Source organism: Mauremys mutica, chromosome 1 (assembly GCF_020497125.1).
Source record: "Mauremys mutica isolate MM-2020 ecotype Southern chromosome 1, ASM2049712v1, whole genome shotgun sequence".
In the NCBI taxonomy this organism is placed as follows: Eukaryota; Metazoa; Chordata; order Testudines; family Geoemydidae; genus Mauremys; species Mauremys mutica.
In genome coordinates, this window is record NC_059072.1 from 144,064,972 (window position 1) to 144,186,867 (window position 121,896).

Here is a 121,896-nt window from a genome sequence, read left to right on the forward strand (position 1 = left end):
GGCCCAGCTTACACTGTTCTTATGTTCTAACCTAAATGAACCCTAAGTTAGGAGACAGATATGAGTCAAGGAAGCTGGCAGAGTATCAGAAACCTGGAAAAATCTCTGACTGGATGGGCTCAGGCGTTTGGACACAAGCTGAGATGGTTCAAAAGTTTTGGATTTTTTTTAAGCAGAATTTTTTTATTGTTTCTTTAAACAATCAAACACAGCAAGCAGCAGATATTTGGCCACACACTTCTGAAACCCCAAACCATATTCAGGTTTTGGCAGACAAATTTCAGCTTTTTAATTAAAAAAACCACAACAAATTTTGAAGGAAAACAGACATTGTCTGTGATTTTTTTCTGCTTTTTAAACCCCCCTAGTTTTCGATCCAGAAAAAGTTTTGACGGAAAATATTTGTCCAACCCTTTTAATGCACTTTAGTGCCTTTTAGCACTAGCTGATGCTGAGAACCAGTGATACTTTGTAAAGAAGTTTTCTCAAAACTGAATTTGTGCCGAGACGCAGGTGGTTTATTTTTCCCAGGGCCGCCCGTGTGGGGAGGGGGGAGCAAGTGGGGCAATTTGCCCCGGGCTCCATAGTGGTCCCCACAAGAATATAATATTGCATTTTTTTTATGGAAGGGGCCCCCGAAATTGCTTTGCCCCAGGCCCCCTGAATCCTCTGGGCGGCCCTGTCTAAAAGAACGCAGATGAAGAATAAAACTTCGATAAGGGGCTCTTAAATTTTGCAGACAAAGTATAACAAGATCCAATGGCTGGAAGCTGAAGGTAGATAAATTCAGGCTAGAAACAGGACACATTTTTTTAACAGTGAGAGTAATTAAGCACTGGAGCGACCTTCAGAGGGCTGTGATGAATTCTCCATCATTAGCAATTTTAAAATCAAGATTGGATGTTTTTCTGAAAGTGATGCTCTATTCAAACAGGATTCAGGGGAGTCCTGTGGCCTGTGTTAGATTGGTCAGGCTAGATGATCACAATGTTCCTTGCTGGGCTTCTAATCTGATTATATGTGTTGTGGGCCAGCCATCATCCCACATGATTAATGGAATTTTGCTCCACTTTTGCTTCCCTATAGATCAATGTCTCTAATCAGTGAGGTTCTAGGGTCAAAGATGCATGCCATATTTCCTACCTCCTTTGCTTATGACGTTGACTCCATAATGCTTTATAGAAATATGCTTATGAGTGTAAATATGACAAAACTGGAATATGTTTTATGCTAGATATGCCATGTAATATTTCTTTGCAATATATTCATCCTATTTGTATGTGTGTATCATTTTTATATCTGAAGTTATGAGCGTTGCCTCTATGCTTGTATCTAAAGTGTTTGCTGTAGGAAGCACATAAAACAGATTTGGTCAATATAGTGTGAAGGGGTTATTCAAGTAATTGGGAGTCCTTCACTAACAATGCACTTTGAGAGACACCAATCCACATCTGAGCTTTCCTAGGAATGTTAAAACTAACATGTAAACAATGGCATTGGCCTGCAAAAAGCTGAATCATTCATAGACATGTGACTAACAGTGAAATCCTTGCTCGTCTTAAACACAAAAAAACAGCTTACAAGAAGTGGAAGATTGGACAAATAACCAAGGAGGAGTATAAAAGTATTGCTCAGGCATGTAGGAGTGAAATTAGGAAGGCCAAATCACACTTGGAGTTGCAGCTAGCCGGAGATGTTAGGAGTAACAAGAAGGGTTTCTTCAGATATGTTAGCAACAAGAAGTAAGTCAAGGAAAGTGTGGGCCCCTTACTGAATGAGGAAGGGAACCTAGTGACAGAGGATGTGGAGAAAGCTAGTGTACTCAATGCTTTCTTTGCCTCTGTCTTCACAGACAAGGTCAGCTCCCAGACAGCTGCACTCTGCAGCACGGTATGGGGAGGAGGTGACCAGCTCTCTGTAGGGAAAGAAGTAGTTCGGGACTATTTAGAAAAGCTGGACGAGCACAAGTCCATGGGGCCGGATGCGCTGTATCCGAGGGTGCTAAAGGAGTTGGCCGATGAGATTGCAGAGCTATTGGCCATTATCTTTGAAAAATCATGGCGATCGGGGAAGGTCCCGGATGACTGGAAAAAGGCTAATGTAGTGCCCATCTTTAAAAAAGGGAAGAAGGAAGATCCAGGGAACTACAGGCCAGTCAGTCTCACCTCAGTCCCTGGAAAAATCATGGAACAGGTCCTCAAGGAATCAATCCTGAACCACTTAAAGGAGGGGAAAGTGATCAGGAACAGTCAGCATGGATTCACCAAGGGCAAGTCATGCCTGACTATCCTAATTGCCTTCTATGATGAGATAACCGGCTCTGTGGATGAGGGGAAAGCAGTGGATGTGCTATTTCTGGACTTTAGCAAAGCTTTTGATACAGTCTCCCACAGTATTCTTGCCAGCAAGTTAAAGAAGTCTGGGCTGGATGAATGGACGGTAAGGTGGATAGAAAACTGGCTAGATGGTCGAGGCTCAACGGGGAGTGATCAATGGTTCCATGCCTAGTTGGCAGCCGGTATCAAGTGGGGTGCCCCAAGGGTCGGTGCTGGGGCCGGTTTTATTCAATATCTTCATTAACGATCTGGAGGATGGTGTGGACTGCACCCTTAGCAAGTTTGCAGATGACACTAAACTGGGAGGAGTGGTTGATACGCTGGAGGGTAGGGATAGGATACACGAGGGACCTAGACAAATTAGAGGATTGGGCCAAAAGAAATATGATGAGGTTCAACAAGGACAAGTGCAGAGTCCTGCACTTAGGACAGAACAATCCCATGCACTGTTACGGACTAGGGACCGAATGGCTGGGCAGCAGTTCTGCAGAAAAGGACCTAGGGGTTACGGTAGACGAAAAGCTGGATATGAGTCAACAGTGTGCCCTTGTTGCCAAGAAGGCTAATGGCATTTTGGGTTGTATAAGTAGGGGCATTTCCAGCAGATCGAGGGATGTGATCATTCCCCTCGATTCAGTACTAGTGAGGCCTCATCTGGAGTACTGTGTCCAGTTTTGGGCCCCACACTACAAGAAGGATGTGGATAAATTGGAGAGAGTCCAGCGGAGGGTAACAAAAATGATTAGGGGGCTGGAGCACATGACTTATGAGGAGAGGATGAGGGAACTGGGATTGTTTAGCCTGCAGAAGAGAAGAATGAGGGGGGATTTGATAGCTGCTTTCAACTACCTGAAAGGGGGTTCCAAAGAGGATGGATCTAGACTGTTCTCAGTGGTAGAAGATGACAGAACAAGGAGTAATGGTCTCAAGTTGCAGAGGGGGAGGTTTAGGTTGGATATTAGGAAAAACTTTTTCACTAGTAGGGTGGTGAAGAACTGGAATGGGTTACCTAGGGAGGTGGTGGAATCTCCTTCCTTAGAGGTTTTTAAGGTCAGGCTTGACAAAGCCCTGGCTGGGATGATTTAGTTGGGTTTGGTCCTGCTTTGAGCAGGGGGCTGGACTAGATGACCTCCTGAGGTCCCTTCCAACCCTGAGATTCTATGATTCTATGACTTCCCCAGTGGCTAGAGACCCCATCTTGTGGCTGTGATGTTGCAGAAGAGAAAAACTATATAAAGCCCTGGAAGCCCCACCACCAATTTGTCTTCAGCTAGCTCAGGCGGTCTAGTACATTTTTGTCAATTATCTTGATCTTCCTACTCACAAATGATGTCAGTTAAGCTGGGCCAGTACTATGCCTGATGTGATTCATACAACCCATGTGGTCCCCAGGAGTTTTTGGCACACCATAATTGAAAACTTGCTACATGTTATGAACACCCAGTCCTTGGGCTATCTGTGTGGTGGCCAGTGAGGTCAGGCTGTGACTCTGGTTGAACTTGTGTAAAGCTGTTTTCAACTCTTTGGGGAAGAGCCTGTCAGGAACTCAACTGCCTCTGGGCTGAGTTGCCCAGCAACCCAATGAGCTCAGCTTGGCACAATATACCTGCACTAAGTGACCGTGCTACCTGACTGGTCAGAACATAGTGCTGCAATGCCATGAGCCAGGCTGAAATCTATGGAGTTCAATTAACCTAGTTGGCACCTGATCAGAATAACCAATGGAGAAAGAAGATATTTTCAAATCTGGAGGTGAGGTGGAGGGGAAGGATTTTTTTGTGTGCTCTCTTTGTGTGTTCCCTCTTGGGATAGAGAGAGAGACCAAGCAGGTAACGCAGCTCCTACTGAAATGATACATCTACAATTACAGAAATTGTAAGTAATAGCAAGGAAATGTGCCAGATTATCTTTTGTTTTAGCTTGTGAATTTTCCCTATGGTAAGAGAGAGGTTTATTCCTGTTTTTTGTAACTTTGAAGTTGAGCCTAGAGGGGAATCCTCTGTGTTTTAAATCTTTTTATTATCCTGTAAAATTACCTTCCATCCTGATTTTACAGAGGTGCTTCTTTTACTTTTTTCTTTATAATAAAGTTCTTCTTTTAAGAACCTGTTTGGTTTTTAGTGTCCTAAAAACCCAAGGGTCTGGTCTGTGCTCACTTTGTTAACCTATTGGTTGGTATATTTTCTCAAGCCTTCCCAGGAAAGGGGGTGAAAGGGCTTGGGGGGATATTTTGGGGAAATAGGAGCTCCAGGTGGTCCTTTTCCTAAATCTTTGTCTAAATTTCATGGTGGCAGCAATACCATCCAAGGACAAGGAAAGGATTTATGCCTTGGGGAAGTTTTTAACCTAAGCTAGTAGAAATATGCTTGGAGGGGTCTTTCATGCAGGTCCCCACATCTGTACCCCAGAGTTCAGAGTGGGGAGGGAACACTGACATCATTCATTTGGCAGAGAACCTCTTTACCCCTTATGACATTTTCCCTTTGGAGTGTTCAGAGGCAGATTATTTGCTGAGCAATACTTGATTGAAACAAAAGCCTCCTAAACCTAGGTGTGATGAAAGCCGTCACTATGCACGTTCTCTCTTTGATGTTCTGGACCAGTCCAGATGCCTGATTTCTCCATGGAGACAGAGTAATCAGACTTCCAATGGCTCAAAACATCTCACACAGGATTGTAACCATCTCTCAGCTTTTAGCTGTTCAGGGTAAAGAACACTGTCCTGAGCAGGCAGTTGCTGGAGGAGAGAAGGTAGAACCAGGCCTCGGAGGTCTACAGGAAGCCCTGGAAATACACTGTGGTGTGCAGCTGCTCTAGTAGGACAACCCCTGTGGGCATGATGTGCAGCTCAAGATCATCTGGGACGAGTGTCTCTCTTGCCAACCTCAATAGTTGAAACAACATGAATCAGGTCCCAGAGTCATGAGACTGGCTTTAAAATCATGCAGTGTTTTAAAGCAATACGTTTGGGTTCTTGTCTTTTGCCTGCTGTGTCAGAGTCTTTCGTGGGCCCTCTGTTTTCAAGCTTTTGTCTACAACCACGAGGGTTTGAACATCTCTGTGTTTAATGAAGGCTGAGACTCTCATGCAGTCTCTGGGCTCCAGGAGCTGGGGCTTTAGAAACTCCTAATACAATTGTGGGCTTTGGCAATGGTGCAACATTTCCTTTCCCCTCACACTCACTGCGTGCCAGGACACAGGAGCTACACTAACAGCAGGGGGTTCTCCTGGGAAAGGATCCACCCCCACATTAGGGAGCAGGAAGCCAGGACTGCTCAGGCCACAGCTTCCATGAGAGTCAGCTCCCCTGTGTGTGCCCCGTCTCACAGCGTGGTCTGGGGGAGAGAGGAGAAGCTGCTCCAGCTACTCGGGCAGATCCTAGAGTGCAGCTCACCTGCCCCCTGGAACATGCCCAGTGGGACTCAGGGACATCTCAACCCAAGCTCTGTCTGCAGACACTGATGGGGCTGGGTCAGATCAGAGCCCCTGACTCTGGAGATTAGGGGACAAAGAGCAGCCTCCTTGACAGTTAATCCAGAGAGTGGAGAGGGGAGGACAAAGGAAAGGATGTCATGTGCTTCAGCTCTTCCACTGATCAAACCAATTCAAGCTGCATGGGGCTGCTCCCACCTCCCGCACCCAGACATGGCGAAATGAAACATGTGCTGTGATGGCGGAATCCCCTGCTGATGGAGTCTGTCTTCAGGAGAGACACTAATGGTGACTCTGAACCTTAAAGACTATAGACAGTCTTCTTGGGAAAACAGGAAGGCCTTATTTCCTGTGAGCAGAGGAGAGCATGTCCAAAAACTCTGTGTGTGTGTTTGTGTGTGTGTGTGTGTGTGTGTGTGTGTGTTTTAAATGTCTCATAAACACTTTTTGTTTTTCAATTGAAATCTAAACCGAAAACTCCAACATTGAGAAACCTGTTGTCCCCTTACTAAAACTCAGTGGTGGTGTTTTGGTTGACTAGCTCCCAGTACCAAAAGGAAGGGGAAGGGTCAATGGAAGAATCAGAACCCTGAGACTGACAGTCCCCAGGAACAATGGGGAGAGGCCAATGCTCCAGGTCAGCCTGATTGACAGGGCGGGCAGGCTAATCAGGAGGTCAGGGGGGATCCTGTCCTCTGTGTGAGCTGGAATTGCCTGGGTCAGACAGTGGGGCTGAGCTAAGGTGAAAGCAGGGGCCCAAGCTGAGGTGGGGAGCAGAGCCACACCAGCCACAGGGGCCAGAAAAGCAGCCAAGGAAGCAGGTCAGTGCTGGGAGCAGAGTCACAGAAGCGGCCTACAGAGCAGACCTGTGCTAGGAGAAGAACTGTAGCAACCAGAGCCAGAGGGAAGAAGGGTCCTGCCACCTAGAGCCTAAGAGGTCTGGCCAACACCAGAGCAAGTGTCTGACCTGCAGCATCCCTGCAGCACAGCCAGGGCCTGAGAAGGAGGCCTGGGATGTGTGAGGAACAGACTGAACTTTCCTTACATGCGGGAGATGCTGGTTATGATGTCCCCATGCCACATAGTGGGGTGACGTGTTTTCCTTTAACGTTTACCATTTTTTCCTTGTTTTTTTCAAATTGATTGCTGTTTAATAAAGTGTGTTTGCTTTGAACTGTATGTAAGGGAAGCATCCAGTGCAGAAAGAGCACCCCAGAGTGGGGATACCCTAGCCCCTGCCCTAAGTGACCATGACAAGGTTGCGGGTTGAGCCCCCCAGGAATCCTGGGCCCAGCCTTGTTGGCGTTATGAGGACTCTGTCACACAGGAGTGTGGAAGGGGAGCTCCCAAGGTCAAGCAGGCCTCTGGATAGAGGAAGTGGGAGCAAGGACTCAAATCTTTATACTAGCCCACTTCACCGGGGTAGTGTATAAGTCAGGAAAGTTCCCCACAACATCAGGACCATTCCCTTGTTTACATATGTTTGAGACTGTGTGTCACGGAGTGTTGGGGAGTTAGGCCCTGCACCCCCAGGCTCCCTGCCCATTCACCAGGACTCTCAGCCAGCCAGTGAAGCAGAAGGTTTATTTAGACGACAGGAACACAGTCCAACACAGGTTTTGCAGGCACAGATAACAGGATCCCCCCGGTTAGGTCCATTTTGGGGGCCTCACAGCCCCCCTTGGGGATCAGAGCCCTCTCTCCCTGCTTCCCTTCTTTTTCCAGCCAACTCCAGTTTACCCAACCCCCTCCGGCCCCTCCTCTCTCCTCCACTTCTTTCCCGGGCCAGGAGGTCACCTGACCCCTTTGTCTCCTACACCTTTAGCCAGCACCTCTGCAGGGAGGGGCCGGGTCATCAGTTGCTAGGCGACAGAGTGTCAGGCGTTTGTGCTGCTAGAAACTTAGGTGTTTGTGCTGCTAGAAACGTAGGATCTGTACCCAGCCCCCAGTAAGACCAGTCCCACTTCGTCACACCTCTCCCCCCTTCGAGACCGAACTGAGCGGGGTCACTCCAGCCAGTGCCCTGGGGAAGTTCGAACCCACCTACATTCTCATGGCTGCCCCAGAGCATTCCAGTTTCCTGCCCCCCTGTAGGTCGGGGGGACTCGAGGGCACTTGCAGGTTGCAGGGGGGAAGCCTTATGCCGCCCGCGCCCTTTCCCCACCCCAATACCCCTGGGGTGCACGCGGGGCTGGGGCCTTCTCCCCACATTCCAATCTGGGGGGCTGTGATTCGGGCTCTCTTGGTTCAGAGCCCCCCTTTTGACCCTGGCCCCCCTCTGGACAGGCTCCTCGGGGCGGGGCAAGGGCCTTACAGCCATCTTCTCCCTGTCCCGGGCCTTCCTCCCCCTCTGGCAGAAGTCACAGGAGCGGCAGTGCTGCCGGACATGGGCAAAGACCCCAGGCCAGTAATAGTTCTGTAGCAGCTTCTGCTGGGTACGCCAGGCTCCCTGGTGCCCTGAGGGGGGAATGTCATGGGCCCGGCACAGCAGCTGGTGGCGATACTCCTGGGGTACCACCAGCTGCCTCCTGATCCCCCCTGACTCCATCTTCCCTGGGGAAGCCCATTCTCGGTACAGGAACCCCTTCTCCCACAGGAACCTTTTCCGGCCACCTTGTCCCATGGTCGGTCCCCCCCCCGAGGCTGGCCAGGTCCCCTATCCTCCGCAAGGAGGGGTCTTCCCGCACCGTGGCCTGGTACTCAGCCGCTGGGGCAGGGACGGGGATCTGCTCTCTCTCACCGGCTGGGTCTGAGGCCACCGCCTCTCCGAGCCCTATCCCTGGGCGTTCCCTCCCCACCGGGTCAGGGTCCGGTGTCCCGGGCAGAGTGCCTGCTCCGGTGTCAGGGTGCAGAGCCCTGCGCCGACTCTGACTACGGTTCACAGCCAGGGCACCCCGGGTGTTACTTGGCCAGTCCTCGAGATCCCCCCCCATTAACACCTCCGTGGGCAAATGTGGGTGCACCCCCACGTCCTTGGGGCCCTCCTTGACCCCCCACTTTAGGTGTACCCTCGCCACAGGCACCCTGAATGGGGTCCCAATCACACCCCTCAGGTTCAGGTAGGTATTGGGCACCATCCGATCTGAGCCCACCACCTCGGGCCGGGCCAGCGTCACCTCTGCGCTCGTGTCCCAGTACCCAGTGACCTCCCTCCCGTCTACCTCCAGGGGGACAAGACACTCGCTCCGGAGGGGTAGCCCCGTGCCCACCCTGTAAACCCAAAATTCAGGGCTGGGAGCATCCAGCACCTCGGAGGGGTTGACCCGGGCCCCCCCTCCCTCCTTCGCAGGTGGTACGCGGCCAGCCCCCCCTTCCTGCGAACGCTGCCCCTCGTCCGACTGGGTCTCTACCCAGTTAACCCGGTGTGGGGTCGGTCTGCTCAGTTTGTCCGGGAGTTTGGGGCACTGGGACTGCAGGTGGCCCTTCTGGCCACATTGATAGCAGCCCATGTCTCGTGGGTCCCCTCGAGTGGGACGGCTGGACCTGACGCCAGATGTTTCCCTTTGGTGGGGGCCCTCCCTTGGCCCCTTCTGGGAGGTCCCATGGTGACTCTCTCTCTGCGTTGAGGCAGACCTGCTCCTTCGAGACGCCTCCCTGCTATCCCCTGCCCGATGGTCCACAAACTCGTCGGCCAGCCGGCCTGCATGCTGCGGGTTCTCTGGCTTCTGGTCCATCAACCACAGCCTCAGGTCCGACGGGCACTGCTCATACAGGTGCTCCAGTATGAATAGGTTAAGCAGGTCCTCTCTAGTTTGGGCCCCAGCTGTCCACTTGCGGGCATACCCCTGCGCCCGGTTGACCAGCTGTAGGTATGTGACCTCCCGGGTCTTATGTTGACTCCGGAACCTTTTCCGGTACATCTCCGGGGTCAGCCCAAACTCGCGGAGCAGGGCCTCTTTGAACAGGCTGTAGTCCCCTGCTTCCGTGCTTTTCATTCGGCTGTACACCTCCACGGCCGTGGAGTCCAGTAAGGGGGTAAGGAACTGGATCCTGTCTGCAGGGTCAACCTTGTGCAGCTCGCAGGCATTCTCAAAGGCCGTCAGGAAGGTGTCTATGTCCTCCCCCTCCTTACACCGGGCCAGGAAGTTCTTATCGAAGCTCTTTGTAGGCTTGGGCCCCCCATCACTCACCGCAGCCGGGGCCTTACTGTTGTTCAGCTGGGCCATGGCCAGCTCATGTCTGCGCTGCTGCTCCTTCTCCCTCTCCTCATATTCGCGTTGCTTCTGCTTCTCCTCCAGCTCACGCTGGCTTTGTCTCTCCTCACGTTCCCTCTGTCTCTCCTCACGTTCCCTCTGTCTTTCCTCATATTCCCTCTGTTCCTTACGCTCCTCCATCTCTTTCAGTTTTATCTCTCTCTCCAAGTCCAGCCGCCTGTGCTCCACGGAGGCCGAGCGTCGCCGGGACGATCCCCGGCTGGGGGGTGAGCTTCGCCGGGCCGATCCCCTGTTGGCCGGGGGGGGTCACGATGCCCTCGGCAGCTGGGCTCCTCCTCCCCTTCCCCCTAGGCCTAGGGGTGGGAGGTCTCGGGAAGCCCTCAGCAGCCGGCTGACCACTCCCAGCGGGGACAGACACTGGTGCCTGCGCTGCATCTGCCCGGCTGCTTCCCTCAGTGACAGGGACCGGTTCATTCCTGCGATCTCCCTCCTCCAGCCGGGCAATCAGCTGGGCCTTGGTGAGCTTCCCACAGTGCAGCCCCCTCTGCTTGCACAGCTCCACCAGTTCGCACTTGCGCCGTTTGGCATACATCTTCCTGCTGGCCGCTCACAGGCCGGGGTGCTCGGCGCTCCCCACGGGTTCCAGGGGGACCCCTAGTGTGCCAGTCCTTGAGGTCACCACCTCTTTGCCAGGGTCGAGCTGCAGACTCCTCCGCCCCTGGGATCGCTCGCTGTGATCCCCCGGGGGACCCTGTTACTGCAAAGTCCTTCTCTCTGGTCACGCTCTCCCAGGGGTTAATCGCCCCTTTGTTTTACTGCTCCCCAGTCACTAACTGCAGGAAGCGCCGTCCGCGGGGTGCAGTCCAACCCACCGCTGCCACCAGTTGTCACGGAGTGTTGGAGAGTTAGGCCCTGCACCCCCAGGCTCCCTGCCCATTCACCAGGACTCTCAGCCAGCCAGTGAAGCAGAAGGTTTATTTAGACGACAGGAACACAGTCCAACACAGGTTTTGCAGGCACAGATAACAGGATCCCCCCAGTTAGGTCCATTTTGGGGGCCTCACAGCCCCCCTTGGGGATCAGAGCCCTCTCTCCCTGCTTCCCTTCTTTTTCCAGCCAACTCCAGTCTACCCAACCCCCTCCGGCCCCTCCTCTCTCCTCCGCTTCTTTCCCGGGCCAGGAGGTCACCTGACCCCTTTGTCTCCTACACCTTTAGCCAGCACCTCTGCAGGGAGGGGCCGGGTCATCAGTTGCTAGGCGACAGAGTGTCAGGTGTTTGTGCTGCTAGAAACTTAGGCGTTTGTGCTGCTAGAAACTTAGGATCTGTACCCAGCCCCCAGTAAGACCAGTCCCACTTCGTCACACTGTGACAAATCTGCTAAGAAGGAGACTACAACACCCATCAGTCCCTTCTCCACAGCACATCCCTTTCCTCTGGCTGGATAAGGGGAAGACTCCTGAACCAGGAAGTGACTGGGCTGTTGTAGGAAGAAGTAGCTGTAAGGCAAGTGAGGAGCTGCAGAGAGCTGGATGCAGAGGGCAATCCCCAGGAACCACATGCAGAGCCACATGTGGAACAGGCTGTGACTGCTGGAGGTTACGTCTGGGTGCAGGTCTGAGAAAGGTTTATGTGGGATCAGCTGTGACTGAGCAGGGAGACAGTGCAAGGCGGCCCCAATGAGAGACATTAAGTGAACCTGGCCTGGAAACCTGCAAACTCCTATTTGTTTGGATAGAAAATGGATTGGAGAGGGCACCCCAGGCACTTGGCCTGAAGAACCCTGACTCTCGACTGGACAGCCCCAGAGACCCAAACATTTACCACTGATCCTTGCTGTGAACTCTAACTACTGAAGCCTCTGTATCTACGGAATCTGAACCTTTCCCCTTTCCTGCCAGCTCTAGTAAAATACCCTTTCCCTTAGCCAGGTGTTGAGCAGTTATTGGGACCCTGCACCTGCAAGGCCTAGCTAATGAAGCACCTACAGTGCTTGCCTCCGAGTCGTGGTACACCTGGCACAGCACTGGCACCTGAGGGGGTTGGTATACTCTGGCATTGAGCTGCTCCAATAATTACAGGACAGTGGTAATTATTTCTAATGGGTTAAAGCAGAACTTGTGCTGAGATTAACATGTCTGGATGACTGGAAAAAAGCTAATGTAGTGCTCATCTTTTAAAAAGGGAAGAAGGAAGATCCAGGGAACTACAGGCCAGTCAGTCTCACCTCAGTCCCTGGAAAAATCATGGAACAGGTCCTCAAGGAATCAATTCTGAGCCACTTAAAGGAGGGGAAAGTGATCAGGAACAGTCAGCATGGATTCACCAAGGGCAAGTCATGCCTGACTAACCTAATTGCCTTCTATGATGAGATAACTGGCTCTGTAGATGAGGGGAAAGCAGTGGATGTGCTATTTCTTGACTTTAGCAAAGCTTTTGATACAGTCTCCCACAGTATTCTTGCCAGCAAGTTAAAGAAGTCTGGGCTGGATGAATGGACGGTAAGGTGGATAGAAAACTGGCTAGATGGTCGGACTCAACGGGTAGTGATCAATGGTTCCATGTCTAGTTGGCAGCCGGTATCCAGTGGAGTGCCCCAAGGGTCGGTGCTGGGGCCGGTTTTGTTCAATATCTTCATTAACGATCTGGAGGATGGTGTGGACTGCACCCTTAGCAAGTTTGCAGATGACACTAAACTGGGAGGAGTGGTTGATACGCTGGAGGGTAGGGATAGGATACAGAGGGACCTAGACAAATTAGAGGATTGGGCCAAAAGAAATATGATGAGGTTCAACAAGGACAAGTGCAGAGTCCTGCATTTAGGACGGAAGAATCCCATGCACTGCTATAGACTAGGGACCGAATGGCTGGGCAGCAGTTCCGCAGAAAGGGACCTAGGGGTTACGGTGGACGAAAAGCTGAATATGAGTCAACAGTGTGCCCTTGTTGCCAAGAAGGCTAATGGCATTTTGGGTTGTATAAGTAGGGGCATTTCCAGCAGATCGAGGGATGTGATCATTCCCCTCTATTCAGCACTGGTGAGGCCTCATTTGGAGTACTGTGTCCAGTTTTGGGCCGCACACTACAAGAAGGATGTGGATAAATTGGAGATAGTCCAGCGGAGGGCAACAAAAATGATTAGGGGGCTGGAGCACATGACTTATGAGGAGAGGCTGAGGGAACTGGGATTGTTTAGCCTGCAGAAGAGAAGAATGAGGGGGGATTTGATAGCTGCTTTCAACTACCTGAAAGGGGGTTCCAAAGAGGATGGATCTAGACTGTTCTCAGTGGTAGAAGATGACAGAACAAGGAGTAATGGTCTCAAGTTGCAGAGGGGGAGGTTTAGGTTGGACATTAGTAAAAACTTTTTCACTAGTAGAGTGGTGAAGCACTGGAATGGGTTACCTAGGGAGGTGGTGGAATCTCCTTCCTTAGAGGTTTTTAAGGTCAGGCTTGACAAAGCCCTGGCTGGGATGATTTAGTTGGGGATTGGTCCTGCTTTGAGCAGGGGGTTGGACTAGATGACCTCCTGAGGTCCCTTCCAACCCTGAGATTCAATGATTCTTGGTGTTTTTACAGTGCTAACAGTGTGAACTTGCTCTGCTTGTGTGTCCAATGCATGTGTTTGAGCTGGTACACCCACACCAACATGGCTGGAATACGCAACTTCCCCTCCTGGGTGTTTCCATCCCCACTCATTCCTTCCACTGAGGGTACTGGAATGTCTCCTGTATGGCCAGAGACCCTGATGTGCAGCAGTCAGGGGAGTTGAAAGAGGTTTAGTTTTCTGTGGCTAGTAACTGCCCCAAAGTTACTCCCACCAGCCCCCCTATTGCCTTTCGCTGCAGCTGCCATTCCCTGAGTACTAGGAGGTGACTCTGTTGGAAGGAGGGGGCCCCTGTGTGACACTCTGTGCCTCGGGGGAACACTCTGCTCTCCCACGTTCATCCTTATAATATAATTGTGTGGTATCCAATGCAATGTTTGTCATGTCAGGTGTCTTCAGAAGGCTTGTGATGCACTGAGCATTGTTGTTATAGTAATGCTATAGGTTGTAATTTCATGTATATAGTTATGAGGCTGAAAATGTGTCCTCATGGCTTAAAATAAGCCCACGCAAAACTCTCCAGAAGCAAAGGTGCAGTTCACACCTCATCAGGGCATGTATGGGACAAACCCAGCCCAGCCTCACAGGAACAAAGGACACTGGCCTAGGCAGCAACAAAGGATATGTTGGACTCTTGAGTGAGTCAACCCCCTTCCCTTGGCCAGTTTGGGACTACAATCAGGTAATGTTCACCTGACTCTGAAGAGATGGGGCAAAGCCAAGAGGGAAGAAGGAACATGATAAAAAGGAGATATATTTTCCCATGCTTTTTGTCTCTTCCACCTCCATCGACAGACATCACCACCAAGTGACTAAAGCGTTGATCAAAGTGGGGAACCTGGCTGAAGGGCAACCAGCCAGCCTGTGCTGAGACGCATCTCAGTTTGTAAGGGCACTGAAAGTGTTAAGATCAGCTTAGAATGCATTTTGCTTTTATTTCATTTGACCAAATCTGACCAATTCATAGATTCATAGATTCTAGGACTGGAAGGGAGCTCGAGAGGTCATTGAGTCCAGTCCCCTGCCCTCATGGCAGGACCAAATACTGTCTAGACCATCCCTGATAAACATTTATCTAACCTACTCTTAAATATCTCCAGAGATGGAGATTCCACAGCCTCCCTAGGCAGTTTATTCCAATGTTTAACCACCCTGACAGTTCGGAACTTTTTCCTAATGTCCAACCTAAACCTCCCTTGCTGCAGTTTAAGCCCATTGCTTCTTGTTCTATCCTTAGAGGCTAAGGTGAGCAAGTTTTCTCCCTCCTCCTGATGACACCCTTTTAGATACCTGAAAACTGCTATCGTGTCCCCTCTCAGTCTTCTCTTTTCCAAACTAAACAAACCCAATTCTTTCACCCTTCCTTCATAGGCCATGTTCTCAAGACCTTTAATCATTCTTGTTGCTCTTCTCTGGACCCTCTCCAATTTCTCCAAATCTTTCTTGAAATGCAGTGCCCAGAACTGGACACAATACTCCAGCTGAGGCCTAACCAGTGCAGAGTAGAGCAGAAGAATGACTTCACAAGTCTTGCTCACAACACACCTGTTAATGCATCCCAGAATCATGTTTGCTTTTTTTGCAACAGCATCACACTATTGACTCATATTTAGCTTGTGGTCCACTATAACCCCTAGATCTCTTTCTGCCGTACTCCTTCCTAGACAGTCTCTGCCCATTTGGTATGTGTGAAACTGATTTTTCCTTCCTAAGTGGAGCACTTTGCATTTGTCTTTGTTAAACTTCATCCTGTTTACCTCAGATCATTTCTCTAATTTGTCCAGAGCATTTTGAATTATGACCCTGTCCTCCAAAGCAGTTGCAATCCCTCCCAGTTTGGTATCATCTGCAAACTTAATAAGCATACTTTCTATGCCAATATCTAAGTTGTTGATGAAGATATTGAACAGAGCCGGTCCCAAAACACCCCTGCGGAACCCCACTTGTTATACCTTTCCAGCAGGATTGGGAACCATTAATAACTACTCTCAGAGTACTACCTTATAGTAGCCCCATCTAAATTGTATTTACCTAGTTTATCAATAAGAATATCATGCGAGACCATATCAAATGCTTTACTAAAGTCTAGGTATACCACATCCACCGCTTCTCCCTTATCCACAAGACTCATTATCCTATCAAAGAAAGCTATCAGATTGGTTTGACACAATTTGTTCTTTACAAATCCATGCTGGCTATTCCCTATCACCTTACATCACTGGTCCAGATAACACCAGGGGAATGTCACAACCTGTGAATCAGGGCAGCCCCAGGTCAGAAACTGCAGCACTGTAGTCATAACATAGATCAGTGGTGGGCAACCTGCATCCCGTGTGTCACATGTGGCCTGTCAGGGTAATTGGCTGGTGGGCCGCAAGACAGTTTGTTTACATTGACCGTCCACAGGCACGGCCACCAGCAGCTCCCAGTGGCCACGGTTCGCCATTCCCGGCCAATGAACTGTCTAAATAATCCAATCTAACCCCTGTACACATCACTGGCCACCAAAGTCTTCAGTGCACAGAGCCCACCAACCTGAAATAGACCAAAGTGTTACAGTTCTCAGGAGAATAAACTATTGTGTGCCACATGCAGAGATTCGGAGGGACTGAGGGGCACCAATATCTGAGACCTCCACAATGGCAGAGAATTGATTTGGTGAGATATACCCAGATCCTGCCCTCAGGGAACCGATGGGCAGGATCCCCTGGGAGGCTAATATGAGGGGGAAAGGAGTCCAGGAGAGCTGGCTGTATTTTAAAGAAGCCTTATTGAGGGTGCAGGAACAAAGTATCCCAATGTGCAGAAAGATAGATCACATGCCCTGGTTCCCATGGGAGACTTTAATCACCCTGATATCAGCTGGGAGAGCAATACAGAGGTGCACAGACAATCCAGGAAGTTTTTGAAAAGTGTAAGGGACAATTTCCTGGTCCAAGTGCTGGAGGAACCAACTAGGGGCAGAGCTCTTCTTGACCTGCTGCTCACAAACAGAGAAGAGTTAGTAGGGGAAGCAAAAGTGGATGGGAACCTGGGAGGCAGTGACCATGTCCTTTAAATCGGCTTCGGTACCCAATGACTGGAAGTTAGCTAATGTAACGCCAATATTTGAAAAGGGCTCTAGGGGTGATCCCGGCAATTACAGACCGGTAAGTCTAACGTCGGTACCGGGCAAATTAGTTGAAACAATAGTAAAGAATAAAATTGTCAGACACATAGAAAAACATAAACTCTTGAGCAATAGTCAACATGGTTTCTGTAAAGGGAAATCATGTCTTACTAATCTATTAGAGTTCTTTGAAGGGGTCAACAAACATGTGGACAAGGGGGATCCGGTGGACATAGTATACTTAGATTTCCAGAAAGCCTTTGACAAGGTCCCTCACCAAAGGCTCTTACGTAAATTAAGCTGTCATGGGATAAAAGGGAAGGTCCTTTCATGGACTGAGAACTGGTTAAAGGACAGGGAACAAAGGGTAGGAATTAATGGTAAATTCTCAGAATGGAGAGGGGTAACTAGTGGTGTTCCCCAAGGGTCAGTCCTAGGACCAATCCTATTCAATTTATTCATAAATGATCTGGAGAAAGGGGTAAACAGTGAGGTGGCAACATTTGCAGATGATACTAAACTACTCAAGATAGTTAAGACCAAAGCAGATTGTGAAGAACTTCAAAAAGATCTCACAAAACTAAGTGACTGGGCAACAAAATGGCAAATGAAATTTAATGTGGATAAATGTAAAGTAATGCACATTGGAAAAAATAACCCCAACTATACATACAAAATGATGGGGGCTAATTTAGCTACAACGAATCAGGAAAAAGATCTTGGCGTCATCGTGGATAGTTCTCTAAAGATATCCACGCAGTGTGCGGAGGCGGTCAAAAAAGCAAACAGGATGTTAGGAATCATTAAAAAGGGGATAGAAAATAAGACTGAGAATATATTATTGCCCTTATATAAATCCATGGTACGCCCACATCTCGAATACTGTGTACAGATGTGGTCTCCTCACCTCTAAAAAGATATTCTAGCACTAGAAAAGGTTCAGAAAAGGGCAACTAAAATGATTAGGGGTTTAGAGAGGGTCCCATACGAGGAAAGATTAAAGAGGCTAGGACTCTTCAGCTTGGAAAAGAGAAGACTAAGGGGGGACATGATAGAGGTATATAAAATCATGAGTGATGTTGAGAAAGTGGATAAGGAAGTTATTTACTTATTCCCATAATACAAGAACTAGGGGTCACCAAATGAAATTAATAGGCAGCAGGTTTAAAACAAATAAAAGGAAGTTCTTCTTCACGCAGCGCACAGTCAACTTGTGGAACTCCTTACCTGAGGAGGTTGTGAAGGCTAGGACTATAACAATGTTTAAAAGGGGACTGGATAAATTCATGGTGGCTAAGTCCATAAACGGCTATTAGCCAGGATGGGTAAGAATGGTGTCCCTAGCCTCTGTTCGTCAGAGGATGGAGATGGATGGCAGGAGAGAGATCACTTGATCATTGCCTGTTAGGTTCACTCCCTCTGGGGCACCTGTCATTGGCCACTGTCGGTAGACAGATACTGGGCTAGATGGACCTTTGGTCTGACCCAGTACAGCCTTTCTTATGTTCTTATGTTCTTATGAGATGGTCGAGTTCAGGATCCTGACACAGGGAAAAAAGGAGAGTGGCAGAATACGGACCCTGAACTTCAGAAAAGCAGACTTTGACTCCCTCAGGGAGCTGATGGGCAGTACCCCGTGGGAAAATAACATGAGGGGGAAAGGAGTCCAGTAGAGCTGGCTGTATTTTAAAGACTCCTTATTGAGGTTGCAGGAAAAAAACATTCCGATGTGTAGGAAGAATAGTAAATACGGCAGTCGACCAGCTTGGCTTAACAGTGAAATCCTTGCTGATCTTAAACGCAAAAAAGAAGCTTACGAGAAGTGGAAGATTGGACAAATGACCAGGGAGGAGTATAAAAATATTGCTCAGGCATGCAGGAGTGAAATCAAGAAGGCCAAATCACACTTGGAGTTGCAGCTAGCAAGAGATGTTAAGAGTAACAAGAAGGGTTTCTTCAGGTATGTTAGCAACAAGAAGAAAGTCAAGGAAAGTGTGGGGCCCTTACTGAATGAAAGGGAGGCAACCTAGTGACAGGGGATGTGGAAAAAGCTAATGTACTCAATGATTTTTTTGCCTCTGTCTTCACAAAAAAGGTCAGCTCCCAGACTGCTGCACTGGGCAGCACAGTATGGGGAGAAGGTGACCAGCCCTCTCTGGAGAAAGAAGTGGTTCGGGACTATTTAGAAAAACTGGACGAGCACAAGTCCATGGGGCCGGATGCTCTGCATCCAAGGGTGCTAAAGGAGTTGGCGGATGTGATTGCAGAGCCATTGGCCATTATCTTTGAAAACTCATGGCGAACGGGGGAGGTCCCGGATGAATGGAAAAGAGCTACTGTAGTGCCCATCTTTAAAAAAGGGAAGAAGGAGGATCTGGGAAACTACAGGCCAGTCAGCCTCACCTCAGTCCCTCAAAAAATCATGTAGCAGGTTCTCAAGGAATCAATTCTGAAGCACTTAGAGGAGAGGAAAGTGATCAGGAACAGTCAGCACGGATTCACCAAGGGCAAGTCATGCCTGACTAACCTAATTGCCTTCTATGAGGAGATAACTGGGTCTGTGGATGAGGGGAAAGCAGTGGATGTGTTTTTCCTTGACTTTAGCAAAGCTTTTGATATAGTCTCTGTAAGGATCCGCCGTTAGGGGAGGGTCTCTTCGTCCTCCAGGGCGGCGGGGTACCAGGCCGCCTCACTACACAGGGGTGACACCACCAGCTCAGGATTCAGGCCCTTCCAGCGAGGGCTGAGCAAGCAGTTCCATCTATAAAGCCCAGGCCCTGGATCAGGGTGGGGCAACAAACACGGGTGCAGGGCTCAGGCCCTCAGGTAGGGGCTGAGCAAGCAGTTCAGTCTATACAGCCCAGGTCAGGGCGTCGGGGCGAGGGGGAGACTGCCACACATGGGAGATAATACCGTAATGCCTCACAAGCCCATTTTACAGCGAGGGCCTCCTCTTCCACTACCGCGTAGTTTTTCTCTCGGGGGAACAGTTTCCTGCTGATATAGATGACCGGGTGTTCTTCTCCGTCAACCTCTTGGGAGAGGACAGCGCCGAGTCCCACCTCTGAGGCATCTGTCTGAAGGACGAATGGCTGGTCGAAATCAGGGCTATAGAGGACCGGTTCGCGGCAGAGACTTGCCTTGAGTGTCTGGAAGGCCTCGTCGCATTCTCAGGTCCATCTTACTTGTTGCGGGCTGTCCTTGGTCAATAAACCAGTCAAAGGGGCTGCGATAGCCGCAAATTGGGGGATGAAGCACCGGTAGTAGCCGGCCAATCCCAGAAACTTGCATACCTGGCGCTTGGTGGCCGGCGGAGGGCAGGTTGCAATGGCCTGAACCTTTCCCACGAGGGGTTTTACTTGTCCATTCCCGATGGTATATCCCAGGTAGGTGTTTCTTGCCAACCAATATGGCATTTCTTTGGGTTGGCAGTCAACCCAGCAGCCCGCAGGGACCTCAGGACTGTGGCTACCCGCTCGAGGTGGTTCTCCCATTGGCGACTATAAATAACCACGTCATCAAGGTAGGTGGCCGCGTAGTCCTGATGGGGCTGGAGGAGGCGGTCCATCAGCCGCTGAAACATGGCCGGGGCCCCATGGAGGCCGAAGGGCATCTGGGTGAACTGGTACAGACCCGTAGGGGTGGCGGAGGCGGTCTTCTCCCGGGAGGCCGGCTCGAGGGGGATCTGCCAATACCCCTTACTCAGATCAAGGGTGGTGATGTAATGGGCCTCTCCCAACTGGCTGAGTAGCTCATCTACCCGGGGCATCGGGTATGCGTCGAACTTCGAGATGGCGTTGACGCGTCTGAAGTCGATGCAGAATCATCGGGTGCCATCCGGCTTCGGTACCAGGACTACTGGGCTGTGCCATTTGCTTTGTGCCGTCTCGATGACTCCCAAGTCCAGCATGGCCCGTACTTCTTCCTCGACAACTTGCCGTACGTTACGGCAAGGGCCTGGTCGCACCACGGACCACCATGCCAGGGTCAGTCTGAATGGTGTGATGGATGAGACTGGTGCATCCCGGTTGGGTTGTGAAGGTGCGAGGGAACACCTGTAGAAGAGAATGGGTTTGTTTAAGTTGTTCCGCCGTCAGCGTCTCCCCCAGCTGGGGACCTTCGGGGGCCTCTGGGCCTGTTACCTGGGGGCCCAGCTCGGGTTCTGGTGGGAAGGGGGTGATCAGCAGCCCTTCTTGCTCCCGCCACGGTTTGAGGAGGTTCACGTGGTAGTGTTGCCTTTTCTTGCGCCAGTCGGGCTGGTAGATCTCGTACGTAACAGGCCCGATCTTTCGGACCACCTCATAAGGTCCTTGTCACTGGGCCAGAAGCTTTGATTCACTGGAGGAGAGGAGGAGTAGAACCCGGTCTCCGGATTGGAAGTCGCGAGTCCACACCCCGCGGTTGTAGGTCTGGGCCTGAGTCTCCTGGGCAGCCTTCAAATTCTCGCGCACCAGGGTCCCAGCTTGCACAAGGTGCTCCTGGAGCTGGAGCACGTATTTTAAGAGGCCCTGGGCAGGTGACGGGGCTTGCACCCATGTGTCTCGCATTAGGTCCAAGAGGCCCTGTGGGCGTCAACCATACAGTAGCTCAAACGGGAAGAACTTTGTGGATGACTGTGGAACCTCCCAAACCGCCAGGAGCAGGGGTGGAAGTAACTGGTCCCAGCAGCAGAAATCGTCTTGGGGGATCTTGCGTAGCATGTTCTTAAGCGTCCGATTAAATCATTCAACCAACCCGTCGGTCTGAGGATGGTAGACCGACGTGCGTAGCTGCTTGATGCCCAAGACTTCACACACCTGCTGCAATAGCCGAGAGGTAAAGTTGGTGCCCTGGTCCATAAGGATCCCACGGGGCAAGCCTACGCGGGCGAAGACCTTCACGAGCTCGCCTGCAATGCTGCGGGCCATGATGCTTCGGAGGGGTACGGCCTCAGGGAACCGGGTAGCATAATCCACCATGACCAGTATATACTGGAACCCTGCAAAGCTTTTGGGAAGTGGGCCCACCAGGTCCATGGCCACGCGCTCGAAGGGGGCTTCGATTAAGGGCATGGGGATCAGGGGCACCTTGGGGATCTGGGCCAGAGCAGCCAACTGGCAGTCAGGGCAGGAGGCCAGAGCAGCCAACTGGCAGTCAGGGCAGGACTTACAGTAGTTCCTCACCTCTTGGTGTATGCCCGGCCAGAAGAAGCACGTCAGAATCCGGGACAAAGTCTTCTCGTGGCCGAGGTGTCCAGCGGCCAGGACATCATGGGCTAGTTTCATGACGGCTCGCCGATGACGCTGGGGCACAAGGAGTTGGGTCTGGGACTCCCCCGTACGGGGGTCCCTCTCAACCCGGTAAAGGCGTTCCTGCCGCAGTTCGAAGTGTGGCCACTGGGCCACGAGGTGGGGATCCACGGCGGTACCATCGACAGCGGCCACTTGTTCGTACACCCGCTTGAGCGTCGGATCGGCTCGTTGATCGCGGCAAAAGTCAGTCTGAAGCAGGGACTCCTCAACCGCTTCCGAGGGAGAGTCCTCTGATTCTCTCGTCAGTTCGGGGGGGTCGGGTGTTTCCCCTTCCCCGGCCCCAGTCTCAGAGGGATCTCCTTCCAAGGCTGGCATGACCTGCGGATGTTCCCCAGTGTTGCAGCGGAAGATGTCTGCGAACTCTGGCCAGTCCCACCCCAGGATCACCGGGTATGTGAGGCGCGGGGCTAAACCCACCACCATCGGTCGGGTGACCCCCTCTTCTGTTAGCTGGGCCCGAGTGCTGAGATAGGGCCGAATGTCCCCATGGATACACTGCAACCTGATCATACCCAGGCGGGTGTCAGCCTGGGGGACAAAGTATTGGCGGACCAGGGTCTGGCCACAGCCTGAATCAATGGGTGACCCTCCACGACCACGGGCACTGTGATCTTGGCAGCATGGGGATGTCGGGCGCGGGCTTCCCTGGAGCAGACCTGGCCAAAGTTGCACTCCATCGCTGGGCAGTCCCATCGTAGATGGCCGTACTCCCCGCAGGAGAAACAGGGCCCAAGGTCTGCCCGTCCCGGCCGGGGACGTGATCCTGGGGCTCCCCGGGGAGGGCTCTGAGTGGCCCCCCGTGCCCCTGGGGAAGGGGCTAGAGGTTGTTGCACCGTGGCCTCCGTGGGTCGGGGTCGGGGCTCAGGACCCTGGTAGGAAACCTGAGAGTCAGCCCGGGCGGGAGCCCCCCTCCTCTCGGGGTTGGGGCGCCCCACCCCAGGGTTGGCTACTCGAATAGTCGGACCCACCGGTGTCTCCGCAGCCAGAAAGTTCTCCATCAGTGTGATGGCAGCGGCTAGCGTCGTGGGCCGATGGCGGAGGACTCAGGCCTTGCCTCGCAGCGGGAGGATGTGGACAAATTGTTCCAACACGATCTGCTCCGTGAGCTCCTCTGGCATTCGGGTTTCGGTCTGCAACCACTGCTTGCACGTTTCTCTTAGTTCCTGGGCCACCATCCGGGGCTGGGCCCCGGTAGGGTAGGCCAGGCTCCAAACCGCTGGCGGAAAGTCTCCAGACTTACGTCCAGGGCGTCCAAAATTGCCGCCTTTACTTGGTTGTAGTCCTGGGCCGCCTCCGCAGACAGGCCTTGGTAGACCGTCTAGGCGGTCCCTGTCAGGTACGGGGCCAAGAGGGAAGCCCACTGGTTCTGGGCCTACCCCGCGACGACCGCTATCCGCTCAAATGTTACGAGGAAGGCTTCGGGATCATCGCTGGGGCTCATCTTCATCAGCCGTGTTGGTGGGTTCGGCCGCGGGGACCCCTCTGGGGCTCCCGGCTGGCGTTCCGCGGGTCGGGATAGCGCCACCGCGAACTGCTGGAGGCATTGTCACTGGAAGTCCTTATGCAGTGTGGCCAGATCCTGAACCAGCTGGTGCTGCAGGGCTCTTATCTGTTCGACCAGCTGCTGTTGTTGCTGGAGCTGGGCGGCCTGTTGCTCTTGCTGCTGCTGCAGCTGGGCTGCCTGCTGTCGCTCCTGGCTCTCTGTCAAGAAGGCGAAGAGCTGGGACACATCCATGTCTTGGGGAGGGATCCTGTCCCCCCCCAGCCCCTCTTTCACCGCGGTCGAGGGCCCATGCCCACATTTCTGGGCAGAGGGTCCCTGGTTAGGTGCCACGTGTAAGGATCCGCCGTTAGGGGAGGGGCTCTTCATCCTCCGGGACAGCGGGGTACCAGGCCGCCTCACTACACAGGGGTGACACCACCGGCTCAGGATTCAGGCCCTTCCAGCGAGGGCCGAGCAAGCAGTTCCATCTATAAAGCCCAGGCCCTGGATCAGGGTGGGGCAACAAAAACGGGTGCAGGACTCAGGCCCTCAGGCAGGGGCTGAGCAAGCAGTCAGTCTATAAAGCCCAGCCCTGGATCAGGGTGGGGCAAAAAACACTGGTGCAGGGCTCAGGCCCTCAGGCAGGGGCTGAGCAAGCAGTTCAGTCTATACAGCCCAGGGTCAGGGGGTCAGGGCAAGGGGGAGACTGCCAGCTGTGAGTGGGGTGGCAGGGGGGACGCAGGCCCGCCCATTCCTCTGCGTCCTGGCCTGGGGCACTAACAGCGGCAAGCAAGCTGCTGCTGTGTCAGTGGGGATCCTGGCCGCAACACACTGACATTGGCTTGGGGTCTGCTGCTGTCAGACTAGGGTCGGCTGCCCCCGGGCCACTTCCAACCCCCCCCCCGGGGGCCTACCTGGATCCTGGGGACGTCCTCCACCGGGTCCAGGTGCATGGGTTCGTCACAGCCGGGGCTGGGTGGCAGGTCCGGCAACTCCTCCGGAACGGCGGTCCAGCGGGGCTCTGGCGACTCTTCTGGGTAGTAGGTGCGGGGGAGCTCCGGCAGCTCCTCTGGGTAGCGAGCCCGGGGGAGCTTCGGCAGCTCCTCGGGGTAGCGAGCCCGGGGGAGCTCCGGCAGCTCCTCCGGGTAGCGAGCCCGGGGGAGCTCCGGCAGCTCCTCGGGGTAGTGAGAACGGGGGAGCTCCGGCAGCTCCTCAGGGTAGCGAGCACAGGGAAGGGTAGAAGCCTCCCAGCGCCAAGCTCGCGGAAGAACGTCCGCTCGCTGCCCTCCCACTGAGCCCAGAAGGCCCGCCTTTATACTTCCAGGTCGGTGCTTGACCCTTTGCGGGGCGGGCTCAGCTCAGCCTCCGGCTGGGCTCTTCGTCCTCCAGGGCGGCGGGGTACCAGGCCGCCTCACTACAGTCTCCCACAACATTCTTGCCAGCAAGTTAAAGTATGGGCTGGATGATTGGACTATAAGATGGATAGAAAGCTGGCTATATCGTCGAGCCCAGCGGGTAGTGATCAATGGCTCCATGTCTAGTTGGCAGCCGGTTTCAAGTGGAGTGCCCCAAGGGTCGGTCCTTGGGCCAGTTTTGTTCAATATCTTCATTAATAATCTGGAGGATGGCGTAGACTGCACTCTCAGCAAGTTTGCAGATGACACTAAACTGGGAGGAGTGGTAGATATGCTGGAGGGTAGGGATAGGATACAGAGGGCCCTAGACAAATTAGAGGACTGGGCCAAAAGAAACCTGATGAGGTTCAACAAGGACAAGTGCAGAGTCCTGCATTTAGGATGGTACAATCCCATTCACTGTTACAGACTAGGGACCGAATGGCTAGGAAGCAGTTCTGCAGAAAAGGACCTAGGGGTTACAGTGGACGAGAAGCTGGATATGAGTCAACAGTGTACCCTTGTTGCCAAAAAGGCTAATGGCATTTTGTGCTGTATAAGTAGGGGCATTGCCGGCAGATCGAGGGATGTGATCATTCCCCTCTATTCGACATTGGTGAGGCTTCATCTGGAGTACTGTGTCCAGTTTTGGGCCGCACACTACAAGAAGGATGTGGAAAAATTGGAAAGAGTCCAGCGGAGGGCAACAAAAATGATTAGGGGGTTGGAGCACATGACTTATGAGGAGAGGCTGAGGGAACTGGGATTGTTTAGTCTGCGGAAGAGAAGAATGAGGGGGGATTTTTAACTGCTTTCAACTACCTGAAAGGGGGTTCCAAAGAGGATGGATCTAGACTGTTCTCAGTGGTACCTGATGACAGAACAAGGAGTAATGGTCTCAAGTTGCAGTGCGGGAGGTTTAGGTTGGATATTAGGAAAAACTTTTTCACTCAGAGAGTGGTGAAGCACTAGAATGGGTTACCTAGGGAGGTGGTAGAATCTCCTTCCTTAGAGGTTTTTAAGGTCAGACTTGACAGAGCCCTGGCTGGGATGATTTAGTTGGGAATTGGTCCTGCTTTGAGCAGGGGGTTGGACTAGATGATCTCCTGAGGTCCCTTCCAACCCTGATATTCTGGGATTCTATGAATAGCAAATATGGCAGGTGACCAGCTTGGCTTAACAGAGCAATCTTTGGTGATCTTAAAGGAAGCTTACAAGAAGTGGAAATTTGGACAGATGACTAGGGAGGAGTATAAAAATATTGCTCAAGCATGGAGAGGTGTAATCAGGAAGGCCAAAGCACAATTATAGTTGCAGCTAGCAAGGGATGTGAAGGGTAACAAGAAGGGTTTCTAGTGGTATGTTAACAATAAGAAGAAGGTCAAGTAAAGGATGGGACACTTACTGAATGGGAGAGGCAACCAGTGACAGATGAGATGGAAAAAGCTAATGTACTCAATGCTTTTTTTGCCTTAGTCTTCACAGACAAGATTAGCTCCCGAACTGCTGCACCGGGCAGCAAAGTATGGGGAGAAAGTGAGCAGCCCTCAGTGGTGAAAGAACAGGTTAAGGACTATTTAGAAAAGCTGGACATACACAAGTCCATGGAGCTGGATGCAATGCATCCAAAGATGCTGAGGGAGTTGGCTGATGTGATTGCAGAGCCATTGGCCATTATCTTTGATAACTCTTGGTGATCGGGGGGAAAGGCAAATATAGTGCCCATCTTTAAAAAATGGAAGAAAAGAATCCGGAGAACTACAGACCGGTCAGCCTCACCTCAGTCCCTGGAAAAATCATGGAGCAGGTCCTCAAGGAATCCATTTTGAAGGACTTGGAGGAGAAGAAGGTGATCAGGAACAGTCAACATGGATTCACCAAGGGCAAGTCATGTCTGACCAACTTTATTGCCTTCTATGAGGAGATACCTGGCTCTGTGGATATGGGGAAAGTGGTGGACATGATATATCTTGTCTTTAGCACTGCTTTTGATACGGTCTCCCACAGTATTCTTGCCAGCAAGTTAAAGAAGTATGGATTGGATGAATGGACTATAATGTGGATAGAAAGCTGGCTAGATTGTTGGGTTCAATGGGTAGTGATCAACGGTTCAATGTCTAGTTGGCAGCCGTTATCAAGCCGAGTGCCCAAAGAGTTGATCCTGAGGCTGTTTTTGTTCAATATCTTCATTAATGATCTGGATGATGAGATGGATTGCACCCTCAGCAAGTTCGCAAATGACAGTAAACTGGGAGGGGAGGTAGTTATGCTGGAGGGTAGGGATAGAGTCCAGAGTGAGCTAGACAAATTGGAGGATTGGGCCAAAATAAATCTGATGAGGTTCAACAAGGACTAGTGCAGAGTCCTTCATTTAGGATGGAAGAATCCCATGCACTACTACAGGCTGGGGACCAACTCCCTAACTGGCAGTTCTGCAGAAAAGGAGATGAGGGTTACAGTGGATGAGAAGCTGGATATGAGTTGACAGTGTGCCCTTGTTACTAAGAAGGCTAAGGGCATATTGGGCTGCATTAGTAGGAGGGTTGGCAGCAGATCAAATGACGCGATCATTCCCCTCTGTTCAGCATTGGTGAGGCCTCATTTGGAGTACTGTGTCCAGTTTTTGGCCACACACTACAAGAAGGATGTGGAAAAATTGGAAAGAGTCCAGCGGAGGGCAACAAAAATGATTAGGGGGCTGCAGCACATGATTTATGAGGAGAGGCTGAGGGAACTGGGATTATTTAGTCTGCAGAAGAGAAGAATGAGGGGGGATTTGATAGCTGCTTTCAACTACCTGAAAGGGGGTTCCAAAGAGGATGGATCTAGGCTGTTTTCAGTGGTACCAGATGATAAACAAGGAGTAATGGTCTCAAGTTGCAGTGTGGGAGATTTAGATTGGATATTAGGAAAAACTTTTCCACTAAGAGGGTGGTGAAGCACTGGAATGGGTTCCCTAAGGAGGTGGTGGAATCTCCTTCCTTAGAGGTTTTTAAGGTCAGGCTTGACAAAGCCCTGGCTGGGATGATTTAGTTGGGAATTGGTCCTGCTTTGAGCAGGGGGTTGGACTAGATGAACTCCTGAGTTCCCTTCCAACCCTGATATTCTATGATATTCTATGATTTAATCGAAAAATTTCCAACAAGCTCTAGTGCTGTTAACCCCAGCCAAACAAGTTCTAACCATGTATTATTTAAATTATATCTGGGTCCCACATTAGATTTTAACCTGATTTTGAATCAGTTTTGGAGACTTTGGGCCAGATTTACTCCCTGTGTTGCACCAGCCCATGTTGCTGAACCTATGGTCCATCCATCACCAACTGGTGTTAAATCTGCTTGGAGCTGGGATACAACATGGCAAAGAGCCTCCAACCCCCTCTGTATTGGAAGAATCAGAGCAGTCCTGACGCTGGGCAGGGGCAGCCTTGAGGGAATGAAACCAGTGTGGCTGTGAGATGCCCTGATACAGCACTTCTCCTATGCAGCTTATGCTGCTCGGGCTTCTCTAGGCTCCAACTAGGATTCAAATCTCCTCTGTTCCAGCAGAAACTCTGAGGGAGGGAGGCAGGAGTCCTGCAGGATAAATCTTCCTGCTGGCAGAACTTCCAGTACCCTCATGGGCACAGGGCATTGCACACTGCACCCCAACACATGCACACACACACATCCCACCCTCTGTGGGAGGAATCACCTCAGGCCTTATTTGGGTCAAACCCTGCTCACCTCACACTTGCAAAACTTCTCCTGGCTTCAGCAAGTAAATGGGGGAGTGATGAGTCAGTACTTGGCCCTTGGAGCTGTTGGATTTGGACCAAACAAACATTTCTGTTGGATCCCAAATTATTGACATATTTATTTGGCTTTAGAATACTAAAGTGATCCCTAGCCAAGGCTCCAGGCACCCGGACACACGATTAACACACTCAAATTCCAGCAGCATCAAGTGACCATTTCAGCAGGAACCCAGCCAGCCAGACACCTACAGAAACTCCTTCCCACCCCTTTCTCGCTTTGAGAAGAGGATCCTGGGTCATCCCCAACTGACCTATCACAGAAGGCATGGGGTGGGGGGAGGTTTAGACCTATTCATGAAGGATATAAAGAGTCTAGGCAATCTCTTAAACTGCTTAGTCCTATCCAAGTAAAAGGCTAAAGCCCTTCTAACATCCAGGGTATGGAAGCAGGATTCCTGCCAGGAACTGTGAGATTTTGGAAAAAATACTGGTAGATTGATCAATCAGTTAAGATGGGAGTTCAAAGTAACCTTGGGCAGAAACCTGGGATGTGGACATAAAGAGACTTTATCACGAAAAAAATGTGGTACAGAGTGGATCCACCATCAAAGATCCAATCTCCCCTATGCCGTGGGCCGATGTGTGATAACTACAGAGGCCATCTTCACAGACAAATGAAGAAGGGATCAGGTAGCCATTGGTTCACATGGGGGTCTCATAAGGCGATTGAGAACTAGATTGAGGTCCAAGAAGGAGTGTGGCATTTAATGTGGGGAAAGAGATAAGTCAGATCCCTTAATAAATCTGGCAATACCAGGTGAGAAAAATGGAAAATCTCTTGACCAGGGGATGAAAGGCTGATATGGCAGCCAGGTGTACCTTGATTGAACTGATGGATAATCTGGATGTCTTCAGATCCAGCAAGTACATCAGGATGAGGGAAAGGAGAACCAACTCCGGCTGGAGATAACAATGACCGCACCAGTGGGTGAAACTCTTCCACTTCTGCAGGTAAGTAGTGTGGGTAGATGTTTTTCTGCTGTGCAATAACACCTGCTATATACCCATAGAGCAGGACTGTACTCCCAAGAAACATCCAGGAACCAGACTCTGAGATGTAGAACTGCCAGGTTTGGGTGAAGTGCATGACCTGCATCCTGAGACAGGAGATAGGGAATCGCTAGGAGCTCGATCTGCTATTCGACACAACTGAAGCAGGTAAGGGTACTGTGACAGATTGCCCCCATCCCCACTGCGAGGTGCCACCTGATGTACTGGAGTCCCACTGAGCCTGCCCGTTCAAGCAGCCTGCGCTGCCTCACCCTGTCCTGCTGTGCCCAGCCCTCAAGCCTCCTCTAGCACACACACAGGTAGGGACACACCCAGACACTGACCCAGAAAGACACAGACACTGAAATCAGCTCTGCATGGGAAGAATCAACTAGGGGATTGCCCAGCACTCAAGTGCATATCCCCTTCCCCCCTCCCGTAGGTGCCAAACCCCAAATTGTATTGTCTTGTTCTGCACAGAAAACTGTACAGCATAAGCTCTTCACTCCCTCCCTCAATGTGGAGGAAGATATGCACAGCTTCTTCCCCCGCACCCGTTATGAATTGCACAAACTGGTTTAGAGAAAACAAAACAAGTTTATTAATTACAAAAGGTAAATTTTAAGTGATTTAAGAGTTAGCAAATGGATCAAAGCAGATTACTGACCAAATAAAACAAATATGCAAACTAAGCTCAATACACTAAAGAAACTGGTTACAAGTCATAATGTCTCACCTTAAATGTTGTTTTAGGCATTTCTTTCACAGGTCAGACACCTTTTCCAGCCTGGGCTCAGCTCTTTCCTGCCCTGCCCATCTCCCCAGTCCTTGTTTCTTAGATGTTCTCAGCAATCATCCTGGGCAGGATTCAGTGAAGAATGAACCAAGATTAACTCACTTCCCTGCCTTAAATAGGATGTACATATGGCGGGAATCTTTTGTTTCCCAGTTTGGTCCCTACCCCCTATTAGTGGAAAAATACTAGTAGGCAAAGATGGGGTCCAGTACTAAATGACACAATCACATGACCCTGCAGTGACAAAGCAGCATCCCAAGAAGCTTCTCAGGAAGGTGGGAGATTAGCATCGTCTGAGCCCTATTGTTCTCCCTAATGGCCTATTGATTAATCAGCCAACCTGATTGCATTTTGTCTGGTGGGCGTTCCTCAGGTGCAAACATTTTTGTAATGATACAGAGTCCATATTCCTAGCTTCAGATACAGAAAAGATACATGCATACAAATAGGATAATCATATTCAGTAAATCATAATCTTTCCAATGGTATCTTACGTGGCCCATCTTGCATAGAATACATCTTAGTTATGCCATATTCATATAACAATATATTTATGAATAATATGTGGTGTAGAGTCACGGGTACCAAGCTTGTCTTGGCCAGGTAGGTACCATGAGAATAACTCTGGCCTTGTCCTGCCTGATCCTGTTCATCACTCTTAGAATTAATGACATAGGGGGAAAGGCATAGAACAGATTCCTCTTCCACCGTAGCAGGAAGGCAATCCCCAAGCAGCAGTATCGCCCCTGCCCTCTTGAACAGAAGAGAGGCACTTCCTGTTCTCGGAGGTGGAGAAAAGATCAATCTCTGGCCATCCCCATCTCTGGACTATGTCCTGGAGGATCTGAGTATCCAGCTCCCATTTGTAGTCATGGGAGAAGTGTCTGCTGAGGGCATCAGCAGTGGTGTTCCAGATGCCTGAAAGGTAGGCTGCTGAAATCTGGATGTGGTTGACTATGCATCAGTTCCAGAGCTTTATAGCTTCAGAGCACAAGGAGGGGGATCTTGTGCCTCCCTTCTTGTCCATCATCATCTTGATCACTCCGTCCTGATCAAGGGCAGGAAATGGAGACAAATGTTTCTGACCACCTTGTTCTGCAACATCCTCCCTGAGTGAAGGCAGATTTCCAGAGGGGTTGTAGGAGAACCCCTAACAGAAACTGAGGGGACCAACTGGGAGACTTCTTCCTCCATGTTCTCCCATGGGGGAGAAGTCAATGGAAGAAATAGAAAGAAACAACATTTGAAGCCTGGGGAATTAGGCATACCCTACCAGAATAAGACAAATCTCACGGGAGTAAAGAGAGTAGAAAAAGCAGTCCTCTTAGGTTAACTATACTAATGCTAACAACAACGCTAAACTAAGCTAACATTAATAACAAGTGAAGAGAAAGGCTGAGTATGCTCAAGATGGACACACTAGTGCACCATCTTGGGCCAAGGTGGTAGAGAAGGAACTCCAGGTGGTTCACCCCATGCACTCCTATATAGCCTCAGTGTCTGCCATGAGGAAGCAAAGGGCGCATGCGTGACTTGAACAGGCACTGCTAGCTAGAAATCTCTGATCAAGGCCTTGAGAGGTGTATGTGCACCTGTAGTGGAGCACCCATATGGGCATAGAGGGCAAGCGGGAAGTGAGTAGGTAGATATGCCAGGAGATACAGAACAGGACATTGTGACGATGGCATTGGAGGATTATCTAAACATGAGGCCAGGTGCTGTACTTTTGCTGTCTCCACACTGCAAAGTGGGCAGGTAAGAGTGTAGGTCAAGTATTAACATATGTTTGGCCCCATGCTACCAGCCAAACACACCAGCATGGATTCAGGGGCCTTGTAGCAAGGTGGCATGGCCTCCCTCTGAGACTGATGGGGCGGAATCACAGCCCACTCTTTGGTGGGTGCAACCAGGACACCCATGCCCTCCCCGCTGGAAGCAGAGAAGCAGGACAGGAAGTATAAAAGGTGGGTCCAGTATCTCAGTTGGGCTGGAGCCACTGAGGGAGACATATGCCTCCCGCCTGCTGCTAGAGTGGGAGCCTGAAGAGGACCTCTACAGTGCTGAGGACTCACCAAGATCACCAGAGCTGCCAGCTGACCTGGACACTGAGGAGCTACTGGGAATGCCGCTGGAGGTGTGCTCTGAAGAGATGGAGGAAAACCCCCACATACAGGTACCCAGCGAGGGGAGTGTAGGAAGTAGCCCAGGGACACCAGACTATTGTCTGGTTGTGTTATTGCCTGAATCCAAATCAGTGTGTTTCTGCTGGAACCCTGCTGATCCAGTCGCAGAACACTCCACCACTGTTAGGGCCCTGGGCTGGGACCCAGTAGAGTAGGATGGGCTGAGTCCCCCTTCCCTCTACTGCTAACCCCACCTTTGGGGTGGCAGCCTCCCCCGACCTTAAGTCAGGAGGCCTGTGTTTGTCTGCTGTCTGCCAGAGCTAGGACGTCAGACTGTTTGTTGCTCTGCCCTGCCTGTGGGCCTGAGCCCCTAAATTGTTTGGTGCACCACCCTGGCTGAGGGCCTGAGCCTCTAGACTTGCTGCTCTGCCCTACCTGAGGCAGAGCACTGGATTACTTGCCTCTTGGCCCTGCCTTGAGGGCCAGGGCCTTAGAGACTGCTAATTGCCCAATAATCCTTGCCTTCCTAGTGATGGGGCAGGGCCTTCTTCTATGACTAACGGGGAGGGACGACCACACACTCCTACACAAGGAGCAGAATGCGGGCAGCACTCACCCCTTGAGACAGAGGGGGACTGCACTTGTTCATAGCCCACCACCAGGCTGAGTGTTACCCCTGGAACTAGATCAGCTGATGAAATGGTGGACTGAGAGCCAGCAGCAGCAACAACAGCAGCTGCTCCAGCAACTTGGGGGCCCAGCAGCAGCAGCAGTTAATCTGGCAGCTGGAAGCCCAGCAGCAGGAGTACCAACCGCAGTGTTTCCAGCAACAGTCTGCCCTTCTGCCTAGCCCCTTCAGCCCAGCTCCCAGAGAAGCGACTATCTCTGTGACCCCCGTGTTGTCAGTACACCTCACAAAAATGGGACCAGAAGATGACCCAGAGACCTTTCTAATCATCTCTGAGTGGGTCATCTCAGCTGTCGGTGGGCCCCAAACCAAGGGGCCAAACTCTTGGCCCCCTACCTAACAGAGGCAGCCCAGGGCATATATCGTAGCCTCCCCAATTATGAGACCCGCAACAACAGGGCAGTAAGGATGGCTATCCTGGACAACTTAGATATCACCCCCAGAACCTTTTGGCACCAGTTTTGGGGAAAGACCTATCAGCTCTTAGGAACTTAAGGACACAGGCTGGTGGTGGCTCCAACCCAAGTGTTACTCCACAACCAAAGTAGCTGAGCAGGTGGTTGTTGAATAGTTTGTGCATATCCTCTCACTCCAAGGGAGTGCCTGGGTCCTGTGACATCCACCCACCACCCTGAAGGTGGCAGTTGGTTTCATGGAGGACTTCCTAGATGGACAGGCCCCTGTGATGCCTGGAACCATGACGGCAGAGTGAAGCCCCCCAGCCCCCACCTCAGAAAGACCCTCCAGTGCTAAAATAGCAGCCCATTGGGAGTCAAACCATGACAAGGGCCATCACAATGGTCCCCTGCCACAACCCGTCCCAAAGTCCCACAGGACACTTGCAAGCCACAGCAGAGGGGGGAAGCCGAGGCCCAGACTGTCCTTACAAGATTGGGCCTCATTTCACTTGTGGCAGCTTTGGGCACCTCCAGCAACAGTGCCTAACCATGGACTGCTCCTTTGTGCAAGTTTACACAGGGGAGACCCATGCCTGCTGGTGCCCCACTGCCAAGGTGCTGATTCCCTTGGGCCTTAACAGGAAAAAGGTACATGCCCTGGTGCACTCTGGCTGTGAGCAGACTCTAGTGTGTCAGGGGCTTGCCCCGGCGAGTGACCTGGCCAGACTGGGCTCCTCTGTATCCATGGGGATGTAACGATGTATCCAAATACTCAAGTGCCATTAACTGTGGATAGTGTGACCTGGGTAATAACAGCAGGGGTTGCCCTGAAGCTGCCTTATCCCATCATCCTCAGACTTGCCTGGCCGGAGTTCACCCGGATTTTTCACATCAAAACCTGCCAGAGCAGATGGCCTTTGAGGGAAACCCCCCTTGAGGACAGGCTGATGTATGCAGGGAGGCTCACCCAGCCCCATGAGGGGGTCTCAACCCACCAGCCCCACGTGGGAGTCTCAGCACCCCCAGAGGAGACACTCCAACCCAGTCAGACAACTGGGGCGGCAATGAACCTATAGCGTGCAGCCCAGTGGCCACAATTTGAGCTGACAGGGAAGCACCTATGAGGGTTTCCCAGGATCCTCAGACCCACAAGCCCTGGTTCCAGCGAGTCATGCCACCAGTGTCACCGGCAGACAGCACATAAGATGGCTTATGGCGTCCCCACAGTCAGCCATTTGGATCATGTGAAGATCCTGGCTTGGGTCTTGGCCTGGTTTTTCAAGTTGGGCATACCACGAGATCTCAGATTACTGTGCTTCCTACCTGGAGTGTCAACTGACACTACCTCCAGAGGTACCGAAAACTCCCCTGGTCCCATTTCTGGTGGTGGGAACACCCTTTGAGAGGGTCATGAGGGACCTAGTGGGGCCTCTCACTAAAAGTGCTGCTGGCTATCACTACATCCTGGTAGTGATGGATTAGGCTACCCACTTTCCGGAGGCAGTCCCCCTATGGAACGCCACCGCATGAAGCATCATGGCAGAACTCCAGAACTCCGGTGGGCTTCCCCTGGGAGATTGTGACGCAGCAGGAGACATACAGCACCTCCTGGCTGCTCCGTGAAGTTCGCGGCCTCCTAGACTGATATCTGCAGCTTCTTGATCCCTATCACCCTCAGATGAACAGACTGGTCGAGCGCTTCAATTGGATCCTCAAGGAGATACTCTGAAAGTTCCACTGAAAGACTTGCACCCATCAGTTAGGGACTAACTGATCCTCCTCCTCTACTGCTTGCTATCAGGGAGACACTGCAAGCCTCCACCTAGTTCTTGCCATCTGAGCTACTGTATGGGCGTCAACCTCATGGTTTGCTCGACCTATATGGGAGACCTGGGAACAGGCCCCGACCCAGACCCAGGGGCTTCTACAGTACATCGTGCAACTGCAACAACACCTAACCCGGGTCGGGGACCTAGTGAGGGAGAATTTGCAGGCCGTCCAGGGGGCCTAGCCTAGGACTTACAACTGGGGAGCGCACTCGGACCTTTGAACCAGGGGATCAGGGCCACGTACTGCTACCCTCCGAGGAGGCCAAAATTCTAGCCCAATGGCAGGCTCCATATGAGGTAATCTGCCAGACAGGCCCCATTATCTATGAGGTCCACTAGCCAGATCAGTGAAGAGTGCTGAATCTATCATGTGACCCTTCTGAAATCGTGGAACAAGCGAGAGGGGCTGCTGATCACCCTGTAATCCCCTTCTCCTCCCCACCCCCCGAACAGGAGTTGGGACCCCTGCTCCCTGCAGCTGCCAAGCCCAAGGTGCCCCTGCTTGGGGACTCCCTCACCGAGGAACAAGTCTGGGCCTAAAAGCCACTCATTCTCCACTAATGGTTTTTCAGCTGTTCACATGCTGTTCTGAACTAGCCTACTAACCAATCTAGCAATTTACACACCTTAAATTCCTTCGTGGAGCTGGGTATGAGCTGGGTAGAGCAGTTTGAGATTATTTGTAAATCTTTTTCTTTATTCAACCAATTCTACTATGAAGCCTGCACTTTGGAGAAATTAAGGTCACATGAGGTCATCAGTTTTATTGAATCAAATGTATCCAAGAGAATTGCCAAAACCGCGTGAATTCATAACAAGAGCTGACCACTGACAGCCACATCCGGCTGTGCGGGGAATGGTTGTCTTCTTGGGTGTATTGTAGGTGGAGTGCAGGTCAACACCTGTGCTCCAGACTAAAGGTAACATTGCCGGAGCATTTCCATTTTAAAGGGATCCTTTCCACCTCTTTATAACTTTTTATCTTTAAGGCTGAAATTTTCTAATCTAGACTCTCCTTAAAGTGATTATAGAACAAAATCAGCCAAAATAGGCCAGACACTTGTAAACACAAAGAAAAAGAAAAAAATACACTTTTACCATTGTTAAAACAAAACAAAACACACCTTATACTGAACAGCACTAGCATCTCTGGGGTTTGGTGTAGAAACTAGACATTTTGCAGCATAGTTGCAGATACACTCTTAGCACAGAGAAAATCTTTTTAGAGAATTGGCCTAGCACTGAGAATTTTAAAAATGGACTTTGCTAATGACCTATTAATACAGTAGGACAAATAATGACAAATAATGTTACTGTTCAGAAGCCCTCGGTCAGGATTAGGGTCCCACTGTACACTGAGGACTGCACAGACATATATGTTAAAAGATATTCCCTACCCTGCAAACTTTTACAGTTTAAAAATATATAGGAGTGAGGGAGAGCACACACTCTCCAAGAGCCAAATTACCGGGGTTTCACAGTTCTGTTTACAGCTGTGTGTTTGTATGACTGCACATGTGTGATTTTCAGCTGCTGTTATCTCTTATAAGGATGTTTATGTAAGAGATGGAGCTAATAGCAGGGAGGAAGGAGCAACATACTTGAGGGGAAATGAGTGGTGGGAAAGAAACCACTTTCTTCCTCACTCAGGCCTTGAGGGAGTTTGAGACTTGTGTAGATGAGGTTCTGTGGTTTCTGCAGTTCAGTCTGAGTTTTATAAGGATTAATCTCTGTATCTCACATGAGAGACTGTTGGGACCCTTTTTTTAAACACACACCTGAGACAAATCTCTCTGGATCAGGATATGTGTGTGTGCTTTCCTGTATGCACCAGCCTGTTTCAAAAGCTTCCTCTGCTAGTCAGAAATGTACTAACTCCTGCAAGAGCCAAGCATGTCATGGGAGAGCTGATGAAAAAATTTTCTAATGAAAAATTATTGATCACTGTTCCTGTTTTGAAGACTGCAAATGCCAAAGAAATTTCCTTTTTGTGAAAAAAAAATCAATTAGAAAAATGTTTTTTTAATTATTTTCAAATATTTTATTTTTTTAATTCACACTTTAATTTTTAATTTTTGTCTCCTTGTTCTTTCTGTTTGGTGACTGAACTTTGTCCAATGCTGCCAGGTGGTGTTTCTTGATCAGTGAGTGTGCCCCCACCTACTGGGAGAGTGTGGGATCAGCTCAGCTGACCCGCAGTGCACACAGGGTGAACTGCTGCTGCTCTGGCTGTGATGAGCATTGGGGCTAGGCCAACACACAGTAAATGACTGACCATCTGCTGGTGGGGTTCCCTAGAGGGCACTCCCTCCAATCTTTGGAGCAAAGGAAAAATTTGGGGGCTAGTGATTGTCTCACTCTTTGCAGCTGCTTGGCCCAGGGTTTCCATTACACAGGTCTGGATTCTGGACAGGCCTTAAACATTGTGGAGCTGGGCAACTGCTAGCAGGGTTCCCCACTGAGCTGTGCCCCTTCCGCATCCTCTCACATCAGCCTCCCCCTCTTCCTTCTCTCCCACCCTCGTGCCCTCTTCCCACCCTTTCACCCTCTATAGCTGTGACATTTTCAGTATTGCCAACCCAAAAGTTAAAAAATCATGAGTCAGGGCTCAAAAATCATGGCATTGGCCCCAAACCAAGTTTTTTTTTAAAAAGATTGTATTGCATTTTTGGCCTAACTTTTGATTGTTGAACGCCCCCTGCTTATAACCAGTGGGTCTGTGTCCGTTAGGGTGACCAGATGTCCGAATTTTATAGGGCCAGTCCTGATATTTGGGACATTGTCTTAGATAGGTGCCTATTACCTCCCACCCCATGTACCGATTTTTCACACTTGCTGTCTGGTCACCCTAGTGTCCGTCATGTCCGTATGACAATTAGTGTAGCCCCCTCACCTAAATTTATTAAGGCGATTTTTGGCCCCTGCTATGAGAACTCTCACCCCCACATCAGCCTGTCCCCTGTCCAGCAATTAATTCTGCTTTTCAACCCTGCTTCAATCCTGCCCCCATATCAGTTCTGCCCTCCCACCTAACCTTTGCTCCTCCTGCAGCTCCAGCATGAAGTTGTCCCACTTGAACAATTTCAGGCTTAAGAACAGTCTGATATTGCATCCAATCCTATCTTCCAGGAATAATGAAGAACTTGGAAACACACGAGCATGCCGTTAAAACAGCTGTTCTAATCAGATTCTTTCATTGCCTTCTACGGCAGCTTTATTCTGAGCTACCACCCTGTAGGCAAGGTAGAGGCATCTTGAAGGTCTAGAAGATGCCCCCCAGCATCCACACCAGGATTTTGTGATTCCCTCAGGTGAAATCTACTCCCAGTACAACATCACTAGAAATGTTGGTCACCACAATAAAAGCCCATTTAGTAGAGTGGCCCTACTGCTGCAGCAACTTCTAATTTCCCTGGGTGTGGCTGCCCACTGTTGGGCAATTTCATCTCCCAAGGTCTTTGCCTCTGCATCACCCACAAATGTCATCTGGCCTGGGACCCACTCGGAAAACAGTCTCTCTCTGACCCACCAGATGGCCGTGCACAGCTTCCCCCTGGGCCTCCTCCATTTTTTTAGCCATTTCCCTCACAATCTTTTCTAGAGTTGCTGCACAGGGGTCACACTGGGGCTGGGAATTAACAGCTGATCCCTTTAAGGAAACATCACTTTCTGCTTCCACATTTGTAACTCTGTGTATAATCTGGCCCTTAGGTTTTTCCAGTATGTGATCTTTCTTCACCATCAGCTTATGAAGATCCTGTGTTGAACAGTTTATAAATGGGATTCTCTCACAGCTCGCCACTAGGCATAGGCCCCCATCTCTGCATTGCCAGTTCCAGATTCAGTGCAACAGATTCTGCTTCATTTAAGCCATCTCCCAGGCAAGATAGTGCAGAGAAAATCCTTTTGAACAGTGTCTGCAATGCACACAAATACCTACACAGATGTTCCCCTCCCTGCCACTTCCTGGCTTGCCATTCCTTCCAGTATTTCAAAATGATGAATCTCCCCCCATGGTGGCCATACAAATGTTCGTGTTACTGTCTATAAAAACCATGATCCACAAAGGGAAGGTGCTGGTAAAATTAGTTGGAGTCACCATCCAAACACACTGCTAGGTATGTGCTGCTTTTTCACCAGACCACTCATTAACAGAGAGCAACAGCTTAAACTCTGCCAACTATTCACAGACTCCAGTCTCGTCTGCAAGATCAGTTCATTTCTTCTCAGGCAAAACTGCTTTTGCCATCTTGAAGCTGGTGCCACCAGTTGTAATACTTGCTTGTAGAACCCAAAGTATTTATTGAGACATTGCAAGTAATAACTCCAGCACCACAGGCAGGACTGAACTCCCAGCTAAACTCCCCACACCGGATACACCACCACACAAGACAACTTAACACTAAGATAAAGATACAGCACCATCTATTGGTGGAAATGCTGTCTACACTAATCATTACTTATTTTCAATATTTTTTTCTCTAAGGGCTCGCTACATGGCCCTGCAATTTGAACTAGAGGGGTGCAAACTGCACTGTGCGCTATTATTCTTTGCTGTAACTGCCCCATATAAACCCCGCAGGTGCAAATAAAAGGTACAAAATTTGCATTGCCATACTCCTGAAACAGGGCTACATTAATGCAAACTACCTAACTTTTAGTTTGTGCTCAAAGAGTATACACCAGGGGCGGGCAAACTTTTTGGCCTGAAGGCCGCATCGGGTTTTGGAAATTGTATGGGGGGCCAGTTAGGGAAGGGGGTCATGGCCCACCCCCCCTCATCCCATCCGCCCCCCTGGGGACTCCTTCCCCTGACTGCCCCCCGCTGCCCCATCCAACCCCATCTCCTTCCTGACTGCCCCCACTGTGACCCCTATCCCATCCAACCACCCTTTCTCCCTGTCCCGATTTCCTCCAGAACCCCTGCCCCTGAATGACCCCCACCATCCCATCCAACCACTCCTCTCATTCCTGATTGCCCACTTCCCCCATTCAACCCCTGTTCCCTGTCCTCTGACCAACCTGACCCCTATCTACGCCCCCCACCCGACCACACCCCCGAACTCCCCTGCCCTCTATCCAACCCCCCGCTCCCTGCCTCCTTACTGCGCTGCCTGGAGCACCAGTGGCTGGCGGCGCTACAGCCGCGCTGCCCAGCTGAGGCCAGGCCACGCTGCCGCCACCGCGCAGTGCAGCACAGAGCACCAGGTCAGGGAGGACAGCGGAGGAAGGGCCGGGGACTAGCCTCCCAGGCCAGGAGCTCGGGGGCCAGGCGGGAGGCCGGACCGGCTGTAGTTGCCCACCCCGCTCTACAGAGTGCAGTTATAGCGTAGCACATTAGCGTGCACTGCTGTTTACACCACTGTAGTTCAAACTGCAGGGCCACATAGGCATGCCCACTGCATTTAACCCTAGAGTCAGCCTTGCTAGCTTGTTACTATCGTGGCAAAGTCAGGCTGGATAGATGTAAGAGCAGGCTCCTGTTGGATTCCAGGAAGTGGGTGGGTATATTAGCCCCAGAATGAGAAAGGCCCTTTTCCCTATAAGCTGAAAAGGGGTTACCTCAGGTCAGCTAGGGGCACCTGAGTCCAATTAAGAACTACCTGAGACTTTCAAAAACCCCTCCTCGGGTGAGAGACAAGCTGCTGCAGGGCTAGTGGCAGCAGGGAGAAAGGCTTCTCCAGGTTGGATGGTTGCTTGTCTCTTTACAGTGGAAGCTACCTGCCTGTTTAGGGGAAGAACTGGTGCTCCAGGGCCAATCATCATAGAATATCAGAGTTGGAAGGGACCTTAGGAGGTCATCTAGTCTAACCCCCTGCTCAAAGCAGGACCAATTCCCAAGTAAATCATGCCAGCCAGGGCTTTGTCAAGCCTGACCTTAAAAACCTCTAAGGAAGGAGATTCCACCACCTCCCTAGGTAACCCATTCCACTGCTTCACCACTCTCTGAGTGAAATTTTTCCTAATATCCAACCTAAACCTCCCCCGATAAGAGGCCACATGCCCCTGGAGAGGGTAGGAAAAGGTATTCCCCTTTGGTTTGTGTTACGAACATGTTTGTTTTTGTTCGGTGGAAGGGTACTCCTTGGACCTGCTCAGAGGCCTACTTGGAAACTATTGAGAAATAAACCCCAAGTAGGAGAATAAACACCATCTGGAATGGGACTGACTTACTCAAGGCCTCCACTGCCAGAGGGGGAAGCAGTGAGCTTGTTGGGGTGGAGGAGGTGCCTTGCCACACTATCTAGTGGTCAGTCAGGACCTCCCCTCCTTGTTTTAATGCTCTGATGTGAAGGGGTACAGGGAACAAACTAGACTGTATGTCCTGGTCCCAGAAATATGATGCAGGTCAGCTTGACAAGGGGACAGTCACATCACAGGGCCCTCATAATCACTGGCTCCAGCTGTATCAGACACAAGCAACACACTGATTGTGTGGGTCCTATCCTGCATTAGGGTAATTGTGGTATTCTCTGAACTGAGCACCGACCTAAAGCTTGTCCTAGGGACAAGGATCAAGGTGTGGGGGAGGGATGACTGATTCAGTGCTGAATGAGACTAAGGCCATGTCTACACTATCCATTGGATCGGCGGGTAGTAATTGATCCCTGAATTGATGCCCGTACTCCACCTCGGCAGGAGTAAGCGGAGTCGACAGGGGAGCCGCAGCAGTTGACTTGCCACCATAAGGATAGCCAGGTAAGTCGAACTAAGATACTTCAACTTCAGCCCCCCTCAGTGTAGACCAGCCCTAAAGGGAGTGGTGCCAACTTTCCCTCTTGTTTTCCCTGTAATGGGCTGAGTAATTGGGAAGGTGCTGTGAAGTGGACAAGGCAGAGGGATGCTCTGTCCTTTAAATGGCACAATCCCCTTCTTACTTACCTTCCCCTTACTTGCAAAGGAGGGGTGTATAGGTTTTTTAATCCCAGTGCTCAGGTTTTATGAAGTATGGAAATTAGTAGAAGACCTAGTGAAACTGTGCTCTTAAGAGACAACTAGGATTGGAATAGCAGGGGACTGCAGGGCAGGACTATGGGGCATTGGCAGAGCTGTGTGGGGAGCCCAGGACTGGAATAGCAGGGGCTGCAGCGAAGGACTGAGGGCCACTGGCAGAAATGTGAAATAGATACTTTGCCTTGCCCACAATATTCCTGATGGCTCACCCAAGAGTCATGCATAACTCCATTGCCCTTTTGTTACTGTCTTTTTGGGATTGCCTCTCACTCTAATTAGAAATTGCACACATCATTGGTTACATAGGCCTAGCAATCCACCTAATGGAGAGACAGCAGCATATTAAACAGCAGCTTGTGATTTGTGTAGGCAGCAGCAGGGGGCACCAGAGATTTCTTTGCCTGCAGCAAATGCATATGTTGTAGGCCTGACTTTAAATTACACATGCACCAGTAGAAATCAGGCTTTTCCAGTTATCCATGTTTCTTCAAAATCTGCAGGGTTCTGCCCACTGATGCCTAGAACATTCCCTGAAATTTTGGAATTGGTCAGCTGGGGTGTTCATAAGTTTTTATTGCACTACAAAAGGGAAATGCCATTGAGTTTACTAACAGCAAGTGTTCTTGCCACTAAAGTGTGTGGAGAGAACAAGATAACCAGGACCCAGGCATGTGGAATTTGAGAAGTTTATTATGGGGAATGTTACATGCTTTGACCAACTACAGTTCTCAGTCTGAGTGTGGAACCAGGGTCATGTGTGGTCTTATAGATCTAGAGGGAGTTTATGGAGGGGATATACACACTAGGGTTGAATCTAGCCAAGTTACCTACTGCACAGTCACAGCATGCAGTCAGCCAGATTGTAAGTGTAACATTTACTAACAGTCTATAGTCAGAGGGAAATAAACTGTCCAGCTTCTTTCCTCAGTTCGCATTCCATATTTGTCCTGTGAAGAATTAAAAACACAGAATAAAAACCATGAGTGATTGTAACAGGGTGATGCTCTGTCCATCCTCTGCTGCTCCAGAAACTGCTCAGAACCACTTCCTTTTAGTGTTCAGTCTGTATTTTATTCCAAACCCTTCCACCAACACCAGTACAGGGCAACATCACAGTTTTTAATCCTACATCTTTCAATCCATCTTTACCAGGGTCCTAGGAGGAAAAGAGATTTCCCTCTCTTGGGAACTCCTTCAGTCTGGACTCAGCTAGCCAAGTCATCCTTTCCTTGTAGCACTTCCTTCCTGGCTTCTCAGGTTAGCCAGCTGAGGTCTAATTTGTTTCTTACCCCCCAAGCCTCTCCTTCTGATTACCTAATTGCTCTAGCAGCTGTCCCTGGGGGAACTAATTGAGGCTAAAGCCATGAGGCTGCTGTCCTACCTGTCAGGCCTCAGCACTCTGTCACAGCAATGGAAAGGGAGAGTCTGCACCAAAAAAAAGAGCCCAAATTTTCTCCCCAGAAAATAATGTCATTCTGTACAGCTAAACAGGCCAGTCCTGAAATGGGGGGGGCGGGGTTTCTATTAATTACATGAAACATCAGCCTGTTTGGGCCCCATGCAGAGCAATCCTACATCCCCACCCATTGGGCCCCACCCATACTCTCTCCTTCACTGTTGTAACTCTGTGGACTTTGTGGGAGTTACTCTTGATTTATGCTGGAGCAAGAGAGATCAAAATCTCCCCAAGTGGCTTTAATGGGAATTCTGGTTGTGCCAGGAGGGAAAAATCCACACTTAATCCCACTTTTTTGTTTCCTGCTCTACAAATCACAGCAGCTGCATGAAACTGCAGCTGTAGAATTCAGCGGAGAAATTTGCACTGTGTTTTAGGCAATTTCATGCCCTGAATGTTTCATTTTCCCATGAAGCTCCCTGAAGTGGCTGTTACAGGATCAGCACCGTGAGACGTTTCAAATCCTGAATATGCAAGAGTTCCGATCCTAGAGTCACCTTCAGCTGATGTGTGGGATTTTCAAAAGTGCCTCAGGACTACACTGCCCACTGACTTTCAATACCACATGTGCTCCTAAGTCAGTTAGTTGCTTTTGAAAATCCCACCTGATGGGCCCATTTTCTGCTCAGGAATAGGTTTATTTTCACTGTAAAAAAGGATTCATTTCCAAGCCCAACATCTACAAAATCTTGTATATTTTTCCAGTGACAGGAGCTCATTTTCAAATACGTTACAAAATGCTTCAAGAGCATTTTGGATTTGGAACAGCTCTTCCTTTCATTTAACTACATCTCTGCATGCCACCCACTCTCTCCTCCCCACACCTTCCCCTCTCCCCATTCTTATCGCTCTCTATGTAGAGTATCACTCACACGTTACTCTAATCGCTGCAGACTTGCAGCTGCTTTCCGGGTGAGATGTCTGACCACAGGCTGTGCTGTACTCAGCAAGACGTGTTTGCCTGGAAAAGAAAAAACCCAAATGTCACATTCTCTCAAACCACTGCTGTAACCTCCACATAACTGTCCCCTGCCCCAATTAGAGAGTATTCCCAACTCACAAACACCTTTCAGAAGTTTAAGCCTGTGTGATGATTCCTAGGGGTATCCATGCACATGAGAGACCTTGCTACCCCCAACCCTGAGTATGAGGAAGCCTTGTCTGTACCTGCTGTGGGTTGGTTCCCCAACACCACCAGCCTGTGGCAAGACAAACACTACCTTCCAGGCCTCACACTCTGTACTGATACACTCCAACCTCTAAGCCCTCCCAAGCATCCACCTGCAATGCTAAGCCCCTGATCCACTGGACACTCTCATCTTCTCCAAATCTGCCGTTCCCAATGAGCAGTACAGCACAGCTGATCACTTATACCATACTACACAGCTCTGCTTTACACACAGCACTTAGATTTGTTTACAGAGTTGGTTTTTTTTTTTTTTAAAAAGCAGAGATTCAAGTGATAAAAAAAATCAAATTTTGGAAACAGTGTTACATATAAAATAAAATCATAACATGCATTCTAGAGCCTACACTTTACTTGTCAAGTCAGCCAGAGCAAAAACTCACCCCAAATCCTTCCAGTGTATTACAACCAACCTAGGCTGTGATCTTCCATTCATGATACAAGTACATGGACCTCTTGCCTCCTCAGTGGAAAGATGCAGAATTTGTTTCTGTCCCTACAGCTGCAGCTAATAAATAAATAAATAAATAAATAAAAATTCCATTGTCTTCATGGAAACTTTGCAATCACTTGATTAGCATTTTGCTCAGACTGCAAATAGGTGTTCATTCTGAAGTATACAATACCCAATTTAAATGTAGACAGACCAATAGATAAACATTTTCTGTCTGAAAGAAACTTGCTTATTCCCTGCTGGTAGGTGCACCCAACTCACAGAACTCAAACATAATTTTCATTATATATGCATAGCTCCTTACATAGTAACTACACATACATTTTGCAATGATTATGATGGCCAGTGTGACAGAAGGTTTCAGTAGAGACCTTGCATCAGACTCTGACAAAGTACTATGTAAATACCAGGCCCAGCGGGATCCCTGTAATACTTATGCATCCCTGTGTCTTCCACCAATTGGCACCAAGAGTTCCCCTGGCTCACAGCCTCCCTTGTTTCAGAATGACCTGTCTTCACAGCTGATCTATAAACTCATGGGCAGAATCTGACATGTTCAGAAAGTCACTAAATATTTGATGAAATGCTCTTGAAATTTCCCCATTTTGGATTGATCCTTTCCCAAGGCAGAGCTACAACATAACACAGTGCCTGGTGAGTTCCAGTGAGTCCACTGGCCGCATCTGGGAGGGACATGGGGCTAACATCCAACACACAGGCTGGTTGTGACCCTTTGTCAATTGTGGTATGGTACCAGGAGCAAAGTGCAAAAAAACATCACCCAGTTTAGTGGATCTCAGCCAGACCTCCTACCTCTTTCATATTAACCGTAGATCAGCACTGAAGCCAGTTTGATATTGGACACAGGAAGTTCTTGCTCAGCTAAGAAACTGATATTCTTCTGAGAGACCTGGGAATGGGAGGACAGAGGACGGCATTAGATGTTTTCTTTTAATATCAATTTCTCTTCAGCAAAGACCTACTGATGTGGATTCCAAATACATGGGGCTCTCATTTTGCATGGCACCATCACCCCAGACAGTCCCTGTTCACCTGATCAGTTTCTTTACAGTTGTCTTGTTAAGATTTTTGGCCCTGAGACAAAAATTTTCAAAAGGCAGCTGTTTAAAGCTTGTAGACATATATAACAACAGGGGGAAAAAATCTCTCTTTGAATTTATGTTCTCCATGTAGAAGGGGACACAGTTGTTCTTGGTTTCCACCTGCATCATCACACAATCATCCTTAAGCTTTAAACAAAGAAATGGGAAAGAGGATCCATTATTAACAAGCATTAAACATAAGAGGCGTCCCAGATCCTGCAGAAATGCCCATGTGAATGGCACTGGAATGGGTTACCTAGGGAGGTGGTGGAATCTCTTTCCTTAGAGGTTTTTAAGGTCAGGCTTGACAAAGCCGTGGCTGGGATGATTTAGTTGGGGATTGGTCCTGCTTTGAGCAGGGGGTGGGACTAGATGACCTCCTGAGGTCCCTTCCAACCCTGATATTCTATGTGATGATATTATGATTCACCACTTCTATTCCTGTGAAACAACAGTGGCATCTAGTGGTCAAAGTGGAAACTGCAAAATAATCAGTGGAGGCAAATTTTCAAACGTATTTTAATACTTAGATACCTATAAAATCTGTCTCTAGGTTGTGTGTGTGTGTGTGTGCGCGCTAAGCTAGTCTGCAGCAGTTTGACAGGAAATCCACACACAGCTTGAGTTTAATGTTTGTTTCATTAAGTGGGTTACTGGTTGTATGGAATGAAGGGGATGGCAAAGTGTCCTGAGCTAAGTGGACTCCAGTGCATGCCCACATGGCTCAGAATGCTGGTTGGCTGGCCTGGTCCTCTCTCTTTATCCAGCCCAGGGTATAACAGCCTGTAGCCCACTCTGCCCATGGGGTGGTTTATTCACATCACTCCCATCCTTTACCTTCTACCAGGATGATATGAAGAGATGAAGCCTGAGAGCATCCTGCCATCAACAATGGCCACCCTGGAGCTATTGCATGTCCTGGCATAACTGAAATGAGAGAGACTGGATCAGTCTGGACCACAAATGAAGAGGAAACGTTCTGCTCCAGAGCACGAATAGCCTGTGAAGACCTTTCTGATTTACCTGTTGCACTGTGATAACTTAATGACATCGAGGAGAGAGAGGGTAGCGAAGGGTCCCCTGGAGGGAGAGGGCATGAGAGAAGGCTTATTAATACAGTGCCTGGTTTCTATGGTGCTGGTGCTCTATAAACACCTAGAGACAGAAAGGGTGTTGCCATGAGGCACAGTAGCTCCCTCACCCTGCATGGAACTTAATGTTCTAAGTGTTTCATTAGGACCATAGTACAGGGACGTGATCCAAAATTACTGGACTTTGTTACCTGGGGCCTTGTGATGGGGTGGACTAGGCCCAAAGGGCAACTGCTTGGAGGCCTCAGGGTTTGCCACACCCACCCCAAGCAAGGAGCTGTGGAGAGATCCTCCAAGCAGCCTAGAGTGGTTGTGCGGAAGCAACCAATCAGAGGAGCTGCTGGAACAGCCAGTCAGGGGCCAGGAGGGCCATATAAAAGGAGCTGCAGAACAACTCAGCAGTTAGTTCCTGTTTGGAGCTGGAGAAGAAGGGACTGTGTACCTGGCTGAAGAGCAGCAGGCGCACAGACAGCTAAGTGGCGGCAGGGACTGGGGCGGTGAGAGGATCCTAGCTGGCTGCTAGGACTGAGCCAAAGACAATTTGCTAGTAGGGACCAGGGGAGCAAAGAAGGAGCTCTGGGCTGGATGCTGGGACTGAGCTGGCCTTAGGAAGGTTGTGTCTCCAGGGAGGAAGCCCTGGGGATATGGTCCCATACCAGGGCTGGGACTACTTAATGACTGAGCCCAGGGAGGGCTAAAGGGGTGCAGGGAGTAAAGGTGAATCATCCCCATTATAAAACAGCACTAACATTGTACCCAGCTATTTAGTATACATTTGCACTGCAGGGCATTGTTGGATGAATCAGAAATGCTTAGTTGTGTATCATAGGCTCTATACTGCTAACATATAGTGGAGAATCCCCTTTTGCTCCAGTCATTGAGGCCCAGGTTTTTGAGGCAGGAGAAGCCAAGTCCTATGCACACAGTCACAGTGCAGCCCTGAGGGGCCATGCAGTTCAGCAGAGTGACAACACGGAAGTCCTTGGGTGCTCCAGATTTGTAACAATATTTATAATCAGTCATCCTGTTTTAAACCCTCCTCTCCCCTGTTTCCCTGTTGGCTGGTTCTTGTCATTCAGGGAGCTGAGGCAACGGTGGGAAGTGACCTGTCTGAAAGGAGCAGATCAAACTTTGCTGCAAGGCTGCTGTGTAGGAAGCGTTCACTGTCTGCAGAGAGAGATTGAACCCAGATGTCTTTTGGGGCATGAGGATCTTGTATCTCAGGATTGTCTATAACAAAGGGAAACTAATCCTGACAATAAAACCCCAATCACTCCCATCCTGCATTTAACACCGTGGCAGTTCTCAAACACCTTTCTGACAGATCTGCTTCTATCCTCTTTTCCACATCATTAAGTTCAGATCCAGATTCAATTTTGACTCATACTACAGCACAGAGACTCCTCCTGGAAGATGATTGTATCTGCAATGGAGACACAATCCATTGCAGTTAATGTCCCCGAGAAACCTCACTGCCTGGGAAAGAGGAAAACCAAAAAGAGCGCAATAGGATGTAATTGGCATAAATTTCACTTGGAAATACATCCACTTCTCTGAGCAGGAGGATTGAAAATGATGCATCCATCATGGAGACAACTTATAATGGAGTGACTCATCTTGCTCTGGACAGACAGCAGTGGGAAAAATGGGTTGCCTCATGTGCCACTTGGAGATTCTAAAGCTAAAAAAATACATCTATTTTTCTGGGTGCAGAATTGATCTGAAGAAGCTTAAGAAAAAGTTTCTTCAAAACAGTGAAGGAAACACAGGAACAGGATACATGAAAGAGAAAGAAGGAGCTAGAGAGACAGTGAATAAAGAATGAAACAAAAAGCGTAAGAAACAATGAAACAAAAAACAAAAGAAACACAGGAAGAATGAATGTACCAAAGAACAAAAGAGGCAAACACAAGAATGGTTCATTACTGGGTGGAGTGGCCCCACAGTGAGGAGCAGTGGGCTGGGGATCTTTGAGCTGCACATAGGGCTTGGCTACACTTATATTTTATAGTGCTCTAACTTGCTGGCTCAGGGGAGTGGGAGCACGTGGAGGTGGATTACCAGGAGTGCTGGGACATCTTTCTCCCAGCACTCACGCACAACCACACTCGCACTTCAAAGCTCTGCCCCAGGAGTGTTCCCATGACAGCGCTTTGAAGTTTCCAGTGTAGGCCATAGACACAGCCATTGCCATTCACATACATGAACCATCAGGCAGGGCTGTCTGCGGAAGCAGCAGGCAGTTCTTGCTGTCCACTTGCAAACTCCTTTTGAAGGATTTGCTGGAGTGGATTTTGATGGAGTTTTGGCTGTCCTTGGTGTGGATGTAATATTAGGAGCAGTGCAATGTAACAGGCATTCACAGTGTTTTGCGAGAGTCCTAGCTACCAGTTCACACCCAAGGGTTTGTTTTACGTGGCTGTATCTGAGTGTACCATGTTAGCTGGGAACTGAGGGAGACACTGTAGATTCCCTCCCTTTGCTGCCCTCCCTGCTGGTTCTAGTCTCAGCAGTACAGAATTTGGAGAGAGGCCCTTACCTTTTGTGCAGATGAGGGAGCTCTGGGTCACCTCCTTTTGAATGCCTTCAGGCTGCTCAGCACAAAGGCGGGGTGGGAGAGATACAAGCAGATGTGACTTCATGAAATGCTAAACATGGTGTTCTGGTCTGCCTTGGCCTTGATGCCCCCTATGGGGGAGATACAGTAACCTGCAGATTACACGCACAGCAAGTGGCATTATGGTGGGGGAGGGGACTAGAACAACTGACTGAGAGGAACATTTGCCCATAGCTTAGCAGGCAGGAGTCAGGCATGCCCATTCTTCTGATGCCAACCCCACCACTGCTCCATGACTGGAGCCTGCAAGTTCCCCTATCGACCATGTTTGTCACATTTACCAAGCACTGGATCTCCTCAGGAGTCGTCGTCTTGGGGTCTACCTTAAACCCCAGCTTTATTTGTCCCCAGCTAAGCAGATTTCAGCATAGGTAGGAACTGCACACAGGGATACTGCTGTGTGCAAAGCCAGAGGGGTTAAGCCCAACCCTGACCTGTCCTCTCTCATGGCCTCACCAGAGCAAAATAAACATCCCCTGGCAGTTCTCAGAGATAACCTAGCGTCCTGGCCTTAATCTGGCCACATGTGTGTTTGCACCCTAGCAAGGAAGCAACTGGGAATGGCTGGGGACCGGCAGAGCAAAAATGTCCTGATTGCAGGATAAGACATGGTGGAGCAAGATATACAAAGGGTATTATTTTCTTTGAGTGGTTGAGTATTTACAGTTTCAGAAGCCGTAGATTAGCTGGGTATTTACAGGATAAAAGTCACACAATGACTTGGGGATATCTACAGGGACAAATTCAGTGGGATAGCGATGTCAGGGTTAAATGTCAAGAAGTTGCAAGGGCCAAGGTCCACAAGGGTATTTAGGCACCTTTAAGGATCTGAGAAAAGCATTTTATAGGAGCAAGTGCTGGGTGGTGACTGGGAATTTAACAGGGATGGGAGTGGCTGAGTGGTTATACCCATGAGAGATACATGATCATTGCTTCTTCCTCTACTAAGTGCCACTGCAGCGTAACCTGAATAAAGCCCCAACAGCATGAGCCATTTCTAACTCACAGAGCCCTGGAGTATAGAGCTGAGCCAATGATTTATATTTTGGTTCAGTGACCAAACCAAAAATCTGGGGGAAAAAAAATAGTTTCAAACTGAACCAGAAGTTTTGTTTTTTCTCTCTGAAATAAACTCAAAATGACACATCAAAATGAAATGGTGACATTTTCTAAACAAAATGTCAATGCAAAACTACATTTTCAAAATAAAACTTCTAAGCAGTTCAGTTCAAACATGTTGGAACAACAACTTTTGACATTTCCAGATTTTTTGCTTGGCTGAAACTACTCGCCGAATTTGATCTGAAGTCAGAAATTGATCCGAACAATGCTTTTTTAGCAGATTTTCAGCAGTATAGACAAACACTCTCTCTGACGTTGGGGCAGCTGTGAGGAAGTAGCCATTTTGTGTTTCAGTTCAGATGCAGAATGTTAGCTAGCAAGTCACTGCACTGTACTCTCTCTCTCTTATCCTGAAATAATAGTTTTACTCTTCCACTGGGGTTTTCAAAGGGGCTCAAGGGAGTTAGCAGTGTCAACTTGCATGATTTTATTGTGATTCTTGTAATATTTGGTGTTCCTTAGATTCATGCATGTTTCCTGGCTAGTTTGGTCTTCTCAACTCATCGCATAGTCCTCTGGCTCAACAGACAAGATGTCACGTGAAAAAGCTCGACCTGTGGCTAGTTGGCCAGGAAGCAGCTGACAATGTAGGTTTTCTCTATTAGCTCTTTAGAGTAGAAGTAACTGTTTTTACAAATGTAACTCTTCTGTCAGGTAGGGTTCGGTTCAATGTTTAGGGATCCCTCTTAACAATATAACCCAGAAGCAGCTTGAGTCCCCATCAGCAATCTGGGAAAAATTACACTGCCCTTGGGGACCTCTAAGAGGCATTACTTCCCCTCTGGCTAGCACTGAGTCTGAGTATAGAAAAGAAACCTTTCAATAAAAAGGGGAAAGGAAGCCAGCATTAATTTGGGGAAATGCCGCAAGCATGTGACCATGAGCCAAACACCCATCTCACAGCACACTGGGCAGTGTTCTTTGCCTTAGGTTCTCACCTTGTAGTGAGGAAGTCTGACTAACAAATGTTCTTTTAACATGCCACTCCCCTCTCCCTCTACTACATTGCACTCACAGTTGTACTTGGTCAGCAAAGATGCAAAATTCAGAGGTGCATTCTGGTGAGTTCGCCTCCCACCTTAGTGGGTATGGAGGAGAGGCCGAGAAATGGCTCTGCTGCTGTACCGTTCATGCTGTATTGCTGCCTGCTGCCGCCACTTGTTCATCGTGTCACTGGCTGCTTCATTGTCAGTCACTAGGCTGCTGGCCTCTGCCTGCATCATTGTTCATGCCACCACTGTGCCACTTTACTGCAACTTCTGCAATGCCTTGATGTTCCACCACTTAACATAGCTCTCAGTGATTTCAGCCATTAGAAGAGCAGCATTGCACCAAAGCAGACTGGTCAGTCTCTTGCACTGGAGATACACAGCACAGCAAATCTAAACTTAGGATACACATCTGGGTATCAGCAACTTCAGCTCTACTGATCTGTAACAAAACAAAAAACTCCCACATGAGTACACTCAGCTTAGTTATTAAACAGGAGAGCACAAAAGGGTCAGAATAATGTCTATGACTCTTTGAGTAGAACCTATACCCCCCTCACACAGGCCAGTCACTGACTGACCCACCCTCACTGCTCCTCTCCACTAGCCTTTGGCATCCTCCCACTGCTTAGTGAGTGCAGTTTAGCTGAGGGTGACCCCTCTCAATCAGGGCAGGCCAAGCACAGTTCTGCTGTCCCCACTTACACAACAAGGACAACAACCTTTCCTCACCCTTGCACCCAACACCAAAGTAACCTGCAATCCAACACCAGCCAAAAGTGGTCATTTGGGCAGCTGCTCCATCATGCTGCACATCTTGGGACAACAGGCATGTCTATGCAAACAAGGTTGGTTCCTGAAGTCTCTTCTCCCAGCTCATCACTAGATGTCAGTGAAGAGCTCATTCACACCCTGTTTCAATCAACTTCAGGAACCACATCTTGTAATTGTACCAAGCCTTTATCTGGTAACAGTTTATCTATATGCCTCTTCATTATCACCCCCCTTTTACCTCTACCAGATGTGTCTCTGATCCCAATACCTGCTTTACCGCACCTTCTTCCCACTTCATCCTCCCTTGTAATTTCATACCAATACTCTCTACCCTAGACAGAAAAACCTGGGGGAGGGGCTGTCAGGAAACCAGTAAAGGCTGTAACACAATATGGACTAAAAGCTAAAATCCAGATAAGGCTAGTTCTGCTGGACTCAGGCTTCAGACATCTTTCCCTCCTCATTCCCTGCTTCTCATGGAAACGTCATTACTGCCTTACAAAGGACTAGGTTTGCCAGCTTTCTAATTACACAATACAGGCAAGTCTTATCTTACGCAGGGGTTCCGTTCTGCGGTTAATGCGTAAAGCGAAAACCGCATATACTCAAAGTTACATCCCCAAGCCCTTTAAATCCCACCCACAGCTCCAGGCCAGGGCGGCATGTAAAGGGCTCCTCCGGGCTCCCCGCGACAGCGAGGAGCCTGGAAGAGCCCTTTAAATGCCACCTCGGCCCGGCCGCTGGAGCTGCGGGCGGGACTTAAAGGGCTCCACTGGGCTTCCCGCCGCGGTGGGGAGCCCGGAGGAGCCCTTTAAATCCTGCCCGCAGCTTTGGCAGCCAGGCTGGGACTGGCATTTAAAGGGCCCGGAGCTCCATAGTGGCTGGAGCCTTAGGCCCTTTAGTTCGCCCCAGAGGCTACCAGCCACCTCTGCAGCTGGGAGCCCCCTGGGTGATTTAAAGGCCCTGGGACTCCCAGCCACAGCTGACCTTTCAATCTTGAGGCCACGCCTCTTCTGCTTGAGGCCATGCCCCCCCAGATTCCAGCCCTACAGCGTAAAGCTGAAATCGCGCATGTTAAATGCGGATAAGTTGCGACAGACCTGTACAGAACACCCTTACCCCATCCTTCTCTGAGGTCCCACCCCCCACTCACTCCATTCCCCCCTCCCTCCATCACTTGCTCTCCCCCACTTTCACTCACAAACTCATTTTCACCAGGCTAGGGCAGGGGGTTGGGGTGCAAGAGGGGTTGAGAGATCCGGCTGGGGGTGCAAGCTCTGGGATGGGGCTGGATATGATGGGTTTGGGGGGCAGGAGGCTGCTCTAGGCTGGGGGTTGGGGCAGAGGGGTTTGGAGTGTGGGAGGGGGCTCCAGGCTGGGGCAGGGTGTGGGAGCGGTTATCGGCTCTGGGCTGGTTGTGCAGGCTCTACAGAAATGAGAAATTTGGGGCACAGGAGGGCGCTCCGGGCTGGGGCAGGGGTTCGGGAGGGAGGGAGTTTGGGCACAGAAGGGAGCTCAGGGATGGGGCAAGGAGTTGGGGTATGAGAGGGAGTTTGGGATGTGGGCTTTGGGCAGCACTCAGCTCAGGCAGTTCCCAGAAGTGGCGACATCTCCCTCTGGCTCCTAGGCAGAGGTGCAGCAATGCAGCTCCGTGCTCTGCCTCCAGGCACCACCCCCACAGCTCTGATTAGCTGGGGTTCCTGGCCAATTGGAGCTGCAGAGCCAGCGCTTGGGGCAGGGGCAGCGTGCAGAGCCCCCGTAGCTGCCCCTATGCCTTGGAGCCAGACAGACATGCTGGCAGCTTCCCAGGAGCTGCACGGATCCAGGCAGGCACCCTGCCTGCCCTGCTGTGAGCAGCCAACTGGAATTTTAAAGGCCTGGTAAGCGGTGCTGAGCAGAGCCACCAGGGTCACTTTTCGACTGGGCATTCCGGTCGAAAACTGGACACCTAGCACCCCTAGTTCCCATGCTAAACAACCATCCTACAGGGATAACTCCAGTTTCCATAAATAGTAAGGGCTAAGTTGTTCTGTTATATGATTTGGCCACCCTGACAGTGCATAGGGCATCACCTTAACCAAAATGGGATCTTTTCTTATTTCCAGAGCAATTTCATTAGCTGTAATAGGAAGGTCATCTAGGAAAGAGACTCTGTATGCAGAGTTTTCCTCACTCTTTTCCTGTGTAAAGGAGCAAATAGGAGAGTGCTTCTGCAGTAGCATGTTTTTCTGATGGTCTATAAAAAATGTCATATGGGTAGGCAGCTAAGATCAAATCTCATTTCTTCAGCCATGCTGCCACTAGTGGTGGAATGCCTTTGAGCCCAGTATTTTTACCAGTGGATTATACTTCCTAATGGTAATAACAATACGACAATGGAACAGGCTGCCTCGGGAGGTTGTGGAACCTTCTCCACTGGAGGTTTTCAAAAGGAGGCTGGACAGCATCTGTTTTGGATGGTTTAGAAACAACAAATCCTGCATCCTAGTAGGGGGTTAGACTAGATGACCCTTGTGGTCCCATCTAACCCTATGATTCTATATCAGTGATTAAGGTCAATTGTTTCCCAAACAGGTATTCATGGAATTTCATAACTTCCCAAATGATGCTAACACTTCTTTTTTAATTTGTGAGTCTTATCTCTCAGCCTTTGATAATGTTCTGCAAGCAAATGCTATGGATTTTTCACTCCCATCTTTACAAATGTGTGAAATGACAGGCCCAATTCCTACAGGAGAGGCATCACAGGTTAGGTTATGGGTAGGGTCCTGAAAAAATCTTGGGTTTTTTGTTTTTTTTAAATAACAGCACTGTCACAAGTAAAGTAGCAAATTTCACAGGATATACATAGAATGCCATCAGTGAAAGGTCACTACTGCATTCCTTTGAATAAAAACAGACACTTAATCACCCCAAACTGCTGCGATTTCCCCTACAATGGAATGACAGAAGCAGGCATCCATGGGCAGTGTTACATCGAAGCAGAAGTTCATGTGAGGCTACAGATTTCCCCGAACATGAGACCAGAACTTACAGGTGCTCACTTTTACTTCCCTGCTGTAGGAAAAACTGCAGTACTAGGCTAATTCCACAATTTCTGCATAGTCGTGATTTTCTCAGGGGCCTAGTTATGGAAAGCTCAGGATTACAATGTACCAATAGGCTGGAACTAGTTTCCTTTTCACTATCTCAAAAGTTTTACGTTTCTTTTCCGTCCAGACCCACTTTATAGTTTCTGCAATTAATGTTGGTAAATTTGTAATGAATCTTCCATAATAATTTAACACAGTCAGAAACAATCTAAGCTCTGAGACCGTCTATAGCACTGGAGTTTTCTCAACCGATTTTATATTCTCCTTTAATAGGTAAACCTTTTCTGCATCTACACAACGCCTCAAACAAGTAACCTGATTTTGAAAAAAAAACAAAAAACCCCACTCATCTCTGTTAACTTTAAAACATATTTTTGTAATCTCTTTAGTGTCCCCTCTACATATTTTAAATGTTCCTCTGAAGTCCTCCTGGTTATTAATAAATCATCTAAATAACAAAACACCACTATTTACCTCCTGCAGTGCCTGATCTGTTATTCACTGAACCAGAATAGGGTAATCTTTCATACATAAATACCCCTTTTGTGGACAGAAATTTTTTTGCATCTGGCTACATTGCCATCTGCTGGTATGCTTGGGACAAGTCTAGTTTACTCAACTTCATTTCCTCTGTCAGTTTTGCAAATAAATCTTGTGGTTTAGGAAGTAGATACTTGTCCATCTCCAGCCAGGAGTTTATAGTGACTTTATAATCCCTAGAAATTCGTACACTACCATCACCTTTTGGGATACACACAATTGGTGCAGTTCTTTCACAGGACTCCATAGAGAAATTATACTCTGCTTTTGAAAGTCATCCAGTTGCTTTTCCATAGGCTCTCACAGAGCATATGTCACAAGTATAGCCTTCAGAAATTTAGGAATGGCCTTGGCTTTGCTGGTGTATGTCTTTAACCAAATCCATATCTGTACTAATGACAGCTTTATAATGGTCTTTCAGTGCCCCCACTCTGTCTGGCAGATGATGTACCACAATCCAATTTAATCTTGCATAACCAATCTCTGCCCATTATTGGGGGGCCATTTCCTTCCATTACAACTAATTCTAACGGTGAACAGACACCTTCATAAGTTACTGTGACAGGGAGACAGCTTAATACCCCTCTCTGCCCTTATTGCAATTCTGTAAAAGCACAATAGTTTCTTTTAATCTTACCTGAGATAACTTTTTTTTTTGTAAGCTCCCTCAGAGATCATGGTCATTGCCACTCCTGTATCTCTCTCCATTATCAATATTTCATGTCATTTATCTTTACATTAACATAATAAGGGTGATGACATCTGTTCATTCTCCACCATATACAGTTCTGTGAAATGGTACAACTCACATATCCTTTCCTCTGGAGACAATCTGCCTCCGAGCCCGACAACTTCTAGTCACATAACTAGTTCCATGGCTCCTACCTGCCATCACTGATGGCTTCCTCTCAGCATATCCTTTGCTGTTCTATGGGGCACTCTGGCAAGCCCAGGTAATGTTTTCCCTCTTACCACACTTCTTGCAGTGCAGAGAAATAGTGCTCCTGCTGGTGTGATATCCCTAAACCATGGAAACATGGCTTCCTCGGTTTTATTTGGAACCTGTCATCTTCTTCCTCCCCTACTGAGTCCCTTCTTTCCAAGTCTGGCACAATGGGGAGAGGTTTTTTTTTCAAATTTTGGTGTATTTTTCTTTATGGATTCAAACAACAGAACAGTCTCCACAGCTCCCTCTAGCAGCAGGTTTCACAATTCAGGGTAACTGCACCTCCCCTCAGGGGTTCAGCAAGGGCAACTCTATGGTGTAGTAAGAATTTTTTTCTTTAAAATACCAAGGAAATTAACTGACCCAAACCTTCATTAATAGAGAGTTAGGTTTACTCAGTGCTGCTTAATGCCCTTCCAGAATGTGGACAGTGGGTAACCTTAAACCTCTGAAAACAAGGAAATAAAAAGTGAAGGTACAAACCATTTCTGCAATGCAACAGTTACTCTGCCCTCTTTTGAGTGATACTCCAACATGCCAATAACACACTGCCCTTACAGATACTACAGACGCTCTGGGAATAGAGCACATAAGCACTGTAGGGCAAAGTCTAGCACATACCCTTTGCTAAGGCAAAACTCAAGTTTAGATCAGGCATAGCAAACAGCAGCTACCTACACACAAATACTGACCACCCTAGATTTGCTAAATGTTACCATCTCTTCACCCTTGCCCTGAGGATTCCTTCTGAGCCATTGTCTTCACTGACTCCTCACTAAGGACTGGAGACTAGTCATGTAAACCACCAGATGGCTGACAATCCCTATGGCAAGACACCCCCCCCCCCCCAGTACCCCCTACAGACAAACCCTACAGAACTCAATACTGAAATGAGGAATACTTGATCCCTCAAAGTACAGATGTAACTCTCCTCACACCACAGTGACAGCACAGCCAATTTGCTCCAATTGCTCCACCATTCAATACGGTTACACCTAACACCTAAGACAGCTGGTGTGCAGACAGATAAATGGTGCAACTCAAACCACTGGAACAACACAACACAATGGCATGTTCTCTTAGTCATTCCTTGTGTCTATTTATTATGGCATTATCTTTACTGAACCACCTTATCTCTTATTCCAAAAGGTAAACAGAGAAATTTGTTTCAGAGTAGCAGCCCTGTTAGTCTGTATCCACAAAAAGAACAGGAGTACTCGTGGCACCTTAGGGCTGGTCCACACTAAGAAGCGGGGTCGAACCAGGGTACGCAAATTCAGCTACGTGAATAGCGTAGCTGAATTCGAAGTACCCTAGTTCGAACTACTCACCCGTCCAGACGCCGGGGAATCGAAGTCCGCGGCTCCAAGGTCGACTCCGCCACCGCCATTTGCAGTGGTGGAGTACCGGAGTCGACCGCGGCGCTTCCGGAGTTCGAACTATCGCGGCCAGATTAGACGCGATAGTTCGAACTCCGAGAAGTCGAACTCACCGCGTCGACCCGGCTGGTAAGTGTAGACTAGCCCTTAGAGACAAAGAAATTTATTTGAGCATAAGCTTTCGTGGGCTACAGCCCACTTCATCGGATGCATGCAGTGGAAAATACAGAGAAACTTGTATCTGTCCCAGAGTGTATTAAAAGTGCAAAATTCAAATGACTCATCTAAGGTGACCTACTAATATCCATCTTTCTTATCTAGCCTAATGAATATGCTTTCACCAGCTCGTCAGCAACAGACATCTACTGGTGAGGGGACGGAGTAATGCTGTCTCGATACAGTTTTATTAAGGCATCAGGGATCCAAACAAATCCTAATCTTCCCATATTTTGTCTCAGTTATGATTAAACTGCTAACCCATGGAGTGGGTGAGTTCACTTTGGCTATGACTCTTTCCTTTTCTAACTGTCTGAGTGAATTTCTGAGTCTCTGTCACTGCAGAAGGTGTAGTTCTGCAGCCATGCATGCCAATGGTGGACTGATGGATCTATATATATATATGTGATGCTTCCCACAGAACTCTCCTAGTCCCCTGAAGAATTCCAGGTATTGTGCAATCAATTCTTCTTTAGTGCTGGGTGCTCTGGTATGCAGCATACCCACATACATAGTAGGTGTATCTGTATGCAAGCTTCTCTGCCTATCAGTAGTGTTGTAAATGCCTTAAGGATTAAGTCTTCATCACTAAGGTGAAGTCTTCAATTGAAGACTGACCTTAGCTTTAACCGTTGCCACTGTTAAGGTGACTTCTCCTTCAGAGTATATTCTGGAATCACCATATGCTATAAGCACAACTATTTTATCTGGATGGGACCTGCTATCTTTCTCAAACGGTGAATTGGAAAACATTTAGCTTCCACTCCAATATTAAGATTAAACTCTGCAAACAGAATAGTGATTTAATATTCCACATTTGGGACATGTTTTTCCATAGGCTAGGTTTGTCCTACCACAGTGTGTACAGAGTTTGTGTGTGAGTGGTTGGTGTGTCTGCTTTGCTCTGACTCCCCAGCAGCTAGGCCCTCCCCATGATGCCCTGTGTATTCTTTTGTGTAACAGCCTCTACAAACTTGTCAGTAGGTGGCCCAGACGGAATCTCTATTTTGTGGCTTGTGAGGCTCTGCAAATGCCTATGGCTTTCTGCAAGCCCAAATCAGGTTTCCACTTTCCTCAACAACCTTTCCTTTTGCCCTTTATCAGGGACACTGAACACAGTCCTGTATCTGAGAATATCATTTTCAGTATTTTCAAACTCTCATTTCTTGCTTTTTGCCTCAGCTCTATGACATACTTGTCTATCTGCTCTTCCCCCTAAGTGTAGGTGAGAACACTACAGAACTGGTACCGTTCAAACATAAATTTTTTCTTATGGTTACCATAGTTCCTAAGCATTGTTAAGATCCCATCCAAAACAGAAGCATTTTCAGCTGGCTGATGTAAGAACGTTATAAACTTTCAGAGCTTCCTCTCCCACTATGTGCAGTAAAATGGCTACGTTTATGCCCTGTTCTTTTTTATCTGCTCCTGAGGTTTTCATATAGATCTGGAACGTTTGTTCCCATCTCCTTCAGTTTTTAGCAAGTTTACAAAAGAAAGATAAAGGTGGGGCTGGCTTGCGATCCTCCTGGTTCAGGATTTTTTAAAAAATACTATTGTCTAGTTTAACTGCTTTAATTTTGCCTTCTCGTCTGTGTACTCACTGTGTCTTTATTCTCTGTGGCTTCTGTTTGGTTTCTGCTGGTCTGTGCATTACAGTTTCTTGTCTGTGAGTGTGTGTGTGTGTGTGTGTGTGTAGCAGTTTGCACCATTTACTGGCACGCTGTGTCCTGGCAAAACCAGCTACTTCCTGCAGCCTGGGGTCACTGCTAACGCCAGACCGCGTCTTTGTGAGCACGCTGCAACCCGGGTAGTGCAGGAAGCCAGAGCGAGACCAGACACATGACAATAGCAAGATGGCTCCTGCAGCCGCCGAGTGCCTCTGCCTCGCCTGAGAGCTCCCTGGCAAGGGGAGGACATGGCAGCATGACCCGTTTTAAAGAGACAGCACCACAATATACAGCAGTCCCAGGTCTCGTTCACACACACTCAGCTGTGGACACAGACTGCAGAACTGTCACCATGAAATACGATTTTGAACATGCACCAGAGAGGAAGGATTTCACAGCAAACACTGTGTATACTCCACTGGCCAAGGGAGATTGCACCCAGCCCCAGTGACTGGATGGTTCCCCTCTCAGCCACTCTTAGCTGTACCGGGTTGGGAGGTGGGGGCTAGGAGGGCTGCTGTTTCTGCTTCAGACACTTCAACCTCTCCAACCACTCAGTGGCAATTTGAAGGTGGCAATTTTGCAACAAAAAAAATTCAAAAACAGACTCCAAAGAGAGACTGCTGAACTGGAATTAATATGCAAATTAAATACAAAATCTAGGTCTAAACAGAGACTGGGAATGGTTGGGTCATTACACTAATTGAATCTATTTCCTCATGTTAAATATCCTCACACCTATGGGTCATCTTGATTATCGCTTCAAAGGTTTGGGTGGGTTTTTTTTTTCCTCCTGCTGATGATAGCTTATCTCAATTGATTAGCCTTTTACAGTTGGTATGTCTACTTCCACCTTTTCATGTTCTCTGTATGCATAAATATCTTTCTATGTGTTCCATTCTATGCATCCAATGAAGTGGGCTGTAGCCCACAAAAGCTTATGCTCAAATAAATTTGTTAGTCTCTAAGGTGCCACAAGTACTCCTGTTCTTTTTGCGGATACAGACTAACACGGCTGCTACTCTGAATCCAGAGATAATGGTATGGTGGGACTCGAGGAGGTGGTTGGGGTGTCTTTTCCAGTTGGCTGTAATAACAGCTCCACTCACTACAGAGGAGAAATAACAGTATACATTTGCTGATCTCTGTACTGTGCTTCCTTTTACTTGACTACAGCGTGTCAGGTCAGGGAGAAAAGGATATGTTGCACGACTTTCAGAAGTAAGGGCAATGTGGAGAGACATGGAGCAGGACTGGGGGTTGGGTTCAGGAAGGAAGGAATGCATTTCAACTGGGTGGGAGGAGGGACTGAGCATTCAGAAGCTGTGTGTTAAAGGACATGTGACATCATTTTGGGAGGATGCATGGAGGTGCAGCATATTCTGGGACACAAGGTATAATTTCAGCATGACTCCCAGTGCTTTCAGAGATAAAATGGGTTCATAGTAAAGTGGGAGGTTTAATTCTGAGGCTTTTTCTAGCAATCCAGAGTTACACCAAGGCAGGAAAGCTATGCACCATTTTGCTTTTCTGACAAAGCCTGGTAGATTTCATATGCTAAGCTCTCTCTTTCAACTCAGCTTGCTACAGAAGACTGTAACATCTAATCTGCCTCTGAAATCATGTGTCATGACTGATCCTGTGTACAGGGGCGGCTCTAGAAATTCTGCCGCCCCAAGCAGGGCGGCGCGCCGCGACGCTCGCGCCGCCCTTCCCCGGTCCCGCGGCGAGGGCAGAAGTGCCTGCGGACTGTCCCGTGGTCCCGCGGCTCCGGAGGAGCATCCGCAGGCATGCCTGCGGGAGCTCCGTCCGAGCCGCGGGACCAGCACGGGACCAGCGGGAGCTCAGCTCGTCCCGGGGCTCCGGTGGACCTCCCGCAGGCATGACTGCGGAAGGTCCGCCGGAGCCAAATGCCGCCCTGCCAGGACAATGCCGCCCCACGCGCCTGCTTGGCACGCTGGGGTCTGGAGCCGGCCCTGCCTGTGTAAGGGTTAGTTTAGGGTGGGGAATGGATGTAAGGAGGTTCTGCTTGTGGAGAGGAGTAAGAGAGAAGAGAGAAACATGGCAGATTCAGAAAAAGATGCAGGATCTTTGGAATTCAAAGAAAGAACAAGGAGCACTTGTGGCACCTTAGAAACTAACCAATTTATTTGAGCATAAGCTTTCGTGGGTTACAGCCCACTTCATCGGATGTATAGAATGGAATGAAGTGGCCTGTAGCCCACGAAAGCTTATGCTCAAATAAATGTTAGTCTCTAAGGTGCCACAAGTGCTCCTGTTCTTTTTGTGGCTAACACAGTTGCTACTCTGAAACCTGGAATTCAAAGGGTTCATTCGAACACTCCCAAGGTATAGGTGGGTTTGTGGCAATATTGGGATGGAAGGCCATTCCACTGGATTGTTTTTTGGGGAAAGGGGAACACTGTAAAACCTTAAACCCATTCAGATCCTCATGAGAGTCACAGCTCCAGCATGAAGGGGGCCATGACTGAGGGGCTACCTGTGGAGCAGCTTAGTGTATATAGGAAGCCGTCCTACAGATGCACCTCAATCATACCCCCTTCACTACCCCCAATTCTTCCCAAAACAAGTGAAATTCACATGCAAAACCCTTTACAGCCTCAAAAGAAGAAAAGAAAAACAAAAACCAACCAAAAACAAACAAACAAAAACAAAAACTCAAACTCAAACAAACAACAAACATAAGGCAAGGAAAGCAAAGTTAAAGTGACACTTCCAACACAGCATAGCTGTGCACCTGTAAATCTGTGTGAAGATAATAGTATGCTCCTCCCTAATTAAAAAAAAGCCCTTTTCTTGCCATACATGTGAGAGAGACAGAGAAACGTAGTCAACCTTTGGTATATCAAAAATACTCAGTCTCTTTCTCACTCATCTCTGTTGAGTTGCTGGAATTTTTCCTTCACTTTCTAAATCTAGATTATTTCTTCTTTTCATTCTGAGAACAAACTTTCCTTGTTTCTGGAATTCATGTCACAACCACTGAACTCAGGTTTTTTTACATGTAACTCATAGGAGACAACTTTCAAGCACTTCTATTCAGCTGAAGAATGATTAGCAAAAACTATTTTGTGAGCACAAATCTTTAAAAAATGCATCTGAACACAGATTCAAATGACTCCACAAGGGCTTAGGGATCTCAAAAAAAGAAAATGTGGCACAAAATGGGTTTTGGAAGAGACTGAACAGGAGAGTTTTATCTAAAACAGCAATTCAGAGCGTTAAACAGCCAGCTTTGCTGATGCCCCTCAATCCTAACCTGCAATCTCCCATTATCTGGTTTCCAAGAGTCTCAGGCTATCCGGCTCCTCTCTTAGGTAAGGAAGGAGTTAATATTCTCGAATCTGTTTTTGGTTGTCAGAGTGAAAGTGAAAGCAAAGGCACTGGCATGCGGAAGGCTCATTCAGAGTTTGATTCTAGCACAGATGCCTGATGTTTTAGGGTGTCTGGAACCCCTTGCTTGGGGGACAAAATGAATCTAGGGCTCATCCTCATCTGTGGAGTTCTGGCTCTGAAGGCTGGTGAGTTTAGGAGGTGTCAGCTGTGGGATTCTGGCTGGTCTACAGGGATGCCTCTTTTAGAAGGCCCATTATAGCAGGGGTGGCCAAACCCTCCCAGCAGCATAGCACAATCTTAAGACCTACCAGAGCCAGGGTGCACCTGCCAGGGCTCTGCTTGGTGCTGCAGCTCTGCTCCCGCTGAAGCCCCGAGACCCCCCTCTCCTCTGGGCAGAAGCCCCTACCTCACCACCCTGTTGCAAGGCAGAAGGCCTGAGGTGTCCCCCCCACCCCCAGTCTGTTAGGTGGAGAATGGGGGGAAGGGGAGGGGGCCTTTGTGAGCCACACTTTAACGGTAAAAGGGCCGGATGTGGCTCATGAGCCACAGTTTGGCCACCCCTGCATTATAGGCTCAGGTAACAAGATGGGGAACAGTTTGATTAGCAGCTTGTGTCCCAGAAGGGATTAGACAAATGGGCCCCCATTCCCCTCCTCCCAAGATGGATGAACCTTATGGTGGTGACACCAGAGGGAGGTATGATAGTATAAGTTGATAATCATGGGGGAGTGCCTAGGGTCTTCCAAAAGGATAATGACAGTGGGAGATGGGGAAGTAATACCAAACTGGGAAGAGGTACTTCAGGGGAGGTGTTCCAGGGAAGGAGGGGAATTGTGTGGTGGTGGTGTGCCCCAGGGCTCACCTGGATCATCCCCTTTTCTATAGGACTGCCCCAGCAAAGGGCAAGATGTCAGTGCCAAATGTCTTGTCCCAGTGGGGCAGCAGGTATGTGTATGTGTGTGCACCCCACCTCTCAGCTGGTTCTTTTCCTTCTCAGCAGAGCTGCCAGTGGAGCTGGCCCCGGGGTCCCAATTACGCCCTGTGGATGTGGTCTTGGACTGTCATTATATAGAGGAAGCTGTGGGTGGATTTCCGGGTGCCTTTGCTGGATCATTCTCCTCAGACCCCGCCACCCTAGTGCTGAGAGGTATCAGCATTGCTGATGATGGAAGCTTGGACAGTGTCACCAATTATGAGGCGCCAGGCACAAATACTGACTCCACTTTTCCCATCGTCTTTGAAGTCTCAGGTGAGTGAGGAGCTGGGGATAGGAGAATTGCCATGCCAGCCACAGTAATCCATGAGTTAACTGAAATCTGCACAGACTCAAAACACAGAGCCCTGCCCCAGGGGCTCGCAGGTGATGTGTTGGACAAAAGGATAGCAGGGTGAAAGGCGCTGTGTAAATAGACAGAGTCACTATCTGTCAACTTACTTACTTTAGACGGACAAGGTGAGTGAGGTAAAATCTTTTATTGGAGCAACTTATGCTGGTGAGAGAGACAAGCTTTTGACTTACACAGAGCTAGCTCTTATTCAGCCCTTCTTGAGATCTCAAGAAGAGCTCTGTGTAGCTTGAAAGCTTGTCTCTTTCACCAACGGAAGTTGCTCCAATAAAAGATATTATCTCAACCACTTTGTCTCTCTAAAATCCTGGGACCAGTATGGTTACAACAACACTATTTACCCACATGACCCCCCCCACACACACAATATCTGAGCACTGCATACTGATTAATGAATTACCATCACAGTCCTCTTCTGAGATAACTGCATTGGAGATAACTGCATTGATGGAGACTGAAACCCGAGTAAACTGCCCTGGTGATAATTGGGCTGCACTAGTATAAATCGTATCATACAGAAGGGAGTTTGCACTGTGGCTGAAATGCCAGTTATATCAGTAGCTAAAGTCCCAATATAGACAAGGCCATAGACCAGGATATTCACAGATTTTAACTAATATATTCATCTATTTTAAGGCGAGAAGGGACCATTAGATAATCTAGTTCAGGGGTTCCAAACTTCAATGCACCGTGACCCCCTTTTGACAACAAAAATTACTACATGACCCCAGGAGGGGGGACCAAAGCCTGAGTCTCCATGATTCCCACTGTCCCAGGTGGGGAGCCAAAGCCTGAGCCATGCTTCCCCGGAAAAGGTAGGGGTTAAGGCTGAAGCCCAAGGGTTCAGCCCCAGCCAGAGGACCTGTAACCTGAGTCCCGCTGCCCAGGGCTGAATCCCTCATGCAGGGCTTCAGCTTCGGCCCTGGGCAGTGGGGCTCAGGCTTCATCCTCAAGCCCTGGCAAGTCTAAGCCAGCTCTGGCAACCCCATTAAAATGGGGTTGCAACCCACTTTGGGATCCTGGCCCACAGTTTGCGAACTGCTGATCTAGTTTAAAATCCTGTATAATATAGGCCATTACATTTCTCCTCTTTATCCCTGCATTGAGCCCAATCACTGGTGTTTGTCCAGAAAGGCATCCAGTCTTGATCTGAAGACTTAAAGAGATGGTAGTTGTTCCAAGAGCTAATCACCCTCTCTGTTAGAAAATCTGTCTTATTTTTCATTTGAATTTGGTTGGCTTCAACTTCCAGCCATTAGTTCTTTGTCAGGCCTTTCTCACTAGATCAGGGGTAGGTAACCTATGGCACATGAGCCGATGGCGGCACGCGAGCTGATTTTCAGTGGCACTCACACTGCCTGGGTCCTGGCCACTGGTCCAGGGGGCTCTGCATTTTAATTTAATTTTAAATGAAGCTTCTTAAACATTTAAAAAACCCGTATTTACTTTACATACAACTATAGTTTAGTTATATATTATAGACTTATAGAAAGAGACCTTCTAAAAACATTAAAATGTATTACTGGCACGCGAAACCTTAAACTAGAGTGAATAAATGAAGACTTGGCACACCACTTCTGAAAGGTTGCCGACCCCTGCTCTAGATTAAAGAGCTCTCTTACACCTGGTATTTTCTCCCTGTGGAGGCCCTTATACACAGGAATCAAGTAACCTCTCAGTCTTCTTTTTGATAAACTAAGCAGATTGAGCTCTTTAAGCCTCTCATTGTAAACATTTTTTCCAGCCCTCAAATAATTTTTGTGGCTGTTCTCTGAATCTTCTGCAAAATTTTCAGCGTTTTGTTTAAAATGTGGACATCACATCTGTATAAGTATTCCATTATCAGTTTAATCAGGGGCATACACACTACACTCCTGTTTATATGTTCAAGGATCACATTAACCCTGTTTGCCACAGCATCACACTGGAAACTCATATTGAATGTTTGTCCACTATAGCCCCTAAATCTGTTGGATGGTCACTATTTTCAGGATATAGCCTCAATTTTATAACTAGGGCTTGCATCTCCTGTTTCTAGATGTACAGTTTTGCATTTGGCTGTATTCAAATGCAAATTGTTTGAATGCGCCCAGGTGTAACAGTGCCCTTGTGAGTCACAACTGAGAATACCAAATTCAGGACAAACTGCTGAGAAATAGGGCGGACATACCCCAAACTAGTGATTATTCTCCCATGAGATATACCAAACCAGCAAGAAAATAAACTTCTGTTTCACCACACTGGCTAACAAGAAGTCATAAAAGCAGTTTCCTTAGGCATTCCAGTCCGAGCCCGAAAACACTAGACTTAGATGAGTGGTTCTTTATAACCAATTTAATAAAACAGAAGGTTCTTCTGATCCCAAAGGACCAGCCACACACCCAGGTCAATATATTACTCAGATCTTACCCAAAAATCATGCTGTTGCCAATCCTTTAGTAGCTACAATATAAAGGTTTATTTATAAAAGGAAAGAAAGAAAGGTGAAAGTTAAAATTGGTTAAAGGAATCAGGTACATACAATAATTGCAAAGTTCTTGGTTCAGGCTTGTAGCAGTGATAGAATAAACTGCTGGCTTTAGTCAAGTCTATGGTTGCTTCCAAATCAATGGAAGGCCCCCGATCCCTTGGTTAAAATGCTCCCATTGATATAATTCCATAGTCCAGAGGCTTGAGCAGGAAAGAGCTGGAGCAGGAAAGAGGCAAAATGGAGGTGTTTCCAGGGACTTTTATAGCTTCTGCCATGTGGAGGGAAACCCATTGTTTCAAACAAAGCCCTCAGCACAGCTAGCGGAAAATCCTAGTTGACGAGATAATGTTTGGAGTCCATAGGCAAGTCACATGTCCGTGCATGATAAGACACAGTAGAAGCCGTTACCTGTACCTCAAACAGCACATTCACAGGAAAGTCCATTTAGGGTAAATGGGCATCTTCCATTGTGAGTTAAATATTCTTTTGATGGGCCAGTCAATTTCAACAGTTCCTCCAAGATGTGCTGGCTAACTACCTTGTCAGCGCTTTTGAATCAAAGACATTTGAATCCAGGTATAGAACCAATACTCATAACTTCAGATACAAAATGTTACATGCATATAAATAGCATAATCATATTCAGCAAATCATAACCTTTCCATAGACACCTTACTTGACGACCTGTGTACAATATTTGTTGCAATTATATAACAATGGTAGCAACAATGATCTGCATCAGAGGTGGGCAAACTTTTTGGCCCGAGGGCCACATCTGGGTGGGGAAATTGAATGCAGGGCCATGAATGTAGGGCTGGGGCAGGGGGGTGCGGGAGGGAGTGCAGGGTTTGGGAGGGGGTGTGGTGTGTAGGAAGGGGTTCAGGGCAGGGGGTTGGGGCAGAGGAGGGGTGCAGAGTGTATGAGGGAAGGGGGCTCAGGGAAGGGGGTTGGGGTGCAGGAGGGGGTGCAGAGTGTGGGGGGGCTCAGGGAGGAGTGTGGGAGGGAGCTCAGGGTAGGGGTTTGGGGTACAGGAGGGGTGCGGGGTGTGGCAGGGATGCAGGCAGGGTGTGGCAGGTGGCTCAGGGCAGGGAGTTGGGGTGCAGGGTGCAAGCGGGGTTTGGGGTGCGGGCTCCGGCCTGGCGACTCTGGGCTGGCAGCAGGGTGCAGCAGGGCCAGGGCAGGCTCTTTGCCTGCCTGCCCTGTCCATGCTGTGCCATGGGGGTGGCAATCCCGCAGGCCGGATCCAAGCCCTGACCAGCCAGATCCAAAGCCCTGACGGGCCAGATCCAGCCTGCAGGAAGTAGTTTGCCCACCTCGATCTACATGGTCATATTTTAGTCAGATAATGTCACACCAGGTTACCAACTGGTCCAGTTCCTTCTGTATGATTGCCCCATCCTCATTGCTATTTATCACTCTGCCAATCTTTGTGTCATCTGAAAATTTTATCAGTAGTGATTTTATATTTACTTCCATATCATTGACAAAAATGTTCTTAATCCATTTAACATGTGCCGTACTGGTATTGTGTCAATGCTAATTTTTAAAATCACATTGGCATGCAGTACTGAGTCAAACACCTTACAAAAGTCTGTGTCTTACATCTGCTTTTATCAACTGAACTTGCAGTCACATCAAAGAATGAATTCAGGTTTGTTTGACAAAATCTATTTAAAATAAAAGCATGTGGAGAGGCATTAATTATATTCTGTCATTTAAATTTTTTATTAATTGAATCCTGTATCAGCTAGTCTATTATTTTGCCGGGGATTGATATCAAGCTAACTGCCCTACAGTTGCCTGTGTCATCCTACTTGCTGTTTTTGAAACGTGGCACAACATTAGCACTCTTCCAGTCTTCTGGAATTTCCCATGTGACAGGATGTACCTGGCCCTTCAAGGCCCCTTGCTGGAGGCCTTGTGGTCCTACCTCACCTTGCCCCAGGAAAGGAGCAGTGAAGATGGGTCCTCCAGGCCTGCTTAGAAGGGTTCCATAGAAGCAGCCAGTCAGAGCCCAGGAGGATCAAATAAAAGCTGCGGCTGGGCCTGAGCAGGTCAGTTCCTGGCTGAGCCCAGAGGAACATGGCAGGCTGCTCCTCGCTGGTCACAGGAGCTTGAGAGAGAACTAGAGGGAGGGTTCTGGTGGTACTTGTGTGCCGTGAGGAGGAAGAAGATCTGAGAACTTCAGCCCTGAGGGAAGGGTGAAGAGAAGGGAGCTATGTGGGAAAAGGCCCATGGAATAGCAGCAAACCAGAGGCAGCAGTGTCTTGGTGCGGTTTATAGGATTCCTGGGTTGGGACCTGGAGTAGTGGGTGGGCCTGTGTTCCCCCACTGGCCACTAGCAAAGTGACCTAAGGCCCAAGAAGAGGACAAGTTTCCTTTAGAAGCCTGAGTGAAGGGACCGGATTTAAAGGTCCCAGAGATGGGGCTGAAGACCCTCATGTGGGCAGATAGTTTGTTGGACTTTGCTACCCTGGAAGGTGTTCATCTATTGAGGACAGTGAGTTGACCAGATGGCTGAGCCTCTGAAGACCTGCCTAGCGAGGTTGACAACTACAGAGGGTACCATGAGTGGGGAAAAGAGGATTGCAGTACTGCATCCAGCCAGTAGGAGGTACTCAGGAGGTGAGTGCCCTATCGCACCCCAATATTTCAAGATTTATTTAAAATGAACATCAGCAGGCCAGAGATCTCCTCAGCCAACATGTTTTTATGACTCTTGAGTGCCAGTTATCCAGGGACATGGTGATTTAAATTATTTTGTGCTTTATAGATATTGGTTAACATACTCCCTAGTTACTGAGTTCTTGAAAATACTGTACTTTATCATCCTCATGTGATATGAGTATGTTAGCCTGCTTCTTTTCAATTACAGAACAGAAATATTTATTGAACTCTCCTGCCTTTTCAGTATCATTATAGCTCAGTGGTTTGAGCATTGACTTGCTAACCCCAGGGTTATGAGTTCAATCCTTGAGGGGACCATTTAGGGAACTGTGGTAAAAAAATCTGCCTGGAGATTGGTCCTGCTTTGAGCAGGGGGTTGAACTAGATGACTTTCTGAGGTCCCTTTCAACCCTAATATTCTATGATTCTAGTGTTACTGTCTCCATCTAGTAATGAGCCTATACCATTGCTAGGATTTCTTTTGTTCTTCATATACTTAAAAAGCTCCTTATTGTCCTTGCCTCTGCCAGCCATGGGTTTTTTCTTGATGTCTTTAACTTTCTTTATCAATTTTCTACACTTCATAACTTCAAAACTGGAGCCCTTCTGAGTTTCAAAATATGCCCTTGACTGGGAACTGCTCCTCTCAGCACCAGACCCAATGCTGGTACAGGCATCAACATTGATATTGGCACCATCAGCCCTACCATTGGAGCCATTGTCACAACTATTAGCATTGCCGTTTCCTGAGAGCTACTTTTCATCTCTGTCACCAATATACTCCTTCTCTACCACACTGAGCAGGGACCCTCACCTGAGGAGCGAGGTCGATACCACCAAGGGTACTCTGAAGCATGCAGTACTGAGTCCTGGTGCAGAACTAGCACCGAAAGGGGCATACCCAGTTATGCCAGTATCAGTACAACTTGCCACCATGGCCTCATTGTCCTGCCCTCCCATAGATCTTGGAGCAGGGTCCCCTCCAATGTCTCAGCAAAGAGGAGAAGATTTCAGTTGCCTCTGGTGTTGCTGGCCAGAGCACCCTCCCCAGAACTGGAGGGAGCCTCCGAAGATGTGATAGAAGCAGTGAGGGAAATGCTCCAGCTGCCTTCACCACCAAAGGAATCTTCTTTGTCCCTGGACAAAACAGTTACAGTGGCTCTGACACCAGCTGTTGATGACTTCAGCTGGATATCTCAGGACAGGAGCTACTCTTGAGGACAGTGGATAGAGGACACTGTGGTCCAGGAAAACACACACAAGGTATTCAACAGCCTCAGCACCTTGAAGAATTGCTCTCCTGATCAGTGAGGGCATCCTAGATCCAGCCAAGATCTGCTGCATACTCCCAGCCTCACCCCCTCTCAATGCAGTGGGTGAGCTGTCTTCACCCAAATTCCTTTACTTAAGGCAAGGACAGCAAACCAGCAGCCTACAGCACTGGCTTCCTCAAGGGGTTAATATTGGTCTGTCAATCACCTTGCTTCCTTTCCTGATTGGCTAAATCTGTCCCAATGTTATTAGGCCTTAGACCCTTCCTGAAAGGTTGCTAGGCCGGATAGCAATGATGGCAGGGTCAGCCTGCCTGATATTTCCATTGGTGTCTGTTTGTGATTGGCCACACATTCCGTATTGCTGGGTAGAAAAAAACACTCCTTCTCTGACTCTGTAATTAGGAGAGGAGGATGAGCTTGGATCCTAATGATTGGCCAGGGCAACATCATATTTTGATTGGCTGCTGCCCTGACCGCCTCAATTTTGTATTGGTGGGTGGGACCTGTTGCTAGGCCGAGTAGCTGGCACTGGGACTTTCCAAGGGTAATACGGGATCGCAGGAGAACTTTAAAAATGAGGGCCAGATGTGGGGCATTTTGGTATGGATGTTTTTGCACACCCTGCCCCAGGTGGTCCTGCCAGTGCAAGTCAGTGCTTATCTGGACCTGGTTTCTGTGGGTGCACTTGCACCCCTGGACCTCAGTTGAAGCTGCTAATGCATGGCAGTTTTGCAGTGTGCAACCCTGGGCTCCTGAACTCTAGTCCACCACTGTCATAACCACATGGACACCTTCCTTCCTCCTTAGATAAAGACGGAGAGAGAGAGAGTGCAAAGTTGCATGGTGGAGTTGATAGTAGAGAAGTAGACAGCAGGGAAGGTGTGAGGTGAAGGTAAGGAAGATGGTAGGAATGAGGGAGGGTAGGAAGGGAGAGAGCGGGGCAAAGGAGAATATGATGAAGGGGGACACACTTGGATGGGATGTGGGGCTGCTGAAATGGTTAGAGGAAAGCTACAGATGGGAGGAGAAGATAGCAAAGGGGAAGGAAAGAGCGGTCTTTTCTAATCTTACCGAAAAAATCAGCAAGATTTTTAGTGGAAAAGTGGAAATGACAAGAGAGGGGAGAGTTTAAGCCTGGACATGAAAGTGGCAAAAAAGTGGCTGGGGATTTGAGGATGGTCTGCAATGAGAGTGCAGAAGTGCTGTTTGACTAGGGAGAATGTAGGAGGAGAGAGCCTGAGAATCCTGATACCCACAGTTCTATGCTGTCAAGCAAGCAGCTTGCAAAGTGTGTCACACGACCCTCCAGTGCCTGGTTCGTAGGCTCCACAGGATACTTCTGCTACCACTTACTACTTCCTTGAGTATGTCTACACGGCAAATAAAAACCTGTGGCTGGCCCGTGCAAGCTGACTGGGCCTCGGGGACTCGGGCAGCAGGGCTTTTTAATTGCAGTGTAGACTTCTGTGCTTGGGCTGAAGCCCAGGCTCTATGTCCCTGCAACCTCACACTGTCCTGGAGCCTGGGCTCCAGCCCAAGCCCGGACAGTTACACTGCAATTAAACAGCCCTGCAGCCTGAGCCCCATGAGCCTGAGTCAGCTGGTGTTAGGCCAGCTATGGGTGTCTACTTGCAGTGTAGACATATCCAGTGAGATCAAATGATATATGCAGAGAAAAATCATGTGTGATAATGTAATTTTAAAATGTAATCATATCATAGTGAATATGCATCAAATTATCAGCAGAATTACAGCTACCCTGCTCACCGGGCTCTGCAAGCACCTTCCACACTGTGCACCTTTCAAACTGGCTGCATGTTATGCATTTAGACTACCTCTGAAACATCTTGGTATGCTCATGCTCTATACTATATATTTCCTTGCCGTCATGTCCCACCTAGACACCAAGCCGCAGAACCTGCTGCCTTCAACTGAGGACAGAGTTCCCCTGTGGAAGAACGTACACTTCACCTTGGGTCTGCAACTCGCCAGGGGTATAAGGGTGGGGTACAAGGAGAGGAGAGGGTGCAAGAAGGGGAGTATCACAGCTACAGGGCTAGCTGCACTTGAGTCCCCTTTCTAGTCTCTCTCAGAGAACCCAGGTCTTGGGCCTCTTGCCCTTGTCTGTTTTGGGATGGAATCTTGTGATTCTTCCATACTTGGATCAGGGCTGGGACAAGTGCCCCATGCATGACAGCTGCACAAGGTGAAGTGTGCAGGTCCAGCTAGGTTTTGGGCACCTGTGTTTCCTTCCCTTGGGAACCTGTGACCAGTGATAATGACCAACAAAATAATCAAATATTTTAAAACAAAATATTTTTACTTAGCGGTTGAAACAAAATTTTTCTACTCAATCACGATGGTTAGAAACTTACTTTTTAAATCAAAGCTGAAATTCTCATGCAATTGTTTGATTTCAGCAGGGGCTATAAGAAAAAGCTGGCAAAGCTGTTACAGGATCATCTTGAGCCATCTTCTCCTATCTGCCTGGATCATCCCAGATGGTCACCTGTTGGGAAGCCCTTAATCGAAGACATTTTCACAAAAACCACCTCACCAGAGCCAGGCCAATATACAGTATTAACAAATTATTAAAAGCACTCCCATATAGGTGAATATAGGTGAAGAGAGTGCAGGCATCAAGAAAGATTGGCTTGTGCTTCAGTAACAATAATTGATTTGGCAGATAGATTTTCTCTTTGACAGACACACATCTCGAGCTGTTGCTGTGCCCTCAATACCTCTTCCTTTTTCAGGCTGGGACCTTTAATGTTTCAGCATCCCCTTTGCTCCAAGGTTTAGGCTTGGGAAGAATAAACCTTGCTAGCATGGTTGGTATGTAGGAAGGTATCAAGTATCAGAGGGGTAGCCGTGTTAGTCTGGATCTGTAAAAGCAGCAAAGAGTCCTGTGGCACCTTATAGACTAACAGACGTTTTGGAGCATGAGCTTTCGTGGGTGAATACCCACTTCGTCGGATGCATCCGACGAAGTGGGTATTCACCCACGAAAGCTCATGCTCCAAAATGTCTGTTATTCTATAAGGTGCCACAGGACTCTTTGCTGCTTTTGTAGGCAGGTAGGTATTTCCCAAATTATAGCTCTTCCTATTGTTCCCTTAAGGTATCGTCTGTCTGTTATTGTTTTGTTCCCTGTTGTTTTCCTCCAACAGCCTTTGAGATTATCCAGTCTGGCTGCAAAGTTAAAGCAAACAGGTAAACTGAGGAATATATGGTATTCATAAAAAATAATACATATGACTCCTTCATTCACCACAAGAACTTCTTTAAATAAGCTGGGAGACCAATGTTACATGCTAAGGCTCTTGTGTTTCCGTAGCAGCAGCCTTACCCCATTTTACACTAGGTGTAGACACAGCCCTTGGTGTCTCACTAGATTAGGCCCCTACTGAAACTTGATCCTGTTTTTCCTGTTCCATTCATCAAACTACATGTCTTCTCTTTCTCATTACAGCAAGTTTGGTACCCGTCCCATATGCAGAATCCCTGCTGCATGCAGACTGTGCTGGGGAGGAAGTGACCTGTGAGATCTCTCCATACAGCCTACACCTGGCAGATGAGGGGCTCAGCCAGGCCTCCTGGTTCATGGGGACCCTGAAATTGTCCAGTGGGATCAGCATAGCCCTGGTGCTGAAGGTCAGCAGTGACAGTGAGGAAGATGACAGAATGGCTGTGCTGCACCCAAGGCTGAAGGTCCCTGTAAGCAAGGAGGGCACAGTGCTGACCACAGGTAAAGAAAGTGGCAAATGAGGGGAAAAGACCTTAGTGCTGGAATGCACCTACTGCACCAGGGTGCACTAGGGGAGCCAGATACTCCAGGGCTGAAGCCTCCACACCAAGGAGTGCTAGGGGAACTAGAGACACCAGGAATACCACCCCACGCTGTAGTCCAGGACTTAAGGGAACTAGAGAAAGGGACTGCACATGCTGTGAGTCAGCGGGATAGATAATCCTTCCCTTCTTGAGGGAAGCTCAAATGTACAGGGCCCTCTGGGCCTCCTGCTATCTGCAGGATGTAACCGCTGGACCACCAGTGTGCCCCCTTGATCACTCTGCTCTTGCATTTCTGTGCCCCTTGACTCCCCAATTCTGGCCCCACTGTTCTCCCCACCACTGTTACTATAAGACTATAACAGGGTTTGAAAAAGGACTAGATAAGTTATTGGAGGTTAGGTTCATCAATGGCTATTAGCCAGGATGGGCAGGGATGGTGTTGTCTCTAGCCTCTGTTTGCCAGAAGCTGGGAATGGGCAACAGGGGATGGATCACTTGATGATTCCCTGTTCTGTTCATTCCTTCTGGGGCACCTGGCATTGGCCACTGTCAGAAGACAGGATACTGGGCTAGATGGACCTTTGGTCTGATCCAGTATGGCCGTTCTTATGTTCATTATTTTCCACACCACTGTGACCCTTGGCAAGTCTGCTCTTCAAGAATTTGGTGTAGCAAGAAGAGCAGTATGCACTTACTCCCCGTACCCTGCTAATAGCGCTTCAGCCTGCAGGATGGGATCTTCTTGGGGGGAGACACAACTCCAACTTTTCAACCCAGCATGGCCAGTCTGTCCACAGCATGCTTCCTCCAGGTGGGTGGAACTGTGACCCAGTCCCTGATGTCCTGCCAGGGGGAGTCTTCCATAACCACATATATTTAATACTCTCTCAGTCTATTTCTCCTTCTCTTTGTTCCTAGTTGAATTCCAGTTGTCATCTCGCACCCCTACTTTGCGTACCCGATTTGGCACCTCCGTCACCCTGGACTGCAGCTTTGCCTTGGCTTCCAGCTCTCCTCTGGCCTCGCTGGAGTGGAGGTTGCAGCACCGAGGCAGCGGGCGTAGAGTTTTCCACTACCAAGCAGGGGACATGGCACAAGCAGAACAGTCAACAGCCCACGTGGATGTGGTACAGATGCTGGAGACTGGAGATGCATCACTTCGCCTGCATGGAGTGGGTGTGGGGGATGAAGGGACATACATCTGTTTAGTGTCCACCCCCCAGCACCAGGCCCAGAACATCATCCAGCTGCAGTTGGTCGGTGAGGCAATGATGCTATAAGGATACCTAGTCAGGGGGCAATAGGGGAGACAGGCCCCATTCACCAGAACCTCACCCTTCCCCCTATCTCTCTGCCCCCCTCCTTGCTTCCCCAGCCCCACCCAGTGGGGATGAGGGACTCCTCTGTACTACTCCATCCCCTCAAACACAGTTTATCATCAGCTGGATTTAATTTCCTGTTTACCCCCCTCCAGAGCCCCCAAGAGTCCGTTTGTTCCCAGAGTTGGTGTCACGTGAGGGGGATGGAGCCACTACCCTGACCTGTGAGATCTCTGGCTATTACCCACTGGATGTGTCGGTGAAGTGGACACGGGAGGCCCCTGACGACAAGGACAAGGTCCCTATCTCAGACTCAAGCACATACTTCTCCAGCCATAGGCAAGCTCAGGATGGCACCTACAGCATCAATTCGTACCTGAGTATCAACACAGCCACAGAGCTGGGACCTGGGACCTACAGCTGCCATGTCTCGCATCTGGCCCTTGAAGAGGCAATCACAGCTAGTGCCCAGCTCAGAGCACCAGGTAAACAGGGGGAAAGGAGGATGAGTGCTCCTTATTGCCCCTGTCTCTCAGCTTTTGCTTCAACCCTCTGATCTAGCTCCAGCTCTTCCCTCACCTATCAATTAGCAGGTGCTATAACCCCATCCCATTTGGAGCACCCTCCAATTTCTCCCAATTTCCCTGCCTGCCCTCATTCCCCATCCCTTCTTTCCTCTCCTGGCTTCTCAGTCGCACTTCCTCAGCTCTTATTACATCCTCTAAAGCTCTTTGTAAAGCATGTTCTCTGCATCGTGCAGCACCTTACACTGTTACGGGGGCAGTAGTTTCAAGGGAGCAAAAAGGCAGCACTTGGATCCTGATCCTGCTCAGTGGACTCCTTGTGGGGAACCCAACCATGCCCCAAGGATCCCAATACACTGTTGTCTCCAAGGGATCCGGGACTTTCTTTGCCCCCACCTCCTTCCTTCCCCAATAGGAACTCAGCATAGTCCCTGCTCCCTGTGGCACTATTCTACCCAATAAGAAGCCAGCTTTGCCTGAAAGCATACTCTGCCCTCCCCCCACCACATACTTCTCCCTCTGGTGGGACCTGATGCTGCCCTACGGACTGTCACTTCTCTCTAATGAGATCCTAATCTTTCCCCAGGAACCTTCCACATCTCTCCTCCAATAGGATCCCAGCCCTGCCCTGTGTGTGATCCATGTGAAGAATTTTAGCTCTCTGAAACAGACTCAGATGAGCTTCACATCACTGACTCCCCTTCTTTCTCCAACAGAGCAAAACACATCTAAAGGGCTTGTGGGAGCCTTGATTGCTACGTTCATCTTCTTTGCTGCTCTCGTTGGCCTCTTGCTCAGGACAAGAAAAACAGGTAAGAGTGTAAAGCACTTCAGCCCTCTCATTAGCCTGAGGTTCCACAGTCAGAGCTCCTGTCTGGCTCCCTACGGTGCCGCTGGCTGTGAGAGGCAGAGACTGGAGTAGCTCGGAGCACCTGCTACAGCTAGTGCTCCTGCCACTCTAATTACAGTGCTTCCTGTAGGGAGTAGCATACCTGGAAGCTCCCTCACAGCCAGCTGTTCTGCCTCCTTCCCTACAGCAGCCTTGCTGGGAGAAGCCCGGACTGGAGTATTTGGGAGATCCCCATATACCTCGTGCTCCTACCTCCTTTCCATTGTGCCTCCTTGAGGGAGAAGCTGGAAATGGAGTAACCGGGAAATCATTCTGTAGCTAGTGCTCCTGCTTCTCTTCTTGCAGTGTCTCTTGCTGGGAAGGAGAGGGGGTAGCTCTTAGGAGTGTTAGTGATGATAATGTAGTACACAGGCCTGTATATTTGCCTGGGACAGAATTTTGGGTCTTGTTTGCCCATTTGACTTTTGATATTTTTATATTCTTACTAATATGTATGAACAAAGAACAAAGACACTGTGTGTTACACCTGCCCACAAGCAGATCAGGTGAAAAGAGAGAAGAGATAGAGCTAAAGTGTTGCCGGGCAGAATGAGTGTGTAATATACAAGCAGACACTTGAAGGACAGTCCTGCCTCAACTCCTCTCCCGAGATAAGGTCAAGCAGACAGTTGGGAGGGGCAAGAGGAATGGGGGTGAAAGTATAAGAAACACTAAAAGCCAAAGAAATCCCTGTCCCTGACTGGAGCACAACCTCACTTCTTACTCCTCCCATGGGATACAGAAGAGGTGGTACTGAAGCCCCCAAACCCTCCAAAATGACCATAAATTATAAGGGGTAGGATCAAAGGTGCACTACTTCTGGTCTTCTATTTTCTGTCTACATGATAAGAACCAGGGCAGGGGGAAGGGAAAGCCCTTAATATATAGCCTACCATCGCCCTGGTAGCTGCAGAACATGGAAGAGAATGACATTTTACTGATTGTTTTTGTCACCCTGAATCTCATTATTTTTCTCTTTTCAGTTGATCCAAAGTCTGAAAAATCTCTGGAGACTTCAGGGTAAAAGGGACAGTTAACTCAGTTACCCTTATTCCTGTGCCCCCTCTGACAGACCCCATACCAGATGAACACCCAACTGCTCTGAAATTAACCTCTCCTTTTACATGAATGGAGCTGTCACCTTTGCCAGGGACTCTCTTGCAGCTCTGTAGGAAGGGATTGGAGGACCCTTGTGACCCTGGAAAGGTGGAATCAGAGAAAAAGGGGTTTCTCCATCATGTAAGTGGGAGTAATATCATTAACCTCCCTGTAACACTGTTCTTCTCATACTTTCAGGTACACAGAGCTAGAACCACAAAGGGATGTAGGCATTTTAGGTGTCTAAGTCCAACATTTAGGCACCACTGAGATCCTCAAACCTCTGCTCAGCTGGTGCCTAACCCTTTAGCTGCCTAAATTCCTAAGGCACCTAAGGTTCTGCTGGAAAAGTCCCCTAAGCACCTACGTTTCTGCCTGTGGCCATACACAAAATCACCTAATTCCTGATGCCACTGAGCTGCTTGGTTCCCTAGCTCATGCATAACCCCTAGTAGGATTGTCAACCTAAGCAATACCCTGCCTTTGTCACCTCCAGGGCCTGGTCCCAGAGGCATGCTCAGAGCATACCTATCAGATCACGCCTTCAACAAAGACAGCTAGGAGCAAGCAGGTCAGAAATTTGGTGGGTGTATGTATACACATATGTGTGTACGTGTACACCGTCACTTTGCCCATGTCATCCTTAGCTTTTAATCCTTCCACTGGCTCTCCCTTCTCTATCACATCAAATATAAGATGCTTGTGTTCACCTTCTAGCCCCTTCTTGGCCATTTCTCACCCTACCTGTCATCTCTCATTTGCTATTGAACTGTTGCTGCTCATCTCTGATGGGCCCATCGTGCCAGTCTCCAGTGGCTGTGGGTTACATTTTCAGACAAGCATCTTTCTACTTTCTCCCATGCTGTTCAGCACTCTTGGGAGGGGCTCCCTGAAAACATCCACAAAGCATCCACCTTCAAATACATCCGCAAAACTCTCCTTTGCCATGATGCCTGTAATATATTGACAATGGTTAGAATGCCGATCAGCCTGACCATTATTGTCTCATTGTTTCCTTTTATTTCCCTACAGATCTCTTGCATTACGCTTAGACTGTAAGCTCTTTTGGGCAGGAACTGTCCTTTTGTTCTATTGGTACAGTGCCTAGCACAATGGGGTCCTGGTCACAACTAGGGATCTTATGTGCTACAATAATGCAACTAATAACATTATTAGCTTAGTGGGTAGAGCACTCCCCTATAATGTAAGAGGCAAAGGTTTGTATCCCTGTTCTGCCTGAGTTGGAGCAGGGACTTGAAGTCAGTTCTCCCACGTCCCAGGTGAGTGCTCTAACCACTGAGTTGTTGAGTATTCTGGGGTGGTTACGTCTCAGTGTCCCCTGCTGAAGCTGTTCCACTTGATATAAATGAAATCTTTTTGGAGCCAGGCCTCTCCCACATCTCAGGGGATTGCCTTGACCACTGAGCTACAAACTCCTGCTTTGTCTCCTCTTTCTTGCCCAATGAATATTTAATTATTTATATGAAGAGGTTCTTCAGCAGGAGAGACTGAGAGCCAGTTACATCCCTTGTTAGTATCTTGCTGAAATGCTGTATTTGGGAAGCTCAGGGTGGAGAGGGCATGGGCAAGGAGTGGGGCTCACTCTGTAACTGGCTCAAACAAGATACGGTATTCACTGCACTTTGTGCTAGTTTGAATTTGACTTCTGAATAAAACCCAGTTATTTTTCTAACACATTTCCACTTTAACTCCAAACTCTTCTGAATTGGAAGGTCTGGGGAGGGAGAATCATCATGCCACCACCACTCAGGAGGGGTGGAAGGGTGAAATTGCAAAGTGACTGTCAAGGTTTCCTCCCCACTTTGAAGTTTAGCGTCCAAAAGGTGGGGACCTGCATGTACCCTCCTAAGCTTAATTCCTAGCTTAGATCTGATAGTGCTGCCACCAACCAAAAATATAGTGTTTTGGTACACTTTCCATTCCCCCCAAACCTTCCCTGGGGAACCCAAGACCCAAACCCCTTGGGTCTTAACACAAGGAGAAATTAACCATTCCCGCCTCCTTCCCCCCCACCCCGCCCCAAACTTTCCCCTCCCTGGGTTGCCTTGAGAGGCTTTACACAGATCCAAACTCCTTGGATCTTAAAACAAAGAGGAATTAACTATCCCCCCTCCTTCCCCCGCCCACCAACTGCTGGTGAGTCCAGACCCAACTCCTTGGATCTTAAAACAAAGAAAAATCAATCAGGTTCTTAAAAAGAAAGCTTTTAATTAAAGAAAAAGAAAAGGTAAAAATTATCTCTGTAAAATCAGGATGAAAAATGCTTACAGGGTATTTAAATTATATAGCCAGAGAAATCCCCCCTAGCCTCAGGTTCAAAGTTACAGCAAACAGAGGTAAAAATCCTTCCAGCAAAAGAAACATTTACAGGTTGAGAAAACAAACAGAAGACTAACACGCCTTCTTGACAAGGTACTTACAAATTTGAAACATGAGACTGATTCAGAAAGATTTGGAGAGCCTGGATGGACGTCTGGTACCTCTCATGTCCCGAGAGCGAACAAAACCCAAAACAAAGAACACAAACAAAGACTTCCCTCCACCAAGATTTGAAAGTATCTTGTCCCCTTATTGGTTCTCTGGTCAGGTGTCAGCCAGGTTTTTACTGAGCTTCTTAACCCTTTACAGGTAAAAGAGACATTAACCCTTAACTATCTGTTTATGACAGTGACAGATCACAGTAGAGGTTTACTGGTTATTATACAATTCTCTTCGTTGTCCTTTTCTGCAAATGTAATAAGGTAAAAATGAAGTATTTAATTCCCAGCCTCATTCTGTAAGGAGCAATGTTTAGAGGGCTTATTCCTTCACCCTCCCACTTCCCTGGTCCTTCTCGCATGAACAGAGAGCAACAATACCTGAAGTCTGGAGGTGCAAACAATTCAATGTTTATTGGGGTGAACTTCCAGCAACCATAAATCAAAGTTCCTTTTTCCTTATTTTCAGTAGGAAATAGGCCTGAATATCTATATCCTAACAAGCAATATGAAGTGTAACCAATAGGAAACAAACGGGCCTAAAGGGGCTGTCTCAGTAATGATCCCCATCCCCATGCAGGAGTTTCAACCACGGCAGCAGAAAGAAAACTCAGCAAAAAGAAATGGGGGGGGCGGGGGAAGACTTCAGGACCAGATTATATTTGCATACACACACCTAGGTGTTCAGCAGACAGAGCTACATTGCCAAAGTGATCCATTTTGGCTGGCTTTGGGATACAAATCACTTTGAATGCAGGGGTAATGAAATGTTGTCATCCTTACAGTATGAATAAAGGGCAGCAGAACTGTGCTTAGCATGCCCTGATTGAAGGGGTCACCCTAACCTCAAACCCGCTTGCAAAGCAATGGGTAGGGATGTCACAGCCCAGTGAAAGTCAGAGGGGTTAGGGAAAGGTGGTCTTATCTAGGGGTGTGCTTTGCTTTAAAGGGTCCTAGATACTATTTGGTTCTTTTTTTCTTTAGTGTTCAAAGGAAGAGTTGAGTAAACTCAATTAAAAGTTCTTGTTTCTGTTGAGTAATTACTGGAGCTGAAATCACTGATGAGCAGCTCTAAGCCTTCAACCTGGTGCAAGGGCAGTGTTGCAATGAAAGGCAAGAGGCAGCAGTAGATGGGTCTGTTTTATATTGGTAAGAGGAACCCATAGACATTGAGCCCGAGCCCTTGTTGCTGCCAGCTCCATCTGGCAGATATGTCTATGGAAAAAAGTGAGGCAGATGGCAAACAATATACATTAGAGGTTATGAAGTGTAGGAAATTGATAAGGAAACTAAAGACATCTAGAAAAAAAATCCATGGCTGCAGAACTAAGGACAATTAGGAGAGATTTTTAAGTATACCAGGAACAAAAGAAATCTCAATAATGGGACAGGCCCATTACTAGGTGTAAATGGTAAAATTGTTAATAAAATGATACAGTAAAGGCAGAAGTGTTTAATACATATTTCTGTTCTATATTTGGAAGGAAGCCAACTGATGTATTGGGATTGCATGAGGATGATGAACTGCTTCCCCGTCTATTAGTAACTAAGGGGGATGTTAAAACAGCATCTGCTAGGGATAACTGTTATAAAAGCATCAGGACCAGATAACAAGATCCCTAAAAGAGTTGGCTCGTGAAATCTAGACAATATCAATAAAGCTCATGCTATATGGACAGATATAACTGACAGATTTCAAAAAGGAATGATCAGTGGGAATAATCTTTGAATGGAGGTGTTTCTAGTGGAGTTCTACAAGGCGGATGATATTTAATATTTTTACCAAAGGTCTGGAAGTAAATATAAAATCACCACTGATGAGATTGGCAGATGACACAGAGATTAGCAGAGTGGTAAATGAGGACAAGGCAGTCATCCAGATAGTCTGGACTTCTCAGTAAATTGAGCTCATTCAAGCAGAATGCATTTTAATACAGCAAAACTTTAAGTCATATATCTAAGAAGAAAGAATGCAACCAAATGAGATCTCCTGGAAAACACTGGCTCTGAAAAGGATGTAGGGATCATGAGATCCCAAAGCAATGCTGTGGTAAAAAGTACCTTGGAGAGGAGTAATGAGTAGTACTAGGGAAGTGTATACTGGTAGACTTCATTGGTAAAACTGCTCCTAAAATACTGCTATGAAAAAACTGGGAGATATCTGTATTAATTTTATGAAAGTTATCTCCATGGATTTGGTGGTTGGTGTACTGCAGGCTAAAAGGTAACTGAGGGCATGTCTATACTTCAAAGTTAAGTCAATTTAAGGTAAGTTTACATCCAGTAATTAAATTGGTTGTGTGTGTGTGTCTTCACTAGCAACACGTGTATTGATGCACAAAGCAGTGCACTATGGGTAGCTATCCCACAGTGCAACTAGCCACAGCGGGTTTTGGGAAGAGCTTACAACACCTCATGGGACCGAAACATTGATGCAGGGGGGAATGGGAACATGGCTTTGGCTTTCCATGATGCAGTTTCCTCCCTCCCTCCTTACCCTGATATCAATGGCACTTTCTCATGCCTTTTTTTCAAAAGCCTAGCTTAGCCATGTGTATGCCATACCCCAAGAAGTATGGATCCCACTCAGCTGTGCACTGTTGTGAGCATTAGAAACAACTTTTGCCTTATCCTGCAGTATTTCCAGTGCTGAGAAAGGCACCGCCATGTGGAACATTGCCATGTCATGCAAGCAGCCCTACTGCAAGCCATAGGATGAAAAAATTCCTGGTTGCTGCCGGCAGTCATGCAGCAGCTGAAAAGGCTGGAGCACTATTTCTGGTCCTGGGAAACCAGCACAGAGTGATGGGATTGCATTGTTATGCAGCTATGGGATGACAAGCAGTGGCTACAGAACTTTTGAATCCATAAGTCCACTTTCCAGGAACTATGTACAGAGCTTTTCCCAGCCCTGAAGTGCAGCAACACTAACATGAGACTTGCTCTGACTATGGAGAAGCAAGTGTTGATTGCTCTGTGGAAGCTTGCAATGCCAGACTGCTACCGTTCAGTGGGAATCAATTTAGAGTTGGTAAATCCACCATGGGCTCTGTTGTGATCCAAGCATGCAGGGGCATTAATCGACTTCTGCTAAGAAGGGTAGTGACTCTGGGCAATGTGTGGGACATAGTGGATGGTTTTGCTACAATGGGGTTCCCTAACAGCGGTGAGGTGATAGATGGCATGCATATGCCTATCTTGGCAGCAGACCACCTTGCCAAAGAGTACATAAACCGTAAGGCATAATTTTCAATGGTGTTGCAAGCACTAGTGGATCATAGGGGGCATTTCACCAACATCAACGTGGAAGGGTCAGGAAAGATATGTGATGCGCGCATCTTTAGGAACACAGGTCTGTTCAGAAAGCTGCAATCAGGGACTTTTTCCAGATCGCAAAATAAGCACTGACGATGTTGACATGCCAGTCGTGAACCTGGGAGACCCAGCCTACTGCTTGCTCCTGTGGCTCATGAAGCCAAACATCAGCCACCTGGACAGCAGTAAGGAGCATTTCAACAACAGGTTGAGCAAGTGCAAAATGGTGGTGGAATGTGCCTTTGGACGTTTAAAGGGTTGCTGACACAATTTGCTTACTAGGTTGGATTTCGGTGAAAGCAATATCCCCATTGTTATCATTGCCTGCCGTGTGCTCCATAATATCTGTGAGGCAAAGGGAGAGAAGTTTCTGCAGGGGTTGGGTGTGGAGGCAGATAGATTGGCAGCTAATTTTGAGCAAGCAGATACCAGGGCAATAAGAAGAGCCCAGCAAGGAGCTCTGCATCTCCTGGATGCTTTGAAAACCTGTTTCAGTAATGTGCACCGCTTATCTGTGTTGCTCCTTTCCCTACCATTCCCTCCATCACACCAATTTCTCTGTAACTCCTCCACACACACACACACACACCTCAATGATTGGAATAAATAAAGAGCATTTCATTCTAGAAACAAATACTTTTATTGCACACACATACATTACTTTCCTGTTCTTTCTGTTTCTTTAACCTTGGGCAAATGGTGGAATAATATTGGGAGGGGAGAAACCAAGTCAGTTTGTCTGTGAAAGCACAGAAGTCTTGCCCATCAAAGGGCTTTGAATGGCTGCCTTTTGTTCTTAGTACTCGCCTCAGTGTTGAGTGGAAGAGATACTGCACACCCCACCCCAGCTCCTGGAACGTTTTGGGGAAGGGAATTGGGAACAGGGCAGTGCTTGCAGGCAGTTCTGCAGGAGCTGCAGAGCGAGTTTAGCCTCAAGCTGCTTTTCCTGAAGCTCAACCGGATGCCTCAACATGTCTGATTGGTTCTTCATAATCTCATCCTGCATGACATGCTCATGCTCCTGGAATGCTCTCCTGCTTTCCATGTCTATGTCCAGTTTTTCAGTTAATGAAATCCTCCAAGCTCTTAGCCCTGTCTCAGCTGTCCCAGAAGCCTTATTGTCTTTCTAAACATGTCATCACACTGTAATGGGATCCCTGGGGTGCAGCTTGGGACTGTGGGACCACTGTGCCCCCTGAATCTCCAGCCTGAGCTATCTCTTACAATGCTTTGCTAGTGACAAGCAGCAAACCCCTGCAGATGCTGTTATCACTCAGCACAACAGCATGTGGGGTCCCACAGCCAGCTATATTGCATGAATGCTCCCAGAGACACTCATGAATCACACAGGGAAAAGCACCAGCCAAATCCCCCCAGTTCCCAGCCTTGTACCTCAGGAATATACTGTCTGATGAGCAGTACAAGTTTATTAATTGGTTCATCGCTTCATCAATGAAAAGTGGCTACACACCAGCCTTTGTAAACCTGTGCAGATTTACCAAACATATCAGGCAAACTCACTGGTAAAGATAAACAGTAAAACAAGTTTATTGACTACAAAAGATAGATTTTAAGCAATTATAAGGGATAGGCAAAAAGTCAGAATACCAAAATAAAATAAAATATAAGCATGAAGTCTAAACTCTCAACCCTATTAGACTGGGCAACATCTAGATTAAGCAGTTTTTCTCACCGCAGTAGATATTGTAGTTCATAGTACACAGGTTTCATCCTTGAAACCTGGGCCAGTCTCCTCTATTGGAGTCTTCAGTCTTCTCAGTGTCCTTGTTGCTTGCAGCATAGGTGAGAGGAGGAAAAAAGGCGAAGTATGGGGGCACTGTGGTCTGTTTTATATTCTTAGTCCCACCATGTGCTTGGAGAACACAAGTCCAAGCATGTCTGGTGGTCATTGCTGAGTCACCAGGCAAGGTTGAGCAATTCCCCTGGTGCGGCCTTGTGCAGCTGAGTCATTGCATTGTAGCTCCCTTGCTTGGACAATGGCTGTTGAGGGTTGTTTGACACCCACCTGGGCGTTGGTTATCCCCCTGGTTATTGTCTTTGGTGAGCACTTCCCAAACCCACAGCATATTTTTGTGACAGTCATACAACACAATTTGCATAACTTCATTTTCATTAATGATATGCAGATGTAAGTAGAGTCAGGATGAGCTCTACCCTGATATCTAGTGGTGAATTGTGGTGAGTTGTGGAAAAGAACTTCAGGGGCTGGTCTTGTTTGCATAGGCACACTCACCCCGCCTAGCATGAGCCACAGCTGCCCAAATGATCACTTTGACTGTTGTGGGATGCCCAGTTTCTCTGCTATTGGGGCAGGAAGAATAAAGTGTTGTTACCCTGATTATGTGAATCAAGGCCAGTGGAACTGTTTTATGACAGAGGGACTCACCATCAACTAAGTAGCACTTGCTAGACAAGGGACCTGGGTTCCAAAACCCAATGGCAGGAGAGAGGCTGGTGGTAGGTATTAGAGAGCATGGGCTTTTTTTGAGGACCTGAAACACCAATTACATCCTCTTTCTCCACTGTTGAATAGTAGTGCTAATTTTGATTTTTTAAAGAGTTTAATTACAGGTTGCTGTTTTGAATCCACTTTGGGCTGATGGTTCACCAGCAGTGGGGCTTCCCTACTACAAGCTGAAATTACTAAAGAGTTGAGATCACTGAGTGCTGTGTTAACTAGTGGAGGAGCCTGAAGATATTTTGCTAAGCTGCTGGCAGAGCAGTGTAGTTTGTGGGATGGTTGGAGCAGACTATGGGATGGCAAGTGGAGTGAAGCAGAGTGGAGCTGAGCAATTTGTGGGATGGTTGGAGTGGCCTGTGGGACAGTGAAGTGAGTGGACTGGGGCAGGGTGGAGCGGAGCAGTTCATGGGATGGTTGGAGCGGCTCACAGGATGGCGAGTGGAGTGAAGCGGGACAAAGCAGAGCAGTTTGTGGGATGGCTGGTGGAATGGAGTGGCTCATGGTGAAGGCTGCAGCAGAACCCCACGGAGAGGCAGGACAGTCAGCCTTGGACCATGTAAGGTGCCCCTTAACACCTCGTGCGCCCCTTCCCCCCCATTTCTACCCAGGCTGGGTGGGTAAAACTCTGCAGATAAACTTTTGAACTCTGGGGCTGCACTGACCAGGGACAAAGATTTTTGTGGTGTTGGACTTTTGGGTGATTTTTGGGTTGCTGGACTCAAGAGACTTTTGGAGTGTTGGACTTTTGGGACTTTGGGGTAATCTTTTGGGTGGTTGGATTTAAGACCTTGAGGGGAAAAGGATACTGTTAAACTTACTTGGGGGTGCGTCTTTTGCCCATGGTTTGTGTTATGAATCCTGTTTGTGGTGTTTCTGCAACATAATGTCGCATTGTTTCCCTTCTTTATTAAAAAGATTTTGCTACACTCAGACTCTGTGCTTGCAAGAGCGGAAGTATTGCCTCCTAAAGGCGCCCAGGGGATGGTATGTAATTGTCCCAGGTCACTGCGTTGGGGCTCGAGCCGGTTTTGCATTGCATTATTGAAATGGAACCCCTGGATACTGAACCCGGCCATTGTTGCTGCCAACTCAGACGGGCAGAAGGGTTAAACATATTTAGATGGAACAGTGGGTTTGAGCAGATCATAATCTTTACCATGATACCTCACATGGTATGCTTTGCATGAAATATCACAATTGTATACAAATGATGAATATGAAGGTTAAAGGGCATTTCCCTGGGGTGTAGAGCATCACACACACATCCTCTTTTCCCCCCTTCTAATTAGAGCCCTGTGCAGATACAAATTTATACCTGCGGATGCGGATATCTGCAGATATAAATCGATATCTGCAGAACCTGCAGGGCTTTCTTGGGAAGTGCATCAGCAAAAGGAGCTGAACATGGAGCCGCCACTCTCAGGAGCCAGCACCCCACGCTGGCAGCTCCTCTGGCGCCGCTGTACTGCCCCCAGCCCTGTCCTCTGTTGGGGCTATACAGACCCCAGACAGGAGACGCAATCACACAGACAGCTGCATGGAAAGGACAGGGGTGGGGCTAGGGACGGTACAGCCATGCCAGACATAGTAGTCACCCTAGTCTGGCAGAATCTGAGGTCAATGCCAATCCCTGCCAACCAAACCACCCACGTGTTAGGGAAAACATGGTGGAGGGACCCTGAAATCACTTTGGGTGGTGGATCACATGCTCTGTTGTTTGCGGTATGAGCACTTGTAATGAAAACTTCCCCCATTTCCCCTAGGTGACCCTGTGTGATATCAATCTTCTGAGGGTAGCAGAGATGTCAAGGGAGCGGATGCTGCAAGCGTCTGGATACAGACCTGGTCCTTATGTTGCTCTGCTGTGTACCACGGTGATGCCAGGAGAGTTAATACTGGAGTGGCATGGGAAAGTGGTCCTGTCATGGTGGAAGAAATAAAGCAGCCTTCCTCAGAAACCTTCTGCAAAGGATTGTAGAGTACCTCCATGAAAGTTTCCTAGAGATCTCCACTGAGGATTCCTGGGCATCCCTATGCACATAAACGGTCTTTTCAAGGGGGCCACCCTCTGCGTAGCCAGAGCAGCCATTGGGAAGCAGATACTCACTACACTTCACTTTTTCTTTACATTAAACATAAAATATAAGAGTATGTAACCCCTACAGTTAGATTGGAATTGCATACCTACCAGAGGTGCCTTCCCCAGCATCATGCTGTCCTGCAAACAGTTGGACTTTAGGGTTAAAAACAGTTCCTGGCTCTTGGGGTGAATAGATCCCCAGCTCACTTGTCTCCCATTCTCCTCCTCTTCCTCATCTAGAATGTTCTCCTCATTGTTTCCTGAGGTAGCCTGAGACTCAGACTCCTGGGATGTGTCCATGCTGTATTTGGAGGTAGTGGTGGGATCGCTGCCAAGAATCACATGCAGCTCATTGTAAAGCTGCATGTTTGTGGTGCAGAACCAGAATGACTGTTTGCCTTCCTTGTCTTCTGGTTCACCTGCCAAAGTTCTTTGATTTTCATGTGGTACTGCTGCGTATCCCTGCTGTAGCCCTTCTCTCCTATGCAATCTTTTCATAAATCTCTAGTTTATCGTGCTGCATTGGAGCTGTGCCTGCACAGACTCTTCTCCCCACAGAACAATAAGTCCCATCATCTCCTGTGTACTCCAGGCTGGAGCACATTTGGGGTGTTGAGTCACCATGATCACCTGGACTGGTGAGCTCTCCATGCTGATCAAATAGGAAATGGGAATTCAAAGTTTCTGGGGCTTTAACAGGGGAGGGGCTGTTTCCTGTGTACCTGGCTTCTGTGCAGTGGAGTTGAAAACGATGTCCAGAGAAGACACAGTGGAGCATTGTGGGACACCTCCTGGAGGCCAATTAGGTGTTTTTATTCTAAGTAGCCTCAGTGAAGCATTTGGTCAGCTTCTTGAGAAGGGATTATTCTCAGTAAGTGCCCAGTCAAGAAACACTTAACTGACCCCACTAGATATGCCCTCCCAGTTTAACAGCAAACCATCAATAACTACATTTTGTGTATAGTCTTTCAATCTGTTGTGTACTCTTTGTGACAAAGTGGAGATTTTTTGTATTATTTTTATGAATCCTAGGGATGCCTCCATTTTCTTCTGTACATGTCATTGCTAGCCAGAGGTTAAAAAGAGTTATCACTGCTCCTGGAACAGTGCAATAGACAGGAGGTTTGTGTGTGTCACCTCACTGTCTGGGGGGCGGGGGGATGACTACATTCACTAAAGAACTGGCTCAAACTGATACAAATCAACAGAGAGTCCAGCAAGACAAAGAGATGCTCCAACAACTGAAAAATCAACAGCTAACAGCAGAAAACTCCAGCAGCTAGGATTTGGGAACTGAGCTGGAGAAGGTGTCAGGACTATGGCTTAACTTCGGCTTCTCTGTGTTAATCTAAAGTCTATAAAATTCTGTGTGCTAGGTGACTAATAAACAATTACCTTGTTTTGAAAAGGCTGCCTGTGTTGCTGTAAATACTCGCTGAGAGCATTGCACACTCTGAAGGGGCACAGAACAAGTTTGGCTTGGCTGGATTCACTGCAGGGAGCCACAGAGGCAGGGAACACTGGTGCTGAAGGCCCAGTCTTGGAGGCCAGGGGCCTGCCCTGTGGAACTGTGTGAGTCCTTGGGACCCAACACACTAAAAGGGTCACTCCCAGGAGCCTGGTGACAGGCAGGGGCATAGACCAACCCCTGTAACTCCGTGACAGTGTCTTCATTGTAATTTCATTTTGAACGTATTTCCCTAGTTTGCTAATGAGAATATTATGTGGGCTGTGTCCAGGGGTGAGCTGGAGCCGGTTCGCATGAACCGGTTGTTAAATTTAGAAGCGGTTTTAGAACCGCTTGTTAACTGGCTTCCCTGCGAGGGAAGCTTTGATGGGCTCCGGCTGGGAAGCCTGTAATTCCTCCTCCCGGCCGCCGGGGGGCGCTGCGCTGTGCTGCGGGAGCCATGTGAGCTGCCTCCTGGCCCTGTTGCTGCTGCTCCTCGGACCTCTGGCCTTGGAACTCCTGCTGCTGCCTGGTGAGTCCCCGGCTGCCTCCTGCTGCTCCCAGCCGCTCCCCCCGTGTGAGTATCTGCACCCCTCCCCCGCCTTCCCTGCCCCCAGCCAGCCCCTGTCTGCAGCCAGCCCGTGTCACACTCCCTGCCTCCAGCTAGCCCTGCCCCACGCCCCTGTCTGCAGCCAGCCCCATGTCCACTGGTGCCCTGCAGTTCTCGGCACTAACCCTGCACACCTGTTTCACTGAGGGGGGGGCAGGGAGCAGCTGGGACCCACACGTGCACACCCTAGGGTGACCAGACAGCAAGTGTGAAAAATCGGGACAGGGAGTGAGGGGTAATAGGAGCCTATATAAGAAAAAGACCCAAAAATTGAGACTGTTCCTGTAAAATTGGGACATCTGGTCACCCTAGCACACCCCAAGGGAGTGGCGGGGACCCACATATGTGAAAAGGAGCTCATTTCTAGTTCAGCCCCATCTTTTTAAAAAAGAACTTTAGGTAGGTTAACATACATCTGTATTTTCCTGGACATGTCAGGCTTTTCAGTTCTTAAATCGCTTTTCAGTTCTTAAAAATTCCTCCCAGGAAAATACGGACGTATGGTAATCCTATTGGTACAAAAAATACATGCTGTGGCACATCCCTTAAATCAGAACTTTTTATAGGGAACCGGTTGTTAAGATTTTAGCAGCTCATCACTGGCTGTGTCAAAAACCTCACTAAAATCGAGGTATTTCATGTCTACTGCTTCCCCCCATCCACTAAGCTATTAACACTGTGGTTGGTTTCACATTTGTTCTTGACAAATCCATGTCGGCTATTACTTATCACTGTATTGTCCTCTAGGTGCTTACAAATTGGTTGTTTAATAATTTGTTTCACTATCTTTCCAGGTATTGAAATTAGGCTGACTGGTCTATAATTCCCTGGATCCTCTTTGTTCCCCTTTATAAAGTTAGGTACTATGTTTGCCCTTCTTCACTTCTCTATGACCCCACCCATCCTCCATGAGTTCTTGAAGATAATTGCTAATGGTTCCAAGATTGCTTCAGCTAGTTCCTTAAGTAACCTTTGCTTACCTGAACACATCTAACTTATCTAAATATTCTGTTTTCCTTCTTCTGGTATATGTTCCTTTCCTCTTTTTGTTAATATTAATTGTGCTAAGCACCAGGACACAATTAACTTCTTCAGTGAAGACTGAAGCAAAAATGGACATTAAATACCTCAGCCTTCTTGGTGTCATCCATTAATAGCTCTCCTTCCATGCTAAATAATGGAGCTATACTTCCCTTAGTCTTTCTTTTGCTCCTAATGTATTAATCAAACCTCTTTTTATTGCCTTTTTGTTCCTTACTAGGTGTAACTCATTTTTACCTTAGCTTTTATGATTTTGTCCCTACATGCATGCGGTTTTTTGTTTTTGTATTCACCTTTGGTAATGTGTTCATGTTTCCACTTTTTGTAGGATTCCCTTTTGATTTTCAGGTCATTAAAGAGCTTTTGATGCAGCCATATTGGCCTCTTTCTACCTTTCTTTTACATTGGGATAGTTTGCAGTTTTGCCTTTAGTATTGTCTGTTTAAAAAACTTTCAGATTTCCTCAACTCCTTTTTTCCTTACATTTTCTTCTCTGGGGCCCATACGTACCACTTTATTGAATCTGTTTTTTTAAAAGTCCATTGTCCATTCACTGCTGCTCTCACTCCTCCTGTTCCTTAGGGCTGGTCCACACTAAGAAACGGGGTCGAACTAGGGTACGCAAATTCAGCTACGTGAATAGCGTAGCTAAATTCAAAGTACCCTAGTTCGAACTACTCACCCATCCAGATGCCGCGGAATCGAAGTCCGCGGCTCCAAGGTCGACTCCGCCACCGCCGTTTGCAGTGGTGGAGTACTGGAGTCGACCACGGCGCTTCAGGAGTTTGAACTATCGCGTCCAGATTAGACGTGATAGTTCGAACTCCGAGAAGTCGAACTCACTGCGTCGACCCGGCTGGTAAGTGTAGACTAGCCCTTAGAACCATGAAAGTTATCATTTAATAATCACCTTCACCCATAATGGCCGCCCACCTTCCAAGTTAATTTCTCCACATTCCAAAACAAGAAGTTATCCCCAAGAGATTGCAAGAACTTATTAGACATTTTGTGTTTTTTTTCTGTATTACTTTTCCAACAGATGTCTGCGTAGCTAAAGCCTCCCATTACTACCAAGTCTTATGTTTTGGATATTTTTTGCTATTTTCTCTAGAAATGCCTCATGCACCTCCTCCTCCTGATTTGGTGGTCTATAGTAGACCACTATCATGACATCTGCCCTGGTTTTGCCCCTTTTATCTTCACCTAGAGAGTTGCAACTGGTCTGCCTCTCTCCTCCTTCTGGATCTCAAAACAACCGTGTACATTCTTGATGTACAATGCAACACCTCCTTCCTTTTTTCCCTGCTAGTCCTTTTTGAACGAGCTATATGTCTCTATACCAATATGCTTTAATTAAAAAAAGTTTTGGACTCAGCACAGGGGAAACTGTGTTCTAAGGGAAGACAGACACCTCACCTGGAATGAAACATGACTAACTATATTATACTGCCACCTGTAAAAGTAAACTGAAGCATCCAACTGCAAGTCCTGGGAGAGCAAAAGAACCTGCTACAGCCTGGAACCCCATCTCCTCTCCACAACAGTAAAGATTGGGAGAGAATATGGCCAGTTTACAAAGACTCTGAAAATATAGAGGAATTTTTATCTACCTTCAAGGTAGATTCACAGGGCTCCAGATGACCCATGAATGCCTGTCCTGTTGACCAAATTGTCTGGGAAAGCTAGAGAGGTATTTAATGAAATGGGAGATAAGGAGGCTTTGAATTATGTAATGTTTAAAGAAGCTGTATTGAGCTAACTGCCTCCCTGAGACGAGGGCTCAGTGTTTGAGACATTTAGCCACCAGGCTTGGAGCTCTGAGCTTTGCAGCCAAGCAGGTGATGGAACGTCAAGTCCTACCTGCAATGGAGCTCTGAGCCCAGCCCAGACTGACATGGTGGGCAGGGAGCTCTTCTGGAAGCCAACAACATAACTATCAGCCACAGGTAAACAAAAGGCACTAACAGGGGACTGGGGCCACCCACAGCAAAGAGAGGGACAGAGCAGGTGACAGTGTAAAGTAAAGAGAGAGAGAGCATGAGCACCAGACACTCAGAGCCAGGGGTGGCGCCAGCCTCTTCCTAGTTGGGGCACTGAGGTGGGCTAGACAGAAAATTGGGGGTGCTGTGCAATACATCTTGTGGGCATACATACTTATTTGTTTTAACAATATGCACTTAAACGTGTTTTATCTCTGTTATCCTGAAAAGAAGAATAAAAATATATACAGACCAATCAGTTTTAAACTTCATATAGGGCAGCTCACTGGTACAACATTTATGCACAGAAAATCAATAGAAAAAAATCTAAGTAAATAAATATATAAATAAACTAATAATATTAACAAGAACAACAACAAACAAATGCAAACGGGAAAAATACTGGTTAAATAATACTAATTGCTAATTACTTTAAATCAGAGAGTGTACTGTATTATATTTTATAATTAGCCATTTGCACACACAAAAGAAATGAAACACACACACACTATTTAAAGCAAAATAAACAACTCACCAAATCTAAGTAAGTATCCCTTTTATTCCCTAGCTGATCAAGCTAGTATTTGCCTTCCAGTCAAATCAAAATCCAATAAAATATATACAATCTGAAAATTCAAAAACATTTTAAAGCTGTTTTTGGGGGGAACAGACCACAAACAAATCCCAGTGTTTATATTCCACAACTCACTATTCAAAAGAACAGATCTGACCTGAGAGCAGGAGAGGCATACTGACGTGCAGGCTGCATGTGACACAGGTGCTGCTGCTCTGCTCAAGGGGTGAGCACTGGAGGAGCTCCCATCACCCCCATTTCTGATGGAACTCAGTACTCACCCTACAGGACAGTAATGTCAGGGCAGGGAGGGGAGGAGAAGAAATGGAGGGTTAGAAGTAAAGCTCTTCAGAGAAGGCAAACGGAGCTCTCTCTCACCCATGTCCAGCAGATTCCCAGCACTGCCATGGCAAGGCGGTACCGCTCGCAGGGATGCACTAGCTGGCTATTTACAGGATAACAATTACACAGTAGCGATGTTAGCAGTAAATGTTATGAAATAACAAGAGCCTAAATTCTCAAAGGTATATAGGCACCTTTAAGGGTCAGGGTAAGGTATTTTTAGGAGCAAGTGCTAGGTAGTGACTAGATATTTAACAGGAATGGGACTGCTAAATATTTATATCCATGAGGAATACATGATCATTACTTCTGCCTCAACTAAGTATGTGGCCAAGCTAAGACAAAGGGGGGTGGATAGCTCAGTGGTTTGAGCATTGGCCTGCTAAACCCAGGGTTGTGAGCTTAATCCTTGAGGGGGCCATTTAGGGAACTGGGGTAAAAAAAACTGTCTGAGGATTGGTCCCGCTTTAAGCAGGGGGTTGGACTAGATCAAGGGTCCCACATCCTGGCCCCCGGTGGAGCACCCGCCAAAATGCCACCGAATTTCAGCACCATTTCGGCAGGGACGCCTCTTGATGACACTGCTTGTCGCTGCCGTGGTCCTTCATCAGGCGCCCGCCAGACAAAAAGGTTGGGGACCACTAGACTAGATGACCCTGATAATCTATGATTGCAGAATAAGATAGATAGATGATAGCTCTAGATATTATACAGGGAAATTTTGTGAACTATTTATAGCTTAAATAGCTATAGATAAAAGTCACCCAGAGTGGCTGGGGATTATCTCCAGGGACAAGTTCTGCTGGATAGCGATGTCAGGGTTCAATGTCAAGAAGAAACAAGGGCCCAGCCATCAGGTTAACACCGGGGATTCTGTTCAGCATTCAGTGTTACCTGCCCTATAACATTTCCTGTGTTGTGACTGAAACTAAGTCACGACATCTGCATAAACCCTCCCCTACCTCCTCACTAGTTGATAGCCCAAGTCAAATCCACATCCCATACAATAATAGAGACAGATTTATTAGTAATCAATCAATTATATGTCCTCCCACCCATCCATCCTACCTGCATTACCGTGGGGCTCTGCTCCTTTACAGGCATCATCGTCACAGAAAGAGAGAGGGTTGTTTGGACATTACGACTCTGGGGCCTGGTCTACACTAGGACTTTAAATCGAATTTAGCAGCGTTAATTCGAATTAACCGCTCAACCGTCCACACTAGGAAGCCGTTTAATTCGACCTAGAGGGCTCTTTAGTTCGAATTCGGTACTCCACCCTGACGAGGGGAGTAGCGCTAAATTCGACATGGCTATCTCGAATTAGGCTAGGTGTGGATGCAAATCGAACTTACTAGCTCTGGGAGCTATCCCACACTGCACCACTCTGTTGACGCTCTGGACAGCAGTCCGAGCTTGGATGCTCTGACCAGCCACACAGGAAAAGTCCCGGGAAAATTTGAATTCCTTTTCCTGTCTGGACAGTTAGAATCTCATTTCGTGGTTGGACATCGGGGCGAGCTCAGCAGCACCGGCAGCGATGCAGAGCTCTCCAGCAGAGGAGTTCATGTAATCTCTGAATAGAAAGAGGGACCCAGCATAGACTGACCGGGAACTCTTGGATCTGATCGGTGTGTGGGGCGATGAGTCTGTGCTTTCGGAGCTGCGCTCCAAAAAACGGAATGGAAAGACCTACGAGAAGGTCTCCAAAACCATGAGAGACAGAGGATACAGCCGGGATGCCACGCAGCGCCGCGTGAAAATCAAGGACCCCAGACAAGGCTACCAAAAAATCAAAGCGGCAAACGGACACTACGGAGCCTGCCACCACTGCCCCACCAGCGACCATGGACTCTGACGATGGGACAGTGTCAACGGCCAGTTCCTCGGCGATGTTCGCGGACGGGGAAGATGAGGAAGGGTTTGTGGAGGACGAGGCAGGCGACAGCGCTTACAACGCTGGTTTCCCCGACAGCCAGGATCTCTTCATCTCTGTCACGGAGATCCCCTACCAACCCTCCCCGGCCATTAACCCGGATCCTGAATCAGGGGAAGGATCACTCGGTAAGTGCTTTAACCATGTAAACTTTTATTCTTAATATAACAGGAATCTGAAGTATGTGAAAAGGAGGTCTCTCTATATATGGGGATAGAACAGAAATCCTCCTGGGAGATCTCCACGAAGCTGTCCTGGAGGTAATCGAAAAGCCTCCCCAGGAGGTTCCTGGGGAGAGCTGCCTTATTGGGTGCTCCGTGGCAGCACACTTTTCCGCGCGAGGCTTTCATGAGGTACTCAGGGAGCATTGCCTCCCCGAGCACGGCTGCATAGGGCCCTGGTTTGTGCTGGCTTTCACGCAGCATGCGCTCTCTATCTCCTTCAGTGACTGTCCTTAGGGTGATCTCGCTCGGAGAGTCCTGCATCTAATTAGGGGAATTACTGTAATGTTACGCCTGGTCCAGAGTATTTTTCAAAAAACTCCGGACAGACGGCATAGCACAGACTCAGCACGCTGCTGCGTGACGAGCGTAACGGAAAGCCAAAGAATCAAATGGACGCTCATGGAGGGAGGGGGGACTGAGGACGCAAGGTATCCCACAGTTCCTGCTGTCTCCGAAAAGCATTTGCATTCTTGGCTGAGCTCCAAATGCTTCTAGGGTCAAACACAGTGTCCGCGGTGGGTCAGGGCATAGCTCGGCAATTTACGCACCCCCCCACCCCCAGAAGTGAAAGGGAAAACAATCCTCTGTTGACTCTTTTACATGTCACCGTATCTTTACTGAATGCTGAAGATAGATGCGATGGTGCAGCACTGAACACCGACATCCTCACTCCCCCCACGCTATGGATGGCTGATGGTACAATAAGACTGATATCCATCGTCATCATCAGCCTATTGGCACATGGGGCAGTGCAAAAGGAGTGGTAACCATGCGTACTAGAATCAGTGAGGTCGATCAAGGGCGCCTGGCCCTAATTTTTCCTGGTAGATGGTGCAGTATGGCTGGTAACCGTCCTCATCATAGCAACAGGGGGCTGAGCTTCATCAGCCCCCACCCTTCATGTGTAAAGAAAAGATTCAATTGCCCCTGGACTAGCAGCAGGATTCTGGGCTCCTCTGCTCCACACTCCTTAATGTCCTATCTGGACTATCATAGCAACTGGAGGCTGCCTTCCACTCATTTCTCACTAACAAGGCACTGTGTCTTATTCCTGCATTCTTTATTACTTCATCACACAAGTGGGGGGACAATGCTATGGTACCCCAGGAAGGCTGGGGAAGAATGGAATGAACAGGTGGGGTTGTTGCAGGAGCACCCCCTGTGAATAGCATTCAGCTCATAATCTATGCAGGATCTGACACAGAGCAGCTGTGCTCTCTGGTTCTCTGACACAGTGGTTCTCTAGTACACTTGCCCATATTCTAGGCAGGACTGATTCTATTTTTACATACCAAAAAGGAGGAATTGACTCAGGGAGTCATTCCCAATTTTGGCTTTTGCGCCCCTGGCTAAGAGCAGCCAGGGGCACTTATGACAGCAGCAAATGTTGCAGTGCAAAAGGACTAGTAACCATGCCCATCTTATTACCAATTTATGGTATGCTAGATGGTACAGTATGGCTGGTAACTATCTCTGCTATCATGCAAAAGCATGCTGCTGTGTAGCACTGCTGGACCGCCTCTGTCAGCGGCATCTAGTACACATACGGTGACAGGCACAAAAGGCAAAATAGGCTCCATGGTTTCCACGCTGTGGCGTCTGCCAGGGCAATCCAGGGAAAACGGGCTTGAAATGATTGTCTGCTGTAGCTTTCCCGGAGGAAGGGATGACTGACGACATTTACCCAGAACCACCCGCGAAAATGGTGTTTGCCCCATCAGGCACTGGGATCTCAACCCAGAATTCACAGAGACAGACTACACTGTGTTCATTGTTCGCCAAAATGTATCTTTGCAAGGAATTCACTCCCTTTTTCCCATCACACAGCTTCGACTGTCTCCAGACCTGCCACAGCATCCCCCTCACAGAGGCTGGCAAAGATTAGGCGGCGAAAGAAAAAGACAGGGGACGAGATGTTCGCTGAAGTTATGGGGTGCTCCCGAGACGAGGCGGACCAGCAGAGCCAGTGGAGGGAGACCCTCTCTCTGTACCAGCGCTCACACAGCGAATGGGAGGAGAGGTGGCGTGAGGAAGACAAGCAGTCGACTCAAACGCTGCTTGGACTAATGAGGGAGCAAACGGACATGCTCCTGCGCCTTGTGCATGTTCTGCAGGACCTCAGGCAGGAGGACAGAGCCCCCCTGCAGTGTATCTGCAACCGCCCTCCCCCGCCACAAAGTCCCATACCCCCCTCACCCAAAATAACCAGAAGGAGGGGCGCCAGAGGCCGTGTAAACTGTCACTGCACCCCAGCAGAGTGCTCAAGTACCGAAAAGCTCTCATAGCCTAATTTTTGAGAAGTCCTTTCCTTCCCGCCTCACCCAAGCCCCCATCCCAGTTTCATCCCCTAACTGTCTAGTTGATAATAAAAAATACTTTTCTGTTAATTACTTTTTCCGTCATGTTCTTTTAGAGGAGACTGTGTTTGAAGGGGGGGAAGTGGGTTGGTAATTTGACAGGACAATCACCTTTACCAGGGTACAGACATGGGGGCAGGATCAGCAGCAGGTCACACACACACTGCAGTCAGTACGCACCCTGGTCGGTATGGGAGGTGGTTTGCAGGTTCTGTGTGGGTGGGGGGGGGTACGTGACTTTGTAGCGGGGGAGGGGGGTTACAGATCTCATGCAACGGTCCCTGTCCTGGACCACAGAGCCACGCAGCAGAGGAATCTGTATCCGTCCTCCCCCGCCACAAGGCCACATAGCCCACGCACACAGAGTCCCAAAAAGGAGGGATGGCAGGCTCCGTTGAAACATCCAGTCCGGCACTGCAGACCGCTCTGGGAGCAGGAGCCTGTCATTCCTCGAGTTTACAGGCGGTCTTTACATCACCGCACACCCTACCCAGCACAGTCCGTGTCCCAGTTTCAACCCTGTAACGCAAAGTCATCAATAAAGAAACCTTTGTAAAGTTACAGTGGAACATGTATTTTATTTTTATACGTGTGTTGGAAGTTGGGGAAGCGGGGTGGGCGGGATATGTAACTGCAGATGCTAGTCAACAGTAACTTGGTAAAGAAACAGGGGCAGGTTCAGCTTCTCTGTAAAGAAACTGAACAGTCACAGGTCACGCTGCTCACTGCTCGCTGGTACTTGAAGAGTTCCTTGTTGCTGTGCAAGGCGCCTGCACAGAGCTTCACGAGCCAGGGCATTAGCGGGTAGGCTGGGTCCCCGACGATCACTATAGGCATCTGCACATCCCCAAGACTTATTTTGTGGTCCGGGAAGAAACTACCTTCCTGCAGGCGTCTAAACAGACCAGAGTTCCTGAAAACAAGCACGTCATGAACTTTGCCTGGCCACCCGACGTTGATGTTGGTAAAACGTCCCCCATGGTCCACCAGTGCTCGCAGCACCATTGAAAAGTAGCCCTATTTCTCAGCAGCTGACTGTGGAAGAGGTGGACGATAAGGTGCGAGGAGTTGACAACGGCCATAACTGCAGCGGGATACGTGCTCAAAGTGCTGTGGCGCCCGCGCTGTCACTGAGCAGAAAAGTGCACGAACAGATTGCCCGCAGGCGCTTTCAGGGAGGGAGGGAGGGAGGGAGGGCGTGATTGACGGTTCAATGATGACAGTTACCCAAAACCACCCTCGACACATTTTTCCCCCAGCAGGCATTGGGGGCTCTACCCAGCATTCCAATGGGCAGCGGGGAGTGCGGGAACTGTGGGATAGCTTCCCACAGTGCACCGCTTCCAAAGTCGATGCTGGCCCCGTTACTGTGGACTCAGACAGTCGAATTAGTGTATTTAGTGTGGATACACAAATTCGACTTCATAAGGTCGATTCCACAAATTCGAATTAAGTAGATTCGAAATAGTCTTGTAGTGTAGACGTACCCTGGTACATGACTGGTTTCTGTAGTTGAGAGTTGATAAAAATCTTTAGCCCCACGTCCTTGCAAAAGAAAAATCAGGTATGTCACCTCCTCTCATTCTAGTCAACAAAAGCAACATGTCCAGGTATGTCTGCCTATTTCTCCCCTTGCATACAAGCCCCCCAGTTACACCCCTTTAATTACCCTAGTGTGTCCAACACCACAAGTGGCTGTCTAAAATCCAAGCACTCAATGACACTATCGCTGCCGAACTGGACTCTTTAATATTTCACAGTGCCACCTGGTGGTGAGACAAGAGCAATAACACAGCTAATAGAACTCCATTTTTTATTGGAGAACAGTGTTGTGGTGACACTGGGCTAAAGGGTATGTGTGTTCTGATAAGAGGGGAAATATAGTCTTCTTTTAGGGAACCAGTTCATGTCAGTACCCCCTTGCAGCTCCAAAATCCAGAGTTCCTTATTATTTATTTAACAGGAGTGCCTGGGAGCCACAATCAAGGAGTAGAAACCCATTGTGCTCATAGGAAAAGAGGGGGAAAGTATTATCTCAATTTTACAGAGAGAGAGAGAGAAATAAATTAACCTGCTTAAGGTGGTCACACAGGAACCTGTGGCAGAGCAAGCAACTGAATCCATTTCTACTGAGCCTCAGCCCAGTGCATGTACCCAGGACCATCCAGGAGATGAACATAATCCCCCACTTGAAGGAATCTGATTGGGTGAGTTACCAGACAGAGATGAGTGGGGAGGTGCACTGTGATGAGTGGAACTGGAGGAAGAGAGTCTGGTGTTAGGAGGGATCTATTAAAGGGCTGGCAACACAGGCATCAGCATGGGCTGTACTAACCTGCCCGGGATCCTGGGTATGTACTCACATCACTAGCTTGTTCTGGGGTCTGTGCCTCCACGTCTTCATGCTCTTTTCACCTGTGCTAGCTAGATTAAAGCCAGAGGTGAAAGTAAGCCGGTATGGTAAGCAGCTGCAGGGAGCCCAGAGCCCTTTCCATTTCTTCCCCCCTGCCCCCCCGCAGCTCCAGGAGGCAGGCTGGGGCCGGGATTTAAAGGGCTCAGAATTTCCTGCTGCTGCGGGGAGCCCCGAGCCCTTTAAATCCCCCCCCCCACAGCTCTGGCGGCTGGGCTGGGGCCAGGATTTAAAGGGCTTGGGGCTCCGTGGCGGCTGGAGCCCTGGGGCTCCCAGCCACCTCTGCAGCTGGGAGCCATGGGTTGATTTAAAGGCCCTGGGGCTCCCAGCCACAGCCGATGCCCCAGGGCCTTTAAATCTTGAGAGCCCCCCCGTCTTCCGGTTGCCTCCGGCAGTACCGGTAAGTCCTGTAAGTTACTTTCACTCCTGATTAAAGCTAGTGTGGGCCTGCCTACCAGAGCTGCAATCACACCTAAGACTGCACTGTAGTCAACCCCTCTCTCTGATGTAGAGGCAGTTGTGAGGTAGCAGATATTTTGTGTTTCAGTTCAGATGCAGAATGTTACCTAGCAAATTACTGCACTGTACTCTGTCTCTTTTTCAACCTAGAATGAAAATTTTACTCTTCAGATGGAATTTCCAAAAGGGCTCGAGGGAGTTAGCAGTGCCAGTTTGCAGTACTTTATTGCAAGTCTTGCCATATTTGGTGTTTCCTGGATCCATGTGGTTGCAGGAGAATCTCAACTTTCATAGACATGGGTTTAACTCCTAAGAACCTGTGCTGGAGTCATTTTGAGTTAGGATCATACAGAATACGTATATATTTGGGACTTGTAGGGACATGAATAAATGTTGTGCTGTGTAGAATGAATTATTATTAAACATCTTTCTACAGTGCCCTAAATGTATACTGTTTTTACAAACACAGATAAAGTGAGTTCCCTGCCCTCAAGAGTTGATGATATAAGCAGGACAAGTGAAACAAAAAGATGATATTGGGTAACAAGATAAGAGAGGTTGGGGGTTATTGGTGAGGTGCAGTGGGTTTTCAGCAGGGATTTGAAGCAGAAGCTGGAGGGCTATTAGCATATGAGAACAGGGGGAAGGTTCAAGGCATCGGGGCAGCATGACACAAGGCACAAAGCTGAAAGGGAGGAGACAAAGCAGTAAGTCTTAAGGACATCTGATAATCATGATGACCATGGCCCTTTAGAATCTCCTGTAACACTAATCATCTAGTTCTTAGCAGGAAGCCCTAAGAAACTCTGCTACCACTGAGCCTCAGTGCTTTAGAAGGATGCTCTGTGATGTACCAGTATCCCTACCAGTGATGATCACAACCTAAGTTGGACATACTGAGAACAAATGTTACAACTCACAGACAACTGATAGTCATGGTACATGCATAATTTTAGGGTTGGATCCTGACCTTAGGTTCTCCCTAGAAGCAGTAGTAATACAGTGCAACTATGGAGCCACCCAGCAATTACATTAATTTGGGGGTTGGAGCCTGGTCTCAGTTGTGCCACCTAGAAGCACAGCAATGATATTAAAGCTGAGTTTGGAGTTAGGCCTCATGGTCACTCTGCAGCAGCAGGAGGAACCCAGAGCTGTGTTTTGGGCCAGCAGTGATGTCAGTAGTGGGTGGAACCAGGTCTTGGTGTTTCTAGCAGGACTCCTCTCCCTGCAGGCCTATAGAGCAACCCAGAAAGAGCATCAGTTGGGGGACACTCATGTGTCCCTAGCAGCAGCTGATTGTCCCTGCCTGCAGGCGATAGAACAGCCCAGCTAGGTACTAATTCTGGGATAGAGCAGGTCCCAAGTAACAGGTGTTGCAGAGCAGCCCTCCTAGCAGTGTGTACTGCAGCTGGGCAATGGTACTAATCTGGGGGATAGAGCCAGGCCTCAGGTCTCCCCAGCAGCAGCAGATTGCCCCTCCCTGCAGGGCTATAGAGCAGCCTGGCTAAAATGTCATTCTTGGGGATGGAGCCAGACCTCAGGTGTCCTCTGCAGCTGCCTGGCAAAGGGGTTAATTTCCCACTGGTCGGCCCAGCCAAGAAGAAGGTAGCTCTATTTAATACCACCTTGGAAGTATAGCATCCAGAGTGCAGTGCTACAGCATCGGGGTGGGATGGCTTCTGGTGTCTCCTCCAGCCCCTCTGTCCCAGTCCAGTATTAACACCATCTCTATGCAGAAGCAGGTCCAGCATGAAAGCAGACTCCATGCTCAAGGCAGGGCTGAGCACCTGGTCCAGCTCTTCATAAACTGGATGTGTTCTAGGTGAGTTCCCAGGTTGGGAGCTGTGGTCTTTAGTCTTGCAAAACTTCGGGTGCTGCTCAGTTTTGAAATAATAGTTCACACCTAATTGGCAAAGACCTACTCATGAGTGAGAAAACCAAAGCACAAAGTGGTCAGATGACCTAGAAGTGTGGCTTCATTACACAGGCACAGGTCCTGGGCTCAAATCCCAGAGGAACCCTACTTTGGGGAGTGAAAATTATGGCAACTTAATTTTGACAAGAAAACCTCAAGGCAAAGGGAAAATGTTTCTTTACAAGGATCATGGCACGTGGGTACCTAAGACATGCAGCTCTATGGGTCCGGCTTGGGATGTGGGCAGTGGTTCATTTTGTTCCTTGCCAATGCTTGTCTGTTGTGAAAAGAAAAAGTATCTTTGAAAGTGTCAACTGATCTATTGTGTCTGATTTCCAAATGCATAAAAATAGTGTTCATCACTTCCAAAATAATAGGTCATGTTCATCCCTGTGTTATGCACATTAATCTAATTGACTGCTCTACATAGATGTCTCTTTGGTATACAAATAAAGCACATCCATGACTCTACATATGTGTTTGTGTCATATGTACATAAGTTTCATCCACTGCATTCAACAAGTTCACAGTTTCATGCTCCTGTTAGTGCCTGCCCCACCCCCCGACTCAGAAATCTAAAGCAGACACCTCTCTCCTACCAACAAACTGTGGCTGACCCTAGATCAGGAGCTGGAAACTTGCCTCCTGCGGGCTGCCATGCATAGTGTGTTGACCATGGGCATGGGGACGGACACCACCCACATCCAGATAGATCATCAGCCTACTCCTCAGTCCTAGGAGCAAGAGTGGCCTCTGGTCTCTGCTGCCTTAGTTTGCTGGAGCAGCTGAGGTTAGGAGTGGGGTGGGCAGAGATGGGAACAGGCGAGGAGCTTGGCTGAAGGGCAGAGAGTAACCCTTCTCTTCAGGGGAAATTATGTTCCTCCATCATGGGAATCCTTCCCTCTCCCCCTTCCATATTCTGTGCTTTGGTGCCTGGACACTGCCCAGAAGCCCAGCTAGCATCCATAGTACCTTAGCTGTTCCATACCCGTGATAAATTGGAGACCTGGGCTATAGTCAACACAATGAAATCAAACAAAGACAAGTGTAAGGTGCTACACTTTGTGAAGAAAAACCAAACAGAATGGGGGAAAACTGGCTTGGCAGCAGCACTGCTGAGAAGGATCTGGAAGTTGTGGGGTATCAGAACCTCAACATGAGTCAGCAACAACGTTATGTTGTTGCAAAAAAAACCAACCCCAAACGCAACAAATGGCTGATTACTATTCATGGTCTCTTCAAAGACCCAAACTGGATAAAGGAGATACTCACAGATTCATGGGGGTGCCTCTTCTGAGCCAAAGTGGTTATGAACTAGTAACCACAGAAAACACCTTGGTGGTGTTTGAGGGCCTGCTCACATGCGAGAGCTCACGTTAGAGTTGGGGATCCCTGGTAAGCTTATTAACCTTCATGTTAATTTATTATTGTTTTAATATGTTTTCTCTGTAATGCTTTTACTTTAAGAATAAATGTGCTTGCTTAGAAAGGGCTGTATGATAGCTTAACTATAGGCAATTATGCTGTTTACAGTCTGTGAAGAGACGGCAAAACAGGCTGGCTTAGACAGTCTGTTTTGCTGAGGAATTCACAGTGTAGTCAGGAAACTGTGCAACCTATAAATGCCCTGGTCAGAAGGGAGAGAGATATGGGTTTCCACCCAGGTGACAGCTGGGGAGCTAGATATCTGAGATTGGTGGACACAGAGGGAGAATACAGGTGCCCCTGAACTATGACACCTAGTTATCATCCAGGCCTGTTGTAGGAACCCCAAGTTTATGCTCCAGGAGCTCACAGGCAAGTGATATTTGTGAAGTGTCTGCAGTCCCCTTGTTAGGACCATTCCAGGCCAGTGAGATTGTTGCTGCATCAGGTATTAGACAGCCAGCAATGGGCCCCCAAGGCTCTCGTGAGAACACTTGATGCTGAGAGACAGGTCAGGCTGGGAGGGCGTCTAGGGAGGAGCAGAGGGAGTGCATCAATGAGAGTACATGCTCTGGGAAGGCACTGAGGGCACTTCTCCCACATCACCCTCTAGTGGTGGCCCCCTGTTCTTGTGGAGAGGGGGAGGCTGTTCCTTAACCACATTCAACTTCTCAGTTGTACTTTATTGAGACTGATGGTCCCATTCCTTCAGGAAAGGCCCTGTTGGTTCAGACTCCCAGCTGGGTTTAGAAACACGTCAGTCAGGCCTCAGTCAATAGCAAATTGACAGCTACTGTCGATATGTGCCCCCTCTCCACCACCATACCTTGATTCATTAACAGATAGAGAGCAGCAATAGCGGCTGGGGGACAACATGAATATTAAGGGGGATCAGAAAAGAGCATTAAAGGTTTCGGGCTGGTGAGATCTGATGTGGGGTAGGAGAGATGTCTTGTTATTATCATTGCAGGTCTGGAGGGGCAAGAAGCTCCCATCTGGGCATATTACCACCCCAGCTTGAAGGAAGAAGGGAAGGATGGGGACCCTTCCGCACTCCCAGAACCATCAGCTGGTCCAAAGAAGAGCTTACCTGCCTCAACAGAGCCTGGGAGAGTTTGGACAGCAAGATCTGGCTGAGAGAGAACTGGGATTGACTCCATGCTGACTGCTGCAATGTCCTTGGGACATCCCCTTCCAGATTCCTCCACCCCGCAGATTCCTACCAGGAGTTTGGAACCACCAAAGAAGAGATGGACCCAGAAAATCCAGCTCCGGTCTTGTACTGAGCTTTTTGCCTGGTGGGAATTTCTTATGCAGTGAAACCCCCAAAGTATTATGGGGCAATGGTGACACAGGGAGAGGATCTGCCCCCCTGCAGCCTCAGCTACAGCCGCCAGAGAACCAGAGATCCAAACATGAGGCGCTCAAGCATAGGAACGTCTGAGGTGTCAATGTGGTGGACGATGCTGCATTGCCTGAGCCTCCCCTACCCTCCTCTGCAGTGAATGTTGAGGAAATGTTACAATTATATTTCCTGGGGTCTGCACCTTTAAATATGAGGAGTCTTCCTGCCTTCCTCCTGGATGGGCCAGGCTTGGAACACAGCGCGGCCCCCCCACTGATCTCTTCTTTGGTGTTTTTCTGACTATGAAATAAATCAAGACTGACAGGGCCTTTGAAAAAGGTTCTTCTCTATTTGGGGGAAGTAAACCAAGGCAAATACTAAAATACATCATTGTACAGGAGTAAATGGGAAACTCAAACAACAGAAAATGGTTAAGGTAACTATCCACATAGAGACAGAGGCAAAAATATTATCAACCCTCCCCCTTCCCCTCCCCCAACGTAAGCACACACACATTGTCAATATGGAACAAAGCCCAATACATTTTCTGGATTAATGCATACCCTAGATTCATGATAGTTATGAACGCCCAGTAGCAGGACCCTATGCATATTTTGTGTTTTCTGGGAGTGGGATTTAAAAGGTTTCAGGACTTCTCACACACTTCTGACTCCAGATCAGAATGTCCTAAGGTGCATCCCGGCACAGGGCCCCATGGCATGGCAATGCTGTCACCCTGCCTCAGTTTCCCCTCTCACAGTTCTATAAAGTTCCCACACTCATTAGGTGGCTGTTAAGTTCCCCTGCCTTGGAGCAGTTACAGCACAGAAATATATTCTCTTCTTCACCCTCACAGCAGGGCTTCCCCACCCACTCTCCTAGCCCAGCCCTGCTATTCTTGGAGCAGGACTTCACCAGCCCATGTGGCCCCTTTCCCAGGGTTCCACAACTACCCCTCATGTCCAGCTTTCAGATCCCATCTTCTCATCTCCCAGCCACTGGCTCACCCACCAGTCCTGCCTTTGGCTCCTGCCCCAGCTTTCCTGAGGCAGGGAGCCAGACGTAGACATAGACAGCTGCAGCGGCACAGGAGCCAGCAAACAGAGCTGTAAACAGGGGAGTTTCAATGGGAGTTCTGTTGGAGGAGAAGGTTTTTGTATTTTGTGTATTGTACTTTGTAGTTATATGTGTGGAGGCTGGTAGGGGCAGTGTGCTGGGAGAGAAGCTGAGCCCTGATTAGGGGGTGGGGCTTCTCTGCTTAGGGGTCCTATAAAGGTAGCCAGCTAGTCAGGCAGTGGCATAGACAGCTGCAGCGGCATAGGAGCCAGCAAACAGAGCTGTAAATGGGAGTTTCAGTGGGAATTTACAGGGGGACTTTGCGGGGGAGACTTAGAGACCTAGGCAGAGGAACTGACAGGCTAGTGAAGGGAGTGGGTGGTGTTCTGCTGGTGTTCTGGTGCCTGTTGGGAGTTTGTTTTGGTTTACGTTTCCTGGACTAACAGGTTTTAGGTGGGAAGGCTATGACCGATACAGAGGCAGTAGTGAAAGACACAATGAGGATGACTGGATGTGGAAGCTGCAGCATGTACATGATCCTGGAGGGGGTACCTGAAAAGAGTTTCATTTGCATGAAGTGCCGACTGATAGAGCTGATGGAAGAAAAGATCTGAGGACTGGAGATGCAGGTGGAAACTCTGGTCGAGTTTAGAAGGGGGTTTGAGCGGATGATGGAGCAAAGATATGAGGAGGCTGAAGGGATAAGCTCAGACTTGCAGATGGAAGCAGGACCAAAGAATTCTGAGGGGAGACTGCTGGGTGAGGAAAGTGGATGGTGGGAGCATGTGACTAAGAGAACCAGGCAGAGGAAAACACGGGCCAGTGAAGGAGAAATAGAGCTCAGGAACAGGTTTGCAGAGTTGGAAAGTGAAGAAGGGGCACAGCAGGTGGTCGCTGAAGGTGAGAGGGCAAGGAAGAAGAGAAGAGCAGCTAGTCCTATAGGAAGAGGGGAAGAGTTAATGGAGACAACACCAAATATGAGCCCCAGGAGGATACGGGATGGGTTGTGGAGGATTGCAAGGGACAATAGAAATCGAGAAGACTTGCAGCCAGAGGGAGCAGGGGAGAGACCGGAGAATCGCACCATCACCAGGAAAAGGCAGGTCTACGTGATTGGGGACTCCTTACTGAGAAGAATAGATAGAGCTGATCCGGAGAACAGAAGGGTGTGCTGTCTGCCGGGTGCTAAGATACGAGATGTGGACCTGAGGCTGAAAAGGATCCTAACGGGAGCAGGAAAGAATCCGCTGATTGTCCTTCATGTGGGAACAAATGATACAGCTAGATTCTCTCTGGAGCGTATCAAGGGAGACTTTGCCATACTGGGGAAGACGCTTAAGGAAATTGAGGCTCAGGTGATCTTCAGTGGGATTCTGCCTGTTCCTAGAGAAGGGCAACAAAGGTGTGACAAGATTATGGTGATCAACAGATGGCTCAGGCAGTGGTGCTATATGGAAGGCTTTGGAATGTATGGCCATTGAGAGGCATTCATGGACAGAGGACTGTTCTCTTGCGATGGACTTCAGCTGAGTAAGGAGGGAAATAGACTTCTAGGATGAAGGCTGGCACAACTGATTAAGAGAGCTTTAAACTAGGAATTTGGGGAAGATGGTTGGGAGATGTCCAGGTAATCTCCGTGCCGGAATTTAACATTGACAGGGAAGAAAACAAAGTAAGAGAGGATACAGCTGTGGGCAGGAGAATGGACATAAGGAGGAAGGGTAGTGTAGATACCAGTCTAATAGGTGATACTGGTGGTAGAATGTCTGTGCCTAATTGGGTAAAGAATGTCAGTGAAGCCAAATGGCAAAAATTAAGATGTTTGTACACTAATGTGAGGAGCCTAGGTAACAAAATGGAGGAACTAGAGCTACTGGTGCAGGAAGTGAAACCGGATATTATAGGATAACAGAAACATCATGGAATAGTAGTCATGACTGGAGTACAGGTATTGAAGGGTATGTGCTGTTTAGGAAAGACAGAGATAAAGGCAAAGGTGGTGAAGTAGCATTGTATATCAATGATGATGTTAACTGTAAAGAAATAAGAAGTGATGTAATGGATAAGACAGAGTCTGTCTGGGCAAAAATCACATCGGGGAAGAAAGCTACTAGAGACTCCCCTGAGATAGTGCTTGGGGTGTGCTACAGACCGCCAGGATCTGATTTGGATATGGATAGAGACCTCTTTAATGTTTTAATGAAGTAAACAGTAATGGGAATTGTGTGATCATGGGAGACTTTATTTTCCCAGATATAGACTGGAGGACAAGTGTGAGTAATAATAGTAGGGCTCAGATTTTTCTGGATGTGATAGCTAATGGATTTCTTCACTAAGTAGTTGAAGAACCAACTAGAGGGGATGCCATTTTAGATTTGGTTTTGGTAAGTAGTGAGGACCTCATAGAAGAAATGATTGTAGGGGACAACCTTGGTTTGAGTGATCATGAGCTAATTCAGTTCAAACTAGATGGAAGGATAAACAACAATAGATCTGGGACTCGGGTTTTTGATTTCAAAAGGGCTAACTTTAAAGAATTAAGGAAATTAGTTAGGGAAGTGGATTGGACTGAAGAACTTGTGGATCTAAAGGCGGAGGAGGCCTGGAATTACTTCAAGTCAAAGTTGCAGAAACTATCAGAAGCCTGCATCCCAAGAAAGGGGGGAAAATCATAGGCAGGAATTGTACACCAAGCTGGATGAGCAAGCATCTCAGAGAGGTGATTAAGAAAAAGCAGAAAGCCTACAAGGAGTGGAAGATGGGAGGGATTAGCAAGGAAAGCTACCTTATTGAGGTCAGAACATGTAGGGATGAAGTGAGAAAGGTCAAAAGCCATGTAGAGTGGGACCGCTAAACACTGAGGATGGAATGGAGGTTAAGGATAATCTAGGCATAACCCAATATCTAAACAAATATTTTGCCTCAGCGTTTAATGAGGCTAATGAGAAACTTAGGGATAATGGTAGGATGACAAATGGGAATGAGGATATGGAGGTAGATATTACACATCTGAGGTAGAAGCCAAACTCAAACAGCTTAATGGGACAAAATTGGAGGGCTCAGATAATCTTCATCCAAGAATATTAAAGGAACTGGCACAGGAAATTGCAAGCCCATTAGCAAGAATTTTTAATGAATCAGTAAACTCAGGAGTTGTACTGTTCGACTGGAGAATTGCTAACACAGTTCCTATTTTTAAGAAAGGGAAAAAAGGTGATCCGAGTAACTATAGGCCTGTTAGTTTGACATCTGTAGTATGCAGGGTCTTGGAAAAAATTTTGAAGGAGAAAGTAGTTAAGGACATTGAGGTCAATGGTAATTGGGACAAAATACAACATGTTTTTACAAAAGGTAGATAGTGCCAAACCAACCTGATCTCCTTCTATGAGAAGGTAACAGCTTTTTTAGACAAAGGAAATGCAGTGGATCTAATTTACCTCGATTTCAGTAAGGCATTTGATACGGTTCCACAGGGGGAATTATTAGTTAAAGTGGAAAAAATGGGGATCAATATGAAAATTGAAAGGTGGATAAGGAACTGGTTAAAGGGGAGACTACAACGGGTTGTACTAAAAGGTAAACTGTCAGGCTGGAAAGAGGTTACTAGTGGAGTTCTTCAGGGATCGGTTTTGGGACCAATCTTATTTAATCTTTTTATTGCTGACCTTGGCACAAAAAGTGGGAATGTGCTAATAAAGTTTGCGGATGACACAAAGCTGGGAGGTATTGCTAACACAGAGAAGGACCGGGATATCATACAGGAAGATCTGGATGACCTTGTAAACTGGAGTAATAGTAATAGGATGAAATTTAATAGTGAAAAGTGCAAGGTCATGCATTTAGGGATTAATAACAAGAATTTTAGTTATAAATTGGGGACACATCAGTTGGAAGTAACAGAGAAGTAGAAGGACCTTGGAGTATTGGTTGATCACAGGATGAGTATGAGCCACCAATGTGATATGGCTGTTAAAAAAGCTAATGCAGTTTTAGGATGCATCAGGCGAGGTATTTCCAGCAAAGATAAGGAGGTGTTAGTACCGTTATACAATACACTGGTGAGACCTCATCTAGAATATTGTGTGCAGTTCTGGTCTCACATGTTTAAGAAGGATGAATTCAAACTGGAACAGGTACAGAGAAGGGCTACTAGGATGATCCGAGAAATGGAAAATCTGTCTTATGAAAGGAGACTCAAAGAGCTTGGCTTGTTTAGCCTAACCAAAAGAAGGTTGAGGGGGGATATGATTGCTCTTTATAAATATATCAGAGGGATAAATATCAGGGAGGAATTATTTAAGCTTAATACGCATGTGGACACAAGAACAAATGGATATAAACTGGACACTAGGAAGTTTAGACTTGAAATTAGATGAAGATTTCTAAAAATTAGAGGAGTGAAGTTCTGGAACAGCCTTCGAAGGGGAGTAGTGGGGGCAAAAGACATATCTGGCTTTAAGACTAAGCTTGATAAGTTTATGGAAGGGATGGTATGATGGGATAGCCTAATTTTGGCAATTAATTTGGCAATTGATCTTTGATTATTAGCAGGTAAATATGCCCAGTGGTCTGTGATGGGATGTTAGATGGGTTGGGATCTGAGTTACTACAGAGAATTCTTTCCTGGGTGCTGGCTAGTGAGTCTTACCCACGTGCTCAGGGTTTAACTGATCACCATTTTTGGGGTCGGGAAGGAATTTTCCTCCAGGGCAGATTGGCAGAGGCCCTGGAGGTTTTTTGCCTTCCTCTGCACCATGGGGCACGGGTCACTTGCTGGTGGATTCTCTGCACCTTGAGGTCTTCAAAGCACGATTTGAGGACTTCAATAACTCAGACATAGGTTAGGGGTTTGTTCCAGGAGTGGGTGGGTGAGATTCTGTGGCCTGCATTGTGCAGGAGGTCAGACTAGATGATCATAATGGTCCCTTCTGACCTTAAAGTCTATGAGTCTATGAGCTCTGCCGGCCACACTCCAGATGCTAAGCTCTGAGCAGAGACCTGCTCCAGGTCTTTCCCAGACCCTGATCCCCACTGACTGGGCAACAGACCCTGCCTGGCTGTTTCTGCCTTGCTCCTGGGATCAGCCAAATGACATGGTCACCCGATTCCCTGCGCTCCTGATGGGGAAGCTGCAGGACTCAGGACACCTGTTCTGAAGGGGATGGCCTGGGAGCAGCCATCACTGCGCTGCCAGCTCTAGTGATCTGCTCCTAGTGATGGGATTTCGGTGAGGTAGGACCCAATCTGGCAATAACGTGTGTGAGACGCTCCTGCCTGCTAGCAAATTTGAGCCCTCTGGTTGGCTGCCTGCCCCACCTCCTGGGGCAAAGGAACCAATCAGGTTGCTGCAAGGGAAGCTCCTCCCCACAGTAACTTGAAACCATTCTTATGGGAAGGGAGCAGGGAGGGGAGCTAATGAGCCTGGCAGATCCATTCCCTCCTTCCTTTCTGTTACTCCTGGGGGGATTCTGCGCCGCTGCAGCTCAGCAGAAAAATGCCTTCCCCTCCCCACAGATTCTCTTTACTTTCTGCAGAAAATGTTTTTTGTGGGGAAGCAAAGAGAAGCCGCACCAGTGCTCACTTAGGCCTCCCAGGCAGCTCAGATGCAGCCAGGGGAGAGGTAAATCACTGAGGAGGGCCTGCGGGTGCCCCAGCCACCCAGGGATGTTAGTCCTGGTAGGGCCGGGGGACAGGAGGGAAAGAGTACGGAGACAGAGTTCAGGGGGTGGCTCAGTGAGGTGCGGGTTCTGGGTGTGGAGGGGTGAGGCTCAGTGAGGGTGGGGATTGGGTGGATGGGGGAACAGCTCCCCATACAGTGTCCCCTCCCCCCACTGCATACCCAGAACCCACTGAGCCCCTCCCTGTACTGGGAGTCCCCCGTGTCCAGAATCCCCCCACTAAGCCTCTCCAAACCTCCACTCCCCAAGCCTCTCCCCCTGCATCAGGAGTCCCCCGCACCCAGACCTTCCTGCACCCAGAACCCCGCACTGAGCCCCCCACACCCTTCAAACCCTCCCCATGGGAGCCCCCCACACTTGGAACCCTTCCCACTGAGCCTCTCCCCACATCAGGAGCCCCCCTCACACAGAACTTGAACTTCTATCTCACTGAGCCTCACCCTCTGCATTGGGAGTCCCCCACACCTGGACCCCAACCCCACTGAGCCACAACCAGATGCACCCTGAACCTCACCCCACCAAGCCCCACTCCACTAGCCCCTTCACCACTGAGCCCTAACCACCTTCACCTGGACTCCCCTGCAGAGTGTCATTCCTCCTGCACCCAGAACCCTGCACTGAGCCCATGTGCATCCAGATTCCCCCCACACACACCTGGACCCCACCCCACTCCCCAAGCTGCCCACACCCAGATTGCATCACACAGAACCTGGTACTCTTGAGGGAATTCTGTGCCACACATTTAAAAAAAATAATTCTGCAAATTTCTGCATATTTTATTTGTCAAAAAAGCACAACAACAATATAACCACACCATTTTCAATTATTTTGGTAATTTATTTCAAAATACTTGTCAGCAAATATTTGAAAATGGTGTGATTATATTGTTATTGTATTATTTTGACAAATAAAGTATGTAGAATTTTGCAGAATTTTAAAATATTGTGCACAGAATTTTTAATTTTTTGGTGCAGAATTCCATCAGGAGTAACAGGGGGAACCTGGGTCACTTGCTCCTCTCCCCACCCCATAGCACAAGCCTAGGGATGAGGAGGGGTTGAAGAGCCCCTTGGTGCTGTCCCAGCATCCTGGAAAGTGGAGGGGTGGAGCCTGGTGCAGCCCCCAGGCCTGAGAGAGAGGGTGAAGAATCCCAGGGGTTGAGCAGATGTGGAGGCAGAGAATGGGCAGAACTGACAGGGTTGGGTTGGGGAACAGAACTGATGAAGGGATTGAAGGGAAGGATTGACTTGGAGGTTGGGGGAAGAATTCGTTCCTGGGGCAGAGATGAGCAGATGTGGGGGTGATAGCTCCTGGTGGGGGAGCCAAAATCACCTTACCCAAGAAATTTGGGAGATGAGTAACAGTAATTGTCTCACACATACACTGGGCATGGGCAGAGGGAGTTCAACAGTCAAAAGACAGATAAAAAACACAATATAGTCTTTTTTTAATCTTATGATTTTTTGGATCAAGCTCATGCTTTTGGGGGGATTGATTCATGATTTCTGATCTCCTGAGGTTGGCCATACTGGAACAGGGCTGGCTGACGTTGGACCATAGCTCCCGCTAAGGGGACAGATTGTTGTGTTCCAAGCAGGAATTGAATATCCAGCTCCTAGTTCTGAGTGTCTCTTTGATGTGAAGGATCCTGAGGATTCTACAAAGGATCAGACATGGGTGGGAACAACAAGAACAGCCAAAATGATAACAATAAATACTGTGACATCAGGGGGTCCAAATGAATGCAGAGAGACAATATTTATCTAAAACCCCAACAGACTCTAAGGAAACCAGAGCCCTCACACAGCAGCTCCACTTCCTTTGGAGGTGGGGACAGGAAGCAGCCTCACACACAAGAAAGAACAGTCACTTATTTTTTTTTGACATATCTTATCCATGTGAATGCCACTGTCAGTGCCAGGGCGTTATGCATGAAAGACCTGAACTTTCTAACAAGCTGTGTCTGTTGCCAGCACGCATCTTTGATTATCAGTCAGTTCTTGAATTCTCTGATCTTAGTTCAGTTTATTCAGGGTCAGTGGCTGCACTGTGTTGTACTGGCTCTGGCATGGTGAGCGGCTGACAAGGATTGTATTTTAGACACAGCTGGCGTAACTTCCGCATTGTTCCTAGTCTTTGCCGCTCTCTGGACAGATGAGAGAGAACTTCCTGTGCTGATTCAGAGTTCTCGACATTCACCAAGATGGCATCTGGCTGGGGAAACACCCTGTTGTTCATTGCCAAGGAGCTTACACTGTGGCAGTTTGGCCTTCATGAGGTAGGGATGGCAAAATGCCAGAGATGCCTGCGTTAAAGCTGTTTCCTACAAGGCCACCTTTCTGTTTGGCACCACAATTACTGCAATGAGCTGATTTAAAATTCCATTCTAAACGCCTCCGTTAGGCCTGTTCTAACACACACCTACACACGGCTCCTTCAGGCTGGATTTTACCTTTGATTGACCCTCCCCCACACACTTTCCACTGGATGTCAGCTATGTTGTTTTCCTGGTTAACTTGCTGCTGTCTTCTGGGAAGCTCGTGTCCTTATGGCCAATGTGCTGCTCTTCGCTGTACAGAAGAGACGGGTTTCAGCTGCACTCACTGTTAAGGAGATTCTCTATTTGTTGTGTATTTGGTTGTCATGGTTTTTGTTCCTATGGCAACTGAGTTAGATTATTAGGGGATAGCCCAGCCAGCTTTGGCCGGTTGGGTGAGCTCTGTGTCTGTAAATAAGATGGTAGTTTTGTTAGCTGTCTGCTGTCTGGCCTCAAGTGATTTCTTCCTAAACCAGCTGCCCCCAAGGATATAACAAGTGGCGACGATGGATGGGATTCCGGTGCTGCTCCAGTAACAGAAGGAAGTAGAAGTCAAGGTAAAGAACAAACAAACAAAAAAGCCTGCTTGTTTGCACTGACTGTAAAAGTGAAACTAAAAATCATGGATACTCTGACCAGGCCACTGGAACCTTTTGATGAGAATATAGAGCAGTGGCATGTGTATACTGAGCGTTTTGAGCTTTTTGTTATTGCAAATGACATTACAGAAGCGAAGAAGGTGCCAATATTCTTAAGTGTTGTAGGGGCTAAAACCTATTCCCTACTACGCAGCTTACTACACCCTGTTAAGCCTGAGACTAAATCTTAGTGACATTGTGGAAATCCTGGGGTCCCATTTTTCCCCCAAACCACTGGTAATTGCTGAAAGATATAGGTTCCACAAAAGAGACCAAAAGGAAGATGAAACAGTTGTACAATTTGTAACAATTTTAAAAAAGCTAGCAGAACACTGTGAATTTAAAGAGATGTTAAATGATGCCCTGCGTGACAGGTTAGTGTGTGGCCTGTACAGTGAAGCTATACGGAAGCGCCTACTGACAGAGGCTCAGCTTACCTTACAGAAGGCTGTTGATAATGCTGTCTCCATGGAACTGGCTACAAGGGAGGCGCAATACATCGGTGCATCCCCTAGGGTGCAAAAAGTGTCACAAGAACTGACCCACAAAACGGTGCAGAGTCAAGAATGTTACCGCTGTGGTAAGCCGGATCACCAGGCATCAGAATGCTGGTGTAAGGACTGGTGTGTCGACACTGTTGGTGTCACTAGGCCTGAGAGCATGAGACTCTTAATCCCAGGGTCGTGGGTTCGAGCCCCACGTTGGGGAATTGTTGGTGTCACTAGGCCTGAGTAAACCAAAGTTGTGACTTTGGGCCTGAAGTGAACCAAAGTTCTTACATGCTGTGAACTTTAACCAGCCTGTGACGGAGCGATTCTGGCGGGACCCAACTGAGAGTGCCAAATCAGGACCAATTGCTCAAACAGGGCAGTTACAGCCCTAGGCTGGGGTTTTTCCACCTCTAAGGCAAACCAAACCAGCCAGACAAAGAGGACTTTGGTCTCACCCCACTGGCTAACCACAAGTCACACAAGCAATTTCCTTAGACACTCCAGTCTCCCAGCATCACCACCAGTGCACTCGTCCTGGGGATGAATGGTTATGAAAACCAACACCCCAATAAAAGAAAAAGGTTCTCTCGATCCCAAAGGACCAAGCCCCAGACCCAGGTCAATATACACATCAGATCTTACCCACAAATCACGCTGTTGCCAATCCTTTAGAATCTAAAATCTAAAGGTTTATTTACAAAGGGAAAAAGGTAGAGATGAGAAGTAGAATTGGTTAAATGGAATCAATTACATACAGTAATGGCAAAGTTCTTAGTTCAGGCTTGCAGCAGTGATGGAGTAAACTGCGGGTTCAAAATGAGTCTCTGGAATACACCCCCGCTGGGATGGGTCATTCAGTCCCTTGTGTAGAGCTTCAGTTTGTAGCAAAGTCCCTCCAGAGGTCAGAAGCAGGATTGAAGACCAGATGGAGATTAAGCATCAGCCTTATATAGGCTTTTCCAGGTGTAAGAATCTCTTTGTCCTTACTGTGGAAAATTCCAGCAAAATGGAGTCTGCAGTCACATGGACAAATCTCTGCATACCTTGCTGAGTCACAAGGCGTGTCTGCCTTCTCTCCATGGATCAATTGTGTAGCTGACAGTCCTTAATGGGCCATCAAGCAGGCTAGGCAGAGCTAACACCAGCTTGTCTGGGATGCTTTCTCCAGAAGCACAGCACCAACTTGAAATACAGACAGCATAGAGCCAACATTCATAACTTCAACTAAAAATGATACATGCACACAGACAGCATAATCATAACCAGCAACCCATAACCTGGTCTTAGACACCTCATATGACACCCTTTACATCAGATTTGGTGCCACTACAGGACCTTGGTTGCAACCCATGTTCTATATGGTCCCAATTTATATCAATAACGTCACACAGCCTAAGCTGCTAAGAAACAGCAAGCAAAATGTGTAACTGTCAGCAATCTCAGCTTGCAGATGCAGGAGAAGGGGGAGAGAGGGGGAGAAAAGTCTACATGCATCTGTTGTGTGAAGGCCAACAGATAAGCTTGCAAATGGGAACTTTTTCTAACACGCTGAAATGTAATGTTTAAAAGTAACTGCTGTTGGGAAGGGAGGGGTGAGGGGGAAAACCGAACAAAAGGCTTACACAAACAACGGGGGTATAAATGCTGGGACCCCGCCTCCGCGCGGGTGTGCAGGATTTGAGAATGCTTTTCTCCCTGGCACCTTATTTGGGCTCAAATAAAAATGGTTTTGCTTCTCCACCCTGGTGTGTCAATTAGTGCTACGCACACCGGGCAACAAACCTGCTGTTGCTCCGCCTCGGGCTCTTTAAGCCGGCAACAACACTGTGGCAAAAAGAGACACATTGAGTGTGCCTGTAAACAAAAGAAAGAGAGGCCTGTGGTCTGGCCGACAAAAAGAGGAACCCTGCATACCCTAGAGCAGACCCAGAATGATCAAGGTGACACCTCATTGCAAGAGGAAGTGCCACTGCATGTTTTGTCTTTGGCAGTGGGCTCACATGAATACTGGGTAACCCTGTTGTTGGATGGCAAACCTATACGCATGGAACTGGACACCGGTGCAGCCGTCTCGCTGGTCTCTGAGACTGTATAAAGAAAAGCTACAGCATCTTCCGCTTAAGACAACAAAAACTGTTCTGAAGACGTATACGGGAGAAGCTGTGCCCATATTGGGCACTATTGATGTTAAGGTGGAGCTCAATGGACAGGCTGCTAAATTGCCACTGTTTGTGGGGAGAGGTAACTACCCAGCCTTAATGGATAGGTCTTGGCTTGGGAAGATTCAACTGAACTTGGCAGAAGTGCACCAGATGACTAAAGAAGAAACCAGTCTAATCCCTATACTAAGGAAACATGCTGCTGTTTTTGGAGATGATTTTGGAAGTATGAAGGGAATCACAGTGACATTGAACATTAAACCTGACAGTCCACTAAAATATCTGAAAGCCCGAACTGTGCCATATGCCATCAGGCCAAAAGTTGAAGCAGACCTGGAGCGCCTGGTCACCAATGGAGTCCTAATACCAGTTACCCATGGCCCATGGGCCATTCCTATCGTTCCAATAGTGAAGAAAGATGGCTCTCTCCGGATTTGCGGTGATTTTAAAGTCACTGTCAACCCAGTGTTGTGTGCAGAGCAATACCCACTTCCCCACATCGATGACCTCTTTGCAGGCCTGGCTGGGGGACAAAAGTTCAGTAAGACTGATCTGAGTCAAGCATATTTACAGATGCACGTCGATGAAAAGTCCCAAGAGCTGTTGACTATTGTGACTCATAAGGGGCTTTATCGATACTGTCGCCTACCCTTCAGAATAACGTCTGCTCCTGCCCTGTTCCAGAGGGCTATGGACCAGATCTTGTGTGGCTTGTCAGGAGTTCAGTGCTATCTGGATGATATCCTGGTCACTGGAAGAAATGAAGAGGATCACTTAAAGAATTTAGAGGCTACCCTACAAAGACTGGAAGAGTATGGCCTACGAGTTTGCAAAGACAAGTGTGAATGCTTCAAGCCCTCTGTTGAATATTTGGGACACATCATTGATTCTGCAGGTCTTCATAAGGCCCCTGCAAAAGTTAAAGCTATTGTGGAGGCTCCCCCACCTCGAAATGTAAGCCGTCTGTGTTCGTTTCTAGGACTACTGAACTATTATGGAAAGTTCATCTCACAGTTAGCCACACTGCTAAAACCACTTCATGAGCTCCTTGGGCAGAACAAGGCCTGGAAGTGGACTGAAGCCTGTGATGTTGCATTTAACAAAGCTAAGGATGCATTGCTAAATTCTGACGTTCTGACGTACTTTGATCCATCTTTACCCCTACAATTGGCCTGCGATACCTCCCCTTATGGAGTGGGAGCAGTCGTGTCACACATTATGCCTTCGGGAGAAGATAGACCTATTGCTTTTGCTTCACGCACTCTAAGCAAAGCAGAAACTAACTACGCCCAAATCGAACGTGAGGCATTAGGAATTGTTTTTGGAATTCGGAAGTTTCATCAGTACCTGTTTGGGCGGAAGTTTACTC

At 48.2% G+C, this 121,896-nt stretch overlaps 1 protein-coding gene and 2 long non-coding RNA genes across 12 annotated transcripts; 2 read left to right on the plus strand and 1 right to left on the minus strand.

The window, feature by feature from the left end:
* Nucleotides 1–42,642: 42,642 nt before the first annotated feature.
* LOC123355886 lies at nt 42,643–60,996 on the minus strand. Of its 8 annotated transcripts, XR_006575225.1 has the most exons (7): nt 50,208–51,364; nt 47,601–47,657; nt 47,415–47,504; nt 46,288–46,384; nt 45,404–45,528; nt 44,707–44,795; nt 42,654–43,325 (listed from the first exon to the last, which is right to left on the minus strand). It is a non-coding gene; the product is annotated as an uncharacterized LOC123355886 (long non-coding RNA). The 8 variants fall into 8 exon arrangements; XR_006575218.1 differs by adding an exon at nt 52,423–52,934 and having other exon boundaries at nt 42,643–43,325; nt 47,415–50,377; XR_006575220.1 differs by having other exon boundaries at nt 42,646–43,325; nt 47,415–49,349; nt 50,208–51,377.
* A 3,417-nt stretch (nt 60,997–64,413) lies between these two features.
* Nucleotides 64,414–81,446, plus strand: TAPBPL (TAP binding protein like). Of its 2 annotated transcripts, none has more exons than XM_044998652.1 (7): nt 64,414–64,555; nt 65,368–65,619; nt 75,600–75,875; nt 76,838–77,179; nt 77,394–77,723; nt 78,479–78,574; nt 79,635–81,446. In XM_044998652.1, exons 1-7 carry the CDS (start codon nt 64,507–64,509, stop codon nt 79,673–79,675), a joined length of 1,386 nt encoding a protein of 461 aa, XP_044854587.1. In that variant the 5' UTR covers nt 64,414–64,506; the 3' UTR covers nt 79,676–81,446. The 2 variants fall into 2 exon arrangements, with proteins under 2 accessions (XP_044854587.1, XP_044854596.1); XM_044998661.1 differs by having other exon boundaries at nt 65,371–65,619.
* Nucleotides 81,447–102,119: 20,673 nt separating this feature from the next.
* Nucleotides 102,120–104,681, plus strand: LOC123355907. 2 transcript variants are annotated; one of them, XR_006575230.1, is made up of 3 exons: nt 102,120–102,198; nt 102,598–102,841; nt 103,654–104,681. It is a non-coding gene; the product is annotated as an uncharacterized LOC123355907 (long non-coding RNA). The 2 variants fall into 2 exon arrangements; XR_006575231.1 differs by having other exon boundaries at nt 102,684–102,841.
* The last annotated feature ends 17,215 nt before the right edge of the window (nt 104,682–121,896 follow it).

Excerpts from the sequence above, each read along its gene's own strand:
- TAPBPL (XM_044998652.1), top strand. The coding sequence starts at position 64,507 with ATGAATCTAGGGCTCATCCTCATCTGTGGAGTTCTGGCTCTGAAGGCT. Across the intron at positions 64,556-65,367 it reads AGTTCTGGCTCTGAAGGCTG|CAGAGCTGCCAGTGGAGCTG; the intron begins GTGAGTTTAGGA and ends TTTCCTTCTCAG. Across the intron at positions 78,575-79,634 it reads GCTCAGGACAAGAAAAACAG|TTGATCCAAAGTCTGAAAAA; the intron begins GTAAGAGTGTAA and ends TTCTCTTTTCAG.